This window comes from Falco peregrinus, chromosome 2 (genome assembly GCF_023634155.1).
Source record: "Falco peregrinus isolate bFalPer1 chromosome 2, bFalPer1.pri, whole genome shotgun sequence".
NCBI lineage: Eukaryota > Metazoa > Chordata > Aves > Falconiformes > Falconidae > Falco > Falco peregrinus.
In genome coordinates, this window is record NC_073722.1 from 34404647 (window position 1) to 34548825 (window position 144179).

Here is a 144179-nt window from a genome sequence, read left to right on the forward strand (position 1 = left end):
TGGGAAAGGGATACTGTAGCTACAAAATTCAGGAGGGACACTAGACAGTTTTATTCTTTTTTTCTTTTGAAATGAGATAATGAGGGAAAGTGATTAAAATTATCTCTAATACAAGTAACAACAATTAATGAATTGTTGTACTCCAGCAAGGTACATCATTACACCTAAGTAAGATTTTTCCCCCCTTTAATTTTCTCGTACCTTTAAAAAAGGTAAAATACATCCTAGAAGACCAAGAAGCTGAGAAAGTCTCCTTAAGACAATATGTTCACTAGTAGTTTCCTAAGGATCCCAAAATGGATACCTTTGTTTTCCTTTCTCTTACCTTAAAAGACAAGTATAATGCTTTTGAGCCTAGGCACATGAACAGCACACCTAACACTTGCTAATTTGATTAAGTTCTGGACAAAACCGCCCCAATTACTTGAGCTTTACTTCAAAACCACACGTATGGCATTGTTGCTATGTTGTTAAATATAATTGTTCTGTGGCTAATGCATCCCCTTTTGTGCTGATTTTGGCTGGGCTAGAATTAGTTTTCTTCCCAGTGGCCAGTTCGGGGCCATGTTCTGGATCTGTGCTGGAGCCAGCGCTGGTGGCTCAGGGAGGTGCCGGTGGCTGCTGAGCAGCGCTGACCCAGAGCCGAGGCCGTGTCTGCCCCTCACCCCCCAGCAGCGAGCAGGCTGGGGGGCACCAGCAGCTGGGAGGGGGCACGGCCGGGACAGCTGACCCCGGCTGGCCAAAGGGACATTCCGTACCGTATGGCGCCATGCTCAGTGGGTAGAGCTGGGGAAGGAGGAGGAAGGGGGCACGTCGGCCGTGATGGCGTTGTCTTCCCCAGTCACGGTTACCCGTGCTGGAGCCCTGCTCTCCTGGGGGTGGATGGACCTGCCTGCCAGTGGGAAGGGGGGAGTGAATCCCTTGGTTTGGTTTGCTTGCATACAGCTTTTGCTTTACCTATTAAACTGCCTTTATTTCAACCCATGAGTTTTCTCACATTTACTCTTCCAATTCTCTCCCCCATCCTGTTGCAGGGGGTGGGAGCGTGTGAATGGCTGTGTGGTGCCTAGTTGCCAGCTGGGTTTAAACCGTGACACCCTTATACAGAATGCAGAAATTTACACTGAAATACCTTTAGCCTGATAGGATTTATAAGCACAATTTGAATTCCAGGAACTTTAAGCCTGAACTGTCTAGTCCAAGACCCACAGAACAGGCATAACAAGTAACTCAGAACCAGGTATGTAGGAGGCATGTAGGACATCCTGGAAAGCAGTAGTAGACAGCAGATGACAGCATCACCAGACATGATCCTGTGGCAGGGATGGGCTGCACTGGGCATGCAGATGAGTTAAATGGGCAATTCCCTAAAGCAATTGCTAAAGCCCCTCCCAGCTCTCCTGCAGCTGCAGTGGATTCAGATCTCTCTTTGGTTTTGTTATACATATCCCATATCTAACTAAGATTTTTGACCCTTTTTTGAGCTTGCACTCAGCTGAAGAGTATCATCCAGGTCATATTTCTTTTGGCTATTTAGGAGGAAAAAAAATTATAAGGAAGTCGACCCCTCCCCCAGAAAAAAGGTCTGTGGGATCTGTCTTTATACATCCTATTAAGATTCATTGGCCCAGAAAGGAAAGACTCCCTAGCACTGCCAGTATGTCATTTGCACAGAAGAGGGAGACTGCTCTAAGTGGGGTTTCTGTATTTTATCATTTCTCTTTTCATTGTCACCTGGGTCTGTTTGTGGCTGTTGTTAGTGGGATGTTCTGCTTTTCTTAATGATTGCTTATAGCCTCTGTCCTATGCCTTCCCTCTATGTAGCTGCTCTTCTGCATAACTAATTAATAATACAATTTATATCCATCAATTCTGGTTTGGTCTTTACCTGGCTTAACCCCTTAATCATTAACCCTTCCAGCCTCTCTCTGGCACATAGCTTTACTTCTTTTACTTCTGTCTTGACTGCTGCACCTATTTGAACAGCTATTTCCTTCCCCCTTTTTGCCCGGCTATGCTCTCTGTCTCTCCTTTTCCCTCAGACACAAGTGGGCCTTTGTTGTCTTGTCATAGTTGAGATCAAGGGACCTGAGCCAATTCTGTCCTTAATCAATGACTTGCAGGACAGTTACTTGATTAAGGCGTGTGAACTTAGGATCTATAATGTCTGACAGCACATGTGAAGCTTGCCTGTATCCAGAAAGAAGGTTACACAATTCTTCCAGCTAACGTGACTGTTTTCTGATTACAAAATATATGTATTTTATCTATGCATCTTTTCCTACCCTTTTCCACATCCTGACAATTTTAAAATCTAATATCAGGAAATAAATTATAACTGTAATTTCCCTAAATAGTTAAATAAATTGAAGATCAGGTATGTAACCCTCTTCAGTTTACTTTACAATGATTTTGTACTGTACTGTATTTCTTCTGTGTACAGGAAGAGAATAATTCCTCTTTTGAAAAAGATTATTTTTATGAATGTATGCATATGAATATAGATTAGAGAGAGAGAAAAGTGACTTAGAATTGTAGAAAAAACTTTGGTAAAGGAGTATCATCTAACTTTTAGGTGAAGGCAATTATTAATGGAAAAAATTGACTGAACTACACTGAGCAAAGATTTATGAATGGAACTGTATGTGTGGCAAAACTGATTTCACCTGCCTTTGTAGGAGAGCTTAGACTTTCAAGCTGTGTCTGGGCCAAGAGCCATTTTGAAAGGCTTTTAAATCATGTTAACAGAATGCAAATCAAGCAAAAAATGTGAAACACTGGTATACTAGTTACAGCAAATGTTCAGGCTTGTGCAACATTCCATTTTATCATAACAGTAAATTTTTTCACTTACTGTTAGTATTTCAGAATGGTAGCACAAGTGCATGTGAACTTTTCTTATAAACTGCAGGTTGATCAGCTTTACCTCAGCAGCAGCATTTGTTTAATCAGCCTGCACTGACATTTTGTGAAAGACACTCATGCCATAGTGTCCTGAGAGCGTGGCCTCTCTGGATTTTATTCTTGTTTGATCATTCCTCAGATGTGGCCCCCACCCCATTACTCCTTAAGCTATGCTCTGTGGTTTTTTACTGATGGTATTTAAGCTGACATAGCAGCTGAAATGACAGGCAAACAAAGCCACAGAAGCCCCTCTGCTTACAGCCAGCCTCATCCTTGACAGTTTGACCTTGTCCTGCTAATTTTAACTGTCATGCCAATTGGATTTGAGAGCCAAAGCACAGATGAAATCAGTAATACAGAAATATTGTTTACATTTTATGTCCATGCTCCTGTTCACAAGGAGAAAAGGCAGAAAGAAATCATGTTGCCCAGTCAAATTTGAGGATCTGGAGGTCATTTTGCCAATAGATGTATTCACATGGAAAAAATACTATTAAGTTTCAGTCTGTGAAATAAGCTTATCAGACTGCAAAGAATAGATCAAGGTCTTCTGTAGTAGAAAATGAGAACTGTAGTCCTATCAGCAGGAGCAGCTTCTACAAACCTCTCTGATGACTGAAACAATACACTTTAATTTGCTTCAGATAAACAATGTAGCAACTGTTTTCCGCTACATTTTTCTCATAAAGATTCTTATATAGATTTTGAAAGTTAATTTGGATATCATTTTTTTCTGGTCATTCCTATGGTTTCCCAGCAGTGCCTCTCAAAGGCATCATATTCTTTGCAAATACTTTTACACTCATTTAATTATATATGTGTATTATATACTTATATATATGTTTATACTTAAAATTCAATAACTTTTATATTTATTCTTATTTTAATATTTGCTCAAATCTGCAAACCCAGTCTGTTTTTTAATAAATTTGTCAGTTTTGTAAGAGCAATACAAATAAAATACTGAGTTTCAGGTAGGCAGATGAACAGTGGAACACAAGTACAATTTCTTCCTTGTTAAGGTTACTGTACTCAGGGAATTCAATAACTCTGTGCCATCTAACATGAAAGTGTCATTTGAGATCCTGTTACCAGAAGAAACAGGAAAGTCACTATGGCCATAAGTGAAATTAGACAGGAAGAAAGGAAAAAAAATTTAATATGAAACAGAAAGTAATCACATTTCTCTATATTCTGTTCTGTCTCAGCTGCCAATTTCTTCTAATTAATCCGCTGAGTGAAGTGGTATTTATTCATGACATGAATTCATGGGGAAAAAAAAAAAAAGGGTTCATGTCACTGGGGACTTCCATAGGAAAGTTCCTGGTTTTGCAGGAACTAGAAAATCTGTATCTGTTATTATGCTTAGAAGTTTTCACAAGGAATTAAAAAAGGAGGAGTTTTCTTTTTTTCTTTGACATTTTCTGATAGAACAGCTGTTGACCAAATCTAATACATCTTCCTCTGTGCTGTACTCCTATTGAGTTTGTGTTTACAGATGGTCTTTTGCTCCTCAGTAAAATATACGAAAGAAACAAAAACAAAACTCTTGAACAGTTCCTTCCTCTTCCCCATCTGTCCACAGAGCTGTCATCTCAATCAGTGACTGACATATTCATGTGTTTCTGAAGATGCAAGAACCATACTGGCTGGTGATTGCAGGCACAATGGATATAAAAGACATTCAACATTTATCTGCATGATGGTTAACAATATTCAATTCAGATCTGAGCTTTTAGTAAAGGGCCTATCTTTGAGTTATTTGTTTGTACAGTTTCCTGATCCCTGCTGGAGACTCCTGAATGAGACCACTATAGAAATTAGAAATAATGATGCAACCAAAGGAAAGGTGCTTTGTTCTCATTCAGACACTCTTTTTAAAGGTACCATCAGTGCCTGGATTCAGTTATTTATGGCAGAGGTCTATAGAGCAAGCCATTGTATAAGTAATGGATTTTGAAGTGGCAAAGATACAAAGACAGAAAAATATGACAAATTATCCATTAGAAAGAAGGGTTATAAAAAGGCTATGACTTATATGAGCAAAATTCTTGTACGCTCATTGTGCTGGACAATTCTTTTCTTAATAATGTGGCAAATTAAGAGTCTAATACTCTTTCCTGTCTCCATGGACTTCACAACTACTGAAGTCAGTGGACTTGTAGAGGTATAACACTGGTGTAAGGGAGCAAAGAATCAGACTCTCATTTTCCAGTCTGTATATAAGACACAAAGTCTTCTTTGGTGATACTTTGACCATAATATACAAGGGAAGATACAGTCCTAACCACTTGAATAAAAGGATGTTGCAATTCAGCTGATAGTAATAACAGCTCAAACATTTCCTTTCAGCATTCTTGCAAGCAGATAATAACAAATAAAAACAATAATAACAAAGGCACACAATAAAGAAAATCCAGGGACTTGTTATTTCTTACTATGATGTATTTGTGCAGAATAGCACACTTCCATAGAATAAAAGATTTTACCAACATGACTGAAGCACATCCATGTAAACTGTGTATGTATCTTTCTTTTAGAGATAAAAATATGCAAGTTGAGTGTTATGAAATTTCTCAGCTGCTCAGATAAGATTACTTCACTGAAATTTTCTCTTAAGGAATCTGATTTGATTTGTAAAAGAATAAAAAGTATTTTAACTAATCTCATTAATTTTTTTAATAGTGTCTAGTTCTTGAAAACCTCATGAATTTCCTTTTAAACTCATAATAACTGGGTTAGCCTAGAGACACAACACAACTGCTGCCTTAAGTTCCACTTATATGGAGTGTCATAGTATGCATAACTAACACACCCTTCTACTACACGCACAAATAATATCAGAGACATCTAATACAGAAGTGACTGAATTAGGGAAAGGAAGAGGGAAGCCTTGATACTGTTTTTTTTTGTAAGTACTTGTATAGAATTATAGAAACATAGAATATCTCAAGTTGGAAGGGACTTGTAAGGATCAAGTCCAACTCCAAGCTGCTAACAGAACTGCCCAAAATTAAACCATATGAGTAACAGCATCATCCGGATGTTTCTTGAACTCTGTCAGGCTTGGTGCCCTGACCACTTCCCTGGGGAGCCTGTTGCAGTGACCAACCACCTTCTCAGTGAAGAACCTTTTCCTAATGACCAATCTGAACTTCCCTGACGCAGCTTCATTCCATTTCCTTGTGTCCTATCTCTGGTCACCAGAGAGAGGAGATCAGCACCTCCCCCTCCACTGCCCCCTTCAGGAAGTTGTTGGCTGTGATGAGGTCACCCCTCAGCCTTCTCTTCTCCAAGTTGAATAAACTAATGCCCCTGAGTCCTTTCACCACCTTGGTTGCCCTCCTTTGGACAGAGATAGTTTGATGTCCTTCTTACATTCCACACCATACTCGAGGTGGGGCCGCACCGGTGCAGTGTAGAGTGCATTAACCATCTCCCTCAGCTGGCTAGCTGTGCTGTGCTAGATGCAGCCCAGGATGCCATTGGCCCTTTTGGCTGACAGGGCACACAGTTGACTAATATTCAAGTTGCCATCAATCCAGACCCCTAGATCTCCTTCTACAGGGCCTAAGCAGAAAGCCTCTCATCCCACAGTTTGTATGTATAAAGTGGATTATCTCATCCCAGGTGGAGAACCCAGCACTTGCTCTTGTTAAATTTCACACAGCTAGTGAATGCTCAGCTCTCCAGTCTACCCAGATTTTTTTGTAAGATCTCTCTACACTGGAGGGAGTCCACAGCTCCTCCTAATTTAGTATCATCGGCAAATTTACTTAATGTATATTCAATTCCTGCATCCAGGTTATTTATAAAAACATTAAAGAGCACATACCCTAAAACTGAGCCCTGGGGAACCCCACTGGTGACTGGCCACCAGTCTGAGGTAACCTCATTTACTATATAGCTCTTTAAGCCCGACCCATCAGCCAATTGCTCACCCAACATATTATGGACTTGCCTAGCTGTGTGCCAGACAGTTATCCATGGTAGATTTTTATTAGATATTAGCAATACATTCTTTGCCGTGAGGGTGGTGAGGTTACCCAGAGAACTTATGGATGCCCCATCCCTGGAAGTGTTTAAGGCCATGTTGGATGGATCTTTGAGCAACCTGGTCTACTGGAAGGTGTCCTGCCCATGGCAGGGGGGATTGGAACTAGATGATCTTTAAAGTCCCTTCCAACCCGAACCGTTTTAAGATTCTGTGATTCTGTGATTCTGTGATTATGGATAGTGAGAGACAGTGTAAAAACTTTGCTAAAAAAATAAAACCACCACATCTACTTTCTTCTCTTTGTCAACTAGATGGATGACCTTGACATAAACAGAAATTAAGTTGGTGAAGCAGGACTTTCCACTTGTGAACACGTGCTGGCTATGAGCAATGACTGCATTGTCACTCCAGTGTTGTTCGGTAACTCCAAGGGTAACCTTCTCCATAGTATTACCAGGCACTGAAGTGAGACTGACAGGTCTGTAAGTATCAGGGTCTTCCTTCTTACCCTTCTTGAATATTGGGACAATGTTTGCCCAGTTGACTAGGACCTCTCCAGACTCCCAGGATGATTAAAAAACAATGGAGAGAGGTCCCGCAATAACATCAGCCAGCTCTTTCTGTACCCTGGAACGAATCCCATCAGGTCACATAGATTTATGCATGTAAGTATAAATCTATGTATACATATGCTTATGTATACATATGCTATGTATAAATATGCTTATATAAGAAACATTTTTTCTGATCATATTTATCTACAGGTATGCATATATAAATCTGTATCAGCTTTGGCTAAAAATAGTCCTATTTCAGTAACTGCTTTACAGCGTAAGTGACAATTGTCTCCTTACAAAATCAGTTGCTAGTGTTGCACATGGATGTATTTGGACATGTGAAAATACACACATGATGAAACACACAATGTAACTATCAGACAATTGCAGTGTTAAGAATCAGTGACTTAAGAGCGACAAAAAAAGGAACTGGGAAGAGACAAAAGGTCTCTCACAGTACATAATTTCTTCATAGTATCTAACCTAAAATTCTTCGTACAGAAGTGATCACATACCTTCTAAAGACCCTAGCTGTTCCAACAGTAGGTAACGTTTCAGGTTCTTAGTTGATGCAAATATTCATACTTCAGATGACAATAGTGAAACCATATAGATTTGTGATAGAGGGCAAATTCTCTTTTATACAGATTACACAGCTATGCACATTATAAAGTTATCCAAAATAAACTCTTCACCATAATGTTTTTTGGAACTAGCAATATTCAATCATCCCAAGATCTGTGAATTTGAACGGTAAGGCCAGAATATATCTTTAATTTTAAATACTTTATTACTGTTTCTTCTCCAAAATAGTCCAAAACTAGTGTGTTTTCTAGAAACATTATTTAATAGGAGGATTTTAATTCAAAATGTGATTTAATCATGATAGGACTGCACTGTAATTTCTGTATCGAGACTTTCCTGTGCAAAGAGAGTTAGATTACATAGATACTATAAAAACAGAACAGATTCTACCCTGGAACAGATTCTCATTTACATTGTCTCTGCTAACTTGGTCTTATTTATAACCACTGGGGGTTTACTTAAACATTACTAGCATGATATGAAGTGGACTTCAGTGAAGACATGTTTACTTATCAAAGGCACCTTTCCCTGCAAGAACAGAAAGCAGATCTTAAATATATAAATTCACTTGACTCACAAAATTGAGACTGAAGGATGAACATTTGCCACCTATCCATGTTTAGTTCTGTAGTTTCTACTATAGCAGCCAAAAAGTACTTCACCTAACGCAAGTAGTGCAGCACCTCAGTACTTCAGGTTTAGTTCCAAAACTTTTAAGGTTTGGGGTGGGGTTTTTAGTTGTTTTTGAGGGGGGTGGGGAGTTAATTTACAGTAATTCATATCCTACCTATTACTTAAATATCGTTAACAGTCATTTAGTTCTCTTTGAGGGTTTTAGGTGAGAGGAGTCATTACATCAGTATCGAGGTAATTTGGAAGTATACATTAAGTACTTAATAGAATATAACAATCTATCACATCATGTCAATTAACAGTGTTAAACCACTGAAATATTGAGACATGAAAGCATTGGGATAATTCTTATGTACAGCAGTCAGCTTTCAAACATACACACACTCAAAGGAAAGAATTTTAAAGGCAGACTTAAAACAGCTGCAGTTTTGAGAAAATATTCCTTTTGCCTCATAAGAATACAGAATTGCCTTCATTCAGTTATATTTAATCCTGAAATAAGATTTACACAGTGCAGACAGCTTTTTTTAACAGCTTTGTTGGTGCATTGCCTATGTCAGAGCAAATTGAACAGGTATTTCTATGACATAGAGCAGAACAGTTTCATTTGATAAACATACATTTGGAGGAATATGAGGAGGCATTGCTAGAGGAAAGAACAAGATGCTAAAATATAGGACATAGACTGCAAATTTAAGTTTTGCAATTGCATTGATGTGCAAACTTAGACTTGTGCATGGTCAGGTGAATGAACTCAGTGAAACTACGAAGTGATCTGAATGAATACTGTCTGTAAGCTTTATAGAACTGGTGCATCAGATCGATAGAGATCCTACCTATTCTTTTTGTATCCTCGGGTAAAGTGTGCTTTGCAGAGTAACAGTATTATTTTTACAAGGAAAGGCCATAGCCTGTATAAAGACTTTAAAAAGTTTCTTCACTTCCATTACTCACAGGCTGGACTCTAACACAAGACCCAGAGAACTACTGCTGCCACCTTCTTCCACTTTAGACTAGCTGTGACCAGTCTTGGCTCTACTGATCTCAGCCCAGCTACCAGGAAAATCTGAGTTCATCACTCTAATCCAGTGAAGAGTGTTTGCAAAGTAAGCCAATTATTTCCAGTGACACCAGTTACTACAGATGGTTTTATCTTAACACGTATTCTTGTAATTGACCATTAACTCCTTTCCCTAAAGCAAGTGCATAATCCAACAACAGTCCTGCCAGATGTTCAAGCTCTGAAAATACATTTCATGGACAGTGACCCATCCCTCCAATCCTACCTTGGGGAGCCATTCAGGATTCCCTGTTCTTTGAAAATAGCCTGGTATGGCCAGATTTCATACTCATTATACGAGCTCTCCTTTCTTAGACAAACTTGTCATAGCCATCTGAATAGTGCAGGAATCCAAGCTCCTTGTTACATAACATTTTCCTAACCAAATCTATAAGAGCAAAGAATAAAATAAGAATTAAAAACCACTGGAACAAAATCCTCTGTATCATGCAATAAGAAACTACTAGTTGGAAGGAATCAAATATTCATTCTTCTGATCTGCTTTACAGAAGTACTACACATAAAAGTCTATTTTCATTGTTGGAATCATTCTGGCCAATGTTTTTTCAGTAGTAAAATATCACGTCTCTTTTCTTATTATTTTTCCGTAACAACATTCTCAGTCTGTCAAATAGTTTTATGTACATACACTTTATAATAGACAATTCAACATTGTCTAGCTTTTTAACAGGGTCATCAATGTACTAACAAGATTTTAACTATTATGTAACCTGAAGTAACACCAAGAAAGGGTGGTAATAAGATGGATCTTAGCTGAGTAGTACTCCTAAGCCTTTTAAAATCATTTTGATGCAGTTATTCAAAGGACAAATATTTTCTTATTTCTACAGTTTTTACTATGTAAAGACTTTCTCACTACAAGTGCTGCAAGCTATCCACCATATCAATGCAATGTACAGTAATCATAAAGAACAATCTTCAAATAAAATCCTGTATGCTGAAATTGTAAAATACTTGTTATTCAAAAATTAATTTAAAATACCTGAAAGAAACAGGGCAGCAAAATAAAAAATACTGACCAAATTTTTAAAATATTAAACACAGCCAGCTCCAGAAGGAATACAGAATTATTGAAATGTCAACTTATTTAGTTTTGATACTCGTTTTTTTATAATCTTGGATATTCAGATTTCATGCCTATTTATAGCTCCAAATTAACATTTATTCATATGAAAACAGCAATAATGTAAGCCATTAAGAAAAAATTGGTAGCACTTATAGAATAATACATTACCTTTTATCATATTTCTCTCTGACCTGTCACATTAACTTCCTTTGCACAAGAATATTGTAAAAACCCAAGCGACTAAGGACCAAATCACCTCGTCCAACATGCAACAAGACCAAAGAAACTTAAGACTTAGGAACAATATTTCCACAAGTCACTTTGTCATAGACAGCACTTCACTGTGCAAGTAATGTGCATGTGGATTCAGTTCTCAGATCCATTAGTCTTTGGGAACCACTAGGAAACAGGGCCTTTTAAAAAAGGCTGATCTTCCTAATTAACTTTTCATTTTTCTTCCACGGTTCTGGACAACAAGAAAGACAAAGTTCTGCTTTGGACAGGCATTTGGACAGATTTTACTTAATAAAGATCATCTAGGCACACAGCAGCCCCAGGTGGCAGACGCCTCTGGAATCACAGACAAAGACAGCAGGGTCTAAACACAGCTCTGTCAGCCTAGAAGAAACCTGCAGAGGAAGACCACAGTAGATGGTTCTTGGGCCATGTTATCAAGCTGCCATTGCTAGAATTAAAAATGGGAATTAGTAAGTGGATGGAAAAGGCCAAGGTTTGCAAAGCTATGATCCATATAAAGCCAGACATTTCACTTCAGTTTTTAATAAATCTCTGGTAGTGGGACTATGAAAACTTTGCATTATACCATTGTCTTATATGGAACAACAGTTATACTGAGTCCCACAATGTGAAACCAATTTATACCAGTAGACAACTGGGTGTTCTACATATTTTCTTACTGTTAAAATAGTGCATTTTCCATATTGATAACTGCATCCTGAAGTCATCTGTTCTGCAACATTAGTAAGTAGGATTTTGGTATGTTTTACTTGAAAAACACATGACAAAATAATTAACAGATTTCAATGAGGTCCTGTTAACCATTTGAAATATCTTTTTAATTAATTTCTACAAACTGGCTACAAGAATAAGTAGTTTACAACTTCAGAATTTATAACAGATTTTTAACTGCTACCCAAAGGAGCAGAACTTAAAAAATGTATTTATTCTAATCCACTGAGAGTAGCACAGTTGTAGAATATTCATAAGCAGAATAATAGCAGCAAAGAATTGATGTCTGTGCTTATAAACACAACACCTTACTATAATCAAATGCTGACACATGGTGCATTCAAATGAAACACTGTTAACAGTTATACTGCAGACATAAATTTACCACAAAATTCTTCTAATTAGCCATGATAATTTCTCAAGTCACACAGTTTTCTTCAACAGGCACCAGGATTTTGAGTTTTGGGGTTTTTTTCTGATACAGGTTAAAATTGGAAATTTTCCCCATCTCTGCCTGCAGGAAACTTGCAATTTAGAAGGGAAGAAAGAGGGAAAGAAAGAGGGAAAATAAACACCAACAGTCACCAGGCTCTTCTGCAGGACAATTGTATCATTTATAGCAATCATGGTATTGATATCAGAACTACAAAGGTAAAAGTTATGCCCCAGAAGAGAAAAGTGCAGGCAGATTTTGTCAAGTCAATGTAATGCAGTGTTGCAGTCTAAGGTTATGAAAGATGGTTATCCAGGTGAGAGATTCTAAGGTGCATTCTTTTTTCTTTGGTTTGGTTTTCTTTTTTTAACTTCTAAATGAACTTTATGGTTGTAGCATCAAGCATTTAATGTGGCTTGGTCTCTATAAGCCTATATCTACCTAATTAAAAAATAACCAAAGGCTCCTCAAGATAATAAACAAGAGAAAGAGCACAGACAAAACAGGATGGCATTATCAGGTGAAGAAAACCACACACCACCTTCTAGCATTTACATTCAGCAGTACAATTTTCAATAAAGAACTGAAGAAAACAGATGTCACAAAAGATTGTGCATGAACTCTTGAAATCTTCAGAACATCTTCAAAATATTCTACAAGATTAGCAAAACAGCATGCTCATTCCTTTCCACCAGTCCCTCCCAATGAAAATGTACGTTAAACTTGGAAGACAGTGATAAGCATTTAGATTTTAAAGCATGAAAATGCTGGGCATGTTGTACAATTTTTAGTTTCTTCACACAAAGCTGCTTTTCTCTAATGCCATAGCCCATAGTCTCATCTTTGTGTTTTCAGAAACCTGTTTTTCAACGTATGTCTGTAAACTCTGTCTCAGTATTTCTGCCTGCACAACTCAGTAACAAAAGTCTGTTTTCCCACATGTGATGGTGCTGCATTAATTTTATTGTTTGTGTAAGTATTACCGTGCAAAATGCTTTTAAGTAAAACTAAACCCAGCAGAGTTATGATTCTCACTGACAATGGGTATTATCCAAAGATTGCTCCTGCCACTACCTATCAAAAGGATTAAAATGAGGATAATAACATAGATGGAACAGAAACAAATTACGATTTTGGTTACTATATTTCAGTATGCACTTTAACATAACTACGCTGATCTTCAGTCCCTAGGTAAGAAACAACACTGATAGGCTGAGCTTGGCCAGCTGCCAGACACCCACCTAGCTGCTCTCTCAGCCCCACTTCTTAACAGGTCAGGGGGAGCACATAAGACAGAAAACTCATGGACCAGGATAAGGACAGGGAGTTCACTTATCAATTACCACCACAGGCAAAACATATTTTACTTGGGGAAAGTTAATTTAATTAATTGCCAATTAAAATAGATTTGGGTAGTGGGAAACAAAGACCAAACCTAAAACCCTTTCCCTCAACCAGTCCCCCTTCCCCAGGCCCAAATACACACCTTCACTCCTGACTCCTCTGCCTCCCCCCTGCCCCAGCCAGTACAAGGAGATGGTGAGCTGGGGGTTGTGGTTAGTGTGTAATGGTTCCTCTTTGCTTCTCCTTCCTCCTCATACTTTTCCTCTGCTTCAGTGTGGTGTTGCCCCCATGGGCTGCAGTCCTTCAGGAAATATCATCCTGCTCTGGTGTGGGGTCCTCCACGGGCTGCACTGGGGGTATCTGTTCCGTCATGGTCACCCTGTGGGCTTCAGAGGAATCTCCGCTCCCCCCCCTCCTCCTCCTCTGACCTCGGCGCGCACAGGGTCCTTTCTCACATTGTTTGCCCACTCCTCCTGCCATGCTGTGTTTTGTCTTTCCTCGAGCACATTTTCCCAGAGGCGCCGGCAGGCTGGCTGTGGTGCCTGCGGCAGGCTCGTTAGGGCCGGCTGGAGCCGGCTGGAGCCGGCTGTGCCTGGCACAGGGCAGCCCCGCCCCCCCCGCAGCCCTGCCCTGCCGCCAACAGGGGCAGAGGCCTCACCCAGCGCACCCCCAGGGCGGGCGCGGTCCCTCTCCGCTCTCACCACATAGCTCGCACGACTTTGGATGCTGGCCGTGTTGAAGAAATAATGAGCATTCTCTATCTGATACGGAGCCATAACATCAAGAGATGCTTAAGGTACTTTCCCCACCTCCTTCCTTTCTAATTTAAGGAGCGCAATCCACCTGACCCACGTGGCAGGAACAATCCCCAAACACCCCGTTCCTGGTTGGAGCTGGCAGTGTGTTTGAATGAAGGACCGTGATAGAGTTACTCTTGAGATATGTGGTTTTTGATACCATCCATTTTGAGACTAAAACCAAATACCTAACCAATAAAACCATGATCTATTAACCTCTCTTTTGATAGCATCCTGAACTTTGTGAGGTATTATTTTCCAGAGAAGCCAAAAGAGAAAAAAATTCTCTCCCTTTGAGTGCAACAGAAAGCAATTAGAGATGTAGCAAATGAAAAAGTACCTAAGCAGTAGGAACCATGATCTAATTAAGGTTTATAATTAGAATTAAATTGAGATTGAAAAGGGAAAAAAACCATCAGGATGCTTAACATCAGAAGGAAATAGTTGTCAGATTAGTTAATATATTCTCAGGGGTAAACAGGCTACCAAGCAACAGAGTAATACATGTACAATGCAGATGAGTGTTGCATTAAATGCAACCAAAGGCATAGAAGAGAGGAGTACCCTGCAGCTGTATAATCTCAAATATAAAAATGAATTGAAGACCATGCAAAATAATGAGGGGAAACAGGGAATGAAGGAAAATAACTCAGAAACCAGCAGTGGAAGACAAGATCAGAAAATTCAGCCTGATAATGTAGGACACACAATAAAGAAATTCCAGTGATGAGCAGCAGTAGAAAATTAAAAGCTTTCTAAAAGATCTCTGATGCACTCAGTGATCAGCTCTTATACTAAATCAATACAGCTTTCTTACTTTACTAGTATTTTAACTAAGATTAGACTCAGGCAAGGCTATTTTAGCTTTTTACACTTTTTATTTAGTTTTAAGTTTCCCATGCTCAAATCTCTGTCTAATTCTATCTTGAAATTTAAATTATTCACCAATAAAGAAGATTTAGAGACATATGTCACAAAAGGCCTGTTATCCACACACTTCTTCTTAAGGTTGGGTGACATCTTTTTAGAAAGTGCTTTTCCCTTCTGCAGTGCCAAATGCTGAGAATCAGTGTTCTGTGGAAACACAGTAATTTCACGGCAATGATCAGGAAACCAAGCAGGCAGCCAGGCTGACCTTGAACTAACCAGCCTGGACAGGTTGACCATCCCGACCAGCCTTTGTCTTTTTAGACCAATGGGGTCCAACTTTCCTATGCTGCCTGACAGAATCTTATTTCCTGCACAGCTAGCTGTGTTTATATTTCTTTATTATCTGTTTATTTAGTAGAGCACAAAGGCTGCAATCCACCTAGTATACTATGGATCAGAAAAGCTGTGGATAAGTTGTGTTTTGAAGTAATTAAAATGAAAGGAAAGACAAAACTGATTCCTTCATGGAAACTGCCTCAGAAAGACAAGAAACACAACTGTTACAAGATATATAAGGATACAGTATAGTTGGGAGAAAATCTGGCTCATACTATATGACAGCGTGTCTAAGACTTGGTCCTAAATGTGAATGTGAGTGTACTGCAGAACTGTCCTGCAAGACAGCAGATGAGACAATATTAAGTGGTCTGTGACATGATGTAGGATCTCAGAATTGAACAAATGGTGTAAATGCTTACAATTACTATAAGTTTGAGAGTGGTTAGTCTGTTAGACACTTTCAGAAATATGTGACCAAAAAAAATTTCCATTTTTAGCAGTTCTTCAGTTCTAAAAATATTTTTTTTTTCCTTTAATATATTCTGCACATACCATTCCAGATTCTGGAGCCTGCAGTTCCAAGATGTACTGTCTCTAAAACAGAAGAATATATATGTTTTTTCTTCAAGGAACTTACTGAAAGTGAAATTGTAATATAGCAAATGATGGTGTAACCAAAAGGAATCATGCAGAAGAGAGACCTGAGAGAAGGGGAGGACATCAAAGTTGATGCAAGCCTGGGGAAGTAAAAACTCATTGCTTAAATATTTGTGAATTATATGATTTAGTCTGAATCGATATCTCCAAATACAGTCCCCAAAACATGTTTAATATATGAGTAGGTTTTATTTAAGACTTAGTAATTTATATAACCTTATAGTGCATGTATATGTATGAAATACTGAATACATATAGATAAAATAAACTGGTGTAATAAAATAAATATCTGGAATTTTTTCTTTCAAATTTAGGAGTGGTTAGCGTAGTTAAATATTCCTAATACCTGCAGAAATACTGTTCATTCAGGAGTATGCTTTCTTCCTCTTGTATTTAGTACTTTTTTTATTAAATCTGTGTCTGCAAAGATCACAGTTGATCATATATCACTAGAACCAGGATTCAGACCTTCAGACCACTGGATGGGACTTGAAACAAGACTAATCAGCACAACCATGAACCAAGAGAAAAAAAAATCAAATTGACTTGAATTTATCTTAACCTGCTAATGGTGCAAATGAGTTTGGGTCTTAGTAAAAATAACAATAGCACCCTGAATATCACAATGCAAGTAAATTACTCTAATCCAAGTCAAGTGCAGCTGGTCTATGGAACTGCTGGGTGGGACTTTCATTCTCTCCTTCAATCTCTTAATCATAGTATCAACTCTCTTATTTCTAACATACTTATTAAATATTTTAATAATAGTATCAGTATTTAAAAATTATCAGATAGCTGTAACTCAGCTGAAAGGACTAATGGATATAAAGGACTTAATCCCAAAGCACTGACTTGTGCATGACACATCCATCTGTCATGGTGATTGATCAGAATGTCCTTTCCACTAAGACAATCTATGGATCTTTCCAGGTAACACTAAATTTAGCTAATATGGGGAGATTTGCTCTTGTTCAAAATTGTGTATAGCACACTTGTGGGGACTGGGATGCAACTGAGCTGCAGCAGATTACTTGTACACCCTAGTCCATTTCTCCCTTTCTCATGATGCGGTTTGGACTATGCTTCTCATTAGGATGGAAAGTGTTTCTTTGATTAGCCTTCCTGAGCTTATCTTTGTTCTTTCCCAATGAGGAACTGAGAGTGAAAACAATAAGACAATTTGATTCAAAATAAATATTCTTCAGATGTACAGTGAAGGTAGAGTAAGAGCAAGCTCAGAATTAGTTTATTGGATCACTGGGTAGTAGACTATAATATCAGAGCAAAGAGAAAATCAAAGAAGAAAAACAAATCAGTATTTCTAAGTAGGAACTCTTACCCTGATAAACAGCATCTATGCTATTACAACAGAAAATGCCAGCCTTTTTCAACTAAAACTGTTCTTTCTATTTCTTTTCTTTTTATTTTAAAAGGGATTACAGATACTCAGGATGGGGAAAAAAATACACCAGTGAGAAATACTATTCTATCATATTTCAGTCATCATCTTGAATTATCTGTAACTGGACTAAACTTCTAGTTAGTATAAACTGAGTAAACTTCAGAAAGTTGAAACAACCTAAGCAATGGTCAGGGTCATCTTATCTAATATGAGTGGTATTTGGAGGTTGTCCAAGAACCTGAGGCTATGGCTGAGACTTATTCTTAAGAACAGTGCTGCTGTCATTCTTTAACCTCTTATCTCTCATGAGTCTTAAGGAAATCAAACCCAGTGTAACAGTTTTCCTTAAAGTGCTATTAATTGCAGGTTTAAGTCATGACTTGGAAATTCTTTAGAAAAATATCTTCATAAACACAGAATTTAAGGCCAGGCAAGAATATGATAATAATTTAATTTGACTTTCATAGCACAGGCCGTACCTTTCATTTCATGAAGCCTATATCAAACATAATTTCTGGTGAGTTTTGAGCATATGTATTTAAAAATCAAAACTTGACTTGAAAATCCAAGTAAATGCAAGCAAGTTTTTTTGAAAGTTACATTTACTACAATACGCACCTTACCTTCAACTTCAGAGGGTTTTTTTCTTCCAGTTTCTGCCTCCTGGCTCTCATTATGCTTTTTCTCTGTTATAGGTCCTCTATGGACAGAAATCTTTTCCTCATGTAGATGCCATCAAATGTTTTTACATAGAGCATGCTGAGACTGTCTGATACCTTTAAGGCAATTTGATCTTTTTCACTCATAAGAGCCTGGTTATGCTTATTTCTGTCTTTGCCAAAAGTTATCCATTTTGCATAGCATATGTTTGACTGGGGATCAAAATTTTAGGGAAAATTCAGGCTTTCCTGAAAAAGGATGCAAGAAATTGAATGAAGTTTCACTGCATAAAAAGTCTGGCTGCTTACTCCACACTGTAGGAGTTTGCTGGATTATGCTGTATCCCTAGATGAGGTGAGGGTCTGAGGAATTGAACGGAAAGACTCATGACTAGGATGTATCATAGGATCACGGAATACTTGGCAGGGACATCTGGAGATCATCTAGTCCAATCTTCCTTCTTAAGCAAGGTCATCTAGAGCAAGTTGTTCAAGCCCATGTCCAGTTGGATTTGTAGTACCTCCAAGGATGGAATTGTTTCACAAATGCTTACTAATTATATAGTCCTCAATTTCTAAAGCTGTGGGGCCCAAATGCAGAAATGCTCGATATCTCCCTACACAACCAAAGACAATGAGATCAGTAATCTGAATATACAATTCTATATGTAAACACCGACACCCCAAGAACACCACGACACTGGAAACTTGAACTATAATATAACTTTGGAGCTTTGTTCATGTATTTAAAAGAGTATAGTACCACCCACTTCTGGTTTTACAGGGTTGTGAAATTAAATTAATTTTGTCAAGTACTCATACGCTACGTCGATGAGTTAAACATAAGTGCCTCCCATTAATGTCCATTAATTCAACTTTTAGTATAGAATTTGAAGAGTATGCAACAAAGCCACAATGTGGAAAAAGCTAAATATTTCTGTGTGTGTGAAGTAAGCACTAATTAGCCTGTGCAATGAGTCAGGCAATTTTGAAGGGGAAAAACAGCATGTAACTGTCCAATTTAAACCATAACAGAATAACTCTGTAGATGGGAATTGAGTTAAATTAGCTCAGCAAAATCTTCATATCAGTATTTCCCATCAGCCGCTTTGGGGGAAGGGATAGTTTTATGAGTTTCTCTAGTTTTTAATGTTAGGCAGATTTAGAGGAGACAAATATGTCTTCCAAGTATTTTCTGAAACATTTCCAATTCTTCAACAGTCTTTTTAAGTCTGGGCACCAGAACTGGACAAAATATTGCAGAAATATGGCCTTACTAAATCTATGCTATTATCCCTTTATATATGAGAAATGAAATCATTTCCAAGACAGGTTTAATTTTGAAGTTCTGTGGTTTGCGTGAACACACATGTGCTCAGACATTCAGTGCACTTTAACTTATTTTGTTCATAAATTGTCCCTAATGCACAAAAAGCAAGCCCAACGAACAAAACAACATACACAGCATTAAATGTATCTGCTAAATAAAAATCTTAATTAAAATAATCTCTGAAATAAACATTTTGTTAGTAATGTCTACTGGTGTTTGGAATGCAGTAGACTGACTTTTTCAAATCATGTCCAGGAAATATTGAAAGAATTTTAAGTATATCAGACAACCTCAGGCTTTCCCCCCACCCCCACCCCCTTTTTTTTTTTGCCTCTATTATTATTTTGACACTAGGCATTTCAGAAGCTATAGATCAATTTTTTGGCTAGGAAGTTGGTGAAATCTGGTGAGAGGAAAAAGCTTTGCTGGAATAATAAAAAGTCACGTCTTCCTGGGATCCCTAATGAGTCCTAAAATAATTTCTGTTTGAAAACAGACTTGCATAAATGCTATCATCCTTTCTCTGCATTAGCCCCCTCAAACATTAAATTTCCCTTGAAATTTTTGGTTTTCTTCAAACTTCTCTGTCTTCTTCAGTGATGACCTTAGAACAAGATGAAGGAGGTGGCCACCATCTGCTGGGAGTCAAGGACATGTTTACAAAAATGAAAAAATAATTATTCACCAAAGATAATGTTTAATAATAGCAATGAGTCTCAGATTATTTTAAGGAGGCAAGATGATGGTGGAAGAGCCTTTCTGCTTCTATCTTTCCACCACTTCTTATCAAATCTTTTGTGTTCTTTACCCCAATTGTGCCATATTTTTTCTCTTCTCATAAAAATTCTTATTCTCACATGGCTCTTCTCTCCCCAAAACCTTTCACTAATCTTGTTCTTTCTCATTCTCAGTTTTGTTCCTAAAAGTTCCATTGTATTTATATCCACATACCTTATCCATCTATGAGACAACAGACCCATCAAACTTCTGTGATTTCTCACCCTTTTTATCAGTATTTCCTAGGGAATTTGCTCGTGAATTTGTAAAAGCCCTGGAAGTAAGCAAAAGAAACCAGAAGCTTCACCTCCTTACCACAGTGGCAGGGCTCATCTGGTCCAAGCCCACCCTGGCCACAGACCTATAGCATTTCCAAGAAAGGAATTAAAATGAAATAGGAGCTGAGACAGCAGCAGGCAGGTGCTGGTGAAAAGCTTCCTGGCCTGATGGTCATATAACTCCTCTGCTGGGAGATGGTTCTCTGTGCTTTCTATTCAACCACCGAGTACATCTGAACATTAAGAGATATTTTGACAGTGGGAGAGTGAACGAGTACAGATTGCTATTGCATTGTAAGCAGGTTCAGGCTTTCCTTTCACCACCTAACACAGGGTCCCTCACCCCTCTGAGTCAGCCAGAATTTGCAAGGGAGCATTGTTGTCCTGTTCCAAGCTGCCAGTGACATGAGATGCCAATCTTCTCAATTGCTCCATACTTAACACCTAGTATAGAAGGTTTTCCATGTAGAAGGACATAGATAGACCTATACGTATAGATTGCCTTGATCAATCTATAAAATAAAGCTGTTTCAATAAGGAGCTAATTATATGTATTGGAAGAAGGAGTCAGTGCTACTAGTATATATTAATTTACAAAATACATTCCTCACATTTTTTGTATGAAAGAAGATAGGAATTTTTATTCAATTAATGAAATAATAGTTTCTCTTGTGATTATCATAGATATATTTTCTTCCAACACAGTAGAATTATCTGTTGTTAAAATTTCAGGAATCCTGTAAACATCAGCACTGTTTGCTTTCTCTCTGTTCTTTTTAAAATCAGCAAGAAATTCCAGCAATACATAATCAGCTAGGTCATTTTCCATTATCAGTAAAACACCAATAACTGAATCCTTACCCTTTTTCAATACTCCACAGGGGAAAAAATATTTTAATAACTATATATTTTAGTGCCTATTTAGTAAAGAAACCCTGCAATATCTATCTTTGTTTCCTAGATTTTCTAGGGCTTGGTCTAAAAGCTATTCAGGTCAGCAGAATTCTTATCATCAACTTCATTCAGGCCCCAGTGAACAAAAATATACAACAGTAAATAAAATACACATGTTCATCTGCATTTGCAATGAACCCAGAAACAGAAAGAAAAAAAACCCCAATGTCCTGCAAACAGCAGATTTCTAGGTAATAGCATATTGTTGCACTGTAACTCCAATGTGTTTTTTTATTATTATTATTATTATTATTATTATTATTATTATTATTATTATTATTTTAGGTATCTTAAAATACATATCTATGTTTTTCTTCTAAGTTTTTAAGTTATCTTTCATCTAGTCTGCTTACTAAGGGAATACATTTGGTGACACTCTATGCTAACTTACCTAAGCGATAGGACTTTGCTGCCAGAGGCACATAAAAAGAGTGCCATCAGTATTGTCTGTATAAGCAAGTAGTCTACACAAGACTTCAGAAGTTTCCAGATCAATTTTTTAATACTTGAGAGAGCCTTCATGGTACAAAAGATATGTAGAATATTTGGCTGCTTTTCCTGTTGGGAACTATATTTTTTAACATACATATTTTGATACCTTCACTGTATCTGAATATGGCCATACCTCTCAGGATAGTGATAAAATAAGAAGAAAGAGATGCAAACCCCCTTTATTCAGTCATTTTCATTTTACTGCAAGCCTATGGGATATTCTTGACTGATGTAGCTAGACTAGATTTAAATTATTCAACAAATTGAGCTAATAGTCAGTCTAAATTTTTTCTTTGCGTAGTGTATCACATCACTCTCAGCTATGTCCCATTTGATTAGCCAAAACAGTTCTTTTTTGTCTTTTATTCTTATGCCCTTCAAGACTCCTAAATGCTTGTTACAATCTCTCTTAAATGTTCCTAGCCAAAGAATGTGAGATGTGTTCAGAATAGTCTGCCATCATGGGAGCAATGAAATAAATCATTAATAATATAGCTTAGGGCATTGTTTTTTTCCATGAATTTTATCTAGTTGTGTTATTTTAATCATGAATGGGGAAAAAATCAATAGACTATGAAGATCACATTTTCCTGCACTCTTTTTCTCAGAAAGCTTAATGGGGACCTAATAACAGCCTTTCAATACCTTTGAGGAGCTTATTGAGATGCACCTTTATGGTGGTGTCTGGCAGGAGGGTGACAATAAACTGAAACAAACTTCTGGCTGGATATCAGTAAAAGCTTTTTCCCTATGAGAACAGTCCAGCAGGGGAGATTGTTGCCCAGAGACTTGGTATCATCTCCATCCTTGGGAATTTTCAAGACCCAGATGGATAAAGTTCTGAACAACCTGGTTTGATCTCATAGCTGACCCTGTTTTGAGCAAGAGGTTGAACTAAAGACTTTCTGAGGTCACTTCCAGTCTCAGAATTATTGTGTCATTCTACATGAAATTATGAGGAAGTACCCAAGTGAGGAAATAAGAAACTGAAGTAAATAGAAAAAGAAATAATGTGCTTACCCAGAATTTCTGGAAATACTATTGGCTTTTTACCATACATTTGAATTTAAGAAGTAAATATATGAAAAAAACCTTTCATTCCTTATATAATTATATAATATAGATAAAAAATATATAATTTAAATGTTCTCTCACAGTTGCTAAATTACAGATTAAAACCACATTCAGGTATTGGGGGAGAGGAAAAAAATTAAGATGTTTCTCATAATTAACAAACTCATGGAAGATTTCTTGGTAGGACATTAATAAAAGTAATTCATTGGAAGAATAAAGATGTACATTAATATATACATCTATATGACTCAACAGAGCATTCAACTCTCAGCCCCACCTATTGCCAAAGCCTGTTTCAAGAATTGCAGTGTTGGGCTATTAGGAACTTGCTGTAAGTCACCATTATGCCTGAACTTAGTATTCTAAAATATGCAGCATACATTCCTGTTTATGTGCTGTGCATTTTAACCTAGTCTGCCTCTGTGCTTGATCAGCTATTTAAACAATACTAATCCCTACATGGATTCAACAAATGACAGTTTTATTCTGAGAAGGAATTGTTCTATTTCTTTCCAGATACATTCCACTGAAATAAATGTTTAATTTTTTAATTCCAGTGATAAACGTGTTCGAGAAAATCCACAATAACTTTAAAAATATAGGGAACTATTTTAGTTAATGGTCCACCACTTTTCCAATAATGTCTGAATACAAATAAAACCAAATTATAACATATGCAATTATAGTGTTTAAAATTTTAAAATTACTTATCAGCCTAAAATAAAAAGCTTCCTATAGTACTATGCTTGTGGTTACATGAACATTTCCATATCCTCTTAGTTTACTTGTCCAAACAAACTCTATATGATTATAAAGGTCAAGCTGGCTTCTTTCTCTTACTCAGCTTTCAGTCACACACATAACACTCTTCTGTCTGGCTACATGGCTAAAACTGGGATGATACTTCTGCTGATACATCAGCAGGGACAGAATCTCCCAGTCGGGGCTCTGGGTCATAGGCAAGGAATACTGAAAACTTATTTTTTTCATTAGTCAAATATGACTCTGAATATACCTATGCAATAGCCTTGTGGATCAAATATTATAGAGAGGAGAAGATACTTCTTCATACGTATGCATGCTTCTAAAGTTCAATAACAGATCTTCTTAGAATGCTTGGTTCAACAGTTTCCAAAAGGCCTTGCTTGTCAAATGCATTAACTGATCTTCACGAAAAAAAATATACAGGGTAGTACATCTGTCATTACACCACATACTTCCTTAGCTCACTAATAAACTGAGAGTCAGACTGAGAAACAGTCACACTGATTGATGGCTCACTTTAAAGCAGTGTTCTGCTAATCAGTCTGCCATGGCACTGAAAGAGTGAATGCCAGGAATGTGCAAGAATTTTTACCAGTGCCATCCTCAGCTCACTGCTATGAAAATGCTTCTTTAGGGGGCTGATCCTCACAAGGTGCAGAGGAAACCACTCTGGAGTTCCCAGTTTCTGCAACTTGCATTTGCTCAGAAGGGAATTAGGAGCGTTAAGTCCTTGGAAGGCAAGCTCCCACTCATTGATGTTGAAGCTTTGAGAGATAATGTGTGCATTAAATGTATTGTTTCAGAACCTTTTATGGATTTAAAGATAAATGCCTTTAACTCAGAACTGATGCCATATGATTATCTCCAAGGAAAAGAATAGACACTGTGATTATTTCAAACTTATCACAACATGAATTCACCGGGGAAAAAATGTTTATGTGCTTTTTCAATTCTAAACTAAAATTATATTGCTAAAAAGAGGTAAAAAATGTGATAGCTTCTTACATTTCTAACTTGCGCAAAGATTTACATGTTTTGATGGTGCAATTATTTACTATGAAGGATCTGTGCAGAGACTAGAATGTTTGCTTCATTTTGTGCTTTAGTTTGGAATTGAAACGTAAATATGTCAAAGGCCAAAGCTCTCTCCTCTGAGCCCCCCTCCCCCCTCCCCAGCCCTCTTGACAGCATCATAAGCCTATACAATAGTTCTCATTTATTAAGAATTTATGAATAGCTGCCATGAATACCAATAGGTGTAATGCAAAACTGTTTGATTGCTGCACTGCAATTTAATAACCAAGGTATAAAAGCTATTATAGAACATGACTTACTGGCCAGGCACAAATAAATATTTAATCAGGAGTCAAGATTTCCTTAAACTTGCTCTTAACAGAACTGCTTCTTAAAGTAAGAGAAATGGAGATTTTTCAAAGTGTGTGTTGTAAAATACTTATTAAGTGAAGGGTTGTTAAAGAATGGATTTTTTTGTTGTTGTTTTAAAAGTATTTACATACATACAGGTACTATTCTATTTAATATAGAAATATTATATGCAAAAAGAAAACAAAGATGTAAATAATTTTAAAGTGTTCAATTCAATAAGGTTAATCATCTAATTGAAAAATAACTACATTATAGTAAAGCAACTATATCAGCCAAGATTTTCACTATATTTCCTTAAGGAAAAGTCAGTGTGATCCTAGCAATAGCATGTTTTCTCATGTTATCCAAACCCCACTCTTAAGCAATATAAATGCTCAGCTCCAGGGCTCCTCCGGGACATGGAGCTATACAACTGGAACAGTTGTTACGCTGTCATAGACTGTAAAAGAGAAATCATCTCTCTAATTTACGTGCAGTAAATGGGAATTGAAAATTTGTAAGAAAATGGAGGAAAAATGGAATGTCAATAAAATGTATATTGAATGGAAAAATACAGACTTTGTCACAGCCTCTGATTTTGTTTAGTAATATTTGTTTTTTGTACTCTACTGAAGTGCTATAGCAATCTCAGGACACTCTAGGCAGAAAGAACTAGCTTTGGTCTTTCAACACCTCTTCCTTTTATTATGGAATGTGAGTTAGAGCAGTTAGGTAGTATAAACAAGCTCTAAATCTCATTAATCTTGCTGCCCTTTCTGTTCCCAGTTGTGCAGGGTCCAATATGGCAATCATATTTTGCACTTAGTCAGCCACCATTTACTCAGAAAGAACAATGTCTATCTTTAAGAATATTTGCCCAGATCATAGCAAGTGCCATATTGTCTTTAGCATCCAGCATCTATAAATTACCATAGTTAGGGTTGCGTTTCTTTTCTTATCTTCACACATAATGAGGAAGGGGTGGGGGAAAAAATGCATGGTATATAAATTTTTCACCTTTCTAGAGATCAAATACATTTTCAAATTTTTCATTTAGCCCAGATTAGAGATGGGGCAAACAGAACCTCCCATCCAACTGTTCCAAATGTCAGTAAGGGGTTGTTGAATTCATGTATCTCCATGGCTATGAATAGAAAAGAACTGTGCTTCCCTTCTCTCCTTTGAATATGACAGCAATCATGTAAGAAGAATCATACTAACAGGATTTCAGACCAAACTGGCAGTCACGTCATAGGAAACACTAATCTCAAGAGATTTCCCACCATTTATGGCCAATAAACAGTGAGAAATATTTACAAGCTTCTACCTAATATTTGTGAGTCTAAATCTGAACCTTGACCTGAGTAAGAGCACTGCTACCCTAGCCAGTTTCCATGGGTATATGCACATGCCATGGCTATTTCATGGTACCAGGATTATAATAAAGCAAAATACAGTGGAATGGTAAAGACTTCACTGAAGTTTAAAATAATGCCTGTTAGGCTGTCTTGGGCACTTCAGAACAAATTTCTAAAGCTACAAAGGAAAAGTGTTGTTGAATAAATAAGTCATAGGATGTGCTGCAATATTGAAAGAAAATGAATGTATAACAAATTATACTATATAATATGTTTGAAAATACTGTGTTTGCTTTCAGACAAGGTGAACATTAACAATAAATTTCTTTGTAATTCTTTGTAAATAAAGTTATCTTAAAAATTCATGTCATGTGCAATATGTGCAGTGATGTACAGTCAGATAAAAAACACACATTTCTACTATCAAAAAAAACCCTAATGAATTATTGGATAGAGATATGTGGCTAAGAATCTTAATTAGCAAACTGCTTAATTCCACGTAAGTAGAGAAAAATTAGAGGAAATTAATTCTTAATAAAGGTCTCTTTTTCCTCAGGCTGATATGTCCGAGGTAGCTGTCAGAGGGTTTTCCTCATCTTTCTTGCCATATATACAGATCTCCAGACTGTCAGGTCATAAGTACAGCCCCGCTCCTCTGAAACCCTTGAGCTTATTCTATTTGACTTGCTGAATAGTCAGCATCAGATGGGTAAAAGGTTTTGTTTTGTTTTAAAGAAACAATAACAAAGAAAAGCACGCACCAGCACACAAAGGGCTGTCTCAAAATTATGTGACCTAATTAGAGTCTCTTTATTTTCCAAGACAGTTATGGTAAATCAAGTTTGAATGCTGTTCAACTGACTTCTAGCCTAGGTGTGGTACAAAAACTTCTCTAAAAGAGTATATGTGAGAGGAATGAGGACAGAAAACTGAACTATGGGTATCCTAAAATTAAACAGTTGTCAGAAATAAAAATCAGATTGTTTTTCTGTCGTTTGGAAGAAGTGAAGGCATGGACCCAGCCCACTCAGAGTACAGGCTGGTATCATCAACACAACTGCACTCAGCTTGACTGGCACACCATTCAGCTACCACAGAATTTTTTTTCTCTACCAGGCAATAAAAAAAATCAGAATCAGTATTGTCATACCTATGTAGGCCAAAATCTCTGCTTGGCGTGTTTCTCATGCACGAATTAATTTTTAATAAGTTTTAAATCTATTAGATTAGATGCACAAAGACACTTGAACAAGTTCAGTAGTTAACAGTCGTCTGAGTTAGATCATCCCATACTTGTTCAAGTCTCCCTGCTCTGCAGTTAATACCACAGCTACAAACAGGGAATATGGTCTCATCTGTGGAGGATTAACACATGGCATTGTTGTAATGAGCAGAGAAGCAGCTAAACCGTGAGAAGAATATTTACTCTAAACAACTACTGACTCTCTTTACTAATATCAAAAGAGCACAGGAATATAAAAATATCTATATTTGGCTTTGCTATTTTTTTTCTTTTTTTTTTTTTTTTTCTTTTTGTCTTGCTGTAGTATAAGCCTATCTGGCTTCACCCAGTTATTGAAATCTCTTTGGGAAAAGTAATATGAAACATGCAAGATAATCCACAATTAGAAACACAGGTACAACATAACCAAACAGTAATTCTAAAGTAATTTAACTTCACTTACCCTGCTGGAGCTAGAACATTTCATCTGTACATTCACTAGCTACTGTTGTGTATACAGGGTATGAAAATTAAATACATATGCTCTAGCCAATATGAACAAAATTAATCAACTACCCTAAGGACCCCTGAGTTTCAGAAAAAATAGTGCTAAAGGACAATCTAAATCAACTAAAAATCAAAAAGTAACCAAAAGTTGTAGCTTCTCTTAGTGTATGTAGATATAAGCATTACAGTCTTCCTCCAAGTTTCTACATTTTACTTGAGGCTCACAATTGCTCTAACATACATATCCAATCTAAGATGTGTCAGCTGTCTCATTATAAACAAAACACATGAATTAAACTGAGGGATGTATTTCTTCACCGTTTCTAGTCCTGCCCTTAAGTCTCTAAACCTATGCTGATCTTTTTTTTTCTTTTTTTCTAAAAAATGTGTTAAAGGAGTTTATATATGTTTATATATCTTTATATGCTTGTTGCATATTTATGGCCATTTCATATACCTTGCAATAAAGCATAAAATAAAGCATAAAACAGGATTGTCCAGATACCCCATACAGCATAGCTAAATGTTTGGACATTTGTAAAAGTTAAATAAGATTCAAATCTTCTCAGAAAAAAACTAGAAAAAACAGCATCCTCAGCCAGGGAATGCTTTGAGTTACCTGTAGTCATGTAAAGTGTAAAGATGCCAAATGCTGCTAGATGAATACGAAAATTAGGCTAATAACATTACCTTCTCTTGGTCTAAAGACCTGTGTCTCTGTATCCAAAGGACATCTTGCAGTCCTGATCTTCCAACTGACCAATGCAAGCAATATGCTAGAACATGTTCTCCTCATTTCTGAACCATGTGCCTTATCTCCTTTCCCTTGCAACAAGGCCCCAGGATACAGGTGGACTATGCTTGAATCTTTTGCTAAATCACAGTCATGAAAAATAGCAGGGGCATTTGTCCATGGTGCTCAGAATTCTGTTGCCTCTGTTGATCTGTCTGTAAGCTATTGTGTTCCTGCATGGTACATCCCTCTTTCAATGTCTGGATCTAACCTTTAATGCAAGGATTCATCTTTTTCTTTTAAAATACACCATCAAAAAAGGAACAGGGGCAGAAGAGAAAGATGAACATTTTTATATCCCAAGGCAAGGGAGCTCACATTCAGTTCCTTTTCCTGTCTGAGAAGACCAGCATCTTCCTTACTTCTCTCCCTGCCTGCTGAAAAGACTGAAATACTATGGTATCCTGTATTTAAGCACTTGCCACCACGTGCAGAAGAATTTCCAGAAGTCATTGCTTTATAAGTAGGCAATAATTAACACCTGATTTTATAGCCTGATATTTGCAGAATCTCCTGAAATTTTTAGCCTTGAGATAAAAGTTCCTTCCCTCAAGGAAGGCTTTAAATCGAGACAAGGGCTCGACTCTTGTGCCTCCACTGTCAAAACAGAGATTTTGATGCACGTTTGTAAAAATGTGGGGAATGTAAGGTAAAAACATATAGAGTCCTTGGAACTTGGGCAATCTTGTCATTAGGAGTCAGCTAATCAGGGGCTTTCAGAAAGCCAGGTTTAGTCTTAAGCATCTAACAGTTGCCTGCATCTCTTGTTGGATCTGGTCCATAGTTTTGTCAAGGAAGCTCATATAGGCTTGACTGTAGCTTTTATTTGAAGACAAATCCTGGGAGAGACCTCTAGTTCTTAAGTAAGTTCTAACCTTTTCCTGTGTAAGCAAATGTGCTTCATTCTTAAATGTGTTTCTGTACATACACTGTGTGAATCTTCTACTGCAGAGTATTAATGTCAACAAAAGGTTAATAAAAAATAAGGCTTCCAGGCCTTTTTTCATGCTTATCTGCTCCCACGTGATTTGCTTTATTACTGAAGCTGATGGTTTTCAATAACGCTTACAGCAGCGGAGTTTAACTCTCACTTCTTATTGAAAAAGACAAATCAAGAGTTGAGTAATATCTGGAACTTATCTGTTCCTTTAAAAATAAAAAGTGAAAGTTAAAAGCTGGCAGGGTCACAGGTAAGTGTTATTGAAAGTCACAGCCAGCAGGCCATTTGCAGCTGGAAGAAAAAAGGTCTTTCCCTTCCTTTTCTGTGGTTGGTCATGGCATTGCTACTCTTCAGTGTTTGTTTTATTCTTTTCTTCCCATGCTCTTTAGTCAACACCGATGGTCTGTCTTAAAATAAAATTCACCTCTCTTATTTTTAGATAAAATGTAGCATGATCCAAAGAATTCTGCAATCTGGACTTTAAATCTCAAATTTCTACTGAATCACCATGCTACTCAGTTTTATATCCCTTCCTTCTTTAATTTCCCCATTTTAAAACAAGATATAATGGATAACAGTTCTAGTAAAGTACTTTGAGATCTATAAAAAGAAAGGGTTAAAAATTATTTCTTCAGCTCACATATAAGTACTGCAGTCCATAGGGAAGCTAGAAGACAAGCTGTGAGGAACATTTGGGTGTTCAGAGATCATTTGAAAAATTGCAACCTCCTTTATAATAAAGAAAATCTGCCAAACCTAAAACATGAAAGAATAGATCTGATGAAAATGCATTCCCTCACTCTTACTGTTAATGGGTATTAATGCTAACACATGTAAACATCACATAGGATAACATGAACTGTAGAGTTCATAAGAAGAGAGAAAGAGAGAGATCCAAATACTAAGAAGATATGGACCTTTCCCTTTTAGCAAAACTGAATGTTTTAGCAGAACACTGTTCAAATGATTTGCTGTAACAGTAGCTAAATTATCAACTACTACATGAAAGATTTTTATCTGATCTTGATTTTTAGTTCATCTCCCAAGGTCATCAATGAAAAATCTTTCTATGTACTGAGCATTGTAGGAGATCCTAAATTTTAGACCTATACAGGGCTTTGACAAACCAGTAGTCATTGGTAAATGACATTTCATCAAATCAAATGAGTTATATAGAATTATGTATTTCAAGAAAAACCTATCTGGGATAAAAGCTAGGTCCATAATGGAATGTATGGACAACATAAAATATAAACTTGGGTAGTCAGCTGATAACAATTAAAACTAGCCAGTCAGTTAAGACACTTTTAGTGATATGAGTCCAAGTTTCAGAAGAAATGGACATCCATGTTGCTTTCCCTTATTCCAGGAAATTGATTTGGCCAAACAAAATACAGTAAAGGCAGAACTGTACTCTGAAATCTTGTTTCATTGAAGAAATGTTAAAAGAACTTATTTTCATTGTGCTGTGGAAAAGGACACTACTATTATCTGAAATCTCAGAAATTTTCTGATAATAAAAAAAACACTTCCCACCTTTCTTTCCCACATTTATACCTTGCTAACTACATCATTGTTAAAACCAGAGTTTGCCTTCATTTATTTTTTACAGATTGAGCCTGAAAATATTGGAATAGGCAAACTCCCTGCTACTGGCAAAACATGAAAATAGAATATTGATATTCTACTCACAATTGTTTTCAGAACATCAGTTACATGTGTTTAGCATCCTCCTCTTTGATTGTACAGTTCTTTTTCAAAAGAATCATGCTGTTGCCTTCACAACTTTCTGCTTAACAAGGTTGCAAAGCATAATGTTACAGTTTGTTACCCTCCTGGCAGACAGAAATGCCAAAATAGCATTCTATCTTTCTTAAATTCATTGGACTATCAGTCTCTGTCCTGTTCCCCTTTTCCGTTTACACAACAAAATGAAATTATATTTACAGAAGAGACATTATTGTTCACATTACAATTTAATTAATGTTGAATTAACAAGTAATTTTATTAACAAGCTTTGAATCAACATGCTTCTTGTGCCCTGGTGGAAATCCTCCAGAATTGATTAAAGCAAGCTAAGGATTAAGCTGGTGATTTATTGACAAGAAAAATGTCACCTTTATCTACAGGCAGGGATGTTTGTCTCAGCTGGAGAGTTGCCAGTGCATTTCATGTCTCTTTTCCCCATTACCTTTTTGCTCACTTCCCCCATTTTCAGACACACAAAAAAAGTATTCTTAAATTTGGGGATTATCTGGGGCAACTGTAGGAGTAGGAACTACATCTACCTGCTGGTTCACACATTTTCTTGGGCTGATGGAAACAAAGCTTAAAACAAACAGAAAAACAGCCAACCAGAAAAAGCCCAACAGAACAGAAAAACTAATTTTAAAATATTTTTAAATTTTCTTTTCTATGATGAACTCAAAAGCCAGAAGTACAAACAGAAAATTTATTCAACCAGACAAAGAGTAAGTTGATGCCATCTGTCTTTATTCAGCTAATACACATTGCATTGTCTTATATAGCTCTGGTGGACCATTGGTCCTGAAAGATGTACTTTAATAACATGTGTTTGTACATCACTTAATACACAGCAGTGGTGATTCATCAAAATGCAAATCAGACAACAAGAAAACTGTAATAACAGCATAGAGGAAAGTGATTATAAGCTCCTATGAATCACAGAACTAGGTATTTCACTTGAGATATTTTATACAATGATCAGTTTGACTGCACTTTGCACTGGGCTAGCTCATTTCCCAAAGGCTGTGTTTCAAGGCAATATCCAATATAACCTGCACAAAAAGAAAACAGATATGAAGGTCATTTCAAGCAGACTAGAGAGAAATTGCAAAAATGTGCCAGCAGAGCAAGCTGACCTCTCTTTATAATTCATAAAATTAAGCTTCCTCAGCTGATGAGGATAGCTTACTTAAATTTTAAAATTTTCCTATACTGTGGGATGAATATCTTTACACATTAAAGCTTATTTTCACACTTTCTCCATTCAAAAAAGTCCTTGCTACAATCAAAATGCTGAAATACTATATAGACAGGGTTTAAAATTTTCCTTCCTCCATTCATTTTCAGTCCCAGATTTATTTGAAATTCAAATTTCGTAGCTATTCTTAAAGGAAAGCACAATATCAGTATCCAAAGAGTCTAGCTAAACATACTAAACATTATCTTTTCTAACAATTTCTAGTAGACCCCATGATTGTGGTGCAGACTACCAACAAATAATTGTACTACCAAAACCAAATCATACTACAATTAACAGGAACATTATTCATGCTCTTCTCTAATAAAGAACAGGACCAGACCCATTATTTGAGGCAACAATCTATCTGCAACAATGAGATCTGATCAGCAGGAATAGGCAGATGTCTCTGGTCTCCACAGTGTTGCACCTTAGAAGTTAGATTCTTATTTCAGCTATATAACTGTAAAGGTGGTCAAGCAATGCCATGGATTTCACAAAATGTTCCTCAGGATAATCCTGGTCCCACTCTGCAGTGTAGTCTGGCATCAGTCTTAGATGTTCAAGAGCCTTTTTGTTCACTTTATTAGAAATATTTGATGAGCAAAGTCTTGTATATCTGATTTCTGAGATCCAGAGATCTTTCAGAGGGGCACTAGAAAGGATTAGAGATAATATTAGCTCTGAGGCTTGCAATCAAGAGCTTCTTGTGAACATAACACCCAAATAGTGATAAAATATGACAGCAGGGAAGAAGGATTCCAAACGGTTTCACACTTCCCGTCTTTACTATTATGCTTTGGAAACAAGACTACAACAGTTTTTTTCCTCAGAGAATGTTTAAAGCGCTCAGTCAGGAAAATCAGATGGACAAGCAGACTCTCACTCCAGGGAACTGTAACAATGAATTACTTCTGAAATCTTTTGACAGACAGAAAAATGTAGGCTTGTGCTGTGTTTTTGGCCACTGAGTCCTCTACATAGCTCATTTCTGCAGTGACGGGTGTGAAGTGTTTGACCCTTGCTGTTTGTAATTCCACACTCTGCAGCAATGGCAATAGTCTCCACCCACTGATCATCCAGGTTAATTGCCCCTTTTCCACAATGACATCATTTGCAATAACTCAGCCTTCAAAGGATGTATCCAGGACTTCAACAAACGCACTACCCTCAAGGTAGACTACCTTTGATCTAGTCTACTCAATACAGGAGTCAAGTTTTGTGAGTTGTGTGAGGGCCATTTGTTCAAGACACTTGAAAACAGGAAAAGGAAAAGGAAAAGGAAAAATATCTGTCTTCTGACTGTTTCCTAACTCTCAAAATGTCAAATTCTGGAAATGCTGCTTCTGGTCTATAACCTAAAAGAAGTGTTAACAATTATGATATTTTAAAATAAATTACATTAAAAGCTTAGCCATACACTCTCCTGGACCTTCTGAATTAAATATAAATTGCTCTCTGTGTTCCTGTTTATGCCATAGAGTTTTGGTCTTCCTGACAATCAGGACTGAATTTTCATTTGCTTAGACTCTTTGGAAATGGGTGGTTTGTACTTTATGCAAACTGCTGGGGAAAAAACGTTGTACCTCAGGACAGTAAGTTTAAAATACTTGATTTCAGCCGTGAAGGCACAAGGCTGTTCAAGCTTGCAAAGGAATAGCAAGTTACATTACAGCCTGCTTACTCCCTTGGACTTCAGGGCACATTTATTCATTTCCCTCACAGGTTTTGCCTGCACTGCAACGAAAATGTCAGGGGTACTTTATTCAATAGTTCTCTGCATTGGACTGACAGTCCTGGCCCCCTGAGGTGGCTTCTGGTCGCCATGCCAGGGCCTTGACCACATCCTATATCTTATACATGTAGGACTAATCAAGCAGTAGTACAAATAAGGAAGAATAGTCTGAGGTAGGAAGAGAATGGACAAGTACGCAGAAGTGAAGGGTGATCCCATTTTCTTGTCAGATGGAATGTTCTTAATTTGACTTTTAAAGGACATATCACAATGAAAATGTGTTTCTATTTTCATTACCTTTAAAACCACTGATAAGGTTTAGCAGAAAAGGTTTGGGGTGGTGGAACAGAAGGCAATATGGTCAATTCCTTGCTTTCTAGCTCGCTACTCAAAATATTTGAGTTCTTCCTGAACAATCATGACATGTGAGAACACACAAAATAAAATACCAGAGGTCTTTACCCAGGTAGTTTAGCAGAAGTCAGCGCCTTTATTGTCCTTAAGGTCATATGACTTGAAGGCACACCGCTAACCTACAACAGTAGTGAAAAAAATTGGAAAACTGAGACATCTATGGCTGTAAAAGCTGGTACTCTGGCAAAATATTTGGTTTATGCATGTCACTAAAATATTTCAGTAATTTTTTAACTTTCTAAAGAATAAGCTATATTTTATTTCTCTCTGTAGTTACATATGTATCTGCTTGAAACACATTTTCCCTGTGTCCTGAAAAAAAGACAAAAAACGTTCTATAGAGCAAGTGATTTAAATGTGATCATGCAAGTCAAAAAGGCTTGCAAGTTTTCCTGATTATGAGTCCTTTCATTATTTTTTTACTAACACAGTATTTTGAAAAAATAAGTTCTTTGAAACTTTACAGATTTCTAAGAAAGAATTGAATGTCAGACAGACACTTCAGCAAAGACGAGCAATATGCGACAATTACTGAACTAATAAACTACAATTTTACTTTGCTAATTAAAACTAGAATAATGCAATAATTAAATTCAGGTCTCCACTAAAATTGAATCAATATACCAATGGATTGAATGATTAAATCACCAAATTAATACAGCAAAAAATCAGATCAAATTAACAGATTGGCACCACAATGACTTAATATGCATTGGTCTTTTCTGTGAAGATTTTAAGGCAAATATACTTCCTCAGTGAAAATCAGATTGTTTTTTCCTCTCAGAAGCTGAAAAAAAGATTGGAGAGGATGATTTACAGGATTTTTTGCCAAGAAAATGTGCTCAACCTCTTGGCTGATGTAAAAGCTTTCAGAACAACAATCAGAAAAACACTCTTTTATAAGATAGCTCATGATCAATTGGACACATTTTTTCCATACTTGCATTGTTAAAGGCAATTACCTCACTGCTCTCAGCATTTTAAAAATATCCTGGACTTTTTAATGTCAAGGAATTGGACAACTAGTATGAGCTCATATATGAGCTCATAAGTCATTCTAATGTCTGTTGACATGAGCTGCTTTTACATTTATCAGAAATCTACTCATAATTAAGCAATTGTCCCAGCTGTACTCATATTTCTGCCTAAATTCTTCACATGATTAATCACCTTAGTTCTTTCAGTATCTTTTGTTAATTCCAGGCAAATATTCCCCGGAGTCCCAGTTTGTGGTAAACCCCCAGTTATTTAGTTTTCTGATTCAGAGACATTGTTTATTTCAAAGCACTTCCTCTTCAAGTACTTATTTTCTTCCTTTAAATCACAAGATGAGAAACCCTGCTGCTCTTGCTGCCTGAAGGTCAAAGGGTTGTGTGGGAGAGAATTTGCCATGGAAGAAACAATCCAGCTTTACCTGGGTGACAGCAATTATGCAGAACAACAAAAGGAGAAGTTAAGTTACAAGATGAAAACTCTAATACATTCTCCCCAGGGTCTGCCACTCACTCAGCCGTGAGAAAAACAATGTCAGACTTCATTTTAGTAGTTACATCTCTATAATGTGGAGACAGTAAAGCCTATCATACACACAGCATACTTTGTTGTTTTACTTTCCGGGTGTCTGCTCTTCAGGTTACCTCCTCTTAGGTTGTCATTCCTTGGAAGAAAACAAAGAACAGAAGTAGCGCAATCAATTTTTAATTTAAGAGTCCACATGAATAGATAGTGGAGTCATAACTTGCTCCGAAAGGCCAAACCTGGACACGCCTTTAACCTGCAGTGAAAGAGAAATGTGGGAAAACGTATGGAACCACATTCACAGTGTATTAATATCCAAATCAAGAAATAGAAATCTCACTGGGGAGAGAACTGTGGAGGGCATGGACTCTTCAACCCTCACAACAGGAGAGGTGCAGCAGGGGGGACGACACGTTGTCTTGATTTGGGTTGGCGCTTCAGGAGGAAATACTTCGAAGAGGTACTCACCCACACACATTCCCCACAGTCATTTCCAGTAAGCCCTGAATGTAACTGAAAAGTGAACTACACATGAAAAATAAATGCACCTTTACCTCTTGTGTGTTGTGTATGAAATATATCCAAAGGTCAAATTTATTTATTTTCTTATGTCATCATTTGAATTCTTTTTCCCACACTCAGGCATTTTTGATCATTTAAAGTCTAGGTAATTTTTGCCATTCATCCCAAGTCACCCCCCACCCTGAGTGTATTTTAAACACTCTAGAAATATTGATTAATATCACATGTAATAATATTAACAATCATTGTCACTATTTCTAAGCTTGAAAAATTGAGACTCAGAAAGATCAAGACATTGCCCACAAAATTTGCTGTTTCCATGAAGTAAACTTCAGTGGCCCATGAAAGAAACTGAAGAGTTCTGATGCCTAATCTTGTCTCTAAACAACAAAAAAAGCCCACTCATTCTCTGAAAATCACATTTACACAATTACTCAGACTATTAATTTATCCCTTTATTAACAATTATTGACTGAAGCACAAACTAAAGACAATGGGAAATCTAAGAAAAAGAACTTCCAGGCGTTTATGTCTCAGTTAAACACTGTTGTGTTTTTTTTTTAACACACTGATTAAAATAATAATCTCTATTTTCAAGTAAACAAAAAAATGCAAATATGGAAATAAATTCCCTATCATAGTATATATTTATATGGTTAATCTATAGAAGTCTTCTATAAAATACACCTCTGTCAAAAACATTTTTCTATAGTAAGTGATTAAATAATACTGCCTAGTGGATAATATTAGTACTTAAATTCAGATCACCTTCCTTTAACAAAAAGCTTTCTCTATACTTGTTAGTATGTACAGAAATATACAAATTAATATTATAGTACCAGACAAATTTCAAAAGGCTAATACTCTGGAACTGAGCAAATTTATTAGTTTCACTGTTGTTTGATTTTTTTATAATTCTATGGATAAAAATATTTATATTGATTATATGGATAAAAATAGTGTACTGCAAATCCTATATTTTTATCCAGATTTTTATATTTTGGGGGTCGCCTTCTGATAAGTACTATTAAAGTACGTTTGACTTCTACATTGTGAAAATGGAAAGCATGTCTTTTTCTAAAGGATATTTGCTCCGTCATTTTGTAAGTGGTAAGTCAAATGCAGCCCAGTGGCATAAACATGCGGCCTTATTTGAGGTCTGGTGAAAAGCCACTGAAGACCTCAGTTGGCTTCCTTCAAGTCCAGCAGAAAGCTCTTGGAAACAGACATGCTTCCTGTAACTATACTGTATGAAAAAATCCTCTCCTATAACATCTTATGTCTTAGTTAAATTTCCATCATTCTGCTAAACTTTGCTATCTTGTTTTTGTAACATCATGCACATTTTACAAAGCTAATAAATATTTTTATTTTATTGTTCTTATTCTTCCTGGTCCTGCTACTTATTTTCAGCAAATGGAATTGCATATTTTATGTGGATTTCCTTCTTTTCTCTCCTTTCCCGCTCTCTTTTGTTTTGTAGGTGTTTATATATGGAGATTGAAAACTTTCCATGCTTTCATTCTCAAATAGAAACTTTTCTTAATGACATTTGCACCTGTGTCATGAGTCATTAGAGAAATCCTGACCACAAACATCAATAACCTGAAAGACAAGCAGAAAACACCTGAGGTAAAGCCACATTCTTAGCTTTCATTAGAAACTTATGTTTAGACCTTCCAGTGAATGCTTCAGAGGGAATGAAAAAAGGATTTCTCAATGTTTTGCAATACATGTTACATTTAAGAAACACATTTATGCATGTGTTATGTGTATATATATGTCCAAAATTGAGTTACATAATATGTATAGGTAGCATATCCATAACATGAAAACTTGCTAGTCACCAAATACCCTGTGGGTTTACAAGCACCTGGCAGCAGCACTGTAATATTATTCATCTAACATCAAGCGGCATCCTCAAGTTCAAGCCTGCTGATAGAGCAAGACACACTCAAGAGCACACAGTCCCTGCTAGAATATGGTCTTAGCAGCTACTAAAACTGGAAATCAGTTAACTTGTCACTACCAAGTTAATTTGGTGTCTCCAGGACTGGGATAAATGAGTTGGGACTCAAACTATGTCATTAGGATGTTTAAGTTACCTATGAGAGTTTAAACCATGTACACAGTAGAAATATGCTTTCTGGAACCCATATGGTTATGGTAAACACAAAAACGTAATGAAGTTATTTGCCTTTTTCTATAACAGCTGCACTGCATTACTAACCTTTGTCCCACTTTACCCTCTGAGCAGTGTAAAACAATGGGTCATTTCTCAGCAGATGTAAGCAATGTTTACCATTGATTTAATGAATAAATAGCTAAGCAGTGGAACCAAACAGACGTACACCAAGGATCTGGTGTATGCCTCATTTTTGAAGTCATCTTACTACAGAAACAGTCTCCTCATTCCAATCTCAACAAAGAATTGTAGTATTTTCTTCAAAGTTATTATCTTCTGCTGAGCAAAATGGACAAATGTTATAGCTCAGAAGAAATCTCTCAAGATCTCCCATGCCTGAGAGAAAACCATGGATCCTTGGGAAAAAAAAATGCAGCTGCTGTTTTCTGAAAGGTCTGTTTATAGCAAAATTTATATTATCAACTATAAGGATCCAGTATGAGATACCCATCCCTCTATTGTCCCTATACATTTAATAAAGCAGGAGAGAAATTTCTCCGGGGGGTAAATAATTTCTAAACTTAACTGCTATTCTGAATCATCCTCTGCAAGACACATAAGTGCACAAATATTTTTGGTCCCTATGATTTCCCCTTCTCTACCCACAATATTTCAAAACTAGAGGATGTACTCTCTTAACAGAGACATCGGAACTAGATGTCTAAAGAGCAAGACAGCTGGAATATCCGCTATTGTTTCTATACCTGAAAGGTCCCAAAATATTGCACATTACAGTTGGAGATATAAAAAAATACCATACAGGTAAATAATTTCAGGCCATTCATAAAAATGGTGTTTTCTTGCAGCACCTTTTAGGAATTTTTGTATGTGTAATTGAGTGAGAAAGAGGTTACAAGTCAAAAGCCATGACTTGGAAAATGAGGGGAAGAATATTTTAACCTGTAGGTAATAGTATATATTGTTCTTGTTTTGTGATTATTTTTTTTTTAAGATAACATTCTCAACTACCCTTTTCCTTGAAGGCACATTTATATAATTACTATGTTTGTAATAAAGATATGCACAGCAAGCACTTTCAGTGATATATTGAATAGAAGAAAACCATCCTTGCAAGGTTATTTGCTTTCCCGGAAACAGCTAAGACTGTGTAAATATTTAACTATAATTATGCTAAAGCACTATTCTTTTATGCCACAGTCACTCACAAAATACAATCCTATAAATGCCTTTCTTGAGATTTGTTACATGCTGGCTTTTGGTCTTATGGGAACAAATCTCTCTCACTTCTATTGATCTGTTCTTTAAATTATTCTCCCATGAGGCTTTCAGCTAAGAGCATCTTTTTGTTGAATCTCTTTGTATTTTTAATTGGCTTATGTTTGTTTAAACAAAATCACACCAGTGCCTTAGGCTGCAGCCGTCAACTCATTGCATTCAAACCCAGACACACTGTACTCTAGCAGCCTTTACTTCTGTCCTCTTCTGGGCTCATCTCTTCAGGATGGAATCTGTCACAAGGAAAAAAAAGGCATAAAAAATTGCCTTTGGACTGGGTTGCTAGGGACATAGCTGGGATTTGCATAATGCTGTTAAGAGTACTAAAGATGAAAGGAAGGGTAGATTGTGCCATTTGTCTGCAGGTTCTGGCTAGCGGGTGGTGAGGAGCCACTGCCCTAGGAGGAACACTGGAGAGATGGTGCCTCGGGCAGGCCCCAGACCTCCCATCCCGCATGGTCGCCCGGCTGTGAGGAGAGACTCTGTGCAGTCTGCTTTTGTCTCTCCCGTGGCACAGAGCACTCTCTGCACTCCACCGGTCCTGCTCCCCTAGGTGAGGTGAGACTGTCAGTGCTGCAGACTCAGCTTTTCCCTGAACCTCGTCCATCAGCAGATACCAGTGTGAGTCGTTTCCAAGCTCCCCTCGCTGAAGGGAGCCCAGGAACCGCTATTGTGTGCTGCCCTTGTGCCACCGTACAAAAAGGAAAAGGTTCTTATTTCTCCTCTACCCCTCCTTGGCTGAGCAAACAGGGTTCAGAGCCAGAACCCGAAATAAGATAGACAGTATGAGTGGGGAAAGCAATAGAGAGAAGCATTTCTTGTCATTCAATTTTATTCTTACGCACTTTGATCCCAGATTATTTTTGAATGGTGTGAAGTGAGGCATATTCAAGGATTTTTAACTTTTTCCTGTTCTTTTAACTATCTCCAGTCAATTACCAGCTGCTAAAGCACTTTTCTTCTTCTGTGGCATAAATACAAAAGGAGGGAAATGAAATTCTGCTCATATTCTATTATGTTTCAGTTTAATTCAGTATGAAACCAAGTTTTTTTACAGGCCACATGGGCACGCTAACTGTACAGTCAGGCTTGGGCTGTATAGCTCACCTCTGTGGAACACAGCCTCACACAGCATTGCCTCTGCATCACACTGTGTCTGGAAAGAATTAGTCCCTAAACCCTGTTTCTCCTGAGTGTAAACCTCTAGTGCAGATGCTTTTACTCTGCTCTCATGATTCTATCCTCTCCATGTAGTGTGGATGCTTCACAGTGGGGTAGGTATTGTAGGAAGTACACCTACTCCCACGTGTCCCCTTATCAAGGTTTATGTGACCCCTTGAGTGCTCACTCAGTAACGTACAAGCAGATGGACACAGAAGTAGAGATAGTAATATATTTCAAGAAAAATAAAAGGACACCTGTCATACACTTCTAGAAGGCACACACATTTTGCACTGTAGGCAAGGACTGACACACAATGCTGATAACCAGTGTTGTCTGAACCAACGATTTTTGTGGCAAGGTTCCAGATCCTCTATGGTACCATCCTCCTGGTTAGCTCCATTCAGTCTAAGCTTAAGAATGCTCAAGCTACCCACCCTTAAATGAACTAACCACTGAAGTTTATCTCAATGATGAGTTAACATCTCAAATAGTTAAGCTTATGAAAAGGAATGAGAGATACTGAGCTCCTAGATTAGGGGAAGAGACATTGCTGGGCTGTGTGAGCGCTGCACTGTAATTTCCTACACTGGAATTTATACAATTGGCATGATAAAGTCATCAGCCGTTAAATAAATAGTGAATAGGGCAAATATGAAATTTTTGTTCACTGAAGCCCATAATAGTAGAAATGAACAGCACTCAGTTAAACTAATAGATTGACTTATAGCTAAATAGCTAAAGGAACACACTTCCTTGTGCAGTCAGTGGTGAACTGGTAGAATTTGCTTCCACCGCAGTTGGGGAAGGATTTCAAAGCAGATCTACAATAAAGAGAGAGTCACAAAAGCAAACAACAGAAGGTATCGTCTATAGTCCTTAGCCCACCAGCTGTGGGTGCTGGGGCAGGACGGGAAGAGCGTGCTGCAGAGAGCAGCCAGGCTCACATGCTCTCCCTAAATAGAGTTGGCTGCAGCCATGTCTGGAGACAGAGCACTGAGCTACACAGATTGCTGCTCTAACCCAGTTGGGCATTGCATCTGTTCTCATATCCTTAGGTTATGCCTGCAAGCAGCAAGTAGCATTAATATTTCCCTTGAAATCATGCCTAAAATATCCAAAGTTACACACTACACAAGTGTGAAACTCAGAGCAGCCCTATAAACCAGGGAGTTAGTCTAAATCCCGAAACATTGCCATAACCCAGAATATTCAGAGGAAATGCAAGAACTCTAGAATGTTTGCAGATCAGTCAGGTTTGCATGCATGGAAGGATGACAAAGTACTTTTCACAAATCACAAAATCACAACTGATGATGCAAACTCACCATCAAAAATAAAATTAATTGGAACAAGGTGACAGACATTTAAGTATAAGAAAAAAAATGAATTGTTTTGATAAGGTGTTTTGCAAGCTATGAGATTTTAATTAAATCACACAAACCAACAATATCCTTGGAGAATTACATTCAAAGATTGTTCTTGGTTTTTACGAGCTCAGGTGACATGAAGAATTAAAAATTTTACATGTCCTATTTACTCATTCCAGACTGAAAACCAGGATAAACAGATCACCAATAATTTCCAATGAACAATGCAATGCAATATAAAATAAATTTTATCTCAGAGCCCTAGACATAAAATATCTGATGCAAAACCCTCCTCATTACTACCTTGATCTCATAATCTTTTGTTATCTTTCTTCATATGCCATCCTTTAAATAAAATCATTCCAAATTTTTGTGCTGACAATAAGGTTGATAAAAATATTCAGTTAGTGTCAGATGTCAAAACTCAAAAGTGAAGATTTAATTGAACTTTGTATCTTAAGAAGGCTTGGAATCTGTTTTCCCAATGGTAGTGGTAGTGGCTCCCAAGATGCAAAAATCACGTATGGTATTTGAAAGAAGCATCCAAGAGGAGAACATTCCGTAGTTTAATTTACAAAGGAAGTGGCAAATATGAATAATTCAATGTAAAGTCTGAATTCAGGTAAGCTTTTGGAATTTACAGTGTCAAGCCACTCTATTACACCATCTCCAGCTGCATTCCCCAGCTGCAGAACTCTCTGTAAGACTGACTACTAACTAAAGTGTGATTTCTTCCTTTGAAGAAAAGTAACCATCCTCATGATACAAAGCTTTAAAAAATTATTACTGGAAAAGACTATGCAAAATTTTCAGTGTTGTCATCTTAAAAATTATACAGATGGCATTGAAAATACCTATGGCTCTGAAAGAATTGTAATACTACTATCGCTTCATTCATGGTTTTTATTTACTACCTAAGAAAATGGTTTCTAATACACTTATAAACAAACAAAAAAACCCCAACAAACAAACCAATCCATAATGGTAAGTTTTACGTACTAATAATATAAGTGATACATACAGAGGAAAAGTGTTTTACAGAAGTGTGGGCCGTGGAAGTGTTTTAGTTAGGCTTAAACAGTGCTGCTCATCACTTGATGAGTATTGAGCTGGATGCAGACACTTCCAGTGACAAGCGGCTGCCTAGGGATATGGCTGCCTCCCAGTGAAGTGACTCAGAGGGCATACCACAAGCAGAAACAGTAATGCAAGGGAAAGAAAAGGCAAGCCCTCTGGTAAATCTGTCACTGACCATTGTCATGTTCTGTGCATGTTACTCTCTCTACCCAATTTTATTTCCTTTTTCAGTTTCTGTTCTTATTTGTACTGATGTTTACCCTTGGAATTTCGCTCTACCAGATCAATGGCCATTGATGTAAAAGGACATATCAATGTGGTGAAAATGTGCCTTAGCATTTTTGTTGGACCTAAGAAGCAAATGGCCAATATCATAGGTCATACTGGAAATTCAGTGAGCTAACCAGCTCACCTGGGATGTGGTATAAACAAAGGAGCTAAAGCTTTAGACTGATTTCTTCATGACTATGTCCTTATATTGGGCATTATCTTAAACAAATGAATGAATCAAGACCAGGTAATTTTTAGCACGCTGAGCTCCAGAGACCACAAAATACATCTGAAACAAAGGCAAAGGGTTCAGAGGTTGAACTAAGGGACCAGACCAGCAAATTACTATCACACATTTTACTGTTAGTTCAGTGTCACCCAATGCAGGCCATGTGTTGCAACTTTTACTCCACTTTCCACAACGTTTTGCACTTGCTCTGTTACTAGCTTATGCATTCATATTGCATACGCTAAGTGAATTTTTGGTGTAATACTTGGTTGCTAAAAGTGTATATGTGCTACAACGTGATTAAAAGAACAGCAAACTGCTGGATGATGTTTGCAGCAAAGGAGTCCTGGTTCAGAAGTTTTCTACATACCTAGCCTCCCCTAATCAGTATTTTTTTCAAATCTAACATAATTGAATTTCAACATGAGTAGCAGCTAAAATTGGACTGACTCCAAATTTAGAGAAAAATCTTTCTCTTCCTAGGATCCAATTTTTTTAATTTTTCTGTTCATAAGTGATACTTTTAAATAAATACTACAGTAATGTAAACAAAGACCATAATTTTAACCAGAATTACATTCAAAAATTAACTGGCAGAAAGTAAGACTAGGAGCTACACAAAAACCTTGTGGAAAATTTAGATTTCATAAATACCATGAAAATTTAAACTAAAGATGCAGTCATTTCTGACAAATATATATCCCATTGAAACCAATGCAGATGAAATCACTATTCATTGCTTCATAGTGCTGTTCAGTTATAAATGCATTAAATATTTTTCCTCCTAATCAAATATTATTCTTCCCTGGATCAATCGGCTTATTTTCATTGGGAGGTATAGGAGAGTTAAACAACAACAACAACCCACAGCACCAGCATCTTATGCCTACAAATATCATGGACATTTAGAAAAACAACTTCATCTATTCTGTTCTTGTGAAAACTATTGCCTTCTGAAGCAAAGCATCTACAGAAACCAAGGAACATGAGATAACCTAAACCAGAGTTTAAAAAAAAAATAAATATAATCAGTTTTTAGGGTTGAGTACTGCCCATTCAACACGTATAACAATTAAGTCTTTCAACTCAAATGAAATTATAGTCAATGGTCATCATCTAGTTTATATTTTCCTAACTCTTGCTTTGAAGTGGTTTCAATTACATACTTTTAATAAAAGCAAGTTTTAAGCACCTTCTTGTTATGTCTGCTGTAAAAGAAAAGCAGATGGAAACTGAATGTTTAAAGATAAATGAGTAGGAATATTTGTATAGAGAATTATTTTTTTCTTAATGGTTAATTAAACCTATTGAAAGTGCTAAGGAAGTTGAATGTCATTCTTGGGTTAATATTCATATCTCTTTGTTATTTAGGATTTCTAGTGTTCTGATCACTGGATTCAGTCACTAAGAGCACAATTCACTGATGGTACTGAAGGATGCTGCACACTCAAATCTTCCAGAGGGTTTACACAAGGTGACAGCATCATAGAAGTGACCTGTGCCTTCTTTGCATGTTATATAAGGAGCTCCCCTTCGGTCCACTGGAGTTTGCACAGGGGTCTGGGGGTGCAGTGGCATCCTGTGTTCTGGATGATGTTCTGCAACTGTCATAAAGGGAACAAACATGTCTGGCAGCACAGCTGTCCTGCAGTATGTGGATCATGAGGCCTTAGTTACAGGTAACTGTGGCCACATGGAACATAGATATGGAATAAGACAGTGGCTAAGGGATGAGGTGGGAAAGGTTGTGGGGAGGTTATTGTGGAAGGTGACAGAGTGCTGAGGGCAGAAGATTTTAGGGTGAACTATAAGGCAGAGAGCAATGACAGGCAATTCACAGCTTAAGAGTTCATTCAGGAGGAGGAGTAAAAATTTTTAGACAAACTCATATAAGAGAATTATGGTTAAGCTGAGGAAGTGAGTTTATTCCAGATGTGTTTGACAGCATGAGAACAGAAGTGGAAGTAGTGCTTTTGGTAAGGAGCCAGTACTGGGGATTAGTCAGGTGGAGAGCCCTGAGAGGGGAGTGAGAAGCTGAGAGCACAAGGGTAAGAATTGAAAATACAGGCTCTGGCATCAAGCAAAGGGAACGAAAACAAAGAGGGAAGGAAAGGAATTAGAGAAGCTGAGAAATCAAAGGGAGGTTTAAGAGCAAAGCCAGCTTCGGTAGAGATCACAAGGAAAGAAAAAAACCAAGAAGGGAGAATAAGAGCTACTGAGGGAGGGATGCTGGTGTTTATGGGGAGGAAATAAAGGGACTGAGATAATTTGGGGCTAGATTTCAACAAGTGAAGATGAAGCTCTCAGACTTTCCCACGTTATGCCCCGCAGAAGGGGTTTTATGATCACTGTTGATCTGTGCATATATGTAGTCAGTTCTGTCAGTCTATCTGATTTTGTATTCTTTTTTTCTTCCCTTTTCTCTCCAAAATCTGCCATCTAAGGCCTTTATTTTTGTAACAGTGTCATTCTCTTAAGTAGTCTTCCTTGTTCCTACTTTTTAGCATATGGCACTGTATTGTTCACACTTTTTCTGCCAGCCTACTGCTACGTAGACATCCCTGAGAGGCATTTAGAGAAGCAGCAAGCTCTCTGCCACAGAAAAGATCTGTGATCAGAAATATTTCTTAAGGCAGAGATGGCTGACCTTGGCAATGGAATACATACAAAGTTTGTAAAAGAGGAATCAGTATGTCATTGAGTACCTTTTTAAAAAGGCTGTTTAATTTAGGCAACTCATCTACCTACACCCATATCCATCTTCAGACAGATTACAGGACTATATTTTAAAGTGTCTCTATCAGCTTGTATGCATGCACATACGATATATAGGCTATAAACATGCATTAAGTAGATAAAACTTCAAGCACATGTCAAATCAAGGCCCAATTGCTTTTTGCTTTTCCACAGAGAAGTAAACTCTCTGGGCTGAGAATGAATACTTTTACTGAGCAGAAAAATTATAGTAATATTGAAATGAGGTTCTGTTGCCAGAAAAAGGGATAGTGCACCCTTACCTTGGTATCTGGACACCTTGATGTCTGCACAGAAACGTTGAAAACATGGGAGATTGAATCTCAGGAAAGGTAAGCCTCAGCACTCATTGGTTTAGACAGCGGTTGACATCAAAAATGAAATAGCTTGTGAGCCCTCTGGTGGTATTTATTTTTTTATTTCTCAAATGGTAGCAGGATCCTGCCATAGCAACAACATGTAAATGTACTTGGATATATATGCAGTGGTGTATAAGTATTGCTGTGCAAATTTATGTACACATACTTACATATGGATACATATGCGTATAAATACATAAACAAACATAATATAAATATAAAGGATTAATTAACAGCAGAGAAGAATACCTCGGTACATTGTAAGAGTCACTGCCAAAGCAAGGAAAGAACAAATCACTTGCCATCAGATCTGAGTATTTATGTAAGTGTCCCACTCACACATGACAGTAACAGCACTATCTGTCTGGAAGAGGAAATATGATCATACGCTAACAACACTAAGAAATTTAGAAAGATGTTTGCCTTTCCACATCACAAGCTCTATCTATAATATAGTGCCACCTGGTAAAGGTGAAAGAAGTCTCTGCTATGATCCCAAGGAAGAAAATTAATTCCCTATAAGGTTCCAGCTGGATTTGACAAATATAAATCTGTAAAAATAACACAAATTAGAAATATTTTATAATTGTTATAGATCACAGCAAGTAACTGATTAACTTCATAATAATAACAGCTTTCCAGTCAGGACTAAAAGACAGTTCTCATTTTCTTTATACTTGCAAAACCAAAATATATCAAAAAATCTTTTCCTATATTGAACAATTTTATATTATCACCATGCTACAGACATCCAGATATTGTAAACTTAAGAAAAAGAAACAAAGAAGAACCTAACAGAATGGCATCTTGTGCTGAAATTGACTTCCAATGAATGTCATTTATGTTAATAAAACTCCATGCCTGCTACAGTAATTCATTATTAGATTGTCATTATCGTCCCTTTATCTAACTTATGGGGTAGATTTTACAATTTAGGTGTTACTCATTGACAAGGATAATAACCAAGTTTCATTTTCAAAATATTCTTTGGTGTTACAAGTGTTTGGGGATTCCTGGTTTAAATTTGAATTGTAATACTAAATTATTATTGACAGTAGATATAGAAACTCTGCCATAAGGGATTTTTCATAATCCCTCTCTTTTGGATATATTTAAGTATCATTTCTCTTTAGGAGGAGCTTTAAGGGGTAAGAATTTTCAAATTCTTTCATATTTTCACTTCATTAAAAAAAAACCAGTACATTAATCAAAAAAACAGGTGACTAAAAGAGTGTAACTAAGTTGTTACATACACATCAGGTTTGGAGGGATTTTCACTGCCACAGTCTTTCATTTATGGCTTTCATTTGTAGAATCTTGAGTAAAGTATCATGCTTAAAAATTGACAAATTTACTTGACTCTAAACATTCACTTCCTATTGTCCAGTGCAGGTGTTGCATTTTCTGGCATGAAGAAGGTTTGAAATGTCGGTGCTGTGTATTTCATTCAATGCTCCACTATGTTTCATGTCAGCTGGGAGTCAGGGGTGGTGAACAGTTACACCTCCCCAAAGAGCTCTAGGAAAAAGCGACATCTCATGAGGACGCCCCTGAACTTCTGCAGTACATTGCACTGTGGTGCAGCTGTGTATTTTTCTGTTTCTTTGGATGGGAAGAAAATAAGTGAATTCCTGGAACTGCAGTGCCTTTGGAGCTCCCGTTCTGTTCCAGGAGGGAATATTTTGTATCAGACCATCAATACAAGCAGACCCCTTTCCCCACCCATGCCCTACACTGTTTATGGTGTGCTATTGTTCCTGAATACAGTGGACTGTAATTGCAAAATTAATTCAAAGAAGTTTTATTATTGGAATATGGGGTACTGAAATCAACATTTCTGGGTGCCATTTTTAGCCTTTTCAATGTGCTAATCAGTGCCTTTGGGAAATTACTAGGCATTGATCTAAAAGTTTAATTGGACCTTGTTTCACGGTCTTTACTCTCTGTGCATTAATCAATGTATCTACAAAATAAGTTTAATAATACCTGGATTATATCCCAGAAAAGGCTTTAAAGTTTAGATCACTGTTATTTCAGAGCACCATGTCCTTTGTTAGTCAAGTATCAACCAGAAAAGTAAAATGTGACTGCGATCATGACAACTCACATAGGGCATATCCATGTTGAGCAATAAAGTTAGAAGAACCTTAGAACAGTAGTAATAGACCTGACCTTTGAATTTGAACTTTTGACTGATGATTTCACTGACCTCATGGTTCAACCGCTCTTTGTGCAATGATAATTCTGTTCCAGTTTTTAAAAAACTCACACCTATCTTCTCAGCCCTACCTCATACAACCTAAATGTTTGAGAGTTAAAAATATGTCAAAAATTAAGAACTATACTAAAAGCATTGAACAAATTTCATTAAAATACTACCCAAATTACCAGTGTACTCTATGTGACTTGTTCACAAATGATTTAGAGTTATTTGGAAATCCATTTGTGAAATAAATAGTCATGGGCTTAATTTAGTAAAGTAGTCATTTGTCTTCCACAACTCCAAATTGGAAATCAAAATACAATAAAATTTAAAATGGTTATTAAATCCAGATGGATCTTCAAATGAAAGCAAGACCTATGGTAACGACAGCCTTTAAAGGGCACTGTCAACTCAAAAAACATAAAGCAACTGAGAAAAAATTTATCTCCTTTTGTTGCAAGTAACAATTCTATTAACTTTAAAGAGGCAAAACAAATTAGTTTCCTTAACTTTCCTATAATTTTCTTTTTTTGTAGATTTCTTAAAAACCATTTTTACTGTTCCTTCTTTACAGTAACTTAACAGAATTTTATTTTCCTAATTTCAAATTCTCTCTACTGGCATCCAGTGGGACTTACATAAATACCTTAATATATTTACAGATGTACCTAAGCCTAACGGTATTTAGGCCTGTAATTATTTTGTTTAAAAAAAAAAAATGTCTTGTGGAAGTTCATAGATCAAATTTTCCCAAATAACTTAATTTGTCCCACTGTACTTACAGAGCTGCAGCAATATTATTTACAGCAACCATAAAAGATAGATACTCCAGGTATTAATTCCTTCTTGGGATTGCAAGGTACGTTAATCCACCATTAAATTCTGCCAAAAATGTTCTGTATTAGCTTGTTTTTGAGAGATTACATTGTTAGGCTTATTTATTTTGATTTTGTTGTGAGTTGTGTGCTGCTGGAAGTGTCAGAAGACTACATTTTGCTTTCATACGACACTACATTTGTATCCATAACACAGTGACAGAAAGCAAATCAGGGACAGTGGCATGGCTGAAGATGGCACAATATAAACAGCTTTTGAAAGCATATAGCGTTTTATTTGTGTACATTGCATTCTCTATGGGAACATTTGTGTTTGGAATGGATTGCTATAAAATCTTCAGGACATCCAGAGGTAAGTCCTCCATAGCAAAGGATTTAGCAGTACTAATGATTAGGTTACCTCTGCACACAAAGAAACCATCAAAACACTTCCTTTGATATTTTAACGTAGAACCCTCTAGGTTCCTCCTGAGTTACAGCATTGGGTGTTTTGTCATTTCAGGAACAGTAGAGGTACATGAGATTATCACAAGCAGATGGCAACCAATCAGCCACATGACATCAGTCCTTCCTGTTCATTTGTTGGGATAGTACTCCAGTAAAGAAGTCACAACTGGCACTTTCTAGGAACTTATATATATCGTCCTCAAATGAAATTTCAGAAGCCAAAAAAAGAGAGTAACATAAAGATCAGGCAGATTGAACATTCTCCCTGCCACGCCACTCATCAAAACTCTTTCTTTCTTTGTGTATGTATTTCTATTGCTAGCAGGAGAGGAACATATTAGTTACACAGAACATCCATTTTGGTTTCTACCTTGTCTAGCTGAGGAAGTGTTTGAGCCATATGTGGTAGACCACATCCTTTCTCTTATGCTAGCAGGATGACGAAGGAGCACATCTGGATTCAAAATTTCATTTTCACCCTCAACATTTCTGTATTAACACACTGTCATACTTAATATAAATTGGAAAACACTTAGTCCCATAGCATTTGATTTTCTGGAAGAAGACAAAGCATGACATTGTGGAGTCCATAAACAGCAGGGGGTATAATTCATAGTAAAGCTATATAATATGTTCCATATACATTGCAGCTGTTGATAGATTTTATTACATTTCAGTTAAGGGCCTTATTACATTTGCAGGCAAGATTTATTATACTTGGTTGTATTACTTCTAAAGTTCAGGATATTTTCACATTTGTAGCTGGCTTATTTCATCTATGATCACTGAGTTTATATCATAACCTTGTTATAACTGTAGGTTATGAATAATGTCACCTGTTGTTATGACGCTTGCAGTCAGTTTTCATTACAACTGTTCCTAATGCTTCACAATATTTTGCAGGTGCTGGATATTAGGTTGTGGTTTTTAAAGACATATTTTGAAGTCAACAGAACATAACAGAGTAACGTCTGAAGTAAAGGCTCCTGCATGACAGAAATGAGGAAGCTGGCCAGCAGCATGAAAAGACAGGTGGGGAGATACCTGCTTATTCACATGCAGATTACTTTAGCCACATAGTTATAAACTGGAAAGTACTCTATTCTCAGATATTTCAGATATAATAATTTAGCATAAGAATAGTATCCTATTCTAAAAAGAAGAATCACTTTTTTTTCTTTTAATCTTCCTAGTCAAAAGTTCACCCATACCTCAATGTCCCCTGGCCTTTGTGTGGTGAAGATGTGCTGGGTTTTTTGGAACATCACGTGAACATGTCTGATGTTGTAAATGTTTATGCCCATCTTTACTTACCAGGTCCCACCATTTTTCACCATTAACACCTAACACCTTCCAGTGCTAAACAAACATTGTGTTATTCTGAAGTCCTTTCTTTCATCCTTTCTCTCCTTGCTCCTAAATCCATGAATTTTAATAGAAAAAAAAACCACTTATGAAATTATTGTTGTAAATTGACATAATGACCAGTGAAAAATATTGAACTAGCTGCACTAAAACTAACTTCTGATTAATGTGATTAATTAAAATGTATTTACATTGTTGCAGTATAAAATAAAGGTTCAGAGCATCCAAGCTGCTTTCTTCTGGTTACTCATTTATATGCTAAGACCCCTTCTCTACTGTTTATAATTTCATCTGCCGTAAGATGGAAACATGCTTGCCACAAAAGGAGGAAGTAAAAGGTCACATTGATTCATGAAAAAATGTCAGTGGTTTAACAAGACAGTAATTGCATAGTTTCAAAAAACATTAATTCAAACTAATGAAACCACTAAGTTTGACAACCATCAGTTGTTTAACTGTGTTTTAGGAAACACTTTAAACTGTGTCTAAGAGATTCTGTTCTGGTTTCACGTATTTTAAATTGTTACTATCTTGTGTGTAGATATCTCCTGCAAGTCAATACAGACATATATAGTCTAATATATGAAATAGCTCTTTTCCTTTGTAAATTCTACTTTTCATTCTCCATTTTGAATCAGGTGTGTCCTCAGCATAGGAGCTTTTTTCTCCCCAATCACTGGGGTGGAAGCTGTTCACCAGAAAGTGTTCTTAAAAACAGTTTTCACAGGAATCTGTAAGAACTCCTCCTGCATGAGCTTCGGTTATGTCTTATGCAGTATATAAAAGCAGAAAGGGAACTGTGTGTGCTAGATTACTGAAACTAAAGTTCACATGACATTTGAATTCTATCCAGAAGATTGTACAATTAAGATCATCTTTCTGTACTCTTAGCCCCATGTATAGCCCTTGGCCTAAAGTGATTGCAAACACTATTTCTATGCCATTGTCATGGGTTTTAATCATGTGATTAGACTTCAACCAAAGAGAAAGGAATTAAACTAACTTTTTGAGACAAATACTTCTCTAGTTTTCTTACCTCTTTACTTACCTAAACATGGTTAACAAACTAGTCCTGCTTGTAATCCAGGTACACCTTCTTTGCAGAAGACTTCACTAGAAAGAAATTATTTAAAAGAAAAGGGTTGTCAGTGCTCACAAAGACAAAAGACATTCATAAAGGAAAGAGACAATGAAAGGCACAGAGAAGCTGTGATCAGGAAAGGGAATCTGGAATTCTGAAATGACACTGACTCAAATGCTGTAGGACACTGAGAAACAATGAAACTTAGTAAGGGAACTACATAGAGGTGTTCTATTGATTTATCTAAGTTCTGTTCATTTCCTGTATTAAGGAAAAATTTTGTAATGTTGGTGCTATTCTTGGAATATGTTACATGCTTGATCTAGCATTTCCCTCTTGAGATATTTACTAGAAATTAAAATGTCTCCTTCCTGGCTTTAAACTGACAGTCTGCACCCAGAACTATGGTGAAAAGATCAGAAAAAAGAATCTACATTGTTCTGGGGAAGCTTAAAATACTTGGGTCTAATATGACCTGCACAAAAGGCCTACCATATATTTGTCCAGAACTGAAAGTTCAGCAAATGCCATGAAATACATTTATACTTTCTGTACATTGCCTTTTAAATGCAAAGCATTATTGTTGCAGTCTGGCCCTGAAAAAGCCCTGAGATGAGGCAATTAAAACCAACCCCTATGAAATGAGTGCAGTTATGCTTGTTAGTTTTCATCAGAATTGTTTTGCTCCATTTTTTCTTTTTTTTCCCTTCACAAAACCAGAATAATCCTGATTGTGAGCACAAGTTGCAGTTTTTATACTTAGAAAAACATGATTCACTAAGAACCACTAGGTAGAAGCTCTTCAGTATGTCACAAGCAAAGCAACTTTGCAGATCAGGCCCTTTGCTGATTAATTTCATTCACCTAATTAGTGATGCTTCTTGAAAGAATACTTTTTTTTTTGTCCTTTTGCATTGATGGTTAAAGTTGGAACAGGCTTATGTTTTCCAGTTACATGTTCTCCAACAAGCGTAACAACAGAATTTACATCTGAAAAGTTCACAAAGCACTGTGTTGTAGAGTGAATTATCAGTGACCTTTCACTACCAGAAGTGTGCATGTCCTGATAATGTAGCGGAAAGCTGTTTTAGAGGCAGGAGCAGGGGAAATAAAGAACACTGTGAATTAAAGGAGATTGTTACTGGGAGTCTCATTTTCTGTCTTCTGAGTTTAGAGACTACTATTTCTCACCTTAAAGACTAGTCTTAGCCGGCAATTATTCACCATGTCCAACATATTTACATGACATAATTGACAACATTTGTTCAAAGGACTGGAGAAGCTGGGATGATAAAAGACTTTCTTGCATGACTAGGGTTTGGTCATTCTAGGTAGGTCAGGGTTCAGGTAGCATGACAGGGAGTCTGGCACCCAAACTGAATAAATGTAACAAATTTCAGCTGGGGTGTGTCAGGTCTTTAAATACGAGATTCCACTCTCTATCATTTTGCCAATATTTTGTGTATGGTAGCATTGAAAGTACAGCTGCATATTTCCAAGCAATGAGGGAAGTAATTGATGTTAATTATAAGAATTCAAGATTAAATTATTTTGCATAGTGTCTACAGACTGGATCAATGTTGTTAGTCCAAAGTGGTCAGAAAAATTTAATATTACCAAGCGCTGAAGCAAACTTAGGACTTCATCCCTAAGCTGTAGTGTTATTGACATACTGTGGCTGTTCCTTTGAAACTATAAATGGATGGTTTTATTGTGCCACAGTGCTTAAACTTTTTAGAGACACACAGGCTTGTGAATTTTAATTCACACATACATATCTGGGAGGGAGCAAACAAAGCTTTTTTTTCCCCCACTTGAGTTATTTGGCCTCATCTTTTCAATTTTAATTTACTTAGGAAAAGCAACTAATAAAAGATTCTCAGGACTTACTAAGTCCATTTCTCAGCTGTAGTGAGACAATTACTTTCCAAGTGATTGCAGCATCCTCAAAGATCACCTTTTGCAGAATACAAGAATATCAGGAAAAATTTGCTACTATACGCATTCTACGTTCACTTTTACAAAATGACTGAGAAAAATTAAAAGTAGATCATCTTCTATCTGTGGGGCCACAGTACAATGGCATTAATACCGACACATTGGGATTACCCTCCAAGATATATGTACAAACCACACTAGCCTTCCTGACATTTATATCACATTTCTTATTAATACCATAAATCATAGAATCATAGAATACCAAGTTGGAAGGGACTACAAGGATCATCTGGTCCAATCTGTCTTGGCAAAAGCACGATCTAGACAAGATCGCCCAGCACCTTGTCCAGCTAGATGTTAAGAGTGTCCAGTGTTGGGGAATTCATCACTTTCCCAGGAAGATTATTCTAATGGCTGATGGTTCTCATTGTGAAAAATTTTCCTCGTGTCCAGTCAGAATCTCTTCAGGAGTAACTTGAACCCATTACCCCTCATCTCTTCCACATTACTTTTTGTAAAAAGGGAGTGTCCATCCTCTTTGTAACCACCCTTTAATTACTGGAACATGGTAATAAGGTCTCCCCTAGACATTTTTTTCTCAAGGCTGAACAAACCCTGTTCTCTCAGCCTTTCCTCAGGCTTCCCAGTCCTTTGTTCATCTTCGTGGCCCTTCTCTGAACCCTCTCCAGCCTGTCTACATTTTTTTAATAGCTGGGATAAAAACTGAACACAGTATTCCAGGTGTGGCCTGACAAGCACTGAGTAGAGTGGGATAACTTCTTTATCTCTGCTGGTGATGCCCTTGTTGATATAATCCAGCATCCTGTTGGCTTTCTTTGCCACAGCAGCACACTGTTCACTAACGTTGAGGTCCTTCTCCTTTGTCATATAGGTGCAATTCTCCATCTTAGTCTCCAACAATACTATTCTCACTAAAATTTGTTGTTTTGTTCAAGATTTTGATTTCAGAATCCGGATTTCCTTCAGAAGGAAGTGAAACAACAGAGGTCAACTCAAAACCTAAATTAATCATTCATTTGTATTTCATGTATTTGATTTATTCCTGTTGTTCTAAGCTGCAAGCACATTCAGGTCTTCTCAAATTCTTTTCTATATTGATTCCCGACTACTTGTCAAGACATATTTTAGTAGAACTCTCCTTCCTTTTCTGTCAAGGTGATTAACAAAACTAGATTGCCCTAAAATTATTCCTATTTGCTTTAAACCTTCAGTACATTATGCAGTTGGCTGTGAATTTCCTATGTACAACCATATCAAATGCTTCATAGAAATCCAGATGACTTAGTTCTACTGTATTTTCTCTGTCTAGATTACTATCTTATCAAGAAACGTATTTTCTTTTATTTGTTTTTTCTTTTGGCACAACCTGTCTTTTCTATTTCATAATCTATTTCTTTCTTTTTTCTTTTAACCATGTGTCCATAGAACCTCTGAGTAGTACTTTTAATATCCTTTGCAAGGTCTACCCCACCTTGAATTCTTGCATTTTTTTCACTTTATCTCCAAACCTCTAAAATATATCTTTTTTTTGCCATTCTTTTCCCATTCTTTATAGCCTGAATACCCTTTCTGAGAGTATTAGGTCATCCAAGCAGATCTGGATCTCATAGTCTTCTTTTTTTCTTCATTCTTTAGAGTACATTTGAGCTAGTTTATGCACTTCTACATTAAGAAAATGTGAATTTTTTCAGTTGGGTGTTGCAACAAGCTTCTCAAATGAATTGACTTCAGTAACTTTCTTACATTGTCAAATTTATTCCCATGACATTGTGAAGCACCGTTTGACGGTCTGCTTTTAGTTTTCCATTTAATTTTGGCTGAGTTGGCCTTGGCTTGCTCAGTCCAAGCCCAGTGGGGGAGAGAGTTGTTTACAAAGTTATTCATAATTTTCTTTATCATTTACATAAACCATCAAAGTTTACTAGTTTGACAGTTATTTCATAAAATTACAGCAGTAACCCCTAGGAATAAGTATGAGCTAGCATTATTCTTACTATTTTTCCAACCTATATCCAGGAATTTTTGAAATATTCCAAATAATACTGTACAAGAAACATCACATCTCTTCAATAGCCTTACTTCTCACATGATCCAAACCATGAGTCCACAACAGATCTGCAGTCAGACCTTACTTGATACTAAATGCAAAAACTAAGGTACCAGTTTCCCTACATACAGCAGTCTCCAAGGGAACTAGAACTTGCTGTTCTACACAATTTCCTCACACATTGAGCTCTCTCTCTTTCAGTAATTCTAGAGTTAAGACCTTGCTACTCTAATGAAACTTTGATTATTTTATACATCTAATATTCAATCCACAAAACATTTGTTTTTATCTTTTTTGGAGATTGTTTATCTCAGTAATATATTAAAAATCCTCAGAAATGTAAACTATAAAGAGCAAAGTCGTCTTAATTGTAAAGTCCAACCAATCCATCTAGTTTTCCTTCTCTTAGCCTGATCTCCACATGTTTTACCTCACAGATCATTGACTTAGAGAAGTAATTTAGCTAATCATTATCTGCTACACCTATTCTTAATGATTCATGGAAAGTTACTGCATTCAGCTCCATGGATGACTGACCTGCTCAGGAAAAGGGCTATGTGAATCGGGGTTCTGATGATCCTCAAGGGAAGGAGGAGGCCAAGTTACCTCCTTGTCTGCTTAGGTTCACTTTAAAGCCAATACTCATAAAAGGCACAAAACAATTTCTACTTCCATCCTCAATTTTTCTCTTGGCTTTCCTAAAGAAACATCTGCAAATTCTCCATCAAGGATATGTATAAAAAGTTTGAACTTACTACACAGTTGAACTTACTACACATCCATTGGACAGAGTCATTATTAGTCTGGGGATGTGGGCACCAAGTTCTAAGTGCCAGAAAATGTTAGAGTGGTGAAAAATATTCTATCCACTCGGTCACTCAGGCAGAGGCTTCAGACTTCTACAAGTAATATAATGCAAAGCCTCAGGGTGGGATGCCAGCCTATATGAGGGCTGATTCCTTTCCTGGTCCTAAAATGTCTACCTGCTCTGTTCGTGTTTGGTAAATAGAGAATCTGCAATTGGATCCTTCATGTGCCAGTTTTAGGATCAGTACTGAACACTACATTTTTACAGAGATTTCTTTTCAGTTACTGTTTTAAAATGGTTCTGCCACTAGTCTGTCTTTCAGGTAAGTAGTTGTTTGTTTCAGTTTTCTCCAGTGACAGATTTTTTGATCAACAGGCTCAGCAGGGAAAACGGTAACTTTTAACATTCAAAATCAAACACATTATTTTTCCCAGTGATCATTACACATGTCCTATTCACTATTCAACTAGTGAAAGAAAACTAGGGCAATTTTGGCATGACAGGAAGCCATAATCCTTCGCTATTATTTTTAAGGCTTTAGACCCTCTCTTAACATCAACAGATGAAAGCATGTTTTTATACATCAGCATTATGGATTCCAGTCAACTTACCTGCTCTATCTACTTCAAAAAAATTATATTATTCTAAACTGTCTTTTCTTTTATCTCCAAGGCATCATAAAAAGATAGTTTGGTGCAACTGCTTACCTACATGGAATGCTTTCTCAAGCTACAGGTATGCAAGAGTATTGAAGGAGGCAGAAGACAAGATGCATTACAATTCAGTATGATGATAATTTATTAATTTTAAGATTAATATAGGTAGTTATTAACCATTCATAATAGTCCCTTTGGTATGAATCCCCTCACAACCTTCAGGTTAATATAGCAGTAATAGTTTTGTTTCTTCCTTATAGTCATCCCTTTAAGAAATTCAGCACAGGTTTCTTTTTATCTGCCTCCACAAAAAGGAGAGGATAAAATTAACATGTTCATTTCTTTCATGAGAAACGTGACATTGGAGATCTAAGATGAAGTTTATTTAAAGTGTTTAAAAACTTTGAAAGCACCATGCACTTCCAACTGAATTAATAGGCTAGCAGCTTCTGGGACATATATATATACACACAGAGCTATACAAGCATGTGCATGTGTGTGTGTGTGTGTGTGTATGTATATATGAACATACAAATATCAAAACCTGTGGTGTGTATATATATTACATACATATATATGTTTGTTATTCCTGTATTATTTAACTCAGACCATTAGAAATTTGAGGGAATGGTTTACAATACTTCAAAATTCATATTAAAATCTCATTTATTTTCACTTGTCTTTTAATAGTAATATGTGGTGATACACATCTTGTAGTCAAGGTAAGCCACTAAAAGATTTGTTGAGTGGAGAGCTGCTGTGGTGATTTCATTCAGTTCTCAAAAATGATATCAAGGCAATCTTTAATCTAAACTTTCTTATCCTTTCTTTCTTTTCTTTGTTATTATCCCTGTCTTTCTTCTCATCAGATAGCAAAGGTTTTCGCAAAACCGGATCACAAGTTACTGCTGTATCAAGTTTTCACTTGTCCACATAATCTGTACATGGATTAAACAATAGCGGAAGTTTTAGTGCAGCCAAGTCTTCACAAAAGCTACTGTCCTGGAAAGTGATGACAGTAATTAAAATCAGCCTTAGCTTGCTGTCTTATAGAGACAGTAATTTCAGGAATAGGGTGAATTAACTCTTGAAATTCACCTGGAGTGAAACTTGCTGTTAAAAGTACAAGTTTTGTTCCAGAAATACTAAATGAAAAGGGAAGAATATCTTAGTCTAGAAGGAACAAAGACCACTCTCCCTGAATGAAAATTGTCAATGTGAGAATTAGGAGATATCATATTAATTCAAAATTTAGTACTTTAGATTAGAGTTCTTTCAAAGCAGATGAACTAAGTAACTTAGAAAACATACTTTAGATCAGTCTAAAAAATTAAATCTCCTTTAAGCAAAATCTCCTGTTTAACAACAACATAATCAGACACACACAAATATACAGTCTGATCTTAAAAAATGTGTTTTTTGTAGAATTGTCAAAATCTGGATTATCACCTGTATGTTATATACTTCACTTTAAATATTGAAACCAGCCCATGGAATGAAGAGTACAAATTACTTATGTGAAAATTGCAAGACAACAACTTGTACTGCAGTTTGTATGAAGAAAAACATCACTATGATGCCTACTCTACTGACTTTTTTTCCTCTTCAAGGACATATTGAAAGTCACCCTGCAGATCAGTAAACTCAATTAACTTCTTTATTATTATTATTATTATTATTATTATTATTATTATTAGGCTGTACTTAGTGTACTTCTGGATAAGGACCACCCTTGCCCGGTGTTGTAAGCCTGCCTCCTAGGTTCTGGAAACGCAAGTTAGGTCAGAGCTGTTCGACAACAAATGGCATGGAAAAGTCCAAGGCTGAAAAAATTATTTCCTGCCAATTCGGGAAAACTACTTGAAATTCCCCATGAAGACACCATTCCATAGGAGCTTTTTAAAAAAATAAATACTTTTACTTTGAAAATTCTGAGTTGGTTTCATTGCAGAATGGGGTTAAATATTTCTTTGGTAATTTGAAAAAAGTATGAAAAGTTGTACAATTAAATTTACTGATATGTTTTGGCTTAAAAATCAAAACAATAAATTTTTAAAAAAATTAACAAAAGTAATCAGTGCACAATTAAAGCAAAGCATACTCACAATGAAGCAAGACATGAGATGTTTTGACTTTCTTACATCAAAGATTTATGGTCAACACTTGCTAGATGCAAGATAATTTGTTTTTGACATAAAAAAATATTTTCCTTTCAACAACTCTACCTTTGCTCCCAGCCAAGACAAAGCAATAGGGAAGGCAGCTGTACCTCCACTGAAAAGCAACTTAATCTGCAACTTTGACAGAGCTGACCCTGATTAGTTAGTCTAGCTTCCTGTGAACAGGAACTATGGCAATACAGTATAGACATAAAATTGTTATAATCAGTAAGACCAGTAATTCTTTTAACAAATGGAATTATAAAACCAGTTCCTTAACAGTATCAAATAATGTAGCTCCACTGATACAACTACTTTGATTTACATGGACAGCCTAGCCAATACCTTTTATAGCCAGTTTACTTTCCAATAAACCCCTTGAAACCTAATAAAAATCGTTAGTTCCCCCTAAAAGTGTACATTCTGTGAAACCATTTACACTTTAGTAGCATAAATGTAATCACTTTGGAAGAAATTCAGGCCACAATACCTTATGTATCTCAAACCAATGTGTATGTAACTCTATCAAAGCAGGATGTCACCAGGTGACTTTGCTGGTCATATATTTCTCAGAGCTATGCACCACTGAAATATAATCCTATAGTACAATAAAAATTGGATGGTCTACAGGAAAAGAAAAAGAATTGTGGATAAACTTAGATATCAGACAAGGGATAGAAGTATCGTTAATACCCACTGATTTGTGTTTGATCGTATTTTTAAACTTTTTTCCATCACTTGTAGGAGAGCAAGGTATAGAAAAATAGGTAGATACAAATATCCACCGGTTCATCCTGTGAATTCAGAATTCACAGATTTCCAGATGTTTCCACCAGTATCAGTTCTACTCAGATCTGTGCATAAAGGGCAACATCTGAGACAGCGGACTCCTCTTTCTCAGTGATACTCTCTTCCCAGTCCATTGGATGCCATACTGTGCTTTGGTGGGAAAAGTATCAGTGACTGTTTAGTTGTCCTGAATCACCTTCTGGGTAAGAAAAGCCTAGGATCATCACTCCAGCAGCTGTAGCAGAAGTTCCCCTACAGAATACCAAGGCACTTATTTGCCAAGCTTGCCAGAAGGCAGCTGGATGAGGTAGACACACTATGCCTTCTTTAGCCCCCAAAACCAGAGCTGGCACTGCCTCCCACCAGGCAGTCTAAGTAAAAATTAGAGCTAAAGAGCGTAGCTCCAGAGCTGATGCAGTGCAAATTTGTTTCTGAGGGTGTCTCAACTAGACACCTGAAAATCTGTTAGAACAGGGATCAGATCTTGCAGCTGATTTTACAAGCCAGTAATCATCCTCCCCATGGTATGTTACAGTGGAGATTTTCTTGTCCGAAATTACTCCCTTCCTAGTTTTTACCATAGGAGGGTCACTAGTCCTATGTTATGCCACCCCCTAGAAAACTGCTAGTCACCACCCTGGATATGAAACACAAGAATTTGCCTCTCTCAAACCCAGAACATGTGTTGCAATGAAAGATCTTGCACTGGGAATAGCTACCATGAGCCCATTTGCTTCCCATACCTCTCCTACAGGAGAGAGGGGCTGGCACTGTAGATGCTTTAGTACTATGAAATGTCGCAAAGAGAAGTTACAGTAAGAGGAGAATAGGAAGGAATAATTACAGATGGAAAATAATAGAATTAACTAAGAACTAATGCCAAAAAAAAAAAAAAAAACCCAACACCTTTTTATATGAAAGATAAAGCTTGAATTTAGTGGCTGTATATAAAAAAAGAGAGTTTAAAATACAAGTATTTTAAAAAAGGATTATAAGAAAAATAAAGTCTAAAGCAATGGAAGCTGTGCCATCCAGAAAATGAAATGAGGACTTTACCCGAAAATGTTGAATAAAACAAATGAATTATTTCTATGTTTTGCAAACTTCTAGAGAAAATTTGAATTGTAGTCAAAATTGACTACAAAGAAACAAAATATTTTGGCAGCAGTGATAGCATCCGTAGTTTGAGAGACTTGTCTGGAGACCCAAAACTCAGCAACTGAATTGAAGAGATTATTTATTAAGATACAAAGAAATGATAATAGATCAAACATTTTCTATACTGAAAGTGGAAATATATATAGGAAATTTATGTTTTAAATAAAAATATTCTAAATAATTGCTGTTGAATTGTTTAATGTTGTTAAAATTGTTCCCTCAAACATAATTACAATTCTGAAGGTTGTAGAAACTTAATAGTTTGCAAAAATAAAAATAAATAAGATGACATTTCAGTGAAAAATCACCTTCCCTAAATAACACCCATCAGAATTTTCAAGTGTTAGCCTAAAATATAGAGCACCTGTGACTTCCTAGATGCTTTACCTTCAATAGGTAGGAATAAACCAAGCAACTCAGGATTCTGAGCTTCACCCTGAAAATTTTCATGTCTAAAAATTACATTTCCAAATGCTTTTAACTGCTGAAAGATGTGCATAAGTATTTTTAAAAAGCCTGTTAAAATCTTTTAATTGGGTTGGACAACCCAAACATTAATTTTAAGAAATTTGTCTGCTGAAAATCTCAAGAAATGTATATTTTGATCATTAACTGCCTATAAAACTATTAAAATTTAGTTTCAACTGTACTTTCAAATTTTTATTTACCTGCTTTTGAAAAATAAGCTCCTAGGGCCATCTCTAGACACACATTTAATGGTGAGGAAAATAAAATAGTTATTTACAGTAATAAAGTTAAAATTCTGGTCTGATGTTTGATTTTTCCAAGTTTTTCATGACATAAAACTTTATTTCAAGGAAGAATAACAAAGATGTTTACTCACTCAAGCAACCATTTTTTTTTAAGCTTTAAGCAATGGATTTTGATGTGGTAAGAGTGTTCTTTTGTTTCCTATGTCCATTTTTGGTATAACTTGCATGTCTCAGCTGTAAAAGGGCAAATTTGGAGTCCTGTAGGCAAGCTCTTCGTTGCAAGCAGGGCAGGCACATTCTGTTTCAGATGACAGATATGATTTCAGACTTCTAAAGACTAGCAAGTTTCATTTTGTCATACTGCAACCACTGTGCCCACATTATTATGTAAATTAAAACATTTTAGACAGGCTCAGAAAGGCATAGTAAGGACTGTCATGTTCAGAAAGCAATGTCATTGCTAACCTCTAAGGTCATACTAGTCTATTATCGAAGTGTCAGATAACACTGTGTTGATAAGTAGATTAGACAAAGTATTACTTTATTATTTTATGAAAAAATGTCAGTCTTATCTGAATGACTTTTACATGAATTACATTTTCCTCTTTTTTTGATGTATTGTTTCTTTAAATCAGCCAAGAATACTAAGGAGAAAAACAGACACTTTTGTTATTGTTGTTGCATGAACTAATAAAAACACTTTAATCAATCTCTCCTTTTGTGTAGGACGCAGCATCAAATTAATTGTTTCTATCCTGATGCAATGGAATGCAGTGAAACAGTGTTGTATATTTATTGAGTTTAATCTAGAATTAAAGTACTATTACATAAAAATAGAAAATCCTGTTATAGATATTTTATTCCCTTCCAATGCCCTTATTCCCAAGGACCAGGTGAAAGCTGAAACTTGTCCCTGAAAACGTAGGATAGTACATGCTGTGTGGTAAATGTTCAAAGGAGTATGCTAGAAATCAGTTCTCTGGTTTCTGGTATCATTAGAAGAGCTTACCATCTTAATTCACAATAAATTGTGTTACGATATTATATCCATTTATAGTAAAAGCTAAATGTGTAATACCCATAGAATTGTATCTCACTAGCAATTATTTCTGCTATGTGTTATGACATATTTTTCCTTTACTTAGAGCAGGATAAAGCACACTGCGTGGGCACTTTCCTGTGATACATTTGTGCTATAGAGGTGTTTGCCACCTAAGTAAAACCTCCTAGTAGCAACAACCAAATAGAAAAGCGTTGTCAGGGAAACAACAAAGGCAGCAAAAAAAATCCTACATATGAAAGCATATACAAAAAAGTATGCTGGACAGTATAAGAGCTTGTTTATACATCCACTGAAATCTTAAATATTCTTTCCTCTAACGTCAGTGAATTTGGACCATGGTTAAGAGATGCTATATCTTGCACTAGACTAAAGTAAAGTTGAGAAGAAAGGCTAACAGTAAATTTAATCACTTTTATCTTTTTTACTTTTTCTTTTTTTTTCTACTTTTCTCTTTTCCAAGACAGAAGGAAAGCAACTTTTATTTTTTCTGTTGGCCATTGCTTCTTCTAGATCTGTATTCCATCTCTGATGCAGGCTTGTGTCAGGGGACTTAGAAAAATGTAGAGTAAATCTCACAACAGGTACTTCCAAAACAGTGTGATCACAAGAACATTGGTTGTTTTTTTCCCGTTTGCTATCCTTTCTTAGTTGGAAACCAACTTATTACTTGATGGAAAAGGTGAACCAATAGTAATGCATTTAAAAGGACTCACTGTGGATCCAGACTGATAACAGTGGGCCTTGTTCCACCCACCAGACAAGGCTGATCACAAGATCCGCACCCATATGTAAATGGACACTTGATCATTACAGGTCACCAAATAAGTGTAGCCACAGATGATACCAGTCAAATTACTTGTGTGATGCTTCTTCTGGAAAATAGGATGCCCCAAGCAATAATCATGCCTTTCTGTCTCCTACTGCCTGATTTACCTCAAAAAACCCCATCTTTTTTCCCATGTGCCCCTGTCTCTACAGTTCTATAAAAGGGGTGTGATCAACGCAGGAAGGCAGATACAAAAAAATAAAAGCTCTTATAGAATACCTCCTTTTCCATTTTAGTGAAGACTGAACTTCAGAAAACCCAAGATTAAATATAAGAAGCTTAACTTCCAATTATTCTTGTGTTTGACCTAAGGCTGGAAAGGAGAAACCACCATATTTTTCAAGCATCTTTGCCGTATTCACATTCAGGTCAGGATTTCAAGTTGCTTGTACTTCTATTCTAGCTTCTGGGGCCTCTTAGGGGTCCTGCAGAGTGGGCAATAACTAGAATGCAATGTAGTCTGCCCCACCCCCCATCTATGGCACACTACTATTTTTCCTGGTCACTCTGGGGAGCAGAAATTTTCCAATTAGAAGTATTTTTCAAGTCCATACTCCCATTCAGCCAGGAGTATTTTTGTGCAGTAAGATTCCAATAGGGGTTTTTTGTCATTTTATAAAGGTCTCTTATATTACCAGTACAAAATTAAATTAGTCTAAACAAGCAAGATTAAGACCCACACGATTATGAAATTTTCCTGCTTAGAACAAATATATTGGGTTTGACTTTGCTAGTTGTACAACTCCATGTGTACTCGATGAGTCATTTTCTGGGGAGGTGATAAAAGGGAAAAAGCTTGGGAAAAATACTGTAATATCTACCACAGATATTTAGCTTCATTACTACTCTGATTCTCTGTGATGATTAGGCTTTAGTGCCTGCATAGGATAAGTCTCCTATTTTTTAATAGATTAAGGCTGTAATGGTTACCTGTTTATTTATTTTACTTATATTGAGAATTTTATTCCCTAAACTTCCTTGGAGCTCTAATGTAACATGTAACCTGTTTCCCTTAAAAAAGGGACTGCTGTTTGGTCCCTGGTAAGTGTGTCCTGCCATTTCCTATAAGTGTGAGGAAAAACTCTTCTTTTAAACTGAATTTCTGGCTTTGGTCATAGTTGAAACTTTTGACCTATCCATCAGTCAATGCTGAGGAAACCACAGCACAAACAAAAGCATCAGTTTTGCAGAATCAGATGAGGAAGAAAGTAACTGCATTATGGAGGACAGAATGTATCAGACATTTTTTGCTTAAATATATATATATATAAATTTAGTATTGCAAGGCATCTGCTACCTAAAATGTGCTGCCTTATTTCTACTCCTTTTTTAATTTCCTACAGACGAGAGCAAAATACAATCTTATAAATTAGTCCATCAATGCTCCTAATTGTATTAACCAGAAACAAAATGCTTCTTGCAATATCTAGAGTTTAATCAGCTTTATTCATAGAGAAAATAATCTCGTAGGCTGAGATTTCTGTAAAAAACTCCTACTGTGCTGGCAATATTAATCTCCAAACACAAAACCTCACTTTAAAAAAGCACAATTCTTGGACATTCTGATGACTAAGTTATCATCTCTTTAGGGTCAGAGCTGGATCAACACCCTACAAATGTTTTCTTTAATCTGAGATTTTTTGTAGCCTTTCATATGTTTTGTTTTGATAGTTCATAATCATGAAAAAACAGATAGTTGAGCTTAGAGTTAGAACAGACTGAAATCAAAGTCATTCAGGTGATTCAAAGACAATTGGAAGCAAATCCAGACAGACTAGCAGAAGTTGCCAGGTGTGGGAAAGTTCTCTGGCAGCATCAAGCTAGTGGAGACAGCTTCTGATGTAATTTCCCCTCCTGGGTTCCCAGTGGTGGGGAAAGAAAGAACAATATTCCTGCTCCTAGTTGGCTAATGCATGGCGGGACAAGCACTGGGATATTTGCAGCTCAGCAGTGAAACACTCCTGGAATGGTGGAGACAACCTCATTCACTTACTGACTGCCAAATGATTTGTTAAAATCTGTTATTCTTCTTTATCATAGACATTATAAGTACAAGTGTGTTTGCTGTATCTATATCAAATCCTTTAGTTGTCCATTTTTGATCTCTACCAATAATAATAATAATAATAATAATAATAATAGATGCATAAGTAGAATGATAAAAAAGTTTAAGGAAGCAACTGGAAGATTATTACAGAAATTTTAATCCAGTGTTTACCACTGAAAGGCAGAGCAATATTTCTGAATTAGTTTCTCTCCTTAATTCTTGCTTGTTCTCAAATAATTTTCATACTTCAGGGCTCCTGGTAGTGGCATCCACCACCTACCTATACAATCCTCTGAGGAATTGACAAAAAAAGTAAAAAAAGTCACCAGCTTCTCAGAATCTGGTACCGCAAAGGTCTAAGAAAAAGGGACACAGCACACCAGCTGGGTTACATCATGGGAAGAGAATGGCTCACGGTCAAGAGATCTTCTAAATATTAGAAGCTCTCTTCTGTTTTTCAGAAAGACAGTCATGTTTTAAGCAATAAGTATTAATGCAAAATGAAAGTAATATGCAGGATAATGTGTTTATAAATAAAAATTTAAAAAAGAAAAAATAAAACAACAATGAACATTGCTATATACTATTATTTTTGCAAATCTTTTAAGTGCAAGGGTTAGTTTTGTCAAAATGCATTTCTTATAAGGACAGCTTGCAGATGACATGTGAGCATCATAGATGACAATAATAAAACCATCATTGTGGCCTTCCCTTCAACAAATGGAGGCTCCATTTCATTGAAAAGTCTAGCTCTGCACAGCTTGACAGGAGCCTGGGTGAAGGCTTACCAGTCACTGTACTGATCTCAGGCCTCAGCTGCTTCATATGACCTGTTATGATGAAAGTCATGAGAATGCTCCAAGCACTCACAGAACTTGTTTAGTACATTTTAATTATGACTATACAGAGCAAAACCTTTAGTAATATGGTCTCCTTACCACAATAGTTAAGATAGGGACATCGTAATCTTAGCACACTTTATTGCTGTGAGGAAAGACAAAGTAATGCTTATCGTCATAACTTCTCCCAATTAATGAAACCTGTCTGGAGTCAAGTTTCATTTTGTGAGCTATAGGTCTTAAATGCTCAGTGCATACATTTCAGTTCTCAAGGGTCCTTTTCAAAGAGTCAAAGTATGAATTTAGTCAAGCTTTTCAATTTTCAGATCAAGGTTTTCCATGTTGGTATTTCCTGTCTGGGGACTGTGGTGCAAAGGATTTGATAAAGGAGTTTCATTTTAAGACAATTTCCAAATATTGGTACTTGGGAGAGGACATACTTCTAGTCTAGACTATACAGGAATGTTGCAAGAGCCAAGACACAAGCACGGCACCAATTTTTTTCCTTATAATCCAGGAAACATAAATCTATGTAAATTTCATCATTTTTGCCCTACTGTTCTGGTCACTGTATTATTAAATACCTTACCAAAAATGTATATATTCCCTTTACTCATCTGATGGAAAAAGGAGTAAAATCTAATACACTCTACCAAACAAAATCCATATTATTGCGATCATAATCCTAAACATCACTGTTTTTCAGCTACAGTTATGGTAGCATAACACTAAAAAGGTAAGTGATCGTCACTGGGCAACCACACATAAAAACCCCTGAAGCTGCAGGCATGTAAGTAAGCAGTCCGTATCACTGTTTAAACCACCTGCTGCCTAAGAATACCAAAGTTGTCTACAAACATTAACTTTTTTCTCACAACAATTTTTTTGGAAAATCAAATGCTGTTAACCTCCCTGTATACAGATAGGAAATGAAGCACAAGTGAAGGACTTGACTAGAGAATCTTTGGCAGCTGTCACAACATAGTCAATTTTCTAAGCCCTTTTTAGCTGGAAAACTTGACCCATATATATGGCCAGAATATTTATATTTATATTGATATTGCATGCATAGCTTTTTTTTTTTTTTTTTTTTTTTTTGCTACTATAAAATTAACTGGCCATAGCACATACCACATATATGGTGATTTATGGAAAGAATGAAAGAAAAGGCAATCATGACATAACAAGAGATGCTCCCATCACAAAGTTCTGGAATCCCACCTCTAGTCTGAGCTTCCCCAAAATGCGTTTGGACTCAAGTGTCCACTGATCTTTCAGAGGCACATCTAATCTGACCCTGCACAAAGACTGGCTACTCATGGTTTACATGGGTATGCTCTGTGCTGGGTAAAAAGCTGGCTGGACAGCCAAGCCCTGACAGTGGTGATGAATGCAGTTACAACCAGTTGGCAGACGGTCACAAGTGGTGTTCTCCAGGGCTCAGTACTGGGGTCAGTTCTGTTTAGTATCTTTATCAATGATCTGGATGAGGGGATTGACTGCACCCTCAGTAAGCTTGCAGACAACACCAAACTGGGCAGGAGTGTTGATCTGCTTGAGGGCAGAAGGCTCTGCAGAGGGATCTGGACAGGCTGGACGAACGGCCTGAGGCCAACTGCGTGTGGTTCAACAAGGCTCAGTGCCAGGGCCTGCACTTGTGTCACACTAACCCCACACAGTGCTACAGGCTGGGGGCAGAGCAGCTGAAAAGCTGCCCAGCAGAAAAGGGCCTGGGAGTGCTGGTTGATAGGTGACTGAACATGAACCAGCAGTGTGCCCAGGTGGCCAAAAAGGCCACCAACATCCTGGATGTTATCCAAAACAGTGTGGCCAGCAGGACAAGGGAAGTGGTTGTCCCCCTGTACTCAGCCCTGGTGAGTCCACACCTCGAGTACTGTGTTCAGTTTTGGGCCCCTCACTCCAAGAAAGACACTGGGGTGCTGGAGGGTATCCAAAGAAGGTCAACAAATCTGGTGAAGGTCTGGAGAACAAGTCTGATGAGGACCATCTGAGGGAACTAGGGCTGTTTAGTCTTGAGAGGAGGTGGCTTGGGAGGACCCTATTGCTCTCTACAACTCCTGAAAGAGGCTGTGGGCAGGTGGGAGCTGATCTCTTCTGCCAGATAAGTAGCAACAGGACAAGAAGAAACAGCCTCAGGCTGGGCCAGGGGAGGATTAGATTGAATACTAGGAAAAATTTCTTCACTGAAAGGGTGGTCAAGCATTGAAATAAGCTGGGTGGAATCACTGCCTCTAGAAACATTCAAGAAATGTGTAGATGTGGTGCTTAGGAACATGGTTTAGTGGTGGAGTTGGCAGTCCTGGGTTAATGGTTGGACTTGGTGATCTTAAAGGTCTTTTCCAGCCTCTAGGATTCTATCATTCTATGATTCCAGGAAAAGAAATTGAAGACAGTAGAAAAAAATCTTACTAATTATACATTCTCCTGTGCACAACTCTTGATGTCTTATCTGTATAATTACTTAGTTTTTCTCTCTCATTCTAATTGCTGTTTTCCTGTTTTGTATTGGCTTTTTCATATATTTATTAGATTTCAATGTTCTGAGTGGATCATAATTTCAAAAATTATTTTTACTCTGGAAGAATATGGGGGTCTAACTGAGAGCTCAACACACCTGTGTTCTCAGTCGTGGGTTTCCACTGAGATACTGCATAGCATTAGCAAAGACACAGCCCCTTCTCTATACAGTTATATTTCATAATTCTCATATTTTGAACAGCCATGTCCTGGTGGTTCCAACTGATACTAGAGCCCAGCAGTGTTAGGCACTGTATTCATGAGCAGAAGATGACAATCCAGATCTTGGTACTATTCAGAAGGACAAGACACAGGAGTATAAGCAGAAACAGTACAGGGAAGTGTCTGTCTCAGGACCTCATGGTGCCAAGTTCAATGCTGTTTAAAGCAGACAATATGACAGCTCAGAGACCTTGTTTCAGAATTTTCACAGTACATATTTTGGCTTACAGATTTATTTTCTCATTTCTAAAGGCCAGTTCCTGAAATGTGTGGAAAACTTTCTGTGGGTTAAGGTCATTCAGTGCCTTGCAAGACTGACCCTGATTTTCAGAGGTGCTGAGCACACACAGCTTCTGTCGACTAGACTAAGAGTTCACAGTACCTCTGAAAATCAATTCGTGTCTAATGGCCTTTTCACCTGTCAGAAATAATTGCTGTTTCACAGAAGCAGGCTAATTCAGTCACCATTTTGTTTTTAAAGGAGACTATTTCTTTTTAGCCTCATTGGAAACTGATCTGCTAGGAAGATCAGGAACAAATTGTGTCCCAAAAGAAAAATAGATTTTATATGAAACACTTGTTCTGCTGACTGCCAGTCATAAAAAATACATATTTTAATAGTTGTTTCCCTTGCAGAAAAATCTGTTTAACTAATCCGATCATATATAAAAATGTTTCTTCTTACGTTAGATAGTTAGCTGGGTATTCTCTGCTGGGATATATCCTTTACAGTATGAGAAAAGTCCTGAATACCAGTAGGAGCAGATTAACATGTACTGGGGGGTGTCCTTTCTTTAGTTGGATCTGTGCCCAGGCCTTGGAGAGCTTTTTCACTGAAAGGTATTATCTTCAGATTATCTCCTGATACCTTCCTGGCTTTAATGTTCTCAAGGACAGCACCATAACGTAATTTTCTGCTGTTGTACGACAAGTTTGGAAATTAAAGCAAAGCTTTTGAATGAGTAAAATGTATACATTTGAAAGGATGTGGCAGCAGGGCCACATCCTAAAGTGCAGGTCTTTTCAATGGAAATTAAAATGCACATTGGGAAATGCAGTAAGCTGCGTGCTTTGGCTATAATAGTTAACAGACAGCTCTATTGGGATAGCATCATGCGTACAAACTCAACAGAAAGTTCTAGATTTCATGTCCCTGCAAACCTTTCCTCACAAGGTTAAACTTCGGCATGGTTACAGACCTGTCTTTTCAATGGCAGCACCAAGGGGGCTTTTGTCTTGTCTCTAGACAGGTCTTCAGTTCCCTTATCTGCTAAAACTATATTTCAAGGACAAAGTGAAATTTCAGTTTGAGAATTTAACAAAGAGCTGTGAACACTTGGTTCTTATTTAAAGCTTTTTAGCCCAATATATCTTCATATCTATTATATATATATATATATAAATGTATATGAGAACAATCTGAGTGATTTTGACAAACTATGCAATGCAAAAACTCCAAGTACATGGTTTTGATGTATAGAAAATATTTCCATATGGCCCTGTTTAACATGTACCCCTGGGTAAATGCCATTGGTATTCAGATTTTTAAAGATAGAATGGTAAATCAATAGTGTGCATATATCATAAGACTTATTGGCCCCTAATGTCTCCTAGCAGTCCAGGGACATATTATAGCTCAATCCTATTTTCAGGGAAGTCAATGACTAAACAGTATCAAGGACCAGAGCTCCCTCCCTCATGCAGGTGTTGGAAATTGAAATTAAAAATTACTACTCTGTACCCTGGAGGTTGGAAGCCCCAGACCAGTAGGGCTGAATCCCAGGGAAAACAGCTGGAGGCTACTGTGATGAACACTGTGGGGGAAAAAGAGAAAACAACCTCAATTGTTAGTGAAGTAATTATTTCCTCGTGCCTGTTCTAACAAAGTGCATCACCAGCATTCTGTATAGGCATCTTTTCTAACTTAAGAGAGTCTAGATGTTTCTGGAGAAAATATACATTACCCTTTTAATCTTTCACTTTGACAGAAGTAATAAAAGATCACTTAATCCACATAGTCCATCCTTTGCTGCAGTTACAAAATAAAAACTGCACTTGACAGTCTGGACATGCAGTTAATGTGAGCTGTAAATGGGTATTTCCCGTGACTAATCTTGATATTTTTATTTTAGTTATGACCTGTTCTTTTGTTGGGTGTTTGGGTTTTTTCCAGCCTACATAGTATTGCAGTGTATAACTTTCCTCCCCATACCTTATTGCTATAATTTTTATTTTGTTTCCATCTGGAAAGGAAAACTATGCCGTACTATACAATCATGCTCTCTTTTCTTCCTGACCTGTGCTCTTCTGCTCCCATTGATTTGCAGCCCTTACTTTAACAAAACACTTCTTTGGCTGAATTAGGAGGTTACTTGTTTCATTGTTTTGCTATCTGGATGTCATTCTCATTGAAAATATTAATCCGTACAGAAATTAAAATTGTAAGAGTTATTGACTAAGAACTTCATTGTTATTGACCAAATTACATGTCAGCGTATGTCACTTCAGTTCCTGATTTAAGCCAATGAACTGATATATACAGTAAAAAATTAATATGTTCAGAATGTTCTTTTCCACAGTACCTGCATGCACTGCATTGCCATATTTACAGCCATGTTTATATCACAGACCATATGTATCTCTTCAGCATATATTATGATAAATATATTAAAATATGCATTTGTTGGTTATAAAATCTATTTTCCTAATTCCCTTACTTTCTTGGAAATCAAAGCTTAGATATGCTGGGAACAAGCTAATAATCCTGGCAGAAAAGTATGATGAAATAGACAAACGTTTGGTGTAATTATATTATTTAGTGATTTTGTTCAGCTGCAATGCTTCATCTTATCCACTATCTCTTTTCAAACATGAAAGGTATGTCAATTTGTGTGATATGATAAGATTTTGCAGTAAGGCTAAATAAGCCTTGGTGATATACCCAACATCATCTTTTCATTCTACTGCAGAGCTACAATGCTGGTCCACCTAAAAGTACTGTTAAAGTACACAAATTCTGTGTATAGATGGGATATGTAACAGTACAATGTACTTTGAAATTTGAATCAAAGGAGTTAAACTAAGGATTAAAAAAAAAAAAAAAGGGAGAAAAAAAAAAGAAACTAAACATCCTCAGTAGTTAAGCTTCAGTACTCTGGTCTTCAAATGTCCTCGTTTAATAGAAGGCAAATGTTCCTCCCATGATCTCCATCATAACATTTCAACAGCAGCTTAATAACATTTTTTCAAGTGAAATAAAATTTTCAACCATTTCTTCACATGCTCCCCAATATCCATTTGCAATTCTGTGCTAAAGAACATTAACAGCAAGCTGACTTCTGCTGAAGATGTAGTGATCAGGCAACAATCTATATTTCAGGTCACTGGAAAGGCCCTGTAGAGGAAGCATTATAGACATTTGCTGGATGATGTGAAGCTGAGAGTGTCTCACTTTAGATCACAATTTATTGCACTCCATCTGTCAACAAAAGTGACAAATTACTGCAGCTGGGGAAGCTCTTCCCTTCCCAACAAACAATATATTGGAGTGGCCCATTAATTAGTCATCCATCTTTAGTTCAACATTTCAGTTAATACAATTGTAATTAAATTTGTATCTTGGAAAATAAAATCTTAAAACATGGATTTCTGACTTAAGAAAAATGTTTTCCATTTTTACAGTTTTGTTGATTTTCTTTTGACTACTGATCTGATATAAAAAAGAGACAATTCCATTCCAGCTCACTGTTCTTATTTTAATAAAATCATGAAAGTATTGACTTTAAATGGATTTAAGTTTCCATTGAAGCCATGCTTGCAATGCAGCTTGTATTGACAAAAAAGGGCTATATTTTGTCTTCCAACAAGTGGCATGCTATAATAATTAAATAAAATTAATTGACATGGAGTCATAATGCTATAAGTGGCTTAGATTTTGATGAAGGTCAAACACTTTAGACTTCAGTGCAAACTCATTTGGCTCAAGGTGAGCAAAAAGATGTGATGACTGGTTTCCAAAGTCCCAGAAGTAAATTCATCAAAGATACATATCTGCAGATTTAGGGTAAATAATATAAATCATTAAAGACAAAAAAAGAAAAAGGAAAGGGAAAAGGAAAGGAAAGACCAAATGCAAGCTTTCATTAAAAAGAGCCTTTAGGAGTTCACCTCAAATTCTTGTTGCCTACCAGGGGTGTTAAGGTGTGGTGACTTTGTCTAAACTGTTTATAAGGAATGCAATCCACCCAGGAGACGTTACACAAGAAGAGGCCTTTTCTTAACAAGACTTTTCAAGTGGACAGTGTTAATGAAGCACAGCTCAGCACACAAAGGAAAGGGGAGAGACACACTCTCTGAGAGGCCTGGAGTCACTTTCCCATCTGTCCTAAGGGTATAGCACAGATAAGAAAGGAAGTTTCTTAATGGCACTGCTAATCTTTTTCAGGACAAGGACATTACATGGCTCTTTACCTTTTCAGTGTGAGCTTTATCCCCCATGTACAAATGCCATTTCCTGCACCGAAATGTACAGCTGTAATGTTACCTAGTAAGGAACAGATTTTTACAGCACCACATCGTCCTCCAGCAGTGCACTCCCCCCACAAAGGAGACATGTTCAAATCCCATTCCTGAAAGCAGCTCCTGAGTTTTGTTTAGACTGCTCTTAGCCATGGAGAGCTACACAGGGCAGAATAAACCCTATGCTCCTCAGCGGCTCAAACCCAGCACAGCTGAGCCCACTGGAGAAGCAGTTTCTCATACCATTCCCAGTGTCTTTCTCATGGAAGTAAGCACTGATTACCTAACTGTAACTGTGCCAATACGCATGCGCAAGAGCACTCAGTACCTCGGGGGGGTGTGTGGGGGGGGGGGGGGGGTGGGGTGGGGTGGTGGTGCTATAAATGCCACAGGATTTCTGTCTCCAAGATGAAAATAGTAAATGGAGAGCTGTAGGGACCAAATCATCGTCTGAGCGCCTCACAAATTTTCAGTTGGTACTCGGAAGGAACTCAGAAACGTGCCTCATTGCTTAAGCAGCATTTGTCATTTGCCTCAGGATTGAAATAAGCAATGTATGTAAAGTTTTCATGCAAAGAACATAGCAGTACAATGCAGTCCAAAGCTCCCTTTATTCTAAAATTAAACTTTTCTATTAAAATCTACAAAATCTCTTGATACAGAAGTGTTTGTTCCTTGATAAAGCTCTGATTAATGCCAGTGACTAAAACCTGAGCAGGAAAATCAATGTAACTGCTGATTATCTGTCCCCAGGTGTTATTTACAAAGATTATACCTGTTCTTAATACTGCCTATCTAAGCATGAATTTAAGTGCCACATGTATAATTCAATCTCTTTGGTTATGATGATGCTTAAAAATCAAAAGATTGAAAGACAAGGATGGAATTAAAATAAAGATCTCAGGTTTTCATTTTCAGAACTATTTGGGAACATTTTTAGTTGTAGAAAGGACCCATTCAGATGTTGTTATATAATTCCAATTACAGATTTCATCATGGTAACTAGGGACACATTTAGGTGCACGTGATTATAGCAATTTGGCTTTGGACACATGCCTTAATTTTTTTTTCGAACTGATGGAATTCTTCACAATTGGATAGGAACGGTTCATTCAATCTTTCTTGAGAGGATTTCACCTTCCCACTTTTTTTCAGTCTTGAAATCTCATATGAATAGGCTATCCCAGGTATATTTCGAAAATACGGTAGTGCATAACATAAAAATCAGCTAACAAGAATTCTTATTCTATCTCCAAACTATGCGGTGTTTCAGACAAAAAGTCTTCCAATGACTTTAATTTATCTTACTACATCCTATAATGCATTCTCTCTTTGCACAACAATCAAAAACTTTGAAGTTTCTTAAGTCAAAGATAAATTTTTATGTTGTCACTCAGATACCTTTCTTAGTTTATTGTAATCTTTTTGCTGATATACCAAGTGGGCAATTCCTGGTAAAAATAAGGGATCACAGGATTTGCCTGAGACCCATGGTTTTCTTTTCTTGGAACTTCTGCAATCACCTACTTGTATAACATTATTACTCAGTTACAATTATTCATTTCTCATGATACAAAAAATAAATCCTTATCCAGTTCAAATTTAGTAACAGTGAACATCTACAACTCATTGAAATTAATGGTACTTGGGAACACCCTGCCCACATAAACACTAAGGAAGCCCTAACATTCTACCTATGAAAAATCAAACTGCCACACAAAAATGAAACATCTGGGTAGGTTTGTGTAAGGGTCTTTTCTGAAATCTGTGCAGGCTTTTCCTGCTTGCTCCCAAGCCCTGGATGTGGAGATAAAGAAAAGGCTTTGTTCATTGTCTGGATGCCAGGCTGCAGAGTGATTATGCCTTAAAATATAGCGAGGAAGCAACTAGCTCTATATCTGGCTATCTGAGCTCACCTGCAAATCAATTCTGTGCACACCTGTCTGCAGTGAGGGGCATGCCTCCCACATCTTAAGTATCTGGGAAGAAATCTCCTCAGATGAGCATGGAGGAAGATAAACAGCTCAGTGGAGTGTGAACTGGCTGTAAAGGTGTTTTGGTGCACATAGGCACATTTGGGGACCAAACTTGGATGGATAAGTGATTGTATATAACTAGCACTTATGTATGCAATAACGGATCTCTCTTGTGGTCCGTGCCTTTGTATGTTACAGGTTTGAGTCTTTTCTGTTTGTACATATGTACTGTAGACACAAATGCTTACTTCTGACAAATTAAAATACTTATTAGATCCAAGGCTCCTGAAAACAGATTTGTAAGAAACATGAGTAGTATGTTTCCACAAATAATAAATTCAGAATATCTGTTACACTCTTTCAGTGTGGTCATGAATGTTGGGCTTTTTCAAACTAGTTCTTGTGAATTAGAAGATAACTCTTAAAAATGTCCAAATTGATGATAAAAAAAGAAAAACCCTGAAGTAATGGAAAGGGCACAGCAAGACATGGTAAATTGTTTCAGTGGGCTACTTTCTAAATCTTTCTAATATCTTTCCATCTTCATTGCTAGACCATACAGCTGCTTTTCATCAAGTTTGTGCTCTTCTTTACTGGAGAAGCTATGCAGACTTTATCTCCTACATTAGCACTGCAGATAGGGTGCACAGATCCATATCCTGCAAGGTGATCGTGTTTATGCACCACCCGCACTTGGATCGTAGATACTTCTACCCTTAGTTATCACCGAGGCCCTCCTTAACTGTAGCTGTGTGAGCTAAACAGATCTAGCTTCTCACAATTCGTACCACCAGTAACATTTTTTTCAAATCTTTGGTCTTTCTTGCAGATCTTATCTGAAGGCTTTCTAATTTAACAGGATATATATTGCTTTGTTATGAGACTGGATAATAATTCTCACAGAGGTCAAATTTCAGTGCTAATATAGAAGCAATATAACACTACTTCATATTTAGTTTAAATTTAAACTATCTAGTTTAAATAATAGTTGTAGGGGTTTTTTTAAATAGCAAATAATAGTTTAATCCAAATAGCTTAATTTAATGGTTTAAGCTATTAAACTGCTTCCAAGAATACTACCTCCTCTTCAGTTACCATTCTATATTAGAAGTCTGCACTTCACTGAAGTCCTGAAATCACAGTTACTTGATTGAATCCGCAGCAACAGCTGCAAGTGAAGACCTGTCAGCTAGTTTGCAATCTGTTCAGTGCCTGCCATGTTGATTTTGATCACGTCGGTTGAACTACACTAACCACAGTATGAAAGTTTTTTGGGACAAGTTCTTCCTACAGTTATTCCCATAGGTCTTACTAATGAAGACAGATTTTTTTCCCTCTGGTTTCTGCAACCTTTTTCACTGGTTGTTCCTTGTTTTGGTGTACCTACTCCTGTCAGAGGGCCTTGTTACCTGCAAAGATCCCCTAAAAAAATCTCAAATTCTTTCAGAGAAAGATGCAATATACAAACAAAATAAGTGAAAAGACATTACAGAGAATGGCCATGTGTTTGATATGAATCCCCAAAACCCACATGATGACCCTTAGAGAAAATGTGGTGAACATAACAATACATAAACAGCACTTTTATGGACTTTTAGTTAACTTTTATGTTGGAGCTAACCTCCAACCTGGTTATGCTGTGAGAATTTTAGTATTTTAAAATATTTCCCAGTGATTCCATAAATGCATCATTGAAATCTATGTAAAAACATGGATTGAAAACAGGGGGACGAAGTTCGTGCCTGACATTTGCATCATAAATCCAGCCAGTAATCAGAGTGCAATAGCCCACTGAAAGCTGGAGAACTCTCATGATAAACAAGCACATTGGGAGGCACAGCATTATCGCTAAATGGATTATTTATGCTAGTTCTCGAAACAAGGAAGGGAGGTGAATAATCCTCTTCAAATCTCAAGACTGCTGATCAAATAAAAATTTCCAAGTACAATAAAAAATTTGGCTCCTAGAAATATATTGGAACTCATTGAGCTTTTCTTCCCTCAATTCAGGAAAGAAAAAATTGTTCCACAGCTGCAAAGAATCAGTTTTTGGTACTCCTGAATTAGGATTTAAGTTCCCCATGGGACTGCTTAAGCTTTCCATCCCCTTTGGCTCTCTGTGGGAGGCACCCACGGTTCTGAGGAAAAACACTTCTGAGGCCAGGCCAAGTTTTGAGCTAGACAGCATGGCCAGGTGTTGAAGCCAAGTCTGTGAACCTCCATGGCACAGAGGTCCTCCAGACTCAGAAGTCGGGTGGGGTAGTGGGAAGATTCACATCCAGAAACTTTTTCTTTTCCTCCCACTTTGTGGCAGATTTGGCACGATTCTGTCTCAGGTACACAGAGGGAAACATGTTTTTCACTTAACTCCCAGTTATGTATAACTTTGAAAAATTAGGCAGGTCACAAACCAAGTGGGTTTGCACAAGATTTAAAGGTGAAATTAACATCACATGTACAGGCGGTGATCGAAAGCCCAGTGGAATCATTGGGCAATTTTCCACCGAGATCAATGGGATCTGGATTACACCCATAAAGCCTGACTAATGAGGTGTTATGTGGGTTAAAAACACAGGTTAAACTAGGAAATACAGTACCTCTGTGCCAATAGGATTCTGGATCTCTTTGGCTTCACTTAGAGGTGAATAGCATAAAGAGAACAGACAGTCCCTTGCAAAGTTATTGCGTGCAGTCAGACTCCATGCTCTCACAGAGCCCATGGGCCCCAGGCCTACAGGAATAAGGACTTAGCTTGCAAGCTCACTGAGAGAACCTTGGTGTCATATATGTTACCAGAGTTTCATGAATTCATGAAGCATAACGCTAACAGTGAGCATTTCCTTTTTTTCCCCCTCTTGCATGTATTTGCATCTGTTGTGCATGGAAAGGTGAGGTTATATCCATTTTAAAATGTGTATATATATATATATATATCAGGCACAAAGAAAGCAGTGTTAGACATGTTAAAAATCTGAGTCAATACCTGAAAGATTTGCAGAACAAATTTATGACCAGACTGGTTTCCACAGTCATATATCTTGTACAAAGTATATAGAGAGATGCAATAATCTATTGTAGGAAGATTCTTACTGCTTTATGTTTAAATTAATTTTGCTCATCACAAAGCAATGCTACACTATTTTTCTACAAATTTGCTATTACCAGCACTGCCAAAACATTGATACGCTTCTCCTCACTGCATCTCTGCAAATACATACTTTGTTACGGATGTATTTTGTTAGGGAACAAAATGACTGATATGGTATCTGGGACCTGTGAACTCACCATCTTTATCAACCGAGATTTTAGTCATGGAAGTGGTCAGCAGGAACAATGGTTAGGCATCCAAAAGTATCCTAATTCAGAGAAATGAAAAATACAGCTTGCAGTGCCAACCAAAAAGAGGAAAGTAAGCACTCCTGCTATCTGCAGAGGTAAAGTATTGCCTTTTAGCTCTTCCCACCAAAGCTACAACACACAGCATGAATCGTAAACTTGCAAGTGGATAATTTTCCCTTCCTCTGGAGGACACCATAAATCCCACGCAGGCCTGCAGGGACTCAGAATTCTGCTCATTTAAAAAAGTACCAGTAAGTTGCTGTTTTATATGCTGTTCTACACAGACTGCTGGTGCTGAGTCTGTTCTTTTCCTTTCCTTCCTTCTTTCTTAAAGTGTAGCTTGGGGAGCTGCTACTTCACTTAAACTGGTTAACCAAGCTTTAAACATTATGACAGGAAATGTCAATACAATGAAAAATATCATATCTATCAGCTAGATAAGATTTAATTGAGATTGTGAGTCTTAATGTTTCAATGCTTATGGAGAAGTTCCATAGCATAATGTATACCATAAGGTGCATTAAAACACCAGCCATCCCCCATCATCCTCACACCATGGTCTATGGAAATCCACTGTCCTGGTTTAACCCCAGCTGGGAACTGAGCCCCATGGAGCCACTCGCTTACTGCCCCTGCAGCAGGATGGGAAAGATAATTAGAAGAGTAAAAGTGAAGAAAAACTCACGGGTTGAGATGAAGACAATTTAACAGGTAAAGCAAAAGCCACCCATACAACCAAAGCAAACCAGGGGGATTCACTCCCCCCTTCCCACTGGAAGCAGGTCCATCCACCCCCAGGAGAGCAGGGCTCCAGCACGGGTAACCGTGACTGGGCAAGACAAACGCCATCACGCCCAACGTGCCCCCTTCCTCCTCCTTCCCCAGCTCTACCCGCTGAGCATGGCGCCATACGGTACGGAATGTCCCTTTGGCCAGCCGGGGTCAGCTGTCCCGGCCGTGCCCCCTCCCAGCTGCTGGTGCCCCCCAGCCTGCTCGCTGCTGAGGGGTGAGGGGCAGACATGGCCTCGGCTCTGGGTCAGCGCTGCTCAGCAGCCACCGGCACCTCCCTGAGCCACCAGCGCTGGCTCCAGCACAGATCCAGAACATGGCCCCGAACTGGCCACTGGGAAGAAAACTAATTCTAGCCCAGCCAAAATCAGCACAATACTGAAAAAAAGTGTGACAGAAGCACAAATGATCACAGAAACCACAGAGCCATCACATAGAACTAAGGACTGCGCCTAAGCCATTTTGCATTTGAAGCATCTCATGAAGGTTATATGCCTTTTCAGTGCAGTCACAAAGCTGCAGCAACAAAAAAAGGCTGCCAGTACAAAATAGTGCAGAGATAAACATAGCAGAACTCATTTGTCTATTCAAACTACATTTCTGCTCTAAACATTATGAAAATTGTTTAGTTTCAGTATTCTCATACATCAAATTATTTTAAATAACACTGACTTTATACAATAAAAAAAATTCCAACTACATAGAATATAAAAATATAAGTAACATAGGTCTGTGTTGTAAATGGAGCTGCTGGTCAAAACACAGATCCTGGAGGCAGCGGCTTAAATAAGTCAGACAGAAGTGGCCTACATAGTCTGCATTTCTGAGTCTCTATCAAATTATTAAAATCTTATTGTCTTTAATTATTCAAACAGCATTTGCAAATATGGCAACATTGATTCCATGAGGAAACTCATAAGTAACCCTGTAACAAGAGTTATCAACATAAATTACTCGAGAGATGATTTATTTATAACATCGAACAACTTAATTTTCCTAATTTTGTTACAGTCACTGATCACTTGTAATCAATACTGTGCAAAACCTCCCCAGAAAACAACTACTTGCAGTGTTCCTTGGCCTCTTTCCTAACTGAGCTATGTGCTCTTGACTGCATTCAGCATGGAGTACGTCACAGCGTGGGTGTACAGTTCCCAGCCCTGAAGTCAGGAGCTGCCGTTGAACTTGGCAAGGTTTGGGATCCAGCAGCAGCTGCTTCTCACAGAGGTGATGCGATCCCTCCCACATTAGGCAAAGCTACCTGCTTCTTCACTCCCTCTGGGTGTTTGATGCAGCAGAACCTGAGAGGTCCCAGTATGCAGAGAAGAAACGCCTCGCATCCCTGACTGGGCAGGTGTCTGCCCTCCTGCTGAGGTCGGAGCTCAGTAGAAGATGTGAAACAGGTCCCACTGCTCCTCCCAGCAGGCAGTACTGCGGTCATGCCTGAAGAAGCATGGGGGCTGGTGCCAGATTACTCTATTGGAAATGCCCAGGTGACTCAGCTGAACAAGTGGGTCTCACTGACTTTCCCATAGGCAGGCCTGACACTCACCCTGGGAACGGAGGGGCCCATTCCCACCGAGCTTTACAAACTTCACTAAAATCTTTATTTTCCTTTCTTAACAGCAGCGTGCAGTCACAGTGTAAGGCAACAGAGGCGTAAGAGAACAAAATAAGAAATAGTGTAAGCTACTCATCAAGACAATATGAACAATATGAGTATATTTAGTTGTTAAACATTGAAAAACAGAAAAAAAAAAAGAGTTATTATGTGTTAAGAGTTTCCCCACACATTTCTTTTTATAAGTGCTTAAACAGGTTACAGGGTTAGTGCACCTGCACAGTAGCCCTCAGAGGTTTTGTAGGTTGCCCCCCAGCTTGCAAAAGCAGCATGTGGCAACTCAGTGTAAAGAGGGCAATCCTGAAGAAGTAAGTTATATGCTTCTTTACAAAGTAATGATGCCTTTATCTGCAGTTCTTCTTCCTAATTTGAACAGTGTGTACATATAAACTCTAGTCATAAACAAGGATCTTTACTTCATTCAAAATCAAGCCATAAGAAGGGAGAAGCATGTCTAGTGTCATGCATAGCATGACAGGACACCCAAGTAAGCACCATTTCAAAGCTTAGTTCTGAGTAAACTTGCCCCAGGTTCTTGCATGCTCTTATCCAGAATGGAGCTACAATCTCAGACCAATTTGATGTTTTTATTGTCTGTACCCACTGGTTTTCATGTTCAGTATTCTGTAGATTTTCACATTAAATTATCATCTTCTACAGCAAATTTCTATTCCCCAGGAATGGAAAATAAAAATAGCAGATGTCTCTGCTCAAGCATATTGCAATTCCTGTTCTGAAAGAATATAATTTTTTTTTTTTATTATTTAAACAACCTCCATGCATTCTCTAAGAAAAACAGACTTAAGCTGTTTCTTTAAAAAAAAAAAAGTTCAAGCTTTGATGTGATGGATGCATTGAACATGTCAGGAAGAGTATTATCAAAAGGAGAAGTTTAAAGCCATTCCCTGGGGTATATATGTTTTGAAGTCCTACTGTCCTTGTCATACATGAAAGTATTTGGCCTATCCAGAAATTCATTTGACCCAGAAAAAACAAATTGTTCAGAGTTAAGAGGGGAAAAAAACCACTCACAGAACAAGGACTGGGACTATGGTATGCTCAGTATTACACTGCACTTTCTGAAGTCTACCACGAAGAAACAGTAACAAGTAATCAAAATGTGTCCCGTTGGCCTTGTACTACTATCCAAAAATTTCTGTAATACAAAAAATATAATCAAAGGACCCTAACTCCCAGATGTTTTGAATGGGTTTCTTCAGGTCTCTACCTGGGCATTCATTCAGATGGCACAAGCTTCCTAGGTCACAATATACCTGGAAAACATTTTTTAATGGAGGGTATAAGTAGTCTAAGGGCAGAATCAGCCTAAATTTCTTCTGAATGAAAATATAGCCATTAATACTCAATTCAGATGACAGAAAAACAAAGGTTGCATCAAATGTGATGATAGCAACCTCCCTAAGATTATATGATATTATTTATTATTTTTTAAAAAATAGATTTAAAATTACTCTTAAGCCTTTGGCAAATGTGACTGCTCAAAAGACATCTTACAAAATGCAAGCTCAAGAATTCTTCCCTCAGCTTCAGAGTATTTGTAGAAAAAGCAAGCAGCTCAATAGCAAAAATTCAGTGCAGCTTCCAGGACAGCTTCTGTTGCCCTACAAGAGTGTAAGAAGAGGACTTATTTGCCACATGTTTCTGGAAGTCTTGATTCAGTTCTCTTTATAGTTAGCAGACAGAGTACTACAGACTTCAACACTAGTTGGGTCACAACTTCATAGAGTAATGTCACTTCCTGAATGCCTATTATGTCATAAACTGCTTCACAAATGAGACAACATGAGTGTTAGAGCAAGCTGTAGCGAAAGTCAGTGACTTAAGTAAAGAATTCATGACAGGTTTATTCATAGCAGGGAACTAGCAATAAACTGTTAAAAAAGCTTTTTGCCTATGCAAGAGTGAACAGTATCTCTAGCAAAACAACAGCTGGCCAAGGTTAAGAAGTATTACCAGTTCAGTAACCTCAGAGTGATTTTCTTAAAATAGCAGAATAGAAAAAGGAGAGCCACCTTGCCTTGTGGGCTTCACCAGCTCTCCTATTTTGTGTTTTGGCAGAATGATGGTACCAGTGAAAAAGACTCAAAACTGAAGTAAATCATAGAGATGCCCCTAGATCTCATACAACACATGTCTAAGGAATGATAAATTACAGCCCTTTGGAAAGGACCAGTGTATTGAAAAAAGTGACCTTGAATGCTGGTGATGACAGTCCACCCAGGAGTGACTACTCTTACCCAACAGTGAAAGCCAGTCTGCTGTAACCTTATCATCTTGAAATTCATGGTTCACTGCTGGAAAGAATTTGAAAAAGACAGAGCTGCAAACTTTAAAGCAGCTCCAAATCTATCCCCTGGCTCTAGGCTTTCTGAACACTTGCCTACTGTAACACACTAAAACACAGTTTTGGCGAGGGGAAACCTCACTGTTTCAAACAGGTCCTGCTTTCGGAATGAAGAGCATGAATGAATATATATAGAAAATTCCACAAGACCATCACAGATGTGTCCTAGTGTGTACAAAATGCACACTGACACACTAGACAGACTCCTTCCCACACCAAAAATGGTTTACTACTATGTAGAGAGTCCTACATTACAAACAGATTTATTAGCATATGTACGAAACCAACATTCACATGAAAATATTTATTTTAAATACAGTAAAGTCTGCATTATTAATTCTTTTTATCACTTTTCCTTTATCTACAGATGACAGCACAGACTTGAACATGAGGTACATGACTAAAAAGTTGAAAATTGTGGTAATATATGAGTATATTGCTGACTTGTCTAATGATAAAATGTTCTGACATAGTATAAAATGCAAATCATGTGTTATTGCCTTAAATTGTTCCAGTTCATTTATCTTGCTATGAGCATTCATTACAGCTAATTATTGCAACAGATTTTTATTATTCATAATTACTTTTTCACATTGTAATGATCATAAATTTTGAAAATTCCGGTCATCATCTGTCACCATTCATGCTTGTCAGGTCTTTTTTTGTACAGAACATTTTGCATACTCGTTATCATTAATATGTTTGTAGGCTGTTATTATTCAAATCTAGTAAGGATCTTTTAAAGGAAATGCAATACTGTTTCTTAAATACATCCTTTTAGACCTAATGACAGCCTGATGCTGATCCTAACTTAGAAAATGAAATGAAATGCCACTAATTAAATGTACAGTTTACTGCTTGCACTCACTCCGTCAGGCTCATGAATGCACCTACAGTTAGAGAGAAATTATTTCACTGTTATTATCACCCAGGCAGAAAGGCATTTTAAAGACCAATTTGTGAAATGAAAAGGTTGAAAACATAAAGCATTCCTTCCCAGCAAAAATGGAGAATGAGAGAAACAGCAAAAGAGAGAAAGAAAACTGCCTACACAGCTGTAAGCAACAAAATGCCCACAGAAGCAAGAAACACTCAATAACTTAAGCTCATCAATCTGCTCCCATTTTATGAGGTAGCTGTAGATGCCAGATAGCTGTTTCATCAGACAGAATAAACACAGAGATTTTATTGTGGGGACTGCCGCTGTTCTGCAGTTGCACTTGGCTTGCTGCTTCTGATTAAGCCAAAATACAAAGACAGTACTTCCCTCAGAAGGGATTCTGATTTACTGTTTCCAGAACAGCAGATATTACTTGGTATTTTCATAAAAAGTCACAAAATGGTTTAGGTAACCCCAACTGGCAGATGAAGCAAGTTCACAGAAAGAAAAGAAATAACCCAACCAAAACCAGTACCATCTTGATTCATTGTGTCATTCAGCACCATCAGAAGTTCTGGATTCATTGGTTCCTTATTAAGTGATGCAAAGCGCAGTAATGATGGCACCATGCTATCACATACTGCAGTCAATAGAGAAAAGGAAAGAATACACTACATATCAGAAACAAGAGGGCTCTTTTATTAATGTTGTCAAGTCTCTGAGGAAGTTACTGTGGATTGAAGCTCACTAAATATACTTACTATTTAGTGACAGACAAAAGACGGCAATTATGAATTTCACATTTTCATTGAGTTTGTGCATAAAATATGACACCAGCACAGTTACAGTAAATCTCTCAAAACCATTTGGACAGAACACAGTTTGGCAACTTTAAAAGAAAATAACTGCACATGTGTTGATAAAACTATTGTACCTCTGACACAAAAAGCAGAAGATAAGGAGGTTACCAGTCATGGTTGACTAAATAAAGCCTTCAACAGAACTTGACATTTGATGATCCAACCTGAAAGGTTATGGAACACATTCCAGGCTGATTAAATGGGTCAGAGCTTTTCCTATGGACCATAGCCAGCAGGTTAAAGTCAATTGTGTCCCCTCCAATTGGCAACTGATTAATGGAGATGTCTCCCCAGGGCACTAAATTGGGACCTTTACTCTTTCTACTAATGATTAATGACCTGGTATACGATGCAGCAATAAAGACTAAGCACGTGATGCTTCCCTCGTGCAGTTTTCTAAATCACTGCATTGGAGGTCTCAAACTTCAGGAAAAAGGTAATATAAACAGTTGGGTATGATTTTAAGAGTTACTAACCATTAAGAACAGTACCCTCTGTTCTTAGCTGAGCAATACAAATGCAGAATGATTCCACCCAGTTACTTGCCTTACACAATAAAGTTGAGATCAGTATCTGGACTTTTTCATCACAGTTCTAGGAGAAATATGTTAGAACAGTATGCAAATATAATTAGGAATACATGAAAATATTCCTAGGTATTTTTTCCTATTAAAAAATTAAGCTTGAAAAAAATCAAATCTCTACCAGCAAATATCTTAAGACATCTTTAAGGAGAAGTTCCATCACTTAAAGATGCTGTGGTCCACATCAGGACCACTTTTTGAAAATTCATATACTGTCATTTGGTCACACTTCAGAAGATGAACCTATAGATATAAAAACCTTTCCATTACAGTTAAGGAAAGAGAGCTGAAGATAGCCAGCTTATATGTTGCAAATGGAAACCAGCATCAGTGCTTTAGAAGAAAATCAAATATTTGTTAAATTAATAAGAAGACAGAAGAATCTGATTTGCACAATTATCTGAAAGTAGTTTTTTACACTGGTTCTTCACTAATTTTGTTCATAGCTAACCACATCTTCATTTGTCATGATTCAAGCAAAATGTACCTTTATTCCCGTAAGCTCCCTTCAAACTTCTAGACAGCTTTTAAAGCTATATTCAGGGAGGTGGGATGGGTGGGTGGTGAGTGTCTTTTTCATTACTAGAAACAGAATTTGACTGAGCTATTTCAAATAAAGCAAGATATATTGAGAAAAGCTTCAGACGAAATCAGTCTGAGGTTCAAAGGACATCAGTTTTAACTATGTTCATCAGTTTGGGGAGAGATCAGAGGATGAGCTTATGGCTGACCCTGAGCTGAGCTAATGTCCCCACTTTTTTGAGCACATCAAAATGAAATCACCACAGATAAAATATGTGGGAAACCTCATCAGAAGAAAGAAAAGGGGAAAGATTACATGGAAAAACAAATCATGGTATGTTTTTCAAAATGAGATGTGACTCTGAAAGGAAGTACTTAGGTAAAAAAACCAAAAAAGCAAACATTAAGATTGGAAAAGATTAATGGATAGGTCTACATAGGGTTGTGAACAGTGAATGATTATCAGAAGATTCTGTGTCTAATGAGGAATATATGGGATAGGATCTCAGATTTATGTTAATTGATATATTTATCAATGGAGAATATAAAGAAACATCAAATCGCTGATGATAATGTCTGAAAAAATTTGATGAGTGAGGAAATGTAAAGACTGAAAAGACATGGTCACTGTTGCAATTACGTCTTACAAGTTCGCTGGAAATGCCATATTGCATTTGAAACTTTTTCTAAATGATGTGTCTAGTTCACACAAGTAATAATTTGAAAAATCCTTGCAGTCAGGTGGTTAGATTAGATGCTGACAGCTGCCCTTCACGGCATCACAGTCTATGAATCTCTAAGTCTAGTATATTTATTTCTTCCTATTTGTAGAGCTGTACTTGACAACAAAAGAAAAGTTTTGAGTTGGTGTCATGAGATGACTATGTGAAATAGTGAGAAGATAGAAACCTTGTCATTAGTAGGTTAAAGCTCAGAATTTTAATACAGTTATTTGACAAAATATAACAAGAAGGTAACACTGTATTAAACCATGTAATAATTTGGTATGGTGCATTTCCTCTTCTTAGAAGCACAGAAACGTTGGTCAGAAGGGACCTATGTCAGCCCTTCGGCTCAGAGCAAGGCAACTTAAATGTCCCAAAGTGCAGCCTGCAGCTGTTGCCCCTGATTATCTTATCTGGTGCTACTGAGAAGAGTACAACTTGTGTCAGCTCTGTGACTGCCTTTCAAACTGCTGTAAGCTCTCAGATCCCCCCTTAGCCTCCTTGCTACCCAGCCTTATCACTACTCAGGTACTTGTCAAACTCTAAAAACAATGCTGTCAAACACCACAGTGCATATACCATTGAAGAGGGACACTTTATTCTTTTTCTCAGAAGTGAAGAAAAGACTTAGTTTGCACCTTTCCTGTGCTAGGACATAGAACATTCCTTCTCAAAAACAAAAATGTACCCTTCCCAAGTTGCCATGGCAAGCTTTTCTGGTTCCTTTGAAGCATGAGGCTACTTTAGGTTAAAATTATTTCTTGTTGTTTGCTTCCTGGTCTAAATACCCAGTAATCTGAGGACCTAAATATGCAAGAGTACAATATAAATTTATGTATGTGTAACATACATATTGAAGCTCTGAAAGGAAACATTTAGCAGCCTTGAAGGTTCTTTCAGACTGTCAGCAGCCCTCTTCAAGTTATTTCTTCTACCGTCTGTATCACACCCCATTTCAGAATGACAAAAGTGGGAAGATGTATGGCACAAAATGCACACTACAGAATTAAACCTAACTAATATCCTTTTTTTATTGTCAAAGTACTGAAATTGAAAAGATAAATCTAGAATTTTCTTCAAACCAAGTCTAAAACTTCAGTGGGTATGTAACATTAACCTCCAAGCACCTTAGAAGATTTCTTGAAAGCTAGAAATTTAGGAATTGACAACTGGCTACTGTAATCAGTGGCAGGAAACAAACAAAGAAATCAACCCAAAAACCACGCAGGGAGTGGTTCATCTCTTTCATTACTACTTTTGACTGATATACTATTTGAAACTAAGAAAACTCATTTGAATGAACAGAGGTTTACATCTAATATGCATATTAAATGATGATGAACTGCATGGCAATTTTTTAGGATCTAGTCATAGCATCTGTCTTGAAGCCAGCTCTAAATTACTATTATTCCAAGTCATCCCATGTCTGGACTATTGGGAAGAACATGCAATCTAAGATACATATAGCCCAAATATTTAAAGTGTTATCGTCCAACATATTTGACGGCTCAGATAATGAATTAAAAGGTAATAAAGGCTGTGAGGCTCAAGTGAAAGCACAACACAAACATGGTGCTACAGTCTGAACTAAGACTTCTAAATGAAAATTAAATTAAACTTAAAACAAACATACAGTAACTCTTTTTTTCTGTAAGTTCATATAGAATAAGTTACTAGATCTTCCCATTTAAATAGGAATATTGTCCTTGTTTATCAGGTGCTGTTGGTTAGAGTAGTAGGAAAGTAACACACAGCTTCCATCAAATACCCAAGATAACCCTGAAAGATGACCATTACTAGTCTTTAAGATCCTGTATTGTTCATCTAATGATGTAAGCACATTTATTTTGCCAATGTTACAAGTTACGTACAGCATAAATGGATGTCAGTTCTAGCCCTGCTGCCAGTTTTCACCCATGATGTACGTTCTCTGATGTTAGTTTGCACTCACAATGACCAGGATTGGTAATAGCCTTCATTAAAAAACACCCAAGAAAATACATAGGTTGGCAAGCAAAGTGTGCAGGGTGCTGTGGACAAGTGAGACCTCGTAACCAAGAAACCAGGGCTGAAAGGAGCCCACCCCAAGATTATACACACAAATAAAGAAATGCAGACAGGACAGCATGATGGTGAATATGTTCACACTTTTCCTGGGAAATCAGCATGAGCGGAGCCCACCTGAAGTGCCTGTACGCTAATGCACACACAGCATGGGCAATGAACAGGAGGAATTGAAGATCTGCTTGGTATTGCAGGGCTACGATCTCTTTGGGATCACAGAGACGTGGTGGGATGGCTTACAACAGCTGGAGTGCTGCCATAGCTGGATACAGACACTTTAGGAAAAGTAGACCAGAACAGCAAGGGTGGGAAGTTGCCATTCATGTGACAGAGCACCAGGGATGCATGGCGCCCTGCCTAGGGATGAGTGATGAGCCAGCCCTGAGCTTATGGCTTGGGGTTAGACAGTGGACCAACCAGAGTGATGTTGTAATGAGTGCCTGCTACTGACTGTAAGTATATTAGCTGACTTAATACAAATTAGTAGCTCTTCTGACAGACCTTGCCCCATGTATATCTTTAGACCACATAACACCATTACTGTTTGAAGTCCCAGCCTCCTTTCAGAAGAGTTAGGCATTAACACCTTGGCCATAGTGAAATGGTTCATTTTCTCAAGCAATCTAGTTTTTGTCTTGATGATAAATGAACCAATTGTTGAAATGTTACTTTCTGTTTGAGGAGCAAAATTCTCATTTTCTGAACATGGACCAATAAATTTGAAATAGTCAGCAGACAAACCTAACTTTTGCTGATTGTTTAAGCAGACAATGAACAAGACAACCAGCAAAGCCCACCAAAAAGAAAGGCTGGAAGGTAAAAGGAGTTACATGCCAAAGATGATCAAACAGAAGCCTATAAAAAATGTTCACTGGGAAAGGAAAACTACATATTTATTTCTCAGGCTAGGTTAAACACATGGGGAGGTTTAATCTATAATGTTTATCCTTAATGTTAAGCTTATGACCAAATCTAGAGTCTGAGTCTTAACTGAGTCTATGTGCAGTGAGCATGTAATTAAATTAACTAGCCCCAGACACTCTAGTTTATCTAACCTCTTTGTGAGGTACTGGAAGGATGCATTATTCTGAATTTGTTCTACTTCACAATGGCACAATACACCTTTGAGTTTACGTATACTTGTTTGCCATTTAACAAGCTTTCAAATGTCACCTTAAGCACTAAACACCAAAAAAAAGGCAAATTATGATAATTAAGTTAAATTTGGAGCAATTGTTCTCAGCCTGTACTCACTTCGAAATTTGCTGTTTCTGCTGCAGACACGAACTACTTGTGTGCATAATTCTAACAATGATTCCAACAGAAGGTAATTTTTCTCACTACAATCCCTTGCTTACTCTAAAGAAAAAATAAAAAAAAGATAAAATGTGCATAGAGTTCTAAATATTTAGAGATAGATGAAAATGAGAATTGTTATTTCTAACCATTGACTTCATTGTCTGTCCCTAACTTCTCCCCAGCTGTGGCTAGCAATAGCTTACAGCATTTTTGCTTTCCACCTGAATTTCCCTTTTTCAAAGCAAACTGAAAATATAAATATAATTGTAGACAGTAAATATTGGTGTCTAACTCGAACAGCTGGAATTCAAGATTTTAATCTCCTTTTTGAAAGATGTTGTCCATGTACAGAAATATGTTTCATGTGGCTTTTATCCTCCTGCACAGTATATACACAGACTAAATAACTGAATTGACTAATTTCATGCAGGCAACACAACTTTTCTTGAAAACAGCCTGAAGAAAAATTTAGTCTTTATACGTTTTCAAGGAACATGAGATGTTACAGGTGCTCTGGAGAAACAATTGAAGAAGTTGTGACTAGATGCTTAGCCAAGTTAAATGAACACAAACAACAACTGTAAATGTGAGCAGGATGTCCAGAGGTTAACACAGCACTGCATCCTGAAGGCTCGAGAGACCATTCATTTATTATGGTAACCATTTTTTGTTAGTTGAGGTTGTGGACTCCATTCTCTAACCTGCTGACTCTAAACTGCTGAAAGCCACTTTGTTGGAGCCACGATGCCAGCTGATCCACTACCACCTCATTAAATCATCATCATATGACCAGCGTAGCAGTTCTAACAAAGCAGAGATGCTTCCAAATACATTATAAAGAAATGAAACATGAAAAGACATCTGCTTCCTCAGCCAGAGATACTTCATGTAAGAAACCTAGGTACTTGTATGGTGGTTTTCACTTGGTTCACAAAGATGTTAACATGCTGAACATTTTTTCTTATTACTATACCACATTCTGCTAGTTTCCATCAGGCATTGACATGGCATAGCTCCATCTATCATGCCTGATGGCATGAAACTCCATGTGACACAATATGACTGGACAGTAGATCTGACAATGTTGCAAATACAGTGATCATGTGTTCAAACCAGTGAAGGCTTAGCACTAAAAGTTCAGGTGAACTTTAAGTTCAGATGCTTATCCAAAGCTTCTTGGAAGTTATAAAAATATGATTTGGGTTTCATGCTCTTTCTTCAGATCCCAAGTCAGCAAGATTTCTTTCAAATTATTGTCCTGGTTTCAGCTGGGATGGAGTTAATTTCCTTCTTAGTATCTTCTCCAAACTAGTAAAATTCTTACCCTGAAGTCATAGAATTTTCTTGTAAATTATTTCCGTGAAACAAAAATAGATTTGCACCTTCACCTATTTTATCCTCTTCTAAGCCATTTTTTTTCTTCCCTGATACACAGTTTGCTGATACGCTCCCTCTGAGCTCTGTGTCTTCAAGAGGTACAGCATTTTGTGCTCAGCCCAGCTGCTGTACTCAGATCTTTGAGATCTGCCTGGACCAGGGATGCATAGTACAGATGTTGCTGCAACCGTCAACCTCTCAAAGATTCAGAACTGTGTGTCACAACATTTTGACGAGCCAGAAATGGTCTGAGTAATTTCTCAGTTTCTGATTTAGATTTCTATCATCTTGCCCCTTCTAACTTCTTTTTGACTAGCCAGAAATGGTCTGAGTAATTTCTCAGTTTCTGATTTAGATTTCTATCATCTTGCCCCTTCTAACTTCTATCACTGCTATTTCTCTACTGCCTCAGGCACACTACCTCTGTAGTAGGGAGGAGCAGGAACCAAACCCGGGACCCAAAATAAGTGGTGTGTTGTGTCAACACAGAATACAGAACTGCTTAGCAATTAATCTAAATGACTGTGTGTTTGTAAAGGGTAGCCAGACAAGTAACCCACAGAGAACGCACACAATATAATTCTGGTTCTGCCTACAGCAAAATGTCAGCTGCTCTAATTGTGGCACATCCCAGCAAATATTGAAGGTGAGATGATAAATACAGATCAGTTTGACATCAGCTGTCACAAGGAAAACAAATGAACTTACAATGATGGGAAAGGTGGAGAATACCAATAGCACAGACAAACTGAAAGGAAGTAACAGAATTAGATCTTGCCTAGTTTTTTTTTAATTGATGATTAGACAGAAATGCCATGTCTAAAGAAGGGTATATAAGGAACTCTGGAACAACTACAGCATAAGTTTATCGAGCCTAGAAACCTGTAAACAGAGTAAATATACTGCAGCATCTCTCCAGCATATGCCTACAACCTCCAACAGACAGATAAATTATATGTCATGTAATTAAAATACATGGGGTCTGTGTTCCCAACCTTTGGTGTCATTTATAAAGCACCATTTCTTGGTGTTTCAGGCTTCGGCAGAAATATTGACTTCTTTGAGGTTATCCACTCCTGTCTGTGGACCATATTAACCTTACAGTTCTTCCAGCAGAACCACTCCTATGCCTCTGCTGGGAGCAAATCTGGCCAATTGCTCTGGCTTGAAGTTTACCTGGGAGAAAAGAGAGAGAGAGAGAGAGAGAGAGAAGGAGACAGGAAAAAGTGTTTTCAAAGCCCAATAAGTTCGCTGCCAGATGACAGTGTGGATGCACAGACATCTGTGCCAGCACAGCTAAGAGCACCATTCATCACAGTATGATGAACAAGCAACTGAGAATGTTTCTACCTCTTGTGATTGTTGACAAAACCTTGACAACAGAGGGAATAGAGGGAAAGAGACTAAAGTTTGTTATTTTAAAATCTTTCCCTTACAGACCAGGAGATACCAGCTAACTCACAGAACAGAAGCTGTTGCAGGAACTGGAAGTGCCAGTGAAGGTGGCAGTTTCAAAAGCCAAGGGAATCATTAAAACAAAAGCTGCTGAAGTAATTCCTTACTGAAAATTGGAATGAGCACTTGCAACTGTGGATCCTTCTCATAGCAGTTGGTCTGGAACCACTTTTCTTACTTTTTATCGAACTTTCCAGCCCATCTTTACCCTGTCTGTTCCTTACATTGGTTGAATACTGCCTCAGTCATAAAACAGACACAAAGCAGGTACACTGCAGCACTGAAGCTGTGCCTGCGTTCAGTCTGTAGTTTTCAATTTTTCATACAATAAGTGAGTACCCTTTCCTACTGAGATACTTTCAGTTATAAATGCCTCCATTGTAGAGGGTGCTCTGGAGGGAGCTGGTTCAGATAATGCAATGCTGAAAGGCAGGGGAACGTTTTTCCTAATTGGACTCTTGAGTTTGGAAAATCTTTCTTTACTGGCTGGAGGAAATACTTCAGACTGAATGTCAGGACAAGAGATGATATATAAGAAAGGGAGACAGAAGGAATGTAAGGTAGAGCCTAATTTATGACTCCTGAATAAATCTCTTTTGATTGATTGCATTCAGTCTGTTTCTATGTTCAGTTGAAACTCCCTTAAAGAGCAGCCCTGTCTCTTTCATTTGCAAAGATTTTAGAAATATGCCTCTCTGTCTTATCTTTGGTGTTCAAATGACTGTAAGCATTTTTCATGCTAAGAATACTGGTCCATATTAATTCCTGGTTTAATACTGTGGCTTTGTGCCAGAGATCATTTTGACCCATTATATATAACAAAAGGAGCACTGTAGAAGGAAAGAAGTTTTAAAGAGCATAATGAAGACTAGAGCATTAGCAAAAGATAAAAACAGTTGGGTAAAAAAAAAAACAACAACCAAAAACAACAAAACAGAAAGGAAGGTAAAAGACCTAGAGAGAATGAGAAGAGAACTGCATGACAATAACCCCACTATTACAACAGTAAACAACCATTCTCTTTCATTTAAAACACTTAGCAAAAACCTGAGAAAGATAAGCTGACAAAGTTCAAGAAAGGGTGGAATTTCTCTTCTCTTACTAAAAATAATATGCACAAGATAGTAGAACTAACATCAGACATAAACTATTTGTTCCTTCTAACTCCTTAGTGTCTTTATATATGGGAGGTCTGTGTCAATTCCAAACTTAACTGGATACACTTTAACTAAGTCTAAGAAAATGACCCCAGAAGTCTCTATTTCTGTGACCACCATTGCCAGTCTTAGGAAAACTCAGAAGTCAGTTGGCACCTGCCTGAAAAACATCTAAATGACATATCCAAGTGTGCACATTTTCCTGGTGGTTTTTTTTTTTTTTTTTTACATTCTGTACAAAGTAGTCTGGACAACTTAACTTGGAAGAGAGAATGGCAGGAGCAAAGCACATGGAAAGAAATTAACTAGTGAATGGTACAGTGCAGAGGATAAGAAATAATACTTACTGAGTGTATTACTTGTATTAAAAGAATGAAGGGGTCCTTAAAGTGAGGATATTGTGTGTGAATCAATCAAATCATAATTCATATAGTTCAGTTGTACAACTCTTCATAACAAGATGTTGTAAAGGCCAAAAAGGTAAACAGGTTCAAAACAGGGTTATGCAAGTCATTGATTATTTTACATTTACTGGTGGTTATTAAATACAACCTTTGAAAAGCAATCGTCCAGACTGCTAGAAGTATACCATGGGATGATCACTCTATATTGATGACCACTATTGATCTAGATGGAGACAGTATATTGGGTTAACAACTCATATGTTGGAGTCTTCTTTCCTTTTGACTGTTTTATAATTTGATGATTAGTCTACTGTGAAGGGAAACGCTGACAGCAAACCCCTCACAATGAGCCAGAAAATCCTTCCAACATTTCTGCTTCTAGGTAAATGATCTAAACATTAGTAATACATATATGTACAGTATTACCTATAGTTGCAGGTATCTTTTAAAAAGAAGGCCAAACTACACCAGTTTAGGACCCTGAGCTTCCTACTGGGCAACACCATGAGGAAATATTCTAGTGAATTACAGGAAATATTCTAGTGAAAATTATGCAGACAGCCCAGATATATATATCACAAAACTTCCCATTTAAAAACTAAGTTTAATTCTATGAGCCTTATGTGCTTTTCAGGTGAGTTCCTCTTTCATTTTGTTTTCTGACTGTGAATTTTGGATTCTTTTTTACATAATGTTCATTTTTCCAACCTTACTATCATTTTGCTCCTTTTCGTTGCTCCTAATCTTATTTTTTGTTCTGGCTACTGTCTGATACATGTTTAAAGTTCTTTCTGTTTTTTTTTTTAATAGTCTTTTGCAAAGGAATAACAATAATTAAAATCACTCTTGTCAAACATGGGAAGTTTTTAGTTTCCTCTTCATATGACAGCATTTCTGTCCAAAGCAATTTAGAGTAGGTGCTCCAGTGATATAATGCATAAAGACATTAAATGTAATGTATATATTGAATGCTTCTGTCTACTAATTTTATACAAATCCTGTTGCCTACATTTTTTTCTTTATTGAGACCTTGGTGAAATGACATTAAAATCAATATCTTCATTTGTCAACTACTTATTCAAACAAAATTTGTGTATTTAGTACAAGAACATAGCCAGTGAAAAATTTTTAGCAATACTGTGTCATACAATATTATTGTTATTCGGGTTCCATAGCTAACACACACCAGTGAACAACGCACATGGCTTTATTATTATTTTACTCTGACCAAAGACTGGCAAGAGATGCAAACTGAACACAATTATTAAAACTTTCTGTCAAAAATTAACTGCTAGTTAATGGAAATGGAGTAAAATGTTCATCCGTTTCAAGCCTAAAGTGAAGCCAAAAAGGAGGCTGGACATATGGCAGAAATTTAACTGTGCAGTGGGTCATAAATAATAAGCTGAATTACTTGGTTAAAGAAATCCTAAAGCAGCCCAAATTACGGTTCTCCATCTGGAAACCAAGAATGCAAGCTATACCTCAAGAGTGGTTAAAATGGCCTTTGGAAAGCAGTGATTCAAAGGAAGGTATATGGGTCATTGTAGATAGTTACATCAGCATAGCTGTCAGAGTAATCTGCAGCAAAGAAAGCTCATGTAACAATTATGAGCATAAACTGAAGAACATCAAGTAGGGAAAGTTTTACCTCTTGTGCAATTTAGTAGAGGAAACTACCTCTCTGTTGAATTTTGTGGTCCACATTTGAAGGATGTGGAAGACACCGGTCAGAAATGGACTGAGGAGCAGAGGTTGGGATGATGAACAGAAAAACAAGCATTTCATAATAGGATTTATGAAGTCAGTGTAGCAGGATAAGGAAAATAATGGCATTCTAGACTCATTCCTGAAAATACAGAAAGAAAATTTTGAGCATTTAGTATGCATGGTATTAGCCAAATTACATTGGTGTTAACTTGTCTGAAGCTACTGAAGAGTTCTGGGAATTAATTTTTTCCAATTCTTTTGATGCAGACAGAATTCAAAAACAGATATTTCACAAAGATGTAAGACTCTATCAAATTGTGCACTTTTTGGACTCTGAGCAATGAGCAGTCAGCAATGTAGTTATATGATCACTCACTAATGGACATGAGGATGTCCTCAAGAGCTAAGATGTTGAGTGAATGCATGGTTTTTGTGTGCCATAGGTCAACAGAGAATGACACAGCAAAAAATAGGCAAAATAGATTTTTCCAAATAAGAGCTAAATCGAAAGTACAGAAGAACACAACCACTGCAGAATGTCTGGGTTGGTAATTCTGCTGTGCTACTGGTGAAGCAGTCACCCTATTGAGAAGAGATCTAGAAAATTCAAAACATCATTTAATCTTATTTTTTGCAAAAATCTGTGCAAGTCTAGAACAGCAAAATGAAGATGAAGTTGGGTATAAAGCGTAGTGATACTGTCTCTCATTAGCCTATTTGCTTCATGTAGGAACAGTGACAGCACCCAGAAAACTGTGGTTCATATTAGCTAACATTTGCAGTGAATCGACAGGTATCTAGATGCGACATGTGAAGCAGAGAAACCCAGTGCCAAACAGAGCACAAAAAGAATCAGCTAAATGCAGGCTTGAGAATAAAGAACCTAAAATTATATCCAAGTTGAAATTGCATGGCAGTTCTTCTGTAATGTCCTATAATAACATGCAAACAAATGCAGTACAAAAGGACCATTTTCAAAGTTGGTCTGCCTGCTATTTACTTCAATAGCACAGTAACTAAGGCAAGAAACCTTCACCCTTCCCTCATTATTGACCTAGAGCTGTCACTTGTCAGTATCCTTGTACTTCTATAATATGTTTTTAATGTCAACTCACCTAGCAGTATTCAGGAAATCAGTAAAAAAATAATCTTTTGCAGTAGACTTGTCACACTAAAGTGCTACTCTTAGAAATTAAAACTGAAGGTATGCCTAGCAACCCCTGGCTTGATTAAGCACCAAAGCATGTTCAGCATCAATGGGAACAGAGTGGAACTACAGACACTGAGAATAAAGAGTTCAAAGTTATATTTTATTTTTTTTTTAAATGTGCTTACACATTCTTTTTGCATATATACACATATCACATGTATTTGTGCATCTTAGACATGCAGCTCTGACACAAATGTACTGTCTGACTGTCTAACTATGTATATTTCACAAGCTTCTGATGAAATGCTCTGAATCTGTAGTGCCATGACCAGTAGAATCATGGCTCTGTGAGTTTACTAACTAATAAAGGAGAAAAATGAATATACATTATGCATTTAATATTTTGTCTTACCTCTTTCAAAATCAAAGCTTAACACTCCAGAAGAAGGTGCTGCAATCATCAGCAGTGTGCTATACTGACACTTGACATATGTACACTGATACTGAATCATCAGTAAACTCTGTGATGTTTTGGAATTTAATGTTTTAAAATGTTTCTTCTTGACATCACATTGCCTACAATAATCCATAAGCATTATTTCACATTTTTTCTAGACAACATAATACTGTTGTTTAAAGAACTCTACTCTCTGATGAAACACAAATACTTTGAAAAAAATTTGCATAGCAATGCTGCCCACACAGAAAGAAGATGAATTTGGGAAACTTTATTATCTTAGACAATCATGTTACCTCAAGACAAAGTTGGAATCCAAAGAACAGGAAGGAACGGAATGAATCCAGGAGAGTCATAACCAGACAATACTTCAAGAGATTTGCCTCTTGCTAATGGGGCAGCATCGATGTAAGTGAGGTTCCCTGGAAGAAAACTTTTGTTAGTAATTTAAGACCACACCTACTCACAGAAATAGCACTTATTGGCATTATGTAGGTTAAATTACAGAAATAGATTGACATCGATCAGTCTTCCTCTTGATTTTTTCTTGAGATTGAGTTCAAATTGTCTTTGAATCTCCCCCTGTGGCAGGAAACCGTGTGTCCACTGCACTAAGTAATGCAAAACAGGCCCATAGCTGTACTGTCTTAGGCTGTGATCCTGCCAGATTTCATAAGGTGAGTAATACCAGGCATTGAAGAGGAGGCCTCTTCAAAGCAAAACCAGATAGTGCAGGGGGTGGTGCTGGCGACTCAGTGATTGACATGCTTCATTTCAAGTCAGTGCTGAGCTAAAGACAAGCTGAGCTAAAAGCCTAACATGGTGCTAGGGGTACTGTCAAGAATCCTGTCTTTCAAATTTACTGTAAATCAAAATCTGTGGCTAGTCCTCCTCCCTAACGGTATTACTAAAAATCTGAGGACTGTCAGGACAGAGAAGGAACTAGTTACTGTCAAGAACAAAGGAGGACATGTGCTTTTCCAGATTAGGGAGTGGATTTCATAGGTCAATATTCCTGTGCATCTGCTGAGACTCCATACTCTGTGCAAGTCTGAAGGCACAGGGATTTTACACAAAATGTAAAATGTGAGTTTCATTAAATACAATGAACTCTTGGTACTAGTCCCCCTTCTGTTGTAGAACCACTATATTTCTATTCAAGTTATTTTTAGACATGTTTCCTACAATATTTTTTTTTTTTTGGGTGTATGAATGTAATCTGGCTTGTTAGGAGTAAAGTATTACAAAAAATGTACACCCTGAAAAGGCTTGTGACCCAGACAGTTTTCAACACAACAGTTTCACAGAGTCCAGCTGTAATTGCCCTGCAGAATGGACATTGCAGACAACAGCTTGGAAGCATAGCAAACCCTGGTGGCACGTATAAAAGATTTTTGCTACAAAACATTCATGACTTAGATGCCCTCAACCCTTTTCTACCAACTGAAGTAAGAAACCAATCCTTATTCATTCCTCATGTTCTTTCTGGTGACCATCTACAGTGAAAGATGCCACAGATGGCAGCCTGGATGGGAAAACAATGCCTTTTCATTTCTTTTACCAAGCCCACCAAGCTGTCCAGAAGCCTGAACACCAGAAGAAATCTCAAGCAGTGAGCAAATACAAAGCCTTGGAGACACATAGTTAGAAAGTGAACAGATTAGTCAAGAAAGGTCCAGTATTCTTAGATACAGCACATGTGCCACTCTTCAAAAGTTGCTATTTTTTTAAGAAAGAGTTTATAGTATGTTCCTGACATCATTGCAGCTGGGTTAGCACAGAGTACCATAGACAATAGAAGTGAAAGTGCTTCCCCTACTAAGAAAGCTCCTTGTCCGGTGCCCCTTTGTCTTACTTATATCACAAGTCTTCAGACTGGAGCCATTTTTTATGTGATTTAAAGAACATGTCATTAAGAATTGACTAGCCAGCTATATTCGTGGATAACACATTCCTCTAGTAAGGGCATATATAAATATCACAAATGTGGTCCTAAGCATACTACTGTTGTTAAAGCTAAAGGTAGTTAGCACTTCAAAGCAACACGGAGTATGGTTTTTAAAACATCTGTAATAAAGTCTTTCCTTTTCAGCTTCCTATAGTGTGCTTTTCGGGAACCACAAACAAGCAGTATGAATGAAATAGTGGTGAAAGATGCGCTAAAATCTGCTATGGATTTGTTAGCTTTTTTTTCCCCACAGTGTTCCTTCTTTGCATATGGGTCCCAACTGTGTATTGAGTGGAAAATTATTCCCACCTAGAGAGCTAAGCCTATCAGCCTTCTAAATTGTTTCTTATAACAGTTTGTTTTCTTGCTTCTACCCTCATGAGAGCCTAACAAGCCGTGCACTCTCATCATATGATGATTACAATTAGTATGTAAGACTGGAAAGGCAGTATGAGTAATGCATCATGTTCTGTGTTAAACAAATCTTCTATTGAAAACTAGAAGAAAAATGCTATCCCAAATATTAAAAATAAGCAAAATGTTAGTAGATTAATTGATAGATTAGGTCCTTCCTGCAATTAGCTAATTCACTCCTGATTTTTATCTTGTGAAAGGGCACAGTATCTTTCAGTCATCATTTTTTAATCTGACACAGTAAAGTTTCCAGTTTTCATCGACTTGGATTTTACTGAAAACAAAAGGAAACAAATTCTGTCTGAATAATAAAAGAGATGGAAAAAATGCCAATGAAGTATTCAGTCTGAAAGCATTTTTCTAAATTTCCATTCTGAATGTCAAGATTTGGAACAGGGATGAGTGAGATGAGTTTTATAACTTTGAAATTCTCTTTGACACCACTGCTGCTTCTGGAATTTTATGCTGGTGCCAGTGTTCTGGGCATTTACGGACTTTTGCTCTTCTTACAGTAGCATTTTTAGAGTCACTCCTTAATTTCCCTTTGTCCTCTTCTCTGAAACAGTTAAGAGGACACAGGCTTTGTGTTATATATTATATCTTAAACTTTGAAAGAGAGGAAAGGTAGAGTATAAGTAATTTGAGAGTATGTCTTTAGCTTATATATCATATATTGTATAATATCATATAGTATATTATATAGTGTAATATATAGTTACTATATTAACATTATATACTTCTGGTCTAAATGTTTACATGTCAGATGTATTATTATGCTAATGATTTCCTTGTGCTGTAACTAAGAAATGGTCCTCACATCAAAGTATGACCTGTCAATATACTCTCCAGATATTAAGATTTAAAAGCCTGTTGTATTCACCCCCCATAAATCCACTAATCTCCAAAACTAAGGGCTTTAGCTGGTAACTAAGCCCCACGCAGCCACTCACTCACTCCCCCTCACCCAGGTGGATAGGAAGGAGAATTGGGAAGGAATGTAAAATTCAGAGGTTGAGATAAGAACAATTTAAAAATTTAAATACCATTTAAAAAAAAAAACCAGTAGTAATAATAATAACAAATAACAATTATAATGAAAAGGAGGCAGAAGGGAAGAGGAATAAAATCCAAAAGGAAGGGAGAAAAGAAAACAAGTGATGCACAATATAGTTGCTCCACACCCGCTGACCGATGCCCAGCCAGTCCCCAAGCAGCGATCGGCCAGACCTGGCCAGCTCCCCCCAGTTTATATACTGAGCGTGACGTCACATGGTATGGAACATCCCTTTGGCCAGTTCAGGTCGGCTGTCCCACTTGTGTCCCCTCCCAATTTCTTCTGCCCCTCCAGCCCTCTTGCTGGCAGGGCCTGAGAAACTGAAAAGTCCCTGACTTGGTATAAGCATTACCCAGCATCAACCAGAAACATCCATGTGTTATCAACGTGTTTCTCACACCAAATCCAAAACACAGCCCTGCGCTATCTACTAAGAACAAAATTAATCCTATCCCAGCTGAAACCAGGACATTTGCACGAAAAACATAAATATAGCTTTGGGAAATTCAGCTCCACAGGATTTCCAGAGAAAGCTAAACATAATTTAATGTCAATGAAAGAAACATTAAGACTTCCATTTTCTTTTCTAAACAATGAATGATTACATTTCATAGGAAAGGTGCCCTTCAGCTGTGGGTTTTATTTATCTGTTCATTTTACTAATACATTAGAAGAGCAACAATAGTATATTCTTTCCAATAAATCTATCCATTTGACAAATATTTTATACCACTGGTTGACTACTCAGCATGCCTGCCTTTTGTTAACATCATTGACAAAGGAATAGACACACGTCTGGGGTACCCAACAGTGTATTATCTACAGTACAAATCACCTGTCCTCACTTGTTAGCTCCTGCATTGAAACACACAAGGGAGCTCAGGTGTTCATATCACCGAGGCATGAATTCTTAAAACTGTTTTTCCTTAAACTGGCTGGTGAACTGTCATGGGTGAATGGGAAAGCAAAAATAAGAACTGGTGCATTTGAAACAGAAGTTGACACTTTTACAAAAACAGAGAGTGAAAGCCTAGCCACAATGCTGTTGTGCCATATCTGGAGTCACAGAGAAGACAGAATGTGAGCTGACATCTTCACTTCATTTATGCTTAAGGGCAGAGGACAAACTCCCCTAATAGTGACATTTCTTTGATTCCATCATCTTGCGGAAGCTCTGCAGGACTTTGGATGTACCTCTATCTAGAAATGTATTTTGGTTTTCATTTTTTAAGTATGTTGCTTTGAAAAACCACCCTGTAACTCCAGTACCTGTATTGACACCACCGTACCCTGTTAAGATTTCAAGAACATTTGAAAAAAGCACTATTTTCTCTTTCACTAATAACAATCATGTATGTCTTTTCTAAGTGGTGTACACAGTAGGTAAATAACAATATAAGGCTCATTGTCATCTTACAAGCCTTGATTTCACATGTGACATTCAAATGTACAGGTTAGGTTTATGGTATTAATCAAATTACTTGTTAGGTAATTGCCTTCTGGTACGTCTTCCTTACAAACCCCGTACCCTACCATTTCTCAAATAACTGTAAATAGTCAGTAATAATAGACCTCCTATCACTCCCCATAGTAGTTGATTAATGACTGAATTAGATAGTTGAACAACATACACCATAACTGCATTTGATGCTATCGTATTTGCAACCTATATACTTTTCTCAAGCCTCTTTGTAATCTTTAAAATACTTGGAATTTTTTCTATCAAAGTCAACGACAATAAAATCAAGTCCATCATATTTTAAAAATAACTTAATATGCTGAAAAACAGTAGATGTCAACTCACACGGTACACCTGATAACTTGGATATCACATATTTAACTTAATGAATAAAAGAATGTCTACAATGTCCTTTATATAACACAGATGTAAAGCAATTCTAGTTTTGTGTGAAATTCAAGTGACTTTTCCCTGGGCTGCAATGGAAACTGAGAGGAAGCTTATGGCATTGCCTGAGAAAATTGATTCTGCTTGGGAACTGCCTTTCTCTCTCCCTTTGTGGAGCAGCTCTTAGAAACACAGCTATAGGCTCTTTTTGTCCACAAAGGCCATAGGCCATACAAGAAAACTCACACCAGTTTGCGGAATATCATATTAACTTAAATCATTCTTCATTTGAGCATTTAGGTTTTCCTGGATGTCATCTACAAGGCAACACTAAAACACCAAAACATATGTTTAACCTTGAGCGTGTATGCGGTTCTGCTGAAGCCTTCCAGATCACTCACATGCTTAAACTTAATTAACTGCCTAACAGCTTAATTAAAGGAAAGCCAAAAGAATAGATTTCCTTTATTATTTCTGATGGTCTTCCACAAAGAAGACCAAAAAAAAAACCCCCAAAAAAAAAAACACCAAGCAGAAAGAAACTGTCATTATATAACCAAAAAGATCTGGGAAGATAAATTCAGAGCAGATTTGGGTTTTTTTTAATTTATAGTTTGATATTGACAATATATCAGTTGGTTTCTGCCTTTCTAGCTCTAACAGTTCAGTTAAAGTTTTGTTTTCTTTGCTTGTTTACAAAAAATTAAACTGGTTATCCAGTTGTCATGAGCCTACGTTTTCACGCAAACTCACATAGGCATCCCTGTTTGCAAGCTGAAAAACTGTTGTGGTGTATCTGGATTGGAATCACACACTGTACCTTTGCACAGAACAGCAGAGAGACAGCAGTTACCTGACACGCAGTTCTTCAATACGTTCTCTGGGCTTTCAATATGTATTTATAGGCCTTATTTATTGGTCAGTATTCAATTCCTCCTTGTGGACTGAATCACACAGATTTTCTCAGGGGCTTTTCAATCAGGGTCTTGGTACTCTAGAATCTGAATACTTTCCAAACCTTAATTAATCTATTGTTGCACGCTCCTGTGAGAAAATAGGATTATACTCTCCAATTAACAAAAAGGGAAGAGAGAAAATGTAAGGTAAAAACATCCATTACATCAAATGCCTATTCCAATATACTTGTATCTGATTTTCCCACAGTACTGAATGTTAGATAGGACTTTATATTTTTAAGATAGAAGTCCCTTGGATTTAGCTATAGCTGAGAATGCAAAATAGAATGTTTTAAAAACAAATATGACATGTTCTAGAAAATTAAAATTAATATGTGACAATAGTGGTTTAAAAGGCACACTTGCCATTGCAAAAATTCAGAGATAGTTAGAATTTTTTTTTCATGGCAGCATATTCATTTGCTTCAATGTGAAGATTTCCTTTCCACTGGATTTTTCCTTCAGTCATGGTAAATCTACCTATTTCTGCAGTAAATCGGGCAGACATTATACAGACAACAGCTCCTCTTGTTTCATGAACTTTACTAAGCTGCAGAGAATCATTATCCAGTGAGGCAGGAGGAAAAATTATTAAGTCAATTGATAATGATACAAAATGTTTGGCATATGTAAAAGTCTGGACAGTTAAAGGAACTCTTTATGTGATATATCCTGTAATGACATAGATTTTCATTTCAAATAGATCAAAATATGTCTCATAAGCATATCATAAGACTGATTTCCAAGATACTCAATGCTAATAAGTAGTCCTATCATAATATTTCATCAGAGAAATGCAATTAAATGACATTATCAAGCACTTTGGCAATATGGGTCAAGTGTAGATGTATTATTGTATTATCACAACCTAATTTCTGGATTTCATTGTTGTCTGACTTTGCCCAAGTTTCAGAGTCTAAACAGATAGGAAGATAGGTGAGGCAAGGGAGGAGACAGGGGGGTTGTATCTATTAATTGCCTAAATAAATTAGAAACAGAGATCACTGCCAGTATGCAGAAGTTGTAGGAATTAATTGGTCTGAATGGCTCTTGTGTGTTCTTTTTGCTGAGCAGGAAGGTTTTCTCATTGTTTGGGAGCTATGAAGAGGAGGAAAGGACTGTTCCTTCGCCAAGAGCAAAAGACTCATTGATGTAGGAATAGAATAAAATGATAACCCAGGAAAAAATTGCAGATCTGGGGGCTCCAGCTATGTTATAGTAGATGCACTGTTAACTACATCCTCAGAATATTAAACTTCTTAGGTTTTAACAAAAAAAGAAAGATATTCTGATCTCATATGCCTGGAAAATGGCCGCCAGAGAAAATATTACTATGCATTTCAGCTAACTCTTGTAACCCAGAGAGTAAATGGCACCAGAATTTAACAAAACAGTTTTTTCCTCTAAATTCTTTGGCTTTTTTGTTCCCCCCTATTTGTTCCTAATGTTGTGAACTATTTTTTATAAATAAAATATAACTGAAACATAGTAAAAATGAGGAAATGGGTAGAATACTTTATTTCTTACTTTCCTGTTGGCAACTTTAGCACAAATTCTGATATTTTTCTCAGGCTGAATCAGAAAATAAAAAGCAGTCTCTATGGCCATTACCAGGATATATTCCAAAATCAGTTCCTTTGAATCATGAAAATTATTTGCATATCAAAACAAAAGCAAATTATGTTGCTTTTCTCTGAAGTATTGTATCACTATTTTGTAAACAACATAATTCTCATTAGACTGACAGGGTGGGAAGGATTTGTATATTTATACTCTGTGTGGTACAAGTACCAATATTGTAAATGTGTACAGTTCAGTAATCCGTGTCTATTGACCTTGTCATTCTGATTCCACTGAGAAAGTGGGAACTGTATTTTCACATCTTTTATTTATTTACAGGCTGAAATTAGTTCTATGGCCTGTGGGCTCCCTGAAGCTACTTCTGTGATTCACTGAATTGCTTCTGCTGTGTTATTGCACATTAGAAATGAAATAACTGCCAACAGCAGTTGCTTTCTGACCGATACTGCAGGCCAGATATACTTGTATTAAAACATTTTACAAGAGGTATCTTCAGAATAAAATGAATATAACAATGTTTAACTAGCCATTATGGATGAGAGCAAACTGCACTTGAGCTGTGTTTAATTCCAAGCCAAGGAGAATGTTCCAACTAAGCTTTAAAACTGTTTTTATTAACTGTGTCAACATTATTTGCCTGTATCTTACTGGAAGATTAAACTACTTTAGCCTGAAGCAATTTTAAGACATACTTGAATAAAAATGTAATTCACATCTGCTCTTTAGAATCCATTTTAGAATCAAAGTGATCAAAATCAGAGCATACTAATCCTATGGGATCCAAGATTGTTCTTGAACTCTCAGCCAAGGTGCACTCTCCGTCACACCCCCGCTGTGTGTTAGGATGAGACCTGAACATGAAATACAGGAAAAGGAGCACAGCTGAAGAGTGTCCCAAGGTGGACAGCCATGCAATTAGCATGACAAGAGCACATATGCCTCTCTACACATAACTGCAGAAAAACATCCTAATTAAAATCTCTCAAAAGTTGTAAATCAGAAAAATATTTAAATGTTTGCTTAGAGACAACTGAAGGGTGCATAAAAAGGCTTTTCCAGATAAAGAATTCCATTGATATTTACACAATTTCTCAATTAAATCTGCACTAATGGAAGTAGGTTTTCACCTGTATGTTGTCACGGACTTTCCAATGTCATGTCATTAAAGATTTCCATGACAGGATGGTGCATTTCTTATCATTTTTGTATCAGTTTATAGTAATTATTCATTTAAAAATCTGCCCGTGGTAAGCATGTTTGTAGTAATAATCATCATCTTCATAATCATCATCTTCATCATCATCAAAAAAATTATTTGGTTAAATTCATTTTTAGCACTCTGGAGCTTCTAGAATCTTCTGTGCACACACAGATGAATAAAATATCATAGGATGCATCCACAACATAATCATTTGTATAAGCATTTATACATATAAAGCATGAGGCAAACATTAAGTGGTCTGTACCCCTTTACGATATTATCTTCACTCTAATCAATATTTTCACAAGTCACAGGGCACCAAGAAAATACACTGATATCCAAGGCCATAATCTTTGGAGCCAGATACATTTCTGCTTGTGCCCATGCTTGCAGTAATTGCATGCCAGTCTAACACTGTGCACTCTGAACACTTTGAAGTGAAATCCTAGCAAAATATTTCATGTCATTTCAAATTGAGAAAGACAATACAGCTTTCTTGAATCAGTACGGCCATTTTCCAATGTTAATAAAATCTCATTTCTGTAACACATAATCCTGAGGCCCACAGCCCCTTAAGTTCCAAATTATTTCATGACAAATTTTACATACTGATTTTTATAGGCCTAACACAATTTTAAACACAAAAGAAATAACAGTGCACCATGCACTGTTATTATTTTTAGAAACACTTAACACAACCACAGCTGTTTAGCTCTTGTCCTGCTTGCAAAGAGCTTTATTTTTCAAATTTAGTCCAACAATCATGGAAAATATCAATACACAGTAATATTAGTGAAGGTATTACATTAGTATATAATACATTTACGTCACATTTGCTTCTCGGTGATAGTAAATCCACCAACACCATCAAAATGAAACAAATATTAAGATATTATCAGTTTACAGGCATTGTAAGTTTAAAAGAACTAAACCTGGGAGAAAAGCATTATCATGAAGAATCTATTCCCCATTGAAAGGTGACTACCTATAGACACTGATAAACACAATAATCATGTTTGTGAGATGCTACTGCATGATTAGATATCAAAAGCAAAAGTATTAGAGTAACTACAGATAGAAAAGCAGGTTTTTTCCTAAATTTTAAAATTATTTTGTCTTCCATAGTGACTTATCGCTCTAACTGTACATGAAAGAAGGGTAAATGTTATGCTTCCATCTCAGAAAAATTATTCAGTATTCTAAAGAAAAAATACTTGTGGTATTTTTGGCAAAACAACAAGCATATTCTAAAGTATTGAATCAAAGCTCTCATCATATGATTCACTAAAAATGTGAATGAGCAAACACTAAAATTGGAAAAATAATTGACGGAAGTTTATGCATCCCTAAGATTCTAGCAGTAATAAAGGTTGTCTGTGTATGAAAAAAGCTTTGTGTAAATGAAAATATCTATAGTGGCAAACTTCATACGAATCCATCAGATCTTATTCTCAATTCATTAGGAAAAAAAGTAATTTAAAACATTTTTATAATTTTATAAGTGCTTATTTATGACTTCCATATACTGAAAAACAACACCCTTGAGAAATATTTGTTAACCTACTAGCCCAGATCCTTTGGCATCTCTGGTCATTTCATAGCTCAGAATTATGTACAGAGTTCCTCTGTTGTGCTCCAGCTCTCCTGATTTCATCTGTGAAGATCTGAAAGCCACATAAAAATTGAAGGATCAACTCACTGCCCTCAGGACCTTCTACATAGATCTTAAATAGCTATGGACCCTCTTTCCCCTTTGTCAGCTTACTGTGGAAAGTGGCATAAAGGTCTTTTTAAACACCTCAGCTTTCTGGAGGATCAGTCTTAACATACAGTAAGACAAATTGTAAAGTCAAATTCTAACAGCGAGGCAAGATTACTCATTGCCAGAAAACATGCAGAAGTCTGAAGAGAGGTTCTGAAGGAATCAGAAATGGATACAATAATGTTCACACACCTCAATTTGTCATCCCGCAAACAGCAAAACACCTCCAAGCCTACATACACAATCTCTATATATGTCTGGAAGACAGCATGCTTACCTGGTTCTTTGTCAGGACAACGTGATGTCTTGTATGCTGTTTTCAGTGTTATCAGAGAACCTGACTATCATACTGAAATTAATACAAGAGTAAGGCATCATTAGACCTGGTATTACAATAAATTACACAGAAATAAGCAGTTTTCCAATGAACATTTCTTCATTATTCCACTGACTGATGAAACTTTACATAAAAAGCCCAACTTTCTAGGCAGCTTAGAAAACTCTGTTTTGGTATTTTAAACATACCACTAACATTCGGCCTACTCCAACATCTCTGCCACCGATTACTCTCAACAGCCAAATTTTTGCTCATGAGACAAGTGAAGGAGAAGTGTTATGGTATGGAGGAGGTTATTCCAAACTCCCAAGGAAACAACGTAAGAAGGAATGCCTGCAGGAGACATAGGAATAATATAATTTCTTGGCAGTCTGGAGGAAAGATCACTTCAGAAGGGGCATGCAGGACAAAAAAAATGGAATATTGCAGTAAAGTATTCTAATGGCACTGAGGATCTTCACCAAAACCTTGCTGTAAAGTCCAAGGGATTTCCAACTGTTTTGTTAACGAGCTCAAGTTTTCAAGTGAATCCTCACTGAAATATGTCTTGTTTCACAGTATGTGTATTGACCTGTAAAGATCAGAGGTAAATGCAATATAGTGATAAAAAACACATGGCAGTTTTCTGCCAGTAGACATTGAAGTATTCATTCCTCTGTTATTTCTTTTTTAGCCCTGTATCTCTTCCCATATAGGAGAAAACAGTCCCCCCCAATAAGGAAGAGTTGTAGGGGGGATGATAAGTTGTAAAAAAGAAAATAGACCCAAGGAACTCAGCTTCAAAGCTAGGTTTATAAGGCCTGGAAAAAATCAGTTTGGGTCACACCTCAGTGCAGGCAAGAGTTTGGATCAAACAATTTGCACAGAGATGCCTGACTGTTAGGTCAATGAAAATGCTGAGCTCTTTTGTACCAGGTTTATGAATGTTTATTGTTTCTAAATATAGAAAATACTTTATTTTTGGTTATTCACAAACTTCTCACTTCTTTATTCTTCTAACTAAACTAAATGACTCTAGTGTCTTGCCCTGGTTTCAGCTGGGATAGGATTAATTTTGTTCTTAGTAGATAGCGCAGGGCTGTGTTTTGGATTTGGTGTGAGAACCACGTTGACAACACATGGATGTTTCTGGTTGATGCTGGGTAATGCTTATACTAAGTCAGGGACTTTTCAGTTCCTCAGGCCCTGCCAGCAAGAGGGCTGGAGGGGCACAAGAAGTTGGGAGGGGACACAAGTGGGACAGCCGACCCGAACTTGCCAAAGGGATATTCCATACCATGTGACGTCACGCTCAGTATATAAACTGGGGGGAGCTGGCCAGGTCTGGCCGATCGCTGCTTGGGGACTGGCTGGGCATCGGTCAGCGGGTGCGGAGCAACTATATTGTGCATCACTTGTTTTCTTTTCTCCCTTCCTTTTGGATTTTATTCCTCTTCCTTTCTGCCTCCTTTTCATTTTAATTGTTATTTGTTATTATTATTATTACTGGGGGTTTTTTTAAATGGTATTTAAATTTTTAAATTGTTCTTATCTCAACCTCTGAATTTTACATTCCTTCCCAATTCTCCTCCTCATCCCTCAGGGGAGAGGTGGAAGGAGTGAGCGAGCAGCTGCATGGTATTTAGTTACCAGATGGGTTTAACCCACAGCAGCCCCATAACTGCAATGGTATAGGTATGATAATACAATGACACATACAGGTGCTTCAAATTCTTGTTAGAATTTTTTTTTACACTTTAAATAATAATGTTGTTGCATCAGCTGTTTGATTTAAGCATCACCCTGTATCTTCCTTTTCAGGAGTTTAGTAACACAGGTAGGTTAGCAGATTGGAAATAAAGTGGGAAGGATCTGAAATATGTCCAAAGCATCTAGTAAAGTTTCATTTAATCTGATTTTAAGCTCAAAATACATTTGCTATTCCAAAGTCAATATATTTACAGGAATATAAACATCCTTTTCTCTTTTTATAGTGGCTGGAAAGAACTAGAAGAAAGCAGCATCTCTCCTCCTCCCCTTGAAAATTCCACTTCATCTTTTGAACCAATAAAAAGGTTGGTATTCCCTTATCTGAATAGAAGGCATTTTGCTGTAAAATGGCAGAAGCTGATGGCAAACTTCAGAACAGGCAGGCAGAAAACTGAAATTTTATTGACATATACAGATAACAAGGAATAGAAAAGGAAGAAACACCCTCCAGCAAGTAAATCTCAACAATTTGGACATACAAAACAGGTAATACTTTGCATAGTGCAGCTATCACAGTAGACACTCTGCTGTTTATCATATATGGTTTTATATAATTATATATATTATAAATATATATATTATATATTTATTATGACAATTCTCATTCAAGCTGTACTAATAGCCCTGGTAGCACTGGTCTAAGGTGCATTAGCAAATGGGACTTACACCTCCCTTTTCTCATTGCCCTATGCCTGTCATTTGCTCAGCAAACTACTCAATCCACTGTCCTTCAAACCCACCCTTGCTGTCAATGCATTGCCTGGAGGAAAGCAGGGGGCTAGTAAAGATGGAAAAAAATTCTGCAGTAACCAGACAGCACTCTGGAGAGTAAGTATCAAGTTGTATGTTCACATCCTAGATTTGGATGCGCTGATAAATTCTCCGCATCTCCAATTGGATTTAGTTCGGTTGATACAAAATAGCTCCCCATCTAAATTCCAGTGAACTATGTTTTTCTTAAACAAAATCTATATTTTTCTGAGTTATGCTACTAACACACAACGTGAGTAATTGTCTTTATCCTAGTTCATAGTAACAGCAAGGTTTGCAGACTGATTTTCAGCATATATCTTGGTACAGTGCCTGCACCCCCCAGGCAATTGCACAGAGAATGCTGGACACTTAAATCATCACAGAAGTAGTGAAACTGAATGGTGATCTCAATACCCGAGAAGTGGGACTTTTTTCACCTCCAAGAGGTGGAAGAGTGTCCAGATGTGCCAGACATGGTCTGCAGAAAGTCTCCAATAAGGATATTGGAAATGTCTCTGCAGCTAGTAATGATAGTTGGAGCATGTTCATCTGTGGATGAGTGCAGTGCCTGTGATGGCATTGAGAGGCAGTTTGAACACCAGGCGATGAACACCTCCATTCATGAAAATATTTCATTAACATAATGAATAGGAAATGAAGCAGAACATTTTGAAGATATTCATCACTATGGCACTGGCAAAGTCTTCTCTATTTCATGTTACCAAAAATTGCATGAATAAGACCTGATAGATTAGCAAACACAAAACTTTATGTCAAAGTCCTGAATTATTTAAAAAGTTTTTCTCCAGGAAAGAAATGAAATCAGCATACTAAAGTAAGTCACATATACTATCTGCGTGAGTCCTAGTAAAATAAGCAAATCTTTCTGGGTAAAAAAGAAGGCAAGGAGGGGGCAACCAGGGAAAAATAATCAGTTGTATCTTTGTCAAAACCAGGAAACAGACTTTTCCAGTATATAATTACTCAACGTAAAACATAGGGTTTGCTCCTTGAGGTCCTAGATATACTGGACTACACTGAGGTTTGCAATATTACATCAGAATACTTAGTTTCTCTGTATACATGTGTGTTGACTTGCTTATGTTAATATTAATCTTTCCTATAGATGGTCTACAGGACCAGGAAGCAGAATACAGAACAGCAATATGTCTCCAAATCATTTAAATCATACAAATTTTGAGAATGTAAACAGATATTCTTTGAAACAGTAGAAAAATCATACACTTGATTTTACTTCATTGGATTAAAACAGCACCCTAAAATAAAGAACCTTCGTTTGGCATCTGGTTAATTACCTGGAGGCACAGTTCTTAAAAAATTAAATCCAGCTTTTGGTATGATTACAACAATTATTATAAAACTGCATCCTTAGGTTGTATCTCAAAATCAACAGTTCCGGCATCATACCTTAGATCTTAATTTTGTGCCTCCAAAGATTTGGAGAAAATACAGGAATAACACTGCATAGTTCCAGCAGCAGCAAAACAAAACTGAAATTCACACACACTAGTACTGAAGTTAGGGGCTGGCAGTACAACTATATATACCATCAGTATACTTTTAATACAGTTCACTATCAAAAAAAAAAGAATGTATTCCTCACCTTTTTGTCATGAGAAAATAAAATCATTCAAAAAATTTTATTCATACAAACAACAGAAGATGCCATTAAAAAAAAATACAACAGTTGTGGAATAAGTTTAAAAAAAGAACTTTGTTAAATTGTTGCTAGCATAAAGTCAGCTTTCAGAAATTAATTTTTTGTGTGAATGTGGAAATTAGAAAAGAGTGTAAGTCTAGAAAGTGAAATATAAAGCCATAAAAAAATCTGAAAAGATTTTAAGGAACTTTTAATAAAGATATAAAAACTAATAATAAAATCTTTTTGGCATCAAAAGCAGGCAGTCTGCCAAAGACTCTAGCACCAATAGATGATTGAGGAGCTGTAAAAGTAGATAAGGCAACAGCTGAGCAGTTAAATTAATTCTTCATATTGGTGTTTTCTGTAGAAGAGATTAGACTGGTTTCCACATAGGAATCTTTTTTATAGAGGGAGAGTTGTAGGAATTGTCTGCAATTGGACTCTCAGTTAAAAAATTCTTAGAACAAATCAATAAAATGAATAGTAACAAATCACCACAAGACATGATATTCACCAAAGAGTCAAAGAAACTCAAATATGAAATTGCCGGATGATTAGTACAACTGAAAGTTATCTCAGTGCTGAGAGAATCAATGGCAACAAAAGTAAACCAGTTCTACTGACAGGTTTCAGCTGGAGTAGAAGAAAATATATATGAGTAAATCTGATGTCTTTATCAGGAAAAAAAACAAAGGAAACTAAATTTTAAAAACTGGCAGACCTACAGATAAATATGATATAATGAGGAAAGCTAATTCAGCTTTTATAATGTATTATTGTGCCTTGTAAACGTATTGGAGCTCTTTGAAAAATTCAAGAGTATAGTGGCATGGGAGATGTGGCTGGCATAATGTACTTGAAGTCCAAAAATCTTTTAACAAAGTTACTCACCAAGGGGTCTTATAGACAATAAGTTACTTGGAATAACTGGAAAAATATTCCTTAAGATTCTTGATTTGTTAAGTGATAAAAAATAAAGAATTATAATTCTTAAAAAAATTCTCTGAAGGGAGTTTTGCAGAAAAGCTCAAAAAGGATTTGGATATCTCTTCTATTCAGAGTCTAGATGCAGGATCCAGGGATGCTGATGAAGAGATGAGAAATTTTGCCGACAATGTTAAATTATTTAGTGATTTGAAAAAAAACCTAGCTGCAAAAAGCTACAGAAGGTTATCATATATCATATCATATCATATATATCATAATAATGAGTGTCTGGACAAGAAAATATCTGACTAATATCAACATTCATTAATACAAAACAACTATTACTATAATGAGTCTAAATTAGCTATGTCCACTCTAACCAGAATTTTGGGAGCCTTTATGAACACGTCTATATAAACTTCAGCCCAATACTCACAAGAGATCATGAAAGCAGCAGAATGGTAGGCACAGTTGGAATACAGAATAAAACTTGTTGAATATTGAACAGAGCTCTACTCCCTACCTCTGAAAATGGACTCTGGAGAGCTAGAGAAGATACAGAAAAGTGTACCCAGGGTGATAAAAAGTTGTTATTTAATGAGGAGGCGTGAAAAAAGACTAGGGGGAAAAGAAACACCCATGAGATAAATATGATGAAATCCTGTAAAATATTAACTGGAATAAAGTACACGGAGAACTGTTCCCTGGTTCCCACTATGAAGAAACTTTGGAGACTTGGTTATCAAGTGGCAGGCTCAAAGCAAACAAAAGGAAACACTTTTCACAAAGCATGTAATTAAATTGTAGAGCCCATAGCTACAGGATGTCGGAGATGTCAAAAGCTTAGGTGGGTTAACAAGCAATTAGAAAAACATACAGAAGAAAAAAAAATTATCAAAGGCTATTATGTAACACACACACCAAAAAAGAAATTTCTCACATTCACAGAGTCCCTAAGCTGTGGTTTGACAGACGTTAGAAGCAACAGCAGGAAAGGTTTTACTTTCTGCTTGCCCTGTTCGGCTATTCTCTCCCAATTCTTTAGCTACTGGCCACTGCCAGAATACTGGTCTACTTACATCTTTGTATGTGTTCTTATATTTATGCTCATCACTTCATTTCCCAGGGGATTTGCCTTTGATCTGTGAGATCATTACTTCATAAGAATTAAACTTACTAAAGTAAGAGCAATGATTACTCTGCAAATGTATTTTTTCTATAGATGCTTGGTGAGCTAGTGTTTTACCCAAATTAAATGTCTATCCTAATTTGCAGGGAACACCATTATTGTCTGTGGCAGTCTCAAGACAGCTTTATCTAACAACCTGTAGCAAATAGGGTTTATTGCCCCTGTGGCCTCTAAGCCACGTTCTGCAATCTGCTTCTAGGTGCATCTCTAGACACTGACTCATTGTTTTACAACAAAGGAGTTTTGATCATTTGGGGAACTCCAGCTGATAAACTTGAATTTAAATAGACAGCTGCTCTGAGGGAGCAGCCCCCAACTCCTGAAGAACTTTCAGGAGTACTGTATTTCCACATTTTCTGAGCTGACAGTAAACAGTTGAGCCTTATTAGGACCTTATTAGGTATTTCTCTCTTAAGGTCAATGAATTGTCATTTTTACGTTAAAAAAATAAACCTATAAAGCTCTATGGCTGGCCTTTAAAAAAAGCAGTTAATGTCACCTGCTATTGTTGGGCTTCTCCAGATTCCCCAGGAGAGGTTACAGTTAATGAAATTCATAGTCAATTTGCATACCTTTCACAAAAGGCCACTTTTTGTATGAATTTAAAACATTTTACTAGTACTTGTTTAGCAACAAACATTATGAAAGAGTATGATTCCTAAGGTTTTTCTGAGCTGTTAGACCAAAGCTATCTTATACCAGAGTAGCATTACATAGCATGGGCCAGTATTCAGTTGATATAAATCAGGAATAATTCACGCTACAGAACTACACCATTTGCACTCAGAGAGGATGTAACTCAGTCATTAGCCTAATAATACATGTTTAAATTCATCCTTTTATATTCGATCACATGATTAATAAAGGTATTGTTACCGAGTTGCTTTGAAGCTATTTCTTCCCAGAAGGATATTATAACATGTCTTGTCTCAGCAGCACACCAGAGCTTTTAAATCAATGCAAACCTGACAGTGGGGGACATTTGAAGGAAGCTGCTATCCCAAGCAGCACTGAGGCATGGACTAGAAATAAAACTAAGTCTGTTCACCTGGTTTGTTCTTGAGTAAATAATTTCAGGAAATCCAGTCTATACTATTGCATATGGTGACTTTTCAGACTTTGCTTATTTAACAACGTACACAAAAAGCCCATTGCAGCTCTGCTGTATTATCTATGCTGATCTGAAAACTTTCTGGTGCCATTTTAAGTTGGTTTAAATCGCTAAGAGTTTCTGAAATGCACTGGTATTAATTTATTTACAGTCTTGACTCATTTTCTTAATTTAATTTCTTCTGTCCATTCTTGAAGTATTACATTATTTATGTCAATTCTTGATTTTCTGGACTTCAGGCGTTAGGGATTCAAAAAAGCATATGGGTGCTCTCTTTAGACTCTGCTACTAAGTGGAGGGAATAAGAACAAATAATTCAGAGCCCATACCCCTCTAAAGCAACTGTATTTTAAACAATGAAATTAAACATGTATAAATCACATCTAAATTAAACTGACTGCCATCTTTGCTATTAGTTTCTAATTATAGTGGTAAAGACAAAAAAAAAAAAAAAAAAAAAAGCCTTCTACATCTTTACTAGAACAGCTACAACCTATACTGATACATTGCCAAGGGCAGGGTCCTAAGCAGAGAGATAATATTTTGCAGAATTTATGTATGCCCATTTATTTATGCTTATGAATATATAAGAACCTGCAACTTTACTTCATCACCCCCAGAAAGTGATGCCTCTAAAAAGCACTCCATGTCCTTTAAAATCAAAAAGCTTAATGATAGCAGCAAAACCTACAAATGAAAAACAGTTGATATCAATCCCCAAATGGGTCAGATCTATGCTAACACACATGAACAGCAGGGACCACGGACACAGTGAGGGCCTTCCTGATCTCATGCAAACAGAAATGGATTCAGAGCATCTTCTACAACAGCAATAAACTCCAGAAAGTGTGAGTCACGCCATATGTTAGACAAACTCATCCTACTTAGAGGTACTAATTTTTGCCTGCTGAAACTGAAAATCCACTTAGAAATGAAATTCACCTACACCTGAGTATAACAGCAAATGATTTTCGTGATAACATAAAAATATCTGTTGGCAGACAGGCCCTATCTACTCATTAATTTCTCTCCAGCCATTGCTTCTGATGACTTTCCCTAACCATTAAAGAAAAAATGCAAATACTGCAAATGTTCTGCTCTAGTTATATTGATTGTCATTATTGGTAGGAAAAATCTCATTTCATTAGCCTTATATTATCAAAATAAAATGAAATGAACTTCATCAGGTAGTAGCTGGCATAACTCCAGTGAAATCATGATAGCTTATTCTACATTCCCTAGGTTTTTTTCTCCATGGATTATACAGCATCTAAATTCTAAAAAAAGAAAATTAAGTATATTAGATGTCATTTCAACTTTATAGCACTTTGAAAAAATGTTGAATTAGATCTCAAATTTCTTCTAAAGTTTGTTTTTATTACTGACATTTGATTTATTAACACACTATCATTTCTTATATGTATAATAACATTCAATTTTAAGCACGTGAATATTTTTTATCAAACTCGGATTGCATTTGAACTTATGCGCATACAAAAAAGAAGATTTAAAATAATTATCATTACTTCTTACTATAAATTATTTATGTCTCACAAGTATAAAAAACATACTTTTTTAAAATAGATGTTACAGATTTACATCTATGAATCAGTCCAGCTGGAAGCCAACAGGTTTTTATATATCAGGGATCTGTTAATCACATCTAATGCCCTTAGTTTTGATCCTGTAAATCATTGTTCAAGTACATTTTCCTACTGATCAGCCGTACTTGCAAAGTGCCACATACCATGAAAAAGTAAACCAAATGAGTAGACAAAGGTGTCAATGAAGAAGTCAAATACAAAAAGGCAATTAAAAAATGTTATGTCTTATAACAGGTTGAATATTCTAATATGAACACCTCAGTCTTGACAGGGTTCTGTTTCCATGAAGACGGCTCTTAATTTTCTGCTACGTGGTCATTTGATTTTTATTCAATGTAGGACTCTCTTCAATCTGCAAAATAAAGGCTTTCCTTGGGAACAGCAGCAGATTCATGTGCAATGCAGCAAGTACCAGAGTCAACACACCTTCAGTAACCAAACGCCCCTTGGAAGAACATCAGGCAGAGCAATGCTTCAACTGCCTGTTGATGCCTATTTCTAATTTAACATCTCCCTTTTTCTCTCACTCCTATAACACTGGAATAGATATCACTGTTTTACACACCACATGTGCATGTTTATGTACATCAGTCTTTCAAGAAAGGCTTTTAGCTATTTGGATAACTGATCTTCCCACAGATACAAGCTGTCTACAAATAACCTGCAGCATGATTACTACATATGGCAAAATTTCTAGGAAGTCTTATTGAACACTGAATATCCTTGGGGAAACAAGTTAATGATTTCAGACATTGCATTACCTAACTTGCACCTTTCTCTACAACCCTTTCAGACATGTAAGTGACATATAAAGTATTATAAAGCAGAGGAAAAAAACTCCATAACTTAAAATACTGAGGACTTTCTGCTACCTGCTCTAGTTCCTGTATATTGCTATGACACCTCAGAGAAAGCCTGGATCTAAAGTGAGTAGAAAGAATACTGTCTGTAATTTTTACTATTTTGCAATCATGAACAATTTTGAATTGTTTTGTTCATTAGCTGTTTGTCTTCTCTTCTTGTCTCCTTTGGCATGAAGTGCGATTTTTAGGCTGAAACCTGCATTGAGGATATGCAGAACCTGAACTATTCAACAGTGGATTGAATTCAAGATATCCAGCAAGATTAAGATAGCCAGGCTAGCAAGGAGATGAAAAGATCACAAGCAGTGCACAAAATCACAAGCATAATAATAGCAATGTTCTTAGCAGAGTGCTCATACAGAGCTCATTTGTAAGCTGCAGACAAGTGTTCATCTAGCAGAGAGCAGTGACCATTGAAGATATTAGCAACTCTAAGAGTTTCTTCCTGTCTCTTCCCAAGAGGCTGCCAATTCTGCAGCTTGTTGGCAGAATGGGTCATATGAGAACTCCATATGGAGTCATGGCAGTATTAATCAGCTGATGAAGGCAGTTTGAAAAAAGAACTGACTTTGCCTGAAGTGGATAAGGCAAAGCTCTCAGACTCCTTTGTCTGGCAGAGCTATGGGAACGGCAACTTCCAGCTGGCGGATTACAGGTTTGGAGAGCTGAGTATAGTAACATCCTCATTCGGCACTGCTAGATCTAGAAGAGATCTTCTCGTGACCCTATTTAGATTAGACATTCTAAATTATTTAGAGGCTTTCTTTCTTTTTTTACCACAAAGTCACACATAAAAAATAAAAAAAGCCTATAAATGATTCCAAAATAAAATGGTATCACTTTTTCTATATTTAACAATATTTAAAGGGGCAGAACGATATTTGGATGTATGCCTTTTTGCCCCTTCATGATATGAAAAGAAAGCTTGAAGGTTTTTTTCTTTTCCCTCTTCTTTTAAAATGAGAAAATTCAGTCTTTGCTTATAGAATATTCTGTAACTAGAAGGAATAGTAAAACAATGATTTCACAGAAGTTGGGAAGGTGACAAGAGAACAGAAAGCATTTTCATTGCAAAAGCTAGTATTTCAATATTTTAGATAAAAATATGTTTATTAAAGCTTAAAAAATTACTCCTACAGCTGAAGGCACATAACAGGTTAAAGACTTCAAAAAGGTTTCTAACAAAAATAGGTAAGGTTCGATATTACCATTAAACATATGTAAGATAGCAAAAAGTAATTAAAAAAAAAAAAAAAGACCTGCTTGTTTTCATGAATTCTTTGTAAATCACAAAGACTTAATCTCTTGGTTTTCTCCCACACCTCCTTCGTTATCCAGCCTCTGCAATAAATGTCAAAAAATTCTAATGAATTTGCTTAACAACATTTGGCCAATGCCTGTTATCCCATTATAAAACTGAAGTATCTCAGGAAAAAACAGTTTCTTTTACAGTAGTACGAGTTGTACTAGTCCTAAAGTTTTTTTATACTTAACCTTCAAGCCATCATGCTCTAAGATATAAACCAATCATCACTGACAGAGATTAACAAGAAATTTCCTCTACAGGCAGAATATTTCATAAGTCTTCACTGCAGGGTTACTTGCACTTTCCTCTAAAGCATCTGGTAACGGCCATTGTCAGATGAAATAATAGCATAAGAAAGCTGCTAGTCTGTTCTGGAAAGGCTCCTCTTCTACACTAAAGCTTTTGTCCCTGATCTTCCTGTGCTTTTTCCCTGCAGTTTGAAAGAGGCAATTCAAATACGTGCACACCTATTACCAGGTAACTAGTGAAATCTCGCTCTTATCCTCGCATACTTTGCTAGAAATGTAGCAACTGCCATCACAGAGAATCACAATTCATCTTAGCGATCATAAGCAAACTCTGGGTATTCTTCTGGACCGGCTTTTGGAAATACTGTTTTAAATCATGAAGTTTAATGTAAGATTCATCGTCCGAGTGTTCCTGAAATTTTTACTGTTCCCAGAAAGTAGACATTATGTAAGTATTTCTTCCACTGAGAGAACAGACACAAATAAACAAGATTAACAAGAATGGCCTACACAGGCTCATAAACTTTTGATATTCACATGTCAAATTAAATAAAGTGCAAGTTTCTTCGGCAGATACATGAACCAAGAATTAACATATTTTTAAAGTAGTTGTCCATACCATTAGTTTCCTTAGGAATGAACTAGTTCTTTGAGGAACATCTCACATCAGCTCATTTTTTCTGACTAACCATATTTTGGATTAGGAGGGTGGAATGCACAAGAAAAAAAGAGAGGTTAATTTAAAATGTCACTATGTAAAAGACAATAAGGATATTCGTGTACCTCTAGCAGTCACATTCCTCTTGTCCTTGGATTCTGATTTGATTTAAAATCCTGCGAAGTGCCATGAGGAAAACTATAACTCAAAGGTAGCCTATACACGTACGTAGACATGTACATAGATATATACATGGATACAATTGTTTCTGAATGGAGTTTCATATGTCTGTGTCTGAAGGGAATAGGCCTACATCATAAAAGACCACATTTGATAAAAGATATTAAACAAAACCCTTCTCTTACCTGTTGCAGCTCAGTTCCTAGTTTACTGATGATTCTTAACACACTTCAGTTATTGAAATTCCCATGCTAAAATATTCCAGCAATACAGTTTTTAAAAACCGTGAAAAATTATGGAGATTAATTCATCAGTCACAGTCCAATGGGTTTGTCGTTCTGATTGCATGCAAACACTGAGGGTTTTTTTAAGAGACCTGTCTGGGAAAACTAACTTATTTTGCATTCTTAGTACTATGAAAAAAACAGTATCTAAGATAGTACTGTGGTAAACACTGGCATCTGTAGACTAACACTGCCCCTGACAAAAACTGAAATTAATGATGATATTACAATGTGAGTACAAAAAAAAAAGGTTAGTCAGCAGCAGCTACAAGCGAACTCACCTGTGTTTTGAGCTCCTTGGCACTTATTTGCTAGCTAAGTGCTAATGGAAACCCCATCTTCACAGGAAGAACTATCACAAAATGCTATCATTTGTTTAGTGAGGTCCTGAGTCCAGTATCGTTGTCTGGGTTTAAAATCTGAGCTAACATTTTAGTATAGTTAGGTTTCTTTTCTTGTATATATGCTGAGTTCCAATGTCTGGTCAAAACCATGAAGGTGGTGGTAATGCATAGCTTGTTACTAGGTCCCTTTTCATATCTTCCCCTAATGCATCAAGTTTTGCACATAAGAAGCATGAAATAAAATGACATGGAAAGGACAAAGCTAGAAGCAGATATTGTCACTTCCCTAGCATCCTACTCATTCAAAATATCAACCCAATGGAGTTACTCCACAGTGCGCCAAACGACGTGATATTGTTTGAATAGTTTACATAGGAAATTTGTCTTTCTAAAGGTGTTGGTGTGTCATTTATGCTAATCAACTTGGCATGTGGCTCTTTCACTGTGCTTTATTAAAATGTACTTGCATTATGCAATAATCATGCATTCTAGATCCATTAAAACAAATAATCCAGATATCAGCCATGGATTTTTCTCAGATTAGAGATGTTCTTACATGGTATAGATGATAGTACAGACAAGTGATGTGCTGCTTAAAGAACTTAACATTATTTATATTACGGTTAGGACCATATGATGAGATAAATGTCCACAATCTAAAAAAAACCTGAGCATAAACACTGTAATTTCAAAAGTTAAAAATTTAGTGTAAACCCTTAAAGGTCACTATTTTAGAACTCTCCAAACAATGAAGTCATTTTCTCTGTATTGATTATTGTCTAAATGTGTGTCATTCCTTCTTGCAAGGGGAAATATATCCCCTGTATTCATAGAAAAAATATTTTCTTCCACCTATAACCAGTGCATTAGCACTTGTAGTTATTTTTGGAGTTAAACATGAGGCAGGAAGATTTCTGTTTGTCCTAAAAATGTACTTGGAGAAGTTTCAAAAGCCCTCAGCTTTGGCCTAAATCCATTGCATGTCAGTGGCAAAACTCATTGATGTCAATACAGCTTTAAGTCATGCCATTAAAAAAAGGAAAAGCTTATGTGTCAGGCCACAAAAAACTTGACTGTCTTTAAAATACTTATTTTTCAATCATAAATATGGATCTTCTTGCTTTATACTTTACATTATTTGCCAATCTATTTCCCAAGTGTTTTCTGCCATAGTCCTCAAGGCTAGAAAAAATTATTTTAAATGAAAACTGAGATTTCCACATATTTATGTAAACCAAGGAGGTGAGTCATAACAGAAATGCACAGTATTATGATACCCATCCCCCAAAAAATATAGAATTGCCAACGTTGCTTCCTGGGACAGAAAGGTTAGCCAACATGAAGCCTTTTTAAAAATCCCATCTCGATGAACTATGCTCTAAAAGATATGTTTTGAAAACTGTCAAAAAAAAAGTATTTTGGGATTCTTCATTTTACAGAAAGAAAGCTCCAGCTGCCTGTGAAAATGGAAGTTCTTTAATACTCATCAAACTGTCTGCAGGACAGCATCCATGCGAAATATTTTGATTAATATTTTCTGTGAATTTCAGAAAATTTATGTCTACATTTCTCAGTCTACTAAAACAACACAAGCTGATGTCAATTATTTTGAAGAAATGTACTTACGTTTTAAAACAACATTTCCAGTAGGCTAATACATGTCAGAAAAATGGCAGAATTACCAGTGACAGAGAGTAGAATGTCTCAAAAATACCCAAGACAACTGAAACACAAAACCAGCCTTCTCATAAATTCCTATGGTTTGCAAAATTAAATGGCAATTTGGATTAGAAGTGCCATACTGTAGCTGCAGAAATAAAGGAAGTTCAGGATAAGCTTTTTTAATTCCATGGGCAGTTCTGTTAAAAACTTCTCAGGTTTGAATGGGAATTCTGCCATCTCGTGGTCACAGTTTTTTCTACAATATTTCATTTTGCAAATTAATGTTGAATATAAATACACATAGCTTTTCCAAAGATTCTTTTAAAATAAACTTATATTTTAGAAGCTCTAGGATTGCTCGATAAATTTGAAATATTACCTCAACATACTAATACCCTTCAGCTCAGTGAAATTTTGAACAGTGTGTTACCTATAAAGATAATTTTATCTCTCTTGCCTGTTTATTCTACAAATTTAGAGGATATATGTAATTTTTTTAATTAATTTTCACTGCTCAAAAGTCTTTTGCTGCACTTTTCTGTGTATTCCATAAGTGATGCCTCAGTTTTGTATATATCTGGCCATTATAGATAATTTGTTAGCATGCAAGCTGCAGACTTCCAAGCCTGCTTCTCCGTGAGAAGAAGGCTTTGTTTTGAGATACAATAAGTGATGATGATTATGGTCTATGAGTTCAAATTGCAGAAATATTTGTAAATTATCATTCACTGTTTTTGACATAATGCGAGATGTTTCAGTACTGCACCAAGGGAACATACACTCATAAATGAGGTCTACGTGGTATGATGAATAGAAACACCTGGTGACTTTCCTGGTGTTCACAATTATAGTCTTGTGGCAGTTTGTTAAAATGATCAATTAAAGTTCCTAGATAAAAAGCTAGAAGTCAGTCATCACCTTTAAAATAAAGGCTTTTGAACTTGCTCAACCGGACTTCACACATCAAGTTCATCCCAGAGAAGACTGGAGTTCTTTGAAACAGCACTTTTCCACCCTGTCTATCCATTTGCCAAAACTCTTCTTACCACCATCTGCTCCCCCAAACACACTCACCCCAATGGTAACTGCTTTGCCAACACCCCAAGAATTTCTTACTCCTGCAGATTTTCTTTTCTAACTCTGACAACCTCTTTCTCAGTGGTTCACTTCCACCCTTTTCACAGCCTATGTCTTTCTTCTTGCTCTTTATGTCTCCTTTTTATATATACTCACTTTGCATTTCTCCCAGATTGCTAAAATGGAGTGAATGAGCAACTGCAAGTGTGAGGCAGAATAAGGCATGATTTAGTGGGTGACTGAGTCAAACAGGAAAGAGACAGAACGGTGAATGAAATAAACCCATGTATGTGGGCGATTGTTAGCAGGAGGAGAAAAGTAAAGCAAGTAAGTGGGTGGATGAGGAATGAACAATCATAGCTGAGCTGAAGGAAAGAAGCAAAGCACAATTAAGGAACACTGTGAGGAAAAAGGACAAGGAAACAAACCTACTCAGGAAGGTTTTGCTGGAAAACTTGCAAAAGGGAAGAGAGGGAATTCAAAGTAACTGGAATAAAAGCCTTTAAAACACAAAAAAAAACCCCACCAGGCCCAAATAAAAATAATAGCAAAGGGCTTAAACTAGGAAATACTACAAACTATATACATACAACACTAGTACAATAATACAAACCATATAAATAGAAGATAAAAAAAGGAAACCAGAAAATTAATAACATGTCCACTCTTTAAAGTAATTTAGTTTCTATATTAAAAGGCAGGAAACTGGAAAGGAATAAAGACTTGGTACAAGCAGGTGATGAAAGAAACCCTTTCATTCCTCATCTCATGACTCATCTTCTTATAATCTTCCACATAGCCTTTCTATCTACCTCCAAATAAACACTACACCACGGAGCAAGTTAATTTTTGGCACGTATCCTCACTATTAATTTTGAAATCTGGTCACTTCTTGCTCAGTACTACTTTTCTAACCCTTCAAACACATTTCTTTCAGCCAATTCCTTAGTGTTCCTTCCACATCATATATCAGGCAAAACAATCAATTTTCTGTTAGATAGATGCTGTACTTCAATCTTTATATTCTTGTTGGTTTTCCATTGTTTTTAATGCAATTGTTAAAGGAAGAATTTATCTGGTGCTTTAAACTGACATGAAAAGAAACTGAAAAGAAAGCCCACAGATTTCATTTCATTTTTTTAACCTTTGTCTGTGAATAGAAGCAGCAAACAGTAAAGGCCTTTTTTTTCTGACTAAATAGATATGATCTACTAAAGAGAGTGGAATATACATCCACAGACTCACACAGACATAGAGAAAATCTGGTGACTGCAAACATTTCTCTGCTTTGCTACCATAGGTTATGACCAGCTATCTCCAACAATGGTATCCTGATAACAGTGACATAGGCTTCAAAACAGTCTGCACAATCCAGCCCATGACCTTTGGGTAATTATTCAATATCTGTGTAGCTACTCCGCCGTCATCACTCACACTAGCTGAGAGTAAGCAAATTTAGGTATCTTCTGGACATGTTGTAATTATTATGTGCCTAGGACAAAGACACAATTTCTGGGCTTCTTTAGAAACAAAATACCATTTAAGAAAGGCAAAGAATTTAACCAAATTATTATTTCAACTTGATGTGAAGACAAATACTGAAATAACAAAGTTTGATTACAGTATACCCTACCCTTCTACAGGTCATAATGGATTTCTCATCAATTTGGCATATGGATAGACAAACCACTCAATAAAATCCCTGTATTCTCATTTGGTGAAGTGGCAGAAATTTTTAGCTTTAAGTTGAACTCAAAATAAAGAATAAACTGGGAAAAGCAAAATTTTGTTTGTTTACATGTTGGTGAAAATTGATCGATAAGGCAACACTGTCATAAAATACTTACTTTGTGGAAAATCAATTTTCTGAAACTAATCCTTATTAAATGGTTTCCAGAAGGATTATTAAAAAGTCCAAGCAACCTAACCTCAATGTTAGCTGTAATAAATATGCAGAGCAATTCAGAGACCAAGTATTCTTACCATGTCAGATTATTAAAGATTATTATAGACTAGAATTAGCATTTGTACCAAAGCAAGCTAAATTATGAATGCATGCTCGACTTGGGTAAAAATCTTGCTTTTAAATTGTGTCTTATGAGGTCATGTTGTTGAATAACCAGCTCCGAACATCTACCTAAGGACATCATGTCGAGCCTATTATCTGCTAAATGTGCCTATTAGAGTAAATGTATTCACTTACATGCTTTAGATGTTGCAGTGGGGTGAAGAACAGATTTCACAATAACAGCATAGGTACCTCAGCCAAACCACTTCAGAAGCCCTGGAACATGTTTTGAAAGAAAATAGAGAGCCAGAAGCATCTATGAGCTAAAACATCGAATCTATATCTTGCCTGACATTAAGTCAAGCCAGAAATGTACCCTGGAATAGAAATGTTTAAGAGAACCTGTAAAAAAACCACTACGATCATTTTTTTAATAGAAGACTTGTCTCCTCTCCATTATGAAATGTTCATGAGCATTTAATACCTTTACTTTGAATCACCTTTCTGGGTAAAAGTGCAACTGTCTATTTATACAAGAGTATCTAATGACAGGACATGTTAGAGAATCAGATCTAATTTAGACTGAGTAATCTTGTTCAATGCTGTCTGCTCAATATCAAAAATTGAAGCTAAGCCAGAGGTTATTATGTGTAGTTCACTGAAGAGAGAAGTGCCATTAAAATTAGGAGACATCGGTTCTTTTCCTAGCTTTGCTACTGAGTCAGCCTTTGGGCTTGAGCAAATAATTTATATATACATATATATGTATGTGTATACACACATATGTGCATAGATGTAGATGCTAGTGTCTGTGCATACACAACATGAATACAAAGTGTGCAAAGTGTGAACATTTCTCTTTAGAATGCTGAATGTCCTTCTAAAACCCTTTCAAAAGACATCCCAAAGCACAAAGTATTTCAAAGAATACAATATACTGCTTCCACCCACCATTATTTTTTTCTCACCATACTATCCTCTGGAGCATATTGACACTTAAATCCATACAAAATTTGTGTGCTACATTATAAGGAATGCTGAAAGACCCTCAAAGGAATTAGTTTATCCAATTCCCAAATATTTCATCAATCCAGAATACACTTAGGCAACAGGTAAAGAACTGATTGGCTGTGAACTGAAGACAACACAGCTAAATTTCTTTAGACACATACCTCAGAAGCATGAAAGTTAACACATTTTTTCTTTGTTCATACCAGCATTTTTAGATTTAAACAGCTTTAAGTTCAGGTCATTTGTGGCTACTCTTTTATCTGCACAAGCAGAGTCTGAAAATTCGGTTTCATATTTTGCACTTAGGAAGTATCATATATATGTGTGTCTGCATGTTTACATAAGACACTCTAAAATCTTAGTTTTAAAGCAAGATTTCAAAGCACAGTAAGTTGTTCCTTATACTTTCATTAAACAAACATTGACGCTGATTTGCATCTGAACAGGGGGAAATTTAACTAGGTATGACTCACAAGTAGAAAGTTTTTTCTTTTTTTGTTGTTGTTGTTGGGGGGGGGCGGTTTGTGTGTTTTCTCCCCAGTTATATTTTTGTGGCCTTCCCTGGAGTCTATAAATAAAGCAGAACAGTGGCTCTGCTTTGGCAAGTGAAAAATCAGATTTCAAGAAGGACTCAAGATCAATAGACTGCTATTTTGTAGTCATAGCCTGGATTATTCGTCTCAAAAGGCCAATATATGTATTTAGACAGAACTCCTAAGTTTTATTTTCTTTATACTTAAAACATTTATGCATATATGTGATTCTGCCAGCTTTAAAATCATTAAGCATAATGTCTGTCTGTATGGATTAGGAACATGTCAGTGATGATAATACAGAAGATTTCATGTTCCTAGAGAACAAAATTCCATATAAACATTTATTGTCATGAATACACACAGCATCAAAGCAGGGAGTGGCATAATATCCATTAAACAAGTGATACAAGGAGGAGCAGAGAAATAACCATGATTTAGCCAGTTTTAGAGTCCAGAGGTCAAACAGAAGATTAGCCAGGATTAGAACTCACAGATTCCAGGTGCTAAATGCAAACTCCACCCATCACACAGCACTTCTGCATGACAGAACATGTTCTTATCTCCAGAACAAGCCTTCTTTCCAGGACACCACAGGTTAATAAACCTTCTCAATTAAAAAGGAGATAAATTTCACTGAGGCATCCAAATCTCTCAAACATTAACACTGCCAGAGCACAAGAGCTTCCAAGAGATTTAGTCTTACTTCAAAGGTTTCCACTGTGAACTCTGAAGAGTGTAGCGCTTGGAGAAGGAAAGTGACATCATAATTTTTATTACTGTACTAGTTGATTTTGCCTCTAAATGTCTTACCCTTGGTGTAAGGATGTGTGGTTCATCACTCCCTCAGTTAAAAGGAAGAAATCAAATAATTTTAATCTTTGCTGGGGCTGCTTAGAACTACTAGAAAGTAAAGAAAACAATAAAAAGGCACCCATGATTGTGATGAATTAAGGTGTTTTAAAGAATTCTTAGCATCTCAAAATTTCAAGTTGCTGATTGCTATGACAGTGTCTATTCTAGTTACAGTCTCCAAGTGAAGGGACATAAGGCTAAATGGTTGGAACAATTAGTAATAAGTGAGAAAAACAGCCTTTGACCTCTAGAAAATGTGTGTTCGCTTCCTATCCAGATCTTTATTTACTTGAAACTTGTTATTATCACATGGAAGAAGAGTATCTAAAGTGAATTCTGCTATCTACCAGAAAACTAAAAACTAACAAGATATATTATTTCACTGAGATACCAACTGTGTTTGTAAACACAGTCTTAGTAAAGACTTTATTCAGGGACTCTGCCCCCAGCACTGATTTATCAGGTGCTGTATCTTTTGCCATTGGCATATGAGGCATTAATGTGTAGTAATAAGTGAGAATGACTGGAACTCTGGATATGTATCTTTAGGCTTTGTTTTAATTAAAGTTTATTGACAGTAGAGTGAGCTGTCTTTCAAGTTCATACTGTTATTGACATTGTGATACCGCAGTTCTGTGGGCCTTTTTAGCATGTGTAGATGGGTCAAACATTTCCAGTGATAGACTTGTTAAGTATTCTGTACAAACACAAGAAGTGACCGGCAAAGAAAATAAGAGGAAGTTTGGATTTTTCTCATTATGGATAATGTGCAGAGTTCTTGCATCATTAAGACACATGTTCTAATATGAGAAGTCCCATTGCTGTGATCTGAATGCAAGCTAAATGACCAGGGTAACTGAACATCAGGGCTTACACAGACCACACACTTTAAGCGGATGTTAAAGTTCACTTCATAGCCAATACTACCAAGCAGCAAAGCAAGGTTTATGCCATCACTTGATGCATGAAATGCTAGTCAGAGCTAGTTAAAGAACAGAATTCTCTCAGACATGCTGTATAACCTTGTCAATATCTAAGGAAGGACATTGTGGAAATAAGTTTCCTTTCCTCATTCTCATGCCAGACAGACCTATAATTCTTTGTAGTAAATTCCTTGTTCTTATATTTCTGCATATTAAACAAGCTGAGTAGAAGCCTTGTCCATTTTGTTCAGTTACTGACCCAGCCTTTTGTCATGATTTCTACTTGCATTATTTATTATAATTAATTGTTACACTTCATTGACTATCAAGAAATTTGATCCAAGGACGTGCATAATTCTTGAAATTCATATATCTTGATATTACAAGGATCATAAACTTTAAATTAGGAAAGGATGGACTAATGCACATAAATTGCTCTCATGTACTTTAGGAAAAGCATTAATTGTCTGTACCAGGGTGATGGTGTATTTCTGGTATCTGTCTATCCACCACTGATGCCCTTGCTCTTAGCATAAATTAAACAGAACTGTTTATTCCCATAGTTGTTCTAATTATGAACCAGCCCATGCAAGATATAATTTCAGCATATTTATTACTTGAAAATTAGAGAACTTGCTGGAGAATGTTATGTACAGCAATGAGTCTAATTTAGTTCCTACTCTTAAAACAGGAAATTCCTTTATTTAGTCTTCCCTCACTAAAGTCATCTGAGGAATATTACAGTTATTAATTCTGCTCCACTGTTCTATTACTACACCCTCATTATAAAACCTTCTCAGTTTCAGCAGAAAATACAGAAATACTGTAGTCTTGAGTTCTTTTCAATTTTTCCATTTAGTTTTTGCAGGCTTAGCCAAGCAGTGCTGCTTACCATGTGCAATAAACACAACAGGAGAGACAATGCTGCTGAAACCATTTAAAGCTGTACTTATTTATAGTTGGGCTTCAGCTGAGCCTCCAGCTGCCTGCCAGCTTCCCTGAGGATTTGCAGCTGAGAAGCTAGCTGTACCTGCAGAAAACACACAGATCTTAGCGATGTGATAGTGAAGGATCACAGCTTTAAAGACAGACTATTTTTGTCAATTCGCTGTTAAACTTTCTGATCCAATATAACCTTAACTCAGCTTTTCAAGCAGGATCTTCCTTGGCTCCAACACTACTAGGCAGAGTGTTAAATTTTTATTTATTTCTTTGGAAAACAAAATTCTTCCTAGTCTCTGACTCCATTTCAAATATGTGAGGCAGAAACCCTAAAGAAAGTAAAGGAATACCTTTTCCCGGTTCTGCGCTAGATGGTAAAGTAGCCAAGAGACACACAGGTCTGTTTCAAACAGTGTTACATGTCAGTGAAGCTCTTATTGGAATATTAACTAGGCATATGATTTTTAAAAATTTCTTTACTTCTGCTTAGAAAAAACAATTTTTAAAAAAATCATTATAGCCGCTCATTGATTTCATTAAATTTACAAAGCTCAGTTTTCCTATGAAAAGCTAATAAATTAAACAATTTACAAAGCTGTCTCCTAAAGAACTCCAAATTAAATAGAGATCTGAGCTAATCACACCACTTTATTCAAAGGTGTATGACTATATAAGTAAGGCTGACAGTGTCCCTTGGATGTGAGAAAACTAGTACTTTCTTCCAACCAGACATGCCAGGGGTTTATATGTTAATGGGTCACCTACAAATGCCCTGCTGTGATCCCTACGCAGTTTGTTACCTAAGAACTATCTCTACTGAAAAGATCCTAATAGGTCGCAACTGCCAGAGCTTGGGAAGTTCACTAGGACCTATATCAAATCCATCTCCTAAGTGGACAGACTCAAATGGCCTCCATTCCTTGGGGCCCCTTAGCTAGCTCAGGTACCAGAGGCCGGGTGGCATCACTCCTGCAGCTTTCTGTCAGTGCTAATCTGATGGGAGTTGTTCCTTCTTTGCTGTGTCAATCCACGTATTACTCACAATCTTCCTGAACCCCCACAACCACCACCACCCTTTTTTTTATCAGTGCAGATAGAAGAAAAAAATAATTCCAGCCAATAAAGGTTTCCCCCTGTATTTTGGTATTTATTTTCTCATTGAAAAACATTCATCTGGGCAAAAGTTTGGCAACGCTGATTTTAATCTGCTATTCTGCCTCTCTCACATATAAACACACACTACTCTAAGATACTGTCCTCTGACAGCAAAGATCAATAGACTCTTCATATCTTAAAAACCATCAGGTAACACTTCAGTAATTAGGGGATCGATTCTGCTCTCTGTAGTGCCATTGTCAATCTGGAATAATTGAACTGAAACCAAAGAATTTATATTGTTGTAAGTGAGACCACAATACAGTCTCCTACCTATGATTGCCTTTGCTTCCCAATCCTATAATAAGAAAAAGAAGGGGGGAAAAAAGGGAGGGGAGTGGGGGGAAGTGGTAGGAGGTGGTAAAAATTATCGCTTTTCTCTTTTGAACACATTAATTTTAAGAACACTTTTTTACCAGCAGTGAGTTTCATCAGCATTACATATGTTTTATTTATAGTTTGTACACCAGAAGAATGTGCCTTTCCACAGAACAAAGAGCTTCGGCAGAGTAATCTCACCTCTCTTTTTCAACACATGCATATATATGTAAGTATATATGACATTTCTACACATACACAGATATGTCTACAAACACACACATAACACACATATACAGATATATAAGCATACATTCATAGATACATTATATCCCCATAAAAATACCTGTCATAGAAGAGAACGAATATATGGCAAATAATTTTGCTATCCTCCTCTCTATTTCATTCCATCTTTTTGAATACTTTTTTCCTTCTTCTGGAGCTCCATGTAAAGTTTAAAATTTTCTTTGTACTCAAGAGTTTGCTTCCCTCACTGTTTATAGTATTTTCATATTTAAGCAAATCCCCTTTTTTCCTAGACTGCCAGATACCTTTTAATAAATAATTCTTTAAAAAGGGATTGCTGGGAAACATTCAATCATCTGATATTAAACGGGAAAGCTGTAAGTGCAGATTTTTTGTTTTAGACATACCAAAGAAAGATAGAGTCATGAGTCAGAAGGGAGGAGACATGCTGTCTGGTTAGCTAAGCATTGAAGAAATAGAAACTACACTTCATATTATCTCAGGCAGGTCAGTTCCTTAGGCGCTTGAGTGTTTTTTTAGTATCCAACCATCTCATCATTTTTACTTACAACTTTACTTATAATTCTTATTCATCACCACTATTTATGAAAAAGACACCGTCTGGCAAGTCCTCAAGCTTCCACCATGTTGCCTGAAATAATCTGGTTTATTTTTCATGAAACAATTGGCTCTGGAGCTGTGCAAGATAAAGAAGGAAAAGTTGTTCATCACTTGACTCCAAAGGGCCCATGTTTGGCTGCTCAAATCTAGAACCTCCGCCTCCCTGGTCTCAACTTCCAATATAGATAATGAGGCAAAATGCAATGTGGAAAGGACACTTGCTTTTTTTTTTTTTTTTTTTTGAGTTTCAGTTCATCTACCCAAAAGTCAATGAGTAGAACGTGTGAGATTTAAGGATGTTTCCATGGGGCAGCCATCTGTTTTATGTTTTGTTCTTTTCAGAATAGAATATTGTATTTCAGCTTTATGTGCATTGCTTCAGATTTATAACATTTTATGTAACTGAGACCCATCATGATGAATATCACAGATGATGATGGGCTCGTTAAGCACATCTCATTTTAGTCAAACTGCAAGTGGCATTTTGTTTATATGGTTCATTTCGCCAACAAATTAGATTTCAAATTGATTGCTTTCTGAAATGACTTTGTTCATCAATTTCTAGACTAAGCAATTACAAAGACTATACTAGTAATTAATAAGCCTCTGTATCAACAGTGTTTTTAAACTGCTTGGCAGTGGTAGTGAAGTTTAAGGGAATTCAGATGTTAATTTTTGGAGTCTACCAGAGCTTCCCAGAATCTGATAAAAGGATACCTCACAGAGATACATTTTCATAGCGTGAAATAAAAAGCCCAATACCTTTTACTGAGATAAGACCCTTTTTCCTTCTTAGCCTTAGGTAGAGGGAGAACAAAAAAAAACATTACACCTAATCTGTGAAATATTTAAATAAGAAACTCACTGTTATGTTTTTCAGTGACAAGTGAGAAGATTGACAGTATGTAGATTTAGGTTCTGATTTGCTAGAGACTTGATGAATTACATTGGACATATCAGAATCTATCTGAGTAGGAACTAGTTCAAGTCAAAAGAGCTTAGGCAGAATGCCACAGTAAAGTCAGCACCCTGCTTCTGATCCCTATGCTAGCAAAAGAGACTTTGAATGTACTAAATACAAATGACTTGCCCAAAGCTAGCTACAAATCTCATGTCAGAGTGAACTTTTAACAGTGTTTCTGTTCTTAGTATGTTAAATAAGGAAAACAGCATTTCCTACCTAACAATGACCTAAAATGGTTGTGACACTATCAGGCATCATAACATTGTTCTCCACCTAATTAATGTACAAATCATGTTAAGACTTCTAATGACAGGTTTTACTGGTTTTGGCTGGGACAGCGTTAATTTTCTTCAAAGTAACTCATACAGTGCTATGTTTTGGATTTGTACTGGAAATTTCTGATAACACAGGGGTGTTTTCATGACTCCTTACACAGAGTCAAGGCTCTTTCTGCTTTGTACAATGCCCACCAGTGAGTAGGCTGGGGGTACGCAAAAAGAAGGGAGGCGATACAGCCAGGACAGCTGACCCCAGTTGACCAAAGGGATATTCCATACCATATGACATCATGCTCAGCAGATAGAGCTGGGGGAAGAAGAAGGAAGGGGAGGATATTCAGAGTTATGGCATTTGTCTTCCTAGCTAACAGTTACACATGCTGGAGCCCTGCTCTCCTGGAGATGGCTAACACCTGCCTGCCGATGGGAAGTAGTGAATGAATTTCTTATTTAGTTGTTTGCGTATGTAGCTTTTGCTTTACCTATTAAAGTATCTTTATTTCAACACATTACTTTTATCACTTTTACCCTTCTAATTCTCTTCCCCACCCCACTGGGGGAGAGTGAGCAAGTGGCTGTGTGGGGCTCAGCTGCCTGCCAGGGTTAACCCACAACAGAGGTCAAATCTAGCCTAAGCTACAAAGTTTTTTTCACTATCTCCCCAAAGCTAATATTTAACCAGATGTGCCTCAAGATCTCAAAAAAGACTATCTCCTACCCCTTCCCCTGTGCTGATCAATATCTCCTTCTCATTTTTGGGACCACGTAGACTGTTGCGGGATGTTTCTAGGGCAGGTATTTCACCTGCATGAGATGTGTGAGTTCAGAATGAATTATACCAGGTTTCTGTCCAAATGCCCAGATGATTTCTAAATTAAAATTTTGAAGGTCTATTGACCCAGGGCATAAAACAGGGCCTTAGGGATTTGGGATAAAAATTAGGAAGGGAAATGTAAAGCATCAATTTTTTCACCATTTAATAGAACAGCAGATATTAACCATCAGCATTTGCTAAAAATGAATGTAAACAGTTCATGTCCTTGCAAGCGCTGACTATCAGGCTGTGGCAGCAAACTATTAAACTGGCTTACAGTGTGCATCCCTGAATAACTAAAATGCCAGAATACGAAGAGCCAGCACGTGATGAAAATGGAAATAAAATTTTAAAAGACTGTAAGGATTGCAAAGGCCTGAGGTGAGCAATGAGGTGAGGGAGTAAACCAGCAATAAGTCTAACCTAATACACACTAAAAAAAAGTAATAAAAATAAGCCAGCAGAAAATGGAAGCCTCAGAGGTCTAGAAACTGCAAAGAGTAAAGACAACTGAAATGTTGTATCTTTGACGCTGCTGAAGGGGTTTAAACTTGATCATTGAAGACTACATTCTCAGTAACACTGTCAAAATGTGTTTTAACAGGATGATTTATTATAAACAAATACTATTAAGCTTAGCCTATTATAACCCCACTTTCTCTCTGGACCACAATTTTCCATTGTATTTAACAAAAATGAAACAATACATACACTGGAATTATCTGCTGATTTTTCAAACTCCTTCTGCTAAACTTTGGAGTTCAGCACACTTTAAGGTATCCAGGTAGCTCAAGCCCCTTTTACTGGTGCTACTCCTGGGAAAGAAATGTCATTTTTCTGATCACAGTTCTGACTTCTGTAGTTCTGTTACTTTGAAAAAATCAGTCACACCATGCATTTAACTACCTGAGGTATCTGTCTAGCATTCAACATTTGCTTTTTTCCTGGAAGCATGTTTTGAACCCTTCCAACATAATCAACCAAATGTTAACCAACGGATTTCTCACTGATAACCTCCCTTAAATTTTGTATCAGGCTTGGCCTACAATTAGGTTGGCTTCTGATACTAGGTATCATCTTTATGCTAACAATCTGTAATAAACTGCATCAGACTTGTCAGCCAATGTTTTATGTATGAAACACTACAGATCAACAAGAGAAATCAAGATTATCATCATGCAAAAACTATTACAGATTCTTCAAACTTAACTTAAAAGGACAATTTCTGCTTAAAAACAAAATCCTTTTTCCTCATTAGTAATGACATTTCAGGTTTGTACAAACTAAAACCATTACTATTACTCCAAGTATTACCAAAAAATATATTCCACTTGGCCTTAATCACTTGGGTCATGTGGAAGACATAAACCAGATTATGGAATAAAATGAGTTCAGTTTTCACTTAGATGAGAATGTATTTCCTACATCAGAAAAGTTGATTTTACATGCTGTATTAGCTGTTTAAATAGACTCAGTGCATATAGTGTAATGAATCTACATATAATACACTGAGGAATTAAAGGCTCAGAGTACTGGAATTAAAGGTTCCATTATTTTTCAGGTAATTTATTTTGCATCACTGTATTATAAGATTGAGGACAGATGCTTTGGCCCTTTGCCTTAACTATGCAGCCGGTTCACCTTATTTATGTGAGTACTTCCTATAAATCCAACAAGTCCCAAGGGTATGGTTAAACATGCACGTAATATTGCCAGATCAGGGCCCTCGACTTGCTGTGCTCACTGGATGCAGTTTTTTCTCCTGTTGCTGTCAGACTGCTTGTTTGTTAATCTTCTTTCCAGATGATTACTCCAGCTTTCCAAGTCCACCTCTATGTTACCACCTATACACCTAGCAGGTAACTCCTACCTATTTCTGCCTCATTCCATAAGCTTGATGTTTCAGTGCATCCAATACAGTTCTCTACCTCAAACTCACCTTTCCTGAAACCCTCAAGCTATTTCCTCCTGACCTCACCTTGTCTGATTGCTCCTAGCCCTATATATAATATAGACAAAGATTTCAATTTAGTAAAATTTGATTTGAAGAGAGATTTCTATGACTACATTAACAAGGACTTCAGCAAATTTTAGACACAGTGGTATCCTTGTTTATCTTCTCACTCTAGCAAGACTTTTCAAAGTCGTTTTAGTGACCCTGAAAACTTATTACATTGGCTTGCTTGAGCATCTGGGGAGTCTGGGGTGTAGGAAATAAAAAATAAGCAAAAGAGTTGTATGCTATTTCTAATCCAATTCTCTTATATATATAGTCCTTCTCTACTTTTAGCTGGCATTTCCATGCTTGATAGGTTTTCTAGCCACTTCTGAGGACAATATTACTGCAAATAACAAAGAGATGCATTGTGTATATTCTGTCTGCATACTATAAGCATTTCATACATCATTTAATTGTTACAAAGACTCAACAAGGTCAATGTATTTTTCTTAAACTTAAGAAAGTGATATTTTTTTTTACCCTGGTTGATGGTTTCATAGTGTTTGCAGAGTAGTCACTAAGCAGTAGGAAACTGTCACAGATCTCATTTTTATTGCACTGCATTAGCATCAGTCACATACTTTTCACTTAGTAAATTAATAAGAACAAAATTTGTTTTAACCTTGGCAATGTCTGTAGAATTTCTGGCTAGGTAAATCAGCCACTGTCAGCCATTCTTTGATGCAATATTAAACTAAGGCCATGAATATTTAAAGGCATTTAATTTTCCAAATAGTTCTGCTCACAAACATAATACAATAGTCCTCGTGTCCTGGCCATATTCAAATAGAATTATTTCATCTTTTTAACTACTGAATTCCAACCGTGTGGTTGCTCATGGCTATATTTTGCCCAAGATTAATGCATTTAATGTATAAATTGTATTACTACTGTATTTTGTGTAATTGCATTATGTCAACTTGCAAATACCTAAGATTTACTCAGATAAAAAAAGTCAGTCACTTGAAGAAAAATCATTAGTTACCAGTACCTACTACCCAAGCTGATTCATCCCTAGAACAGTGTGCAGGTATGGAAAGTAAATAAAGTTGATCAGCAAAGTTTATGAAGAAGAACATTCTTACCATTCTTGTACTTTCAGAGCACAATATCAGAAACAAATGCAATTCAGAGTCAGGCATGTGACATTCCTGGGTAAAGGGAAGCCACGTTGGAAGACAAATGGAACCTGATAATATTTTTTTTCTTGGAAGAATGAACTTGGGTTGTAGATTTGTCCTGACAGTTATTGGCAGCTAAAACCAGTTTTGTTTCTGTACCTTCTTTCCAAAACATCTCATTTTTCAGATAAACTTTTAATTTACTATTGATGGATAAAGAGGTGAATGTTTTAGACCACTAATATTTCCAGGAGCTGTCAAATACTCTGCTTCTCAGCCCAGAATTCAGCTTTCTTGCCACATCAGGTGTTGGATGCTCAAGCACAGAGTATTAATATTGACTCAGAATAAGAAAAAATATGCCAAGATTACCAAAACCAACCAAACCCTCAGTATTTAAAGTTAAGTTATTAAGTTCTTTTTTCTTGCACTGAAGTAATGGTCTGATTTTCAGAAATGCTGAAGAGTATGTACCTTTTCTGGACTGGGTACTAATTCTGAACATATTTTGAAACTTTCATAGAAAACTAAATAAACATTTAAGAGACTATATGGAGACAGACCCTGTTTAGTATTCTGGACAATTTGATCTCTTCTTCCAGTCTTAAGGCAAAATTATTGTTTCATCTACGTATATCTTAAAGCTGTATTCCCTCTGGTAAAACATCTAACCTCTCTCTTTTATTCCAGAAAATATTTTTTCATGATTTATCATGAACAGAAAATTGTAGATTCTATTAAACAGATTCAACGTATCTTGAAATTAGATTGGTATCAAATCCCTTAAAATTACAATGACATATCAAATTCTTCCCCAGACACATATAGCTAGAGAACTTATAGCCGAGTTTACATATGCTTTAAAGATGTAAGTCTGCCTACAGTCTAGACAATATAAGAGATACTGAATATGAAAAGCAGACATAAATTCTGTTCAGAAACTAGGTTTGGTAGGTACATAGTGTATATGGAACACTTCAGTGACGAAAACAAAGGCACCAGCATTTCAACTGAAACAAAGCTGATATATTGCACAAGTAAACATCCCAGTGGCTTTTTTCATCATGCAACTCTAATATTCCATGAAGGAACAAATTAGCGTCCTAAGCTGTTCCTCCCCAGTGAATACTAAATGCAAGGCTTAGGATTTATTGATTGCAACCATTCCATAGAGTAAGTATGCTTTGCAGTGTGCCCAGCAGTCTTAGTTTTGATTGATCAGGTCTGAAGGACATATTGAAGCACACTGTAGGTTTCTTTTGGCTATGCACCTAGCTTTCATTTTCTATTTGTATTTGGAACATGGCCTAAGTGCAGAAAGTACTTGTTTTACAGTCTAGACAGAGCCAATATCAGCACTTTCTGAAAATAAACATATTTTTTTTATTTCCACTCAAATTTGCAAAGTTTTGCAAAGAAATCCCAAGCACATGTACCAGAAGGAGATCTCTGACCGCAACCAGCTTTGATCTTGTAGGAAAAGGTATATTGGAAGTGTATGTTGAAGCTAGGCAAGTTAAAAATAAAGCATTTCTTTTTTGAAAGTCCCAGTGGTATTTATCCTTTGGAATGGCTTAGATAGGAAAGTTACAACTTCTTTATCACCTGAAAGCCTTTCTGAAGACTAAACATCTTTCCAAAAGATAAGCTATCTCACAGAGATAGCCTGAATCTGGCATTTATTGGGAAAGTCTTTACCATCTGTGTAATGCCAGGTGGAGGCAGGGTTAATGTACAAGTCCCTTTGGCTCCAAGTTTACAATGATATGAAGAACATCTCCAAGAACTGTGGATGTTCAACAGTGATTATGGTCAAAATTTCAGTTCTTCTCATTTCCTCTTCTTTCAGTGACTCCTAACTTTGCAAAATGCAATGTGGTCCAAGAACTTCGAGAGTGTACAAGCAGTTCTTAAACATTTTTCTTATCAGAGCCTGGAAAAAACTAAGACAAAAATTGCCCTATTCCACATCACACTGAACAAAGCAAGATGTGGTGGAACAAGATGCTCAAGGCATATGTGGCACATTCAAAACTCTGGTCTGTTACATATTTTGAACCTGCACATGGAGAGAAGCCAAATCTTTAGAAAATATCCACACCACAAACTTTCCTCATTACTTTTCATTTACTGTATTTTTTTTATTAATATGGCCGTTGCCATCATAGTTCAAACACATCTTGTGGGTGTTTGGTAGATTAAAACAATGTTTTTATTACTCAGATTATAAATACCATATCGCAATCCTACATATTGACTGACTAGACAGGCAGTCTACATTGACTAATTTTAAGTAGATGCCTAACTTTTAACATGTGGAAAAACCAATGAATCCAACCCATATCATTTAAGATATTATTGTTTAACCTCTATATCCAGTGCAAATAAACAAGAATTACTGGGAATCTTTGATTTTTTTTCTGAAGATGCATACTGAGGACCCACATTTGCCTTTTACTGAGTGCTGAAACTGTTTATGCTTCTTCTGTATTTAAGAAGCTAGCATTTGGAAAACATATTTTCCTCATATGTTTTTCTATCATTCTAACAAGCTTTGATATGCAAAATATTTTAAATATAAAGCATTCAAAACTTTATAGACTCTAATAGGAAATAAAAAGGCTAATTTGAGACATTTAAGGTAGTATTGCCTACTTATTACATTTAGAAATGCTCAGATGTTTTTAACACTTCAGATTCTGAAC

General features: G+C 36.7%; 1 long non-coding RNA gene across 11 annotated transcripts; it reads right to left on the minus strand.

Annotated features, from left to right (window-relative positions):
• Nucleotides 1-32620: 32620 nt before the first annotated feature.
• Nucleotides 32621-117748, minus strand: LOC114012751 (uncharacterized). Of its 11 annotated transcripts, none has more exons than XR_003555422.2 (9): nucleotides 117597-117748; nucleotides 112009-112080; nucleotides 111534-111633; nucleotides 101266-101391; nucleotides 53861-53925; nucleotides 47866-48043; nucleotides 36878-40974; nucleotides 35316-35399; nucleotides 32621-32946 (listed from the first exon to the last, which is right to left on the minus strand). It is a non-coding gene; the product is annotated as an uncharacterized LOC114012751 (long non-coding RNA). The 11 variants fall into 11 exon arrangements; XR_003555421.2 differs by lacking the exon at nucleotides 35316-35399 and adding an exon at nucleotides 114985-115138; XR_003555428.2 differs by lacking the exon at nucleotides 35316-35399 and having other exon boundaries at nucleotides 117684-117748.
• Nucleotides 117749-144179: the final 26431 nt, after the last annotated feature.